This window comes from Schistocerca cancellata, chromosome 1 (assembly GCF_023864275.1).
Source record: "Schistocerca cancellata isolate TAMUIC-IGC-003103 chromosome 1, iqSchCanc2.1, whole genome shotgun sequence".
NCBI classification, from domain to species: Eukaryota; Metazoa; Arthropoda; class Insecta; order Orthoptera; family Acrididae; genus Schistocerca; species Schistocerca cancellata.
Window position 1 is genome coordinate 632,163,807 of NC_064626.1, and position 117,365 is coordinate 632,281,171.

A 117,365-nucleotide genomic window follows, 5' to 3' on the forward strand; every position below is an offset into this window, starting at 1 on the left:
TGTGTTTTAGAGCGAACATGTCGAAAAAGCTAAGGTTACAGAAGAAATATGATATATGCAATGAACAAGATCTAGGAGAGGTATTGCAAATAACAGAATCGGAACTAGGAAATAGTGATGTGGAGTCTGTGTGTTTTCAGAAACAGAAGACCACGTGGAAGAAATGGTCATGGCTGAAGATGTTATTGAGAGAAGTGACAGTGAAGAAGTTATTGATAATATTCAAATGCACATTAAGTAGTGGACAGATTTGTAAAATACACAAAACAAAAAGCAGACACAATTTATGATGGATCCCAGCAAGTAAATCAGTTATGTTTGGTTTTCTAGAGCACCTTGTAACTATGGGATCACTAAAAGCTACAAGAGAACCACTTTCAATGTTATTATCCACAATCGAAAATAAGTTTTCTGAACTTCTTTCTTACATCAGATTTGATGACATGACTACTACAGTTGCGAACTATTGATTAAGCAGGGGTACGACGGAGGAGCGGGAAAGAGCTATCATTTTCACGACGTCAAAGCTTCATTGTGAAAGAATAGCCAGTGGCTGTTTATAACATACATTGCGGTGCCCACGCTTTAAACGTTGTCTTGGCTGCTTCTATTTCTGCGCATACTATTAGGAATTGCATAGGGACAGCACAGTCCATTGAAACTTCTTTAGGGTTTCCTCTATACATAATGACGTTATGGAACAGTCTTTCAAAGATTTGTTATTGGTGACCACACACTCAACAATTTTGGAGATGTGGGCCACTTGGCGGATTTATGAACATGAGGCAATTCTGCGCTTTAAAGAAATAATTTTAATCATACTGCATTCACTGCAACAGTTAACATCGTGTGCTGATAAAGAAACTGTTCAGAAAGCAAGCCAACTGATATGTGTGGTCACTTATAGCAATCATTTCTCTTGTCCTATTGGAAAAATCTCTTTCTTCGCCATTTCTATTTTTTGAACGCTTCAGAGTGTTAACTGTGATGTTGTTGCAGCATTGGAGTATGTTAGCAGTGTATCTAATGTCTTAAAAAAATAGTATCAAAGAATTCAATTTAGTGGCGCCTGCACAGAAGAAGTCGAAATAACAATCATAGAGTTCTACATCCACAATGAAATATCGAAAAAGCAGCACCAGTTTTGCTAGCAACCCAGAGGAATGTTACAGAAGAAACGCAGCCTTACCTTTCTTGCGTCATGTAAGAATGCAGCTCAACGAAAGGTTTCAGAGCTACGAAAGTTTAATTAAGTCTGCAGCAAGATGTACTAGAGCCTGCGAAATTTTATCAGTAGATGTTGTCAGACACTTTGCCTGCAGCTGGTGTTTCGGGTAGATTTCCGTTTTGCAGTGCGTGGCTAGTCAACCCAAACAAGTCCCGCTCATCACTTGTTTTAAGGCAGGGCTTAACAACTGGCCGGTTTTTAGCGCGAGTACTCGCGTCTGCTCTAGAGATGGGGGATCCGCTCTTGAACTAATTCATAGAGTTGAATCTTTCAAAGGAGTGAACAATCAGTGATTCAGAAAAAAGAACGGTAGCTCCAAACGTTTCCCATGGCAGAGAGAGAGAGAGAGAGAGAGAGATACGGAGCATATCAGCAGCGCCTCTGCTGGTCAGAGCACAGTGCACGCCACACAACACAGCCAGCGCCGGGCTCTGCCCTGCTTCTACCTTGGCTGCCTGCATTGTGCAGTGCCCCATTGGATTTTGTGTTTCACATATGCCGTGCCGTCTCTGTGCGTCCTCTGCCGCGCGCAGTGTCTGGCGCAGCTTAACTTAGCATCGCACTCTGTCGGCGATCGTTTCAGTCGGACGTCCTGCCCTCTGGGCAGTTGATGCGAGCAACAGGACAGAGAGCCACCTAGCGGATAACATAGGAACTACTTGCAACAACCTGCTTGCAAGGGAACGGACGATTTGTCTCGGAGTGGGTGAGTTCACCGCTCCCCCCACCCTCGGAACTCGCCCGCTCAACGCTCACCCCACCGTCTCGACTCTAGCCAGAGCGGTGAGCAAAGCGACTCAGGTGTCACTCTGGTCTCTGCGGTCTCAGCTCACGCAGTAATACAGCTCGCGGCTCGACCTGCTCGACTCAGCGCCTCTGCATCGGAGTTCGTCCCTACTGGATATTGTTCTTCGTAGTAATACCGCTATGTACACTCCTGGAAATGGAAAAAAGAACACATTGACACCGATGTGTCAGACCCACCATACTTACTCCGGACACTGCGAGAGGGCTGTACAAGCAATGATCACACGCACGGCACAGCGGACACACCAGGAACCGCGGTGTTGGCCGTCGAATGGCGCTAGCTGCGCAGCATTTGTGCACCGCCGCCGTCAGTGTCAGCCAGTTTGCCATGGCATACGGAGCTCCATCGCAGTCTTTAACACTGGTAGCATGCCGCGACAGCGTGGACGTGAACCGTATGTGCAGTTGACGGACTTTGAGCGAGGGCGTATAGTGGGCATGCGGGAGGCCGGGTGGACGTACCGCCGAATTGCTCAACACGTGGGGCGTGAGGTCTCCACAGTACATCGATGTTGTCGCCAGTGGTCGGCGGAAGGTGCACGTGCCCGTCGACCTGGGACCGGACCGCAGCGACGCACGGATGCACGCCAAGACCGTAGGATCCTACGCAGTGCCGTAGGGGACCGCACCGCCACTTCCCAGCAAATTAGGGACACTGTTGCTCCTGGGGTATCGGCGAGGACCATTCGCAACCGTCTCCATGAAGCTGGGCTACGGTCCCGCACACCGTTAGGCCGTCTTCCGCTCACGCCCCAACATCGTGCAGCCTGCCTCCAGTGGTGTCGCGACAGGCGTGAATGGAGGGACGAATGGAGACGTGTCGTCTTCAGCGATGAGACTCGCTTCTGCCTTGGTGCCAATGATGGTCGTATGCGTGTTTGGCGCCGTGCAGGTGAGCGCCACAATCAGGACTGCATACGACCGAGGCACACAGGGCCAACACCCGGCATCATGGTGTGGGGAGCGATCTCCTACACTGGCCGTACACCACTGGTGATCGTCGAGAGGACACTGAATAGTGCACGGTGCATCCAAACCGTCATCGAACCCATCGTTCTACCATTCCTAGACCGGCAAGGGAACTTGCTGTTCCAACAGGACAATGCACGTCCGCATGTATCCCGTGCCACCCAACGTGCTCTAGAAGGTGTAAGTCAACTACCCTGGCCAGCAAGATCTCCGGATCTGTCCCCCATTGAGCATGTTTGGGACTGGATGAAGCGTCGTCTCACGCGGTCTGCACGTCCAGCACGAACGCTGGTCCAACTGAGGCGCCAGGTGGAAATGGCATGGCAAGCCGTTCCACAGGACTACATCCAGCATCTCTACGATCGTCTCCATGGGAGAATAGCAGCCTGCATTGCTGCGAAAGGTGGATATACACTGTACTAGTGCCGACATTGTGCATGCTCTGTTGCCTGTGTCTATGTGCCTGTGGTTCTGTCAGTGTGATCATGTGATGTATCTGACCCCAGGAATGTGTCAATAAAGTTTCCCCTTCCTGGGACAATGAATTCACGGTGTTCTTATTTCAATTTCCAGGAGTGTATATTACATTATTATGTTATGTATACATCAATTGTTTTTATTTTATTTTTATTTGTTTAAACTGATTAGATTAGGTTCCTGATGACTCCTCTTACTATAGGATTTTTATTATGGACACTCGAATTTACGCTTTAATTACGAGCGAACCGATAAACGTATCGCAAAATGTGATACACCAATATTTTCCTTGTTTTATTCTGCGTAAGGCTATATGCAGCACCTTCGTTTTACAGTCAAATTTATATTTGTTTTCTTATTCTGGTACGGATTTTGCGATTTTAGGCGTCTTCGGAAGGAAACGTTCACTTTAAAAATATATGGCTTGCGATGTATTTGTATGAGTTTAATGAAATTTTAATACATTATAGCCAAATATATTGTTAATGTAAATCTCAAGTTACAACATTTTCCGATCACCCAAAAAACCACGATAGTGCAAAATAAATCAATAATCAAAAACTTTGTCATATCGTGGAAATTTCAATAAACAATACAAAATTCTTACTCATTATCTGTGTTACTTCAAAATAGGATCAAATAAGATCAAAATACAGGTATAGTACTGGAATAAACCAAGTTTAAAGGGCAATGTGCCTTCCATTTATTTTCTATTGTAAATGAGTGGTGAGTCATGAAAAAGAGCTAATCCATTTCAGGGAGTGAACAGTTCTGATCCAATCTCTGAAAAGAACAGTTTTGCCCATCTCTAGTCTGCTCAGGCACGTGCTCGCGAGCAGGTGCTAGGTCGCGGAGTAGGGAGGGAGGGGAAATGCGCGCGCACGTTTGAATAGGGCCGCAGCGTGTCTATTGAATTCGCGCCGACTGTGTAACGTTTAAAGTACTACGATCAGCTCAGATAACAGTCACTTCGCTGGTTAAGAATCATGTCAAGTCGCCGTTGTGTAACCCCAACCATGCTTTCGCAGTTCAACCCCCACTGGGATGAATTGTATCGGTTTACAGAAAAAGATGGTGTTGCAAAATGTTTAGTATGTCACAAAACGCTGAATTCTTTTAGGAAATTTAATTTGCAGCGACATTATATGTCGTACCAAGCGAAAGACCACGGAAGTGGAAAATGTGATGGACCAGATCGTGCACAGGAAGTTATTAAACTTAAAAGGAAGCTATCCGAAGAAGATCTGGACGATGAAGAAAAATCAACCGAGGCAGCTCTCAGAGTGAGTTACAAAATTGCTTTGCTTTTAGCAAAAGCCCTGCGCCCCTTCACTGATGGCGATTTAATAAAAGAATGTTTGGTAGTTGCAGCGGAACATTTGTGTCCATTTCAAGTTGAACAGTTTCGGATTGTGCCATTATCTAACACGACCATTATGTGTCGCATACAGGACATGGCAGACGACGTCCAGAGCCAGCTTGCAAATATCTGTGAAGATTTTATGGCGTATTCTCTAGCTCTGGACGAAAGTGTTTATATCACTGGAACAGCACAGCTTGCCATATTTATTAGAGGTGTTAACAGAGAGCCGGCCGCGGTGGCCGTGCGGTTCTTGGCGCTGCAGTCCGGAACCGCGGGACTCCTACGGTCGCAGGTTCGAATCCTGCCTCGGGCATGGATGTGTGTGATGTGCTTAGGTTAGTTAGGTTTAAGTAGTTCTAAGTTCTAGGGGACTGATGACCTAAGATGTTAAGTCCCATAGTGCTCAGAGCCATTTGAACCATTTTGTTAATAGAGATCTTCAGGTGAGGAAGGAGCTCCTCGATGTAGTAGCCATGAAGAACACTACAACCGGAGGTGATATTTTAAGTAGTGTTGAAGAAAGTGTTGAAAATATAGGATTGTCGTGGAATTCTTTAGTTTCAGTGTCTACAGACGGTGCACCAGCGATGACAGGGAAAAAATCAGGTTTCGTTGCGCTGTTGAAGGAGAAAATGCAAAAACTGACCGTGCCGAATGAAATAAGGGACGTTCACTGTGTGATCCACCAGGAAAAATTATGTGCAAAGAGTATCGCTCTAAAAAAATGTGATGAGTGTTGTTGTTCGTACAACCAATTATATAAGGAAGTATGGGCTACAACACAGGCAATTTAAAAGCTTTCTTGAGGATGTAGAAAGCCAGTATGGTAGCCTGCCTTAACACAGCGAGGTCCGCTGGCTTAGTCGTGGCGAATTATTAAATCGATTTTTTTGCCTGTTAGATAAGATAAATATGTTCATGGAAATAAATAACATGTGTGTTCCTGAATTGAAAGAGCCTTCATGGAAATGTGATCTCGCGTTCTTAGCAGATTTAACTAGCCATCTGAATGCTTTGAACATTTCACTACAAGGTAAAGATCTGCTAATTACTCATTTCATAGATCGAATACGAGCTTTTAAAATGAAATTGACACTTTGGGTGAGTCAGCTGGAAACAGGAAATCTAGCTCATTTTCCTAAATTATTATCCATGCAAGATGTTCACAAAGACTGTGAACGTTATTCACATAGTTTAATTGCCCTTAAGGAAGAATTTGATCAACGCTTTCAAGATCTGACAGCACTAGACAATGATTTTGAACTGTTCTCCTCTCCATATTCGGCGAATATTGAAGAAATTTGTCCTGAGCTGCAACTAGAAATTATTGACCTGCAGTGTGACAGAGAATACAGAGACAAATTTCAGAACAAGAAAAACATTTTGGAATTCTACAGACACTTCCTTCAGGATAGATTTCCTCGTTTGCACAAACTGGCGGCTACAATTATATCAATGTTCGGTTCCACGTATGTTTGTGAACAACTGTTCTCTGCAATGAAATGTAACAAGACGCGCCTGAGAAACGCATTGTCTGATCGAAATTTAAACTGCACGCTGCGCCTACAATGCAAAAGAACAATTACTCCGAACATAGATGCAATTGTAAAGGGCAAAAAGTACAAGATAACCGAGAATCCCACACTTCAGTGACACCTTTTATTGTGTAACAGTTCACAAATTAATACGAATGTAGAGGCATACACTAAGGTAATAAAATTATGTGGCACGTGTACATTCTCCTTTATTTGTTTCATTTGTCGCAGTAATAATTCGTGAGTGATATCCCTGCAGGTGGCCGCGGATTTACGTTGACTGGCGGAAGCTGTTGTGTGCCCCACGTGACTCTCCCCCCTCTCCGCTCTGGTCCGGTAGTGGGGGTAGCGTGCTCGCGCTGCTCCGTGCCCGCGCCTTGCTGCTCACAGCTTGCTCCGCGAGCACGTATGTTGTGAAGCCCTGTTTTAAGGGATGCCCAGGTCGACGGAAAGCGCCGGTTTTTTTCTGTTACAAACAAAATTATTTTTAAAGAGTAATTTTATATGTAGTGCGATATTTGTTTTATCGATACGTATTAACAAAAACAGTAAATCAAGGAGATTAACCAGTACTCCAGCAGCGACCTCACTCATGGAGGTAAAAATAATTCTACCTCCATGACCTCACTGCACTCGCCCGCACTCACATAATCGAATGCAGCAGCAGTCGATGCTGGAGTGCTACTTATTCCTCGCGTTTTACTGGTCATGTTAATACATATAGATAAAACACATATTGCACTGGACTAATTTGACCCCCCTATCGAATGGGCACGTAAACCACTTTGAAAATCATTTTGTTTGTAATGGGAAACAAACTGACGCTTTCCGTCGACACTGGGCGACATGAAAGATATGATCATCAATCTTTGTTTAGGCTTATTTAAGCTACATATTGCGAAAACAAAAATTACAGATACCTGCCGAACCATCAGAGAAATCCGCCTGACCGCTTTTAGGAGGGACATCCGGTAGATACATAAAATAGACCTTTTCTCCAAAACCTAGTTACCCTCTTTCCAGTGGCATCGTCAGAAAGAACATTTTCGACTTTTAAACGTTTAAAAGCCTAGTTAACGAACAGCACAAATCAAAATAAACCGAGTGGCCTTCCTTTCTTCATTTCACATCACTGCATTCCAATTGATTCTGAGGAAGGAAGTAGCGAATCACCTTACCAAACTGTAACGACTGATAAATACTTGCTGAAGGTAAGCGATAGCGCCTATTCTGCATTTGGTTGTTTGCATAATATCGATAAATACGTAGGCTGAAATTAAATAGTGAAAATTGTGCCCTTATACAACGGAGACAGCGCACCCATAAACCCAAATCTCGTCACGTACAGTCACAGCGTTCCTCATGCACAAATCGTCAGTCAAAATTGCTTGTACCGATCCAATGCTTACTCCTGACTCGTTCACAAATTATCATGCTCTTGATATGATGGTCTTCCATGACAAAAGTGTCCACTTCTTCAACGATACTGTCATTTCAGCTTGTTGAAGGTCTGCCTCAATGCAGTTTGCTAGTCACTGACGTACGTCATTTTCTGAAGCAGCTGTACCACTGCTTTATCAATTAAAAATGGTATCATCCTCGAAAACCTGTTGAATCTTGCAAAGCAAATGAGACCCCATTGGGTCTCGCCAAGCTTTTGGTCTAATTTGATGTAATGTCACTTTTCAATTTGTTCCACCATTTTACAACTGAGGTCTGACAAGCGCTCACTACATATTTTCACTCACACACTGTCTGGAGGTGAGAAAAAATCTCACATGCACACGAATATCCTCTACCTGATCACTTCTGAAGAAAGTCTCCCACTCTTCACTGGTTTACATGGAAAGAAGAAAGTTTTTGAACACACCTTGTGTGACTATTTGCTTAATAACAGAGTGAACAGGCTACAGCAGTGATTCTGTGTGGCATGGATTTGAAAAGTGCTTCACAGGTTTCCAGAAGTATTTGGCACCAAATATCTACACACAGATCATCCAAGTTACATAGACTACAGGTTGGTGTTTGTGGATGAGGAGCTGGTGTGGGATTGTATCCCAAATGTGTTGCATTATGTAGAGATCAGTCGAATTTCATGGTCAATAGATCAACCTGAATTCACTCCATCACGTTCCTCAAACCACTGTATCATGATTCTCACCTTGTGACATGGACAGTTATCCTGCTGCGAGGTGTCATCATCATTGGTGAAAACATGAATCATGAAGGAATTCAGGTGGGCTGCAATAATATTCACGTAGTCAACAGCTGTCAAGGTGGCTTTGATTACTAACACAGGTCCTACAGAAGCCTACGTGAATGTCCCCTATAGCATGATACTGACCCCTCCTGCCTGCGTTCATCGCACAGTGTATGTTTGAAGCAGCTGTTCATCTGTATGACAGTATGTCTGAAGACAACCATCCACCCAGTGTGAAATATCATCTGTCCCGCTTGGCAACAGATTTCCATTTATCCATGCTCTCATGTTGATGATATAGTACCCACTGCAATTGATGGGTCAACATGGGAACACTTAGTTTTTGTCTGCTGCAGAGCCTCATGTTGAACAGTGTGCAATGAATGGTGTGCTCTGATCCACTTGTGCCTGCACCAGTATTGTACTGTCAGCAAAATCTATCACAGATTGCTGGCTGTCTTACTTTACAGAGCACGGTAGCCTTCGACTTCCACGTTCTGTGACGAGACATCAATATCCAACGCCTCATCACCTACTCTTGGTTTTGCCATCCCTCAACAACTTTCCGAAGATGCACATGACTGTACTGTCTGTACAATCAACCAGCTTCAGAGTTTCCAAGATGCTTGTTCCCTGGCACTAGGCCATAGAAATCTGCCGTTTGTTGAGTTCATTATTTTTCCCGTTTGCAATCCATATTGTTGCTCAAATGGCTCCCCAATACTCTTTGCTCCCATATACATCCCTTGCCACATCATGTGCCCGCAACATAACCAGGCAGCATTCGATCTTGCAGTTGGCAGTGTTCAGAATGTTCTTGCTCATCAGAGTATGAGTATAAGTTCTAGCTTAGGTTGAATCTATAGGCAGTCACATAGTTTGATCTTTGATTACATCACTAAATAAAGGGTTACTTTTCACTTCATTTATTAGACAATTGCCTCTACTCATCAAACACAACAACAGCTGATGAAACATAAACTTAAATCAGTTTTTAAAGCATGGGTGGAGGAAACTGGTCTCTTTCTTCTCCAATCCCTATTAGTTTTTTAACTCTCATTGTGGCTGGTGCATAATGAGGTGGGCTAATTTAAAAGTCATGTATTTCATTCTGTAAGGATAACTCTTGCTTTAGTTTTTATTATTTACCCATTTTCATAAAGTTCCGAGAAAATAAACCACACCTGTATGGAATCCTATGTTTTACACCACAGCATCAAAATTTATTAGTAGCCATTGGCAGGAATGCTAACGCTGTGTCTCACCGAGCGTAGTAGCCATTGGCAGGAATGCTAACGCTGTGTCTCACCGAGCGGGGTGGCGCAGTGGTTAGACACTGGACTCGCATTCGGGAGGACGACGGTTCAATCCCGCGTTCGGCCATCCTGATTTAGGTTTTCCGTGATTTCCCTAAATCACTCCAGGCAAATGCCGGGATGGTTCCTCTGAAAGGGCACGGCCGACTTCCTTCCCAATCCTTCCCTAATCCGATGAGACCGATGACCACGCTGTCTGGTCTCCTTCCCCAAACCAACCAACCTAACGCTGTGTCTGCTTCATTGTGAAAGTTTCTTCTGCATGGTGATTTTGTCAAGTGGAATTTCTTCCTCTCCTTTGCATGAAATCACAAGTCTGTTTTCCACAAGGGAAAACAGTCTTAACTATGTCAAAATTAGTATTTGTGAGTGAATGAATATACAAATAAATCTTTGATTTATGTTCAGTTAGTACATAACCTTGAAACTGCACTCTATAATTTAAATTGTGATGGGTCCAGGTAAAGCCCATTTTGTACATTCCAGAGATTCATGGAGACATTGTTAAATTTATCCCTTACCTGTGTGATTTGTATCAATGCTGGAGAGGTCATAATTTGTATATCCACAGTTACATGTCAATAATTGGCTTTTTGTAATGTTGTATATGATGACCATCATCCAGTGCATGCTTAGAACTCATTGGGGTTGGGTAGAAATGTTGGGATTGCTTGTACAATACTTTCTGTCCAGAACATTAGGATATTGCAAAGTGTTACTGCATTTCATATCTCCTCTCTTCTCACTTTAAGGAAATAGGAGAGGCATTTCGCAATCAAATTATAACCTGTGGTACAATACAGGTCCCAGGGAACAAGAAGAAGAATATGGAGGGGACAGAATGTGATAGGGACCCTTAATGAAGTTCAGAACTTCTTTATATGCAGTAGAAAGTTCTTACAAGTGTGTTTTAAAGATCTGAAGTTTTTGCTGCTCATGGAATTCCTTTATGACAAAGCGACAATGAATGCCAGTCTTAACATACGAGAACTTAGTAAAATTCACCAGTTTCACCTTAAAAATTATCTTTACATTCCTGACTCTCACATCTCCAGTCCTGAAAGAGATCTTTGGAGAAGAAAAATTCAACAATTATGTGCTTAGAGGGTGTTCCCATATTCTCTTTTTAAAATAAGTTAAGATTACATCTGTCCAGATCTTTGGAGAAGAAAAATTCAACAATTATGTTCTTAGAGGGTGTTCCCATATTCTCTTTTTAAAATAAGTTAAGATTATATCTGTCCAGTGCAGAATTTGCATTAGAAATGAAGGAAAATCCTGTAATAAATTTAATGTCAGATGTAAATTTGTAAAAAAGAAGGTTGAACAAATATGTGGGGATGTTGCTAGCCCAGGAACAAGAAAAAGAGAAAAACAGCTCTAAAATGGTGATTTTTTTTCTAACAGTAAGTGACATGAAATCTGCACTTACCTCTGGATATCTTACATGATAATTTTACTATCAGTTATGTGAATGAAATCAAGCAAGTTGATTCTAACTGACGAGCCCTACTTCTTCCACAGATAAGTTATAATGAATCTGGCTACAGTGAAGGGAAAACACAAAAAAATTAATTCAGTAAATATAATTTTGGTAATACAACTGTCAGTAGTGCAGAAGTGTCACTTCAATTGGATTTCTGAGTTTTTTATTTCATCTGATCACGAATTTTTATTTCATCCATTGTATATCACAACACTTCCCTGTTGTGCCCTCTACTCAAGCTAGGGAACAGGAGAAAGTAACATAAGCCAAAATCTAATCAGTAGAATGAGTCAAAAATGTTGTTATTTTATTTTTGGACAAAAACTTAGTGCAAAGTGGAGCGCTATCATTGCGGAGGAACAAATCTTTTGATCTTTATAGTTCAGTACTTCATGAAATCATTTTAGGACTTAAAAGTTAGTAATGTTAGCAAACTTTAGTACAATGAGTGAAAAAAATCACTATGGTTTTTCTCCTCTAAGTATTTTACTGTGTGTACAGTACTTTCAATAATGATTATATGTGACAAGTTAAAACTGTATGTGATGAATAAATCAATCAATCACTCACTCAGACCCCAATCCCTTCCTTTCATGGGCACACACAGGTAACATCTGTCCACCTAGTTCACATACTCATGCAATAAAAGCATCTAGTTAGGGGAAACCAACACTACCACCTGTCTACCCACAGGAAAGAATTTGTAGTTACTTTTGGGTCTAATCATTCTACAATTTCCCTCATTACCGAAGAAATGAAAACATCCCCTTTGTCTGGATTTTATCCATCACATGTGACATTTCACGCAGTTTTCATTTCATAATTTAAAGTGCAAATTTTCTGTGGATTGTGCACATATTTAGCCTTTTTATTCACTTAGTTTAATAACTCTGATTTTGTTATTTAATTTATAATAGTCTTCTGCTCTACATACAGTTACTTTTACATGATATTACAGTATTGTGATTTATGATCGTGCAAACTCCATGGAAAGCTTGAAAGCTTCTGCAATTTACTTATCTTGTTACAGTCCCTGTGTTCCACCTGCCATTGATCTACAAGGGGCTGATTGCCTATCTCATTTGTTGCATAATGTTGTAGTCTTTGATGCTACACAGTCTTATTTATGGAATGGCTTGGTGTCTGAGTGGGCGAATGTCAGATTATAAATTGCAAGGCTGAGGGCTCAAAACTTTGTCACTCTTATGACTTTTGGCAGTTAGTGCAACTTTTGCCTATCACAATGTGTTCTGTATGTGGAAAAAGGGCCAAGATACATCCTGGATTGGGTTCCACGTTAAACTGCAGGTCTCTCTAGAAATGGTTGGATAAGTCAGCTCAAATATCAAAGAAAACATTGGGCATACCAGCTCCAAAAGGACCATGCTTAGCCAAGCTAGCCGAGCACATATATGCGTAAATCAACTTTCAGATTGAGGAAAGCTTTACTTTGTTTTATGTTAGATATAATGTTGATCAGTTATAAGCAGTTTCTTATTTAGGTAATGTTACACCCATGGACCCAATAAAGCAAATCAGTGTTTGTGGTTTACAGTTCAACCACAGTATACATCACCTGTGAATTTTATTGTATATCAAAGCAAATAAACATGTGTTTTTGAGAATTTTTCAGAAACTGCCATTGTTCTTTGCGAAATGTACGAGCAATATGTAGCAAATTTGTGTTTGTTATTTGGTTACTGTAGCAGATTTTCTAACTAACATTTTGTGTTACATCAAGTTTTCCCTTAAAGAGTTTTAGTCATATATGTTATCTGCATTTATCATAAATTAACTCTGTTTTTGAGTTTGCTAACAAATATAATTAACATCAAAATGTTTTAGGAAACTATTATTTTTTGCCACAGGTTTTGGTATTGCTTTAATAGAAATCTTGTTTTTCTTTTTCTGCTTCAGTTTTTATAGGGAATTAGCAATTTTGTAGCTCAGAAGATTAAAAGATAATCAGTGGGCTTTATATAAAGTTATTTGTTCATTGCCTTGTAATACATTGCAACAACCAAAATGCAGCCCCACTGTGAATGCTGTTTTCAAACACGGAATGTGTTGGTTGACATTTGTAAGCAGCTGGAAATCACCCTGATTACAGTCAAACGATCGGCAGCTGCTGCGAATCAGTGAGTTGGAAGAGCTCCTGAGAGTCATGTACCTGTGATACCTGTACCAGAAGTACCTCAAGTACTATCCTCTCCTGTGGATCCTATCTTCTCTGCAGAAAGCACAGGACCTGTCATTGTGAGAGACATGTCAATGGTAAATCTAGGTGTCCTGTACACGGTGGTTGGGGACCAAGTAGTACATAGGGTGTTGTATCAATCTCCCTAATCAACAAATTTGGAGTGATGTTTTTCACTGAAACTGAAACTGAGCCAATGGGACTCACTTCACCTGTTTTGGGGAAACATGTTTCGTCTGGAGTCATGAGGAGCATTCACAAAAATGTAGGGCTCTATTGATTGTCAGCAGTTCATACGTATGGTGAATGATGGTACCCCTTAGGGAAATGGCAGCAAGGGACAGGAAAGGACACCAGGTGCACTCAGTGTGTATGCCTGGGGGCCTCTTTTGGCATTCTGAAGAGGCTGTTCCAGCAGCCTTTGAGGGAACAGGGTGCAACCAATAGCAGACTGTGGCGCAAGTTGAAACAAGTGATGACTGTCTTCTGGACTCTGAGGTCATTCGTGGACCATTACAACAACTGGCAGAGAAGATTGAGAAAACCAACCCCTTGCACATGGAGTTTCAAAGATGCTGACAATTTGCAGCATTGTCCTCAGAACTGATCGTGGCCCTTTGGTTCTAAGTGGCATGATTGAACCAGAGACTTCAAAGGTTCTGTGACAAGCTAGGCTGCGACTTCATGGACTTGTGCCATAGGGCTGAGAACTGTAGGGTTGCCCTAAATGGGTCAGGTGTGGACTACATATCAGAGGCTGCTACACAGATAGCTGACTATTTATGAGTGCACACAAGGGTTTTTTAACTTTCCATCCAATCCAGATAACAATAGCTGTAGGAAATTGAGAAGTATCAGGGTATCAAAATAAATGCCTCCCACAGGTAAGAGTATTAAAATCCTAATGGTAAACTGCCGAAGCATTTGCAAGAAAGTGCCAGAGTTTACAGCACTCATGAAAAGCAGGGAAGTCTACATAATACTAGGTACAGAAAGCTGGTTAAAGCCTGAAATTGATAGCAGTGAGATTTTGGGAAGATTTAAGAGTATATCGAAAGGATAGGCAAATTGGAAATGGAAGTCGTGTATTTGTCGCAGTAGACAAGAAACTCAAATCCACCAAGTTAAAAATTCAAGTTGCATGTGACATTGTTTAGGCAAGACTCATTATCAGGGGTAGGCATAAAATGATTATTGGGTCCTTCTATCGCCCACCAGACTCATCTCCTGATGTAACCAAAAACTTTAGATAAAATCCCAGTTCACTCGTATGTAAGTTCCCCTATCATACTGTAATCATCAGTGAGACTTTAATATCGAGCAATTAACTGGGAAAACAGTTTTGTTAGTGGTTGGAATAATGAGACCTCATGTGAAACTTTACTAAATGCCTTCTCTGAAAACTACCTGGAGCAGATAGTTAGGAGCCCCACTCATGATGGAAATATATTGGATCTAATGGCGACAAATAGACCTGACCTCATTGAGGAGGTCCACATCAAAATTGGTGTCAGTGACCATGAAGTCATTGTGGGAACAATGATGACCAAAGTGCAAAGGACAACTAAAACAAGGAGAAAGATATGTATGTTCAGTAAACTAGATAAAAAAGTCAGTAGTGTCATACCTCAATGAGGAGCTTGAAATGTTCAGCACAGGGCAGGAGCCGTACAGGAACTCTGGCTCAAGTTTAAAAGAATAGTTGACCATCACTGGATAGATATGCACTCAGTAGAACAGTTCATAGTGGGAGGGAACCTCCATGGTATACAGTCATTGTAAAGAAACTTCTAGAGAAACACAGATTACTGCATAATGGGTGTAAAACAAAGTGTAGAGGTATAGATAGAGAGATGTTGAATAAAATGCATTTGGCTGTCAACGAGCAACGCATGTTGCCTTCAGTTACTGACGTAGCAGAATATTGTCAAGCAATCTTTCACAGACCCCAAAGAAATTCTATGTAAAGACTGTGTGGCACCAAAGTTAGTGAACAGTCCCTAGCGAGGGAGAGAAGAACTGAAATTGAAGGTAGCGTAGCAAAAGCTGAAAAGCTTAACTGCATTTTCAAATGTTCCTTTACAAAGGAACCCAGGAGAACTGCCCCAATTCAATCCTCGTGTCACTGAAAAGATGAATGAAATAAGTGTTAGTGTCAGTGGTGTCGAGAAACAGTTGAAATCGTTAAAATTGAACAAAGCTCCAGGCCCTGATGGAAACCCCATCAGATTCTGTGCCAAATTTGTGGCTGAGTTAGCCCTTCTTTAACTATAATCTAGTGTATATTCCTTGAAAAAAAAAAAAAAAAAAAAAAAAGACACAGGTTACACACATCTACAAGAAGGGCAGTAGAGATGATCCACAAAACTACCGTCCAATATCCTTGACATCGATTTGATGTAGAATCTTATAACATATTCTGAGCTCAAACATAATAAGGTATCTTGAACAGAATGGTCTTTTCAATGCCAACCAACATGGATTTCGAAAACATCAAATGTGTGAAACCCTTCTCGCACTTTTCTCACATGACATACTCAAAGCTTTGGAGCAAAGCAGCCAGGTAGGTGCTGTATTTCTTGAGTTCTGAAAAGCATTTGACTCAGTACTGCACCTATGGTTATTGTCAAAAGTACAATTATATGGAGAATGAAGGGAAACTTGTGACTGGATTGAGGACTATTTGGTAGGGAGGACACAGCATGTTATCCTGCATAGAGAATCATAGTCAGATGTAGAAGTAACTTCAGGAGTGCTCCAGGGAAGTGTATTAGTACCCTTGCTGTTCATATTGTATATTAAAAGCAGGCTTTTTGCATATGGCGCAGTTATCTATTATGAAGTACTACCTGAAAAAAGGCTGATAAATATTCAGTAAATATAAATATAAAAAATCCATTCACCATGCAGTGGCTGGAGAACACACACACAAAAGGGTTTAACTTTTACAAGCTTTTGGAGCCAGTAGCAGAAAAGTTGAAGGGTAAGGAAGATCTTGGCCAATCTCCTTAACATCCCACAGCCTTCACCACTGCGTCCCACACCAGTAACAACTCATAATCACAAGACCCAGTCACAACAGCACAGTGTTCTCAACCTCTTGTCCAAAGCGCTCTCCCTCCCTGAATTATCTGTATTATCCAAGGGCCTCACTTTCAGCCCTAAACCTGAATTTAACATTGCTGCTTTGGTGAAGGACCTAATGTCAACTGGAAATATCATATTGCAACCCAGTCCCAAAATCATTCCAACAGCAAACCTGACTTTGGCCCCTGCCTTGAACAGTTCCAACCACAATCCCAACTTCACGCACCACCACTACCTCAGAATCATCCCTTCACAAGCTTTCCAAGAATTCTTCTCCCCCAGCATTGCTTCACAACCTTTCCTCAGGTCCCTACAACATGACCCTAACCTATCCTCTGCAGATTCCAGGCTCTATGTTCCCTAAAAGCTGATGACTCCATCATTATCCTACCAACAGACAAAGGATCTACCACTGTGATACTTGACCAACAGGAGTATGTTAGTGAAGCTCTACACCAGCTGTCTGACACCTCTACATACAGCATCTGCCATCAAGATCCAGCCCCTATGATTCAAACTGACCTGCAGTCCCTCCTAAAAACCTCGGTCACCTCACAAGGACTTAAACTTTAGTCCATAGAACTTCTTACACCAACCAAAGCATGCACCCCCCACCCCCACCCCCTTTTACCTTCTTCCTAAGATCCATAAACCCAATCATCCTGGCCATCCTTCAGTTACTGGATTCAAAGCACCCACCAAACATATATCTGCCTTAGTTGATCAACACTGCAACCCATAGTACAAAGACTTCCCTCTTATATCAAAGGTATCACCCATTTCCTACATCATCTGAAATCCGTGCCTGTCCCACTCCCACCACACACCTTGCTTGTCACTATTAATGCGACCTCTCTCTATACCAACATCCCACACATATGTGATCTGTCTGCTGGTGAAGATTTCCTCAGGCAGTGCCCATCTGATTCAAAACCTATGGCATCATTCATACTCACCTTAATCAACTTCATACTTACCAACAACTACTACACCTTTGAGGAGCAGGTCAAGGGTACGGCCACGGGAACCAAGATGGCTCTTTCCTATGCCAACCTTCTCATCGGTCACTTCAGCCCCTGGTTTGGCTTAGATACATTAAAGACATACTTGCTGCATGGACTCATAGTGAGATTGACCTGTTAAAATTCCTGGAATCTCTAAATACCTTCTCCCAATTAAATTTCACATGGTCTTATTCCAAAGCTCATGCCACTTTCCTTGATGTTGATCTCATCCTCACTGACGGCCAGCTACAAACTTCCATCCACATCAGACCTACTAACAAACAACAGTACTTACATTTTGACAATTGCCATCCTTTCCATGTCAAATGTTCCCTCCCGTACAGCCTTGGCATTCAAGGCAAATGTCTTTGTTCGGATGCATACTCTTTACAGCAATACACCACCACCCTCACTTCAGCCTTCACTGGACATAATATCCCAACAGCCTAGCTCAAAAGCAGATTTACATGGCCATCACATCCAATCCTGGTACTGTTGGTCCCTCCAAAAGACAACTTCAGAGCACACAGGTACTTCAACAAGGCCATGACTTCCTAAAATCATGCTCTGAAATGAAATCAATTCTGTTTGAGATTTTGCCCACCACACCTAGAATAGCTTTTTCTCACTATCCCAATCTCCACAATATCCTTGTCAGACCCTATGCTCCTTCTGCACCCATCTCCCTGCCCTATGGCTCCTACTCCTGTGACTGTCCCCACTGCAAGACTTGACCTATGCACCCTCCTACCATTACCTATTCCAGTCCTGTAGCTGGCAAAACATATTCTATCATAGGGAGAGCCACCTGTGAAATGACACACCATATATCAGCTGTTATGTGAACACTGCTTGGCCTTTTACATCAACATGACTACCACTGAATTATCAATTAGGATGAATGGGCATAGGCAGAGGGTGTATTGTGGCAATATGCAATATCCTGTTGCAGAGCATGCTCTACAGCAGGACAATTGTAACCTTGGTGCCTGTTGCAACAAAGGCGCCATCTGGATTCCTCCCTCAGACACCAGTTTCTCAGAACTCAGCGGTTGGGAACTAGCACTACAACGTGTCCATGGTTCTCGCCACCCACCTGGCCTTAATTTACATTAATTGCTTCCGTCTCAGCATTTCTTCTCAATAACTACTACTTTCTTCATTCCATTTTAGTTTTCTTCATCTTTTGTTTCTGACTTGTCTATTTTTTTCTGTCCCCCCTCCCACCTCTGTTACATACAATGCACTTAGCTTTTCACTCCTATTAACTTGCATTTACCTTGTCTTCCTCCTTTAAGCTCTCAGGTTTTCAAATCTCATCTGCAACAGTCCCCAACAATCAGTCTTTCATTCTCTTCCTGTCTGGTAAGTTTCTCCTGACCCTGAGTTATGGGTGACTTATCTGAACTGTTCCCCATTCCCTAAAGCTCCCCAATCCTTTCCCTTACTCCTCTTCCTTCCCCTTCAACTCTTCTGCCAGAAAAAGGATCTGCTGGCTCTGAAAGTTTGTGAAAGTTAAACCCTTTTGTGTGTGTATGTGTGTGTGCTCCCCTGCCACTGTTTGGAGAGTAAATTTTTTTATCTATCCATTTACATTATATTATCAATAATTGATCATTTACATTGTTACGCATAAATATTCAATCAGATCTTGATAAGATTTCGATGTGGTGCAGAGACTGGCAACTTGTAAATGTAAAATTTTGCACTTCACACAATGAAAAAAATGCAGTATCCTGTGGATACAATATCAGTGAGTCACTGTTGGAATAGGCCAACTCATACAAATAACTGGGTATAACCCTTTGTGGGAATATGAAATGGAATGATCGCATGGGTTCAGTCATGGGTAAAGCAGGTGATAGACTTCAGTTTATTGGTAGAAAACTGGAGAAATGCAATCAGTTTACAAAGGAGATTGCTTACAAATCACTTGTGCAACTGGTTCTAGAATATTGCTCAAGTGTGTGGAACCCATACCAGACAGGTTGTTTAATCTATGGGAGAGTGTCGCAGAGATACAGAAGGAACTGACCTGGAAGACTCTCAAAGATAGGTGTAAACTATCCTGAGAAAGTATATAAAAGAAGTTTCAAGAACTGGCTTTAAATGATTATTCTAGGAATATACTACAACCACATATTGCTCACATAATGATCATGAGGATAAGACTAGAATAATTACTGCACACATAGAGGCATTCAAACAATCATTCTCCCACACTCCATAGGAGAATGGAACAGGAAGAAACCCTAATAACTGGTACAATGGGACCTACCCTTCGTCATGCACCTCATGGTGGTTTGCAGAGTATAGATGTAGATGTAGAATAACTTTTTCCACCCCTGCAACAACAAGCTTAGGCAATTGTGAAAAACATTTAGCAGCAAAATTGTAAAGAAGTTATTTAAAATAGGTTGTATTATTTAAGGAAGAAATCTCCAAAGAAGAAAAATATTGAGTTCAGAGTAGAAAGATAGGTTGCAGGATGTCCACAATTCAGGATGGTAGACACCAAACATATACTACTATTAACTACACACATACACAAAAAGGACAATTTGGTAGAAATAAAAAACTGATCAGTGTATCAACAAATAATGCTGATAACAAGGCTAGAAGAAAGCCACTGAACTGCTGACAAAGTCATTTATCACTTTCTTGAAGTCCAGTTTTTCAGTCAGATCATTTTCTATTGCATTGAAACCTTCCAATATACTACCCCACACTGTAGCCATGAATGCAGTATCTTTAGAGGTAAGCTTGTGAGGTACGCCTGTTGCTTCTGATTTAATCACAGCTCTCTCAATTTTCTCTTTAGAACTGCACTTAAGAGCTTTATCAACAGCTTCCTAATTAGCATTCATGCTTTTTCAGACATCTTCTTAAGCTGACCGTCTGATGCGTCCGTGCCTGGCCAAACAAAAATGACTCAGAGGTAGTGTTGCCCGTTGCATGATGTGCATATCTCTTTCTGTCTACCTACGATTTCTTTCTCAATTATAAGAACTCCTGCAACCATCGTTGTTCCAACCCCAGCCCCCTCAAAAATTTGCTGCCGTTAAGAATTTGCCACCCTGAGCCCCAGCTCATTTGTAAATATTGGTGTAGCTATAAGGATAAGCTGGCTTCAGAGCTATAGAGGGACTGTTAATAAATTTTCAAAATTTCATTATGCCTTGTTTGAATAGTATCTGTTGGGATGATATTACTTACATTTCACATACCTAACATCTGTAATAACAGTCAGGCTAATAAATATAGCTTGTTACTTTAGTGTAGGTTCCAGGTCCGGTAACAAAATGTCAATAATAGTCGCAGTAGGGTCATTTAAGCTTATCAAGATTGTTCTCCATTGTTTCAACATACTACAATCTTGCTGTTATCGTTCTAGAATTTTATTAGGAGTTTCTAACTATACTTCCTCATTTGCAGTATTCTCTGTTCACAGCTTGTGGTCTATGATAATCATGAAAGGTTACATACAGTTTTCAAAGGGTTTTTCAGTGCTGTGTTCACTAAAAGCAAGTATCTGTTACCTAGTGGATACATACATTTCCTAGCTTGTTTTAGTTGTTTTAAATCATATTAATAAGACCCATGTTGGTAGAATTCTAGGTGTATGCTTTTTCTTTATGCATTTTTCAAGTGACAGATCACATCAGCATGTAGGTCATTCAATTTCACTGTTTTGTGGAGAGTAAGCAGTGGGTCTTCAGTTTAATTTAAAATACTTGTCACAGCCTGACAATAATTTTTATATTTTAATGACCATCCTTTAAATTTCTAACCTGCATTCTACACTTTGATTTGTCATCAGAGAATTTTCCATTCATTTAGTTCACAGCTACACATTTCCTTTATTGTAAGATAGGCCTACAGCAAATGTTGAAAACTCCAAAAATTGGGTAGATACTGCCATGACTGTGTGTAATGTCTTTTTAGATAAGCTGTCCAATCTACTTATTTCTCCAGCCGTTATTTAGTATTGGCCCCAACACACTTGACCAATGATTGACTCTATGTGATAATTTTATTTCATAACCTTCTGAATTGTTACACCAAGGTATTTGTATGAGTTGAGTTGGCTAATTCCAAATGTACCTGATTGATTGATATAATTGTTCATTCATAAAACAATACAAACTGTATGGATGTCGTCAGTTGTTGATACAATATTTCTTTTTAAATAAACAATACATCAATTCTTACAGTTTTTACAGTTCTAATAATTAGTCTTACAATATATGTAATTATGTCATACATTGTTTCTTAATGTATGGTGTATTTATGATATTTAGTGGATGTCTACAGTTATTTTAAATTTTCATTTACAGTTAACACCTTTTACTTAATAAATATGTTTTTAGCCTTTGATTAAAGATGTGAAGTTCATTTACACCATTAATTCCTGTGGCAGCCTGTTGTACAATTTTAGGCTATTACGTAGTATACTATTCTTTATTTTTGACTTGTTTTTTCTGTTTAGGTATAGGTATTGACTGGATCTAGTTTCATGGTTATGTACTGAACTGTTTGCAGCACACAGATGAATATTTTTTTCTTATTAGATTATACCCTGGAAGATGTATTCACATGAAAGAGTCGTAATTTCTATCTTGCTGAATACGTCAGTACTATGGACCCTATTGCAGCCTCATTGATATTGTAGTTATTTTTTCATTTATTTTGCTGTCGTCATATTGAGATCCTGCTATGGTCCTTTTACAGAGAATTTAAATGTTATCCTTCATGTAGATGCAAAGAACAGTCTTTGTCTGATGTTTCAGAATATGTTTGTCCTGTTTGCTGCACTGGGAAAATGGAGATGGTTGTAAACATAAATCAGCATATTAACAGTGACTTTCTTATGCAGATAAACTCACATGTGACTGAAAGTGTAGAAGTTACTGTGTTGAAACAAACAAATGAGGAAGAAAATGTTCCAAGTCCGCTCAATTTGCGTAACACTGTCAGCTGTAGAGGTAAAATCAAGATAATATTTTAGTGTCAATTTAGAATTTGTCAAAACTGGTATAAGCTATAAAACTAAAATGTGAGTCATTTTAATAAAATGCAATATGTGTAATTTTTATCTTTCAGAAAACAAAACACCTGAAGAAACACAAAATGGAATAGATTTGTTGTACTGTGGGACACACAACAATAATTATGCTTCAAAAAGAAGTGACAATTACAGACTGTCACGTAAATACCCAAATGATACATTTAGTAATGGTTGCACTAATTTTGGCAGTTTCGTTCGGCCTACCAAACTACAAAATAGAAGGAAGGTTTCACAACATCTTACCTGTAATATCTGTGGAAAATATTTTGCTACCAGACCGGGATTATACTTACATCGCCGAAAGCATAAAGAAGGATATCAGTTTGAATGTGATACATGTTCTAGAAAATTTATGGATAAGCAAACATTAAAAGAACATCTCTTAACTCACATGATAGTTAAACCTTACCTCTGTCAAACTTGTGGCAAGCATTTCAGTAGACATTCTAGACTCAAAAAACATTTAATGAAACACAGTCTTGAAACGGTAAGACCTAAACATTACTTTACATGCAGTTTTTGTGAAGAAGTGTTTATAAGTGAAGAAATAGCATTGAAACATGCTAAAATTGGACATGGGAATGTTACAGAATTACATTTCAGTCATGGTTTGATTGATAGAGTTTTTCTTTGCGAGTACTGTGAACGTTGTTTTGTTAGTCATCAAGCATTAAACTGCCACCGAGAAAGTCATGCACCACTGTATGTGTTTTCCTGTATAGTGTGCAGGTCAACATTTCCAACATTTTCAAGACTTCAGACTCACAAAATAGCCCATTCTTCAGAAAATGCCACAGACGGCTTTGAGGTGCCTAGTTATTACGCTTGTACTGCTTGTGATAAGTCATATCTGCATTGGACAAACCTGACAGTGCACTGGAAACTACAGCATGATAAAATAAAATATATGTATCATTGTAAGGTAAATATAAAATTGCTTCTAATACACAACAGAGCATATTATACATTTTTAATGTTGAATCCCATCAGACCTGTAAGATGTTTCTCCATTTTGCCAGTTGTTTATCTGATGCTCAAGGTGTTTAGCAAACTGCATTTGTTGTGCATCATTAGTACTTGAATAATGCTAAGTGGTTTATTACTTAATACTAATGAACTATAAACTTCTACTTACTACAGTAAATGTCGGCGCTGATAATCTCGCCACTGAGTGCCCCTAAACCACAACCATGGCAAACACCACAACTATGGCAAAAAGTTTTCATTAAGGTTCTTATTGCTACTAAAAGTACTTTGTCATAGATATCAAGTAATAATGTTGATATAAACCAAAAATCTTCACACATTTCTCTTATTTCAACGTAAAGATACCCAAAATTTCAGATGAATAGTAAACCTAAATAATTATAGAACATGATTAGTGTTTCGAATGAAGGCTTAACTTAAAGAATTGCAAACTGTGGTATGGAGCAGCAACAATTGTGAGCTTGATAGTGTGTGGCTTACTTGTTGATGGAGACATGAGTGATAAGCAAGACGTGGAATTATATGCTGGCTGTAAGATTGGTCCTTTTTTAAGAGAGTACTTGCAGGACATGCCTCATACTGTTGTACTACGATGAAGCAAATGTCTTGAGGTTTTAGAAGTGGAAATCTAGGATGGAGAGTCAAGACTGGCAACAAATTCTACAGAAGAAATTCTAAGCACTGTAAAAGATATAACAATCATGTAAACTGTGGTGCAGTCAAAAGTGAGGAAAGGGTGATAGCAACAGTGTTGGGGAAGGGGCATACAACAGAAGAGGAGGTCAGAGGATAAATGGTAATAAATTGTGTTAAAAATAAAGTTGTATTATTGAGTGGGTGATTATTGCAATGAGCACAGTTGAGAACAAGAGGACTTTTTTATAACTGTGGCATGTAAATAAATAATGAGTCACACACTGAAAAACTGATTTAAAAGTAATCGATAAAATGTGTATGGCATTCATACAAAATCAGTACAAAAGTTGTGGAATGACTACACGAACACAAAAAACTATACAGATTTCTCATCCTGTATGTGTTTTTTCCCTGCATTAGTAGGTTTAAGAACAGAACAATACAAAATTTGAAGAAAATGAAATTTCCTTTATGAAACAGCTTTAACATAAATAATGATCCAAGTGCCATCATGCCCATTTCCAAACATTTCACAAGATTCTTGTAAAATTACTTATTCTCCTCTTTTACAAACGGAACAATTTTAGCTAATCCTTTCTCTTTACCTCAGACAACTGATATTCATCATTTAGTGTATCCACTGCACCTGCTGAAGAGCAGGAGGCTTCATGTTCCTCTTTGGGATGTAATGTTCCTTGAACTCTTCAACTGCATTAAGAGTTGACTGAACTTGCACCACCCCTAGTCATTCAGCCGTCAGTCTGATCCGCTGTAGATCTGAAATAGGTACACTGGTGAAAATCATATATTTTTCAGCAGCTGACTTAAAAGTTGTAAAAATCTGTTTCTTGCATAACAGTTACTATGAATGATGTTGTGTATGATGAGGTGAACTAAATCTTTTGGAACTTCACACACAGTTAGCCTCTTTTGTTTCTCAATGTGAACAAAATCATGATCATAAGGCATAAAAGAATGCCCTTCACCAAAAACTTGTATTCTATATTTCTGTAAAGCAGTGGTTCCCAACCTTTCTTAGACTGTTAGCCATGACTACAATGAGACATCAGCTAGTACCTCTGTCCCCCCCCCCCCCCACACACACACACACACACACAGAGCACCTAACTAAACTGTGGAATGAAAGACTTTTCTTGGAAGAATTTTATTTTTAAAATGATGAAAGATGAATGAACTCTTCTCAGATAAGAAAGCAAACTGTCCACAGTTAGGGTAGACACTTGTTATAAAACATACTTCCCTAGCATTACTCCTCTCCAGTGCAGTACTGTCTTGACCTGCACACTGCAACCCCATTTAAAATCAAATAGGTTCAGCTGTGTGCACTATACTTACTGTTTGTAAATAACTTGATTGCTGCACTCCTTACTTCTGAACTGGCAGAAATTGGACAATTTCAGGCTGTTAATGCTATGTGTCTAACCAGTCTAATAATAATAACAATGTACTGCACTATAGTAGCCCTTATGTAGTTACTGCTGTGTCTGCTGTCAATCAAGTCATTTATCTGTCTTGAAGAGAATAATGAAGCAATTTCTGGACTGCTGAAATTACTATCTATAACTTGGAGAAGACATTTTCTTGTGATATTTATCATTTGTCACGTATGTGTCTCACTTTTATCATCAGCAGTGTACGGGATAAAGCACAACATAAGTGTGTACTGGGTGGACTATGTGAGGAACCTGTAACCTCTACAGCATTAATGCTACTCATTGAGAATAAGTAATTATTGATAACTAACATAATAAATATTAGAGTCTTACAAAATTGTAATAATGGTAATGACCTTTTGAAAATAATTTATTTTTGTGACTGAAACAGAGTTGAATCGTTTAGTTTTTACCTCTCAGAAAATTTCATTTTACCCCTCAGGATGTAATTATCCCCAGGTTGGGAACCACTGCCATAAAGTAACCCTTTACTATTAGGTAAACCCACAGAAATGTCATCATCCTTTTTTTTATTGTGCCCACAGCAGATGTCACTCCACACTACTACCTTCATTTTACAAGTAAGTTTCAGTGTAAAGGCTCTATGCACACAAGCAGCAATTTCATTCCCACCTTGTCACATGTGGTCTCATGCAGAAAACATGACCGGTTTGATTATCACTGACATGAATGCAACAATTGTAATTTGAGAGCTACTGTTAGCTGTACATTTCACTGTGCCTTAATGAAGGAAGAGAAATCACTTTTTGTTAATTCATTGCACCTGTACATTCTTTCAAGTTAGGCTCTTCACTCTTGATTGTGTCAGCTTTCATGGACTCTGTAGCTTTGTTTGCTTTTCAGCTATGGATTTATAGCTGCAGTTTATTGTCCTTATTATTGGGATCACACCTCAATTTTACTCTAGCAGGTCACATGTAGGACATGTATCACTTGAAAAACAGCCGGCCGCGGTGGCCGAGCGGTTCTAGGCGCTCAGTCCGGAACCGCGCGACTGTTACGGTTGCAGGTTCGAATCCTGCCTCGGGCATGGATGTGTGTGATGTCCTTAGGTTAGTTAGGTTTAAGTAGTTCTAAGTTCTAGGGGACTGATGACCACAGATGTTAAGTCCCATAGTGCTCAGAGCCATTTGAACCATTTGTACTTGAAAAATGATGAAATTTGTCTTTAAAGACTTTAGTATAGAAGCAATATGTGATTATATTGTTTCCAGGGTGCTTGTGCAATTCCTTGAATAAACAAAAACTAAAACAATCAGAACTTAATTAAGTAGTATTTGTCAGCTGATTTTTCCCTGGAATAACAGCTTTCTTGCCTTGATATTGCATTAATATGATCAACAACCATCTTTTCATCATCTTGTTACATTTCCGATGTTTTGTGTTATGTCCTCACTTATATTAATAGGCAGTCTCACCACTTGCGATCACACCACTCTGCCTCAACCATGTTAGTTCCTAAACTCCTCTTTTAGTCAAACTGAGAACCTCCCAAAAGCTTCCTTCACAAACTCTTATTATATCTCTCTCACCATAAGGCAATGTGTAGCACTTCTTTCTTCTCTGGTATTACCAGTTGTTCAGCACCTTCCTCAGTAGACAGCTGAGTGGTTTCATTATTATCATTATTCACTTCTGATATTTGCCTCTTCACTTAGAAAACATGCATTTGAGCACTGCATTTAAGTACTTTGCTTCACTGTATCTCCTAGTCAACAGAAACCATCAAACAACTTCAGTTTCTGCTCATATGCAAGCTGCCTGTATTTAAATGGACATTTACATGAAACCTGAAAGAGGTTCCATGTAAGTAGTTAACTATAACCTCATAATCACAACAATTATTTTTGTCAGTACAAAATTCATTTCAATAATAAATTAAACAGATTAAAACACTTGAACATTACCTATGTTGATCCCAAGTCTTATAATAAATTTTAAAACAATAGTTGAGGCCTACCAGGTTCTTGGGAGCATCTTTAGCTGGAGCCACAGTATTGTCTTTTTGAGTATATTCCTTTCCTTCACTGCATAGTTTCTTCATTTCACATTTGGCACTACCTTCACTTCTCTGCCTCTATTTTGGTGCAATTTTCCTTTCTGTTTCGCAGTACTGTGTATTATGTATACATAATAATTACTTTGGCGATGTGTGGTTGTTGCAAACAAACCACACAGCTACTTCAATGGTCAGCAGTTCACACAAGTGTGTGCCAAGACACTAACAGAGAACAAAGTGTTTGCACATGACTTCTTATTTGAACATCGAAGTAGGTGGAAGTCATGAGTATCATCACGTGACAACTGTTTACACTGTGTCTCACTGTTCTGGTGCTTGTATCTAAATGCAAGTTATTGGCCTTGGCTTTACAATGGAATTTTACCAACAATTCAAAGTTTCATTTTTTTAGCACTTACTTACCTACTTGCCTCCATTATAGTAATAACAATAATTCTTTCAATAAAAAGCCATTGGCATCAAGGTTATGGTTTCATCATTAAAGTGCTGAGAAAGAAAGAGTCAGAGGGTTAAAAATCTTGTGTAAATTAAGTTCAATGGGCTCCATATGGTGGCAGCTAGTCAAAGAACGTTTATAGGATTCTAAGTAGAGGTTTCCAGTGGTCCCAAAGGAACAAGAGAAGATTTTTGTGATGACAGAAAATCATATGAAGTATTCTTGCTCTCTGCCTTCCTGCAATGGTGATGAGCTCCATCTTATTTAAAAATTTATCTCGTATACTTCAATGAGATTCCCAGAACATTTGAGGACTTATTAACACCAGAATTGATAGAGACATTAAATATACACCTCACAACATTAATGAGATGGCAGTGTCATTAAGAGGAAGAAAAATTGTGTTTGAATTATGCCAGATAAATAACAAAATACTGCAAAACACTAAGGCAAATTCTTTACAGACGAATGGAAAAACTGGTAGAAGCCGACCCCGGGGAAGATTAGTTTAGATTCCGTGGAAATGCTGGAACACGTGAGGCAATACTGACCCTATGGCTTATCTTAGAGGCTAGATTAAGAAAAGGCCTATGTTTCTTGCATTTGTAGACTTAGAGAAAGCTTTTGACAATGTTGACTGGAATACTCTCTTTCAAATTCTGAAGGTGGCAGGGGTAATACACAGGGAGCGAAAGGCTATTTACAATTTGTACAGAAACCAGATGGCAGTTATAAGAGTTGAGGGACATGAAAGGGAAGCAGTGGTTGGGAAGGGAGTGAGACAGGGTTGTAACCTCTCCCCAGTGTTATTCAATCTGTATATTGACCTAGCAGTAGAGGAAACAAAAGAAAAATTCGGAGTAGGTACTAAAATCCATGGAGAAGAAATAAAAACTTTGACGTTCACCGATGACATTGTAATTCTGTCAGAGACAGCAAAGGACTTGAAAGAGCAGTTGAACGGAATGGATAGTGTCTTGAAAGGAGGATATATGATGAACATCAACAAAAGCAAAACGAGGATAATGGAATGTAGTCGCATTAAGTCAGGTAATGCTGAGGGAATTAGATTAGGAAATGAGACACTTAGTAGTAAAGGAGTTTTGCTATTTGGGGAGCAAAATAACTGATGATGTTCGAAGTAGAGAGGATATAAAATGTAGACTGGCAGTGGCAAGGAAAGCGTTTCTGAAGAAGAGAAATTTGTTAACATCGAGTATAGATTTAAGTGTCAGGAAGTCGTTTCTGAAAGTATTTGTATGGAGTGTAGCTACATATTGAATAGAATTTGGGAGAAGAGGAGTTTGTGGCACAACTTGACTAGAAGAAGGGATCAGTTGGTAGGACATGTTCTGAGGCATCAAGGGATCACCAGTTTAGTATTGGAGGGCAGTGTGGAGGGTAAAAATCATAGAGGGAGACCAAGAGATGAATACACTAAGCAGATTCAGAAGGATGTAGGCTGCAGTACGTACTGGGAGATGAAGCAGCTTGCACAGGATATAGTAGCATGGAGAGCTGCATCAAACCAGTCTCAGGACTGAAGGCCACAACAACAACAATAAATAACACATCCTAGATCCTTAGTCAGGAACCAGAATGTCTGGGTCTCCAAGTACTCACTAGGGAACAGAAAAGAAAGTATGGTGATTTAAAAGCATAATAGATCAAAAAAGAAACAGTAAATGAGCCAAAATTGTAATTTAGATCCAGTCTTGAGTCTTGAGAAGAGTTTGAAAAAAAGTTAAAGAAAGTAACAAGAAAATGACACTCTTAAGTCACATCTCTGTGAACCCCCATTATGGAAATAAGTCCATAAAGGTATAAAACAAAGAATATAGAAGAAACAGATGTGAAAATAGCAGAGCAAAGAGAAAGAAAAATATCATAAAAAGCAGATGGGGGAGGGTGCAGTTATGTTATTTGGGCCAAGGCTACGCAATAGTTTGGTGATTTGCATGGAAACTGTAAAAATTTACAAATGGAAGAGATGGTTTGTTGAAACAAGCTTGATGAATAAGCTGTTTTCCTTGCATAAAAGCTGAGAAAATTAACAAAACTTATCTATGCATATGGCACTTTAAGTGTTGTCACAGAAAATAGAAGCCACCTCCCAATCCAAATTATGGACAGCAAAATCATTAGCAAATTGAGTGGACTCTTCCCAAATGTGGGGCATAGATAGTCAACAGCCACAGGCATCACACAATGATGAGTCCTCCCACTGCTTAAGGAATCCATGAATCACGGAGATTGCCTAATGTAGAGGCAAGTTAGAAGAGATTTATTTCACCCTAGTAGCTGCCAAGAACCACAGGAGGATTAAATAAACTCCAATTTATTGTCCTTCATTTTCAGCTACTTGACATATGACATAAGGTCACGTGCCTCTGGAGCGAAGTAACTGTATGCAGGGGAGTTTATATTTCACAACAGTATCTCAGGTGCTGCATCTGCCACTTAGTGCCCCAAATTCCCACATGCCCTAATACCTCTCAAAATGTCATCAATTTGGTCAGACAGAGTCAGGAATGGTGAGCATCGACTTCGGGAGCCGTGTCATATAGTGAGGCCTTTCGCTGCTGGTCTATCCCAAGGCACCACTCAATCTGTTCTTCCTTCCTGATTCAAGCTTAAACAATGGCATACCTTCCGAAGATTATGCTTGAACATGACAGATACAAAATACCTGTAGAAGGTTGCAAATTTTCATTGTTACACAATGGTTTTAGTTTCACCTTAGTGTTACCAAATTTTTATTAGTTTAGATTGTCATTCATATATCAAGGGTAACGCATATAATAGCATTATTACTACTGAGTAGAAAAAAAGTTTTGTATATATTTCTTCAGTCACCATGGAGGATTGAGGGCTAAATAACTATGTAGTTATTATGTATTTACAACTACAGTCATCAGGGCATTTCAACCATTCAGGAAATGTTCCACTGATAAATGTCTGGTTACACACATAACATAATGTGTTACTAAATTCAGAAGACACTTTTTAATTAACTTTGTTGATGCTTTATTGTAACCAATATAATTTTTTATTATTATTTTAAAGATTCTTGCATGACATGTCTCTGTAGCTTAGGTAATTTTATAGGACAATTTGAGATAGTTTTCTAACTTTATGGACCACAAGTGTCTTATATCAAATTTTTTCTTCTTGACTTCCTCTACATTATTGTGGTATGCTGTAAACAATTATCATTTACACCCTGTATTTCTTCTTGATCTGAATATAAAATTTCAAATTTCACATGCCCAATAAACTTCTTATCTTTTGACATAGCATCACACTAGGAATATGTTGCCTGCAATTATGTGAACTGCACAAGCTGCAGTCTTCAGCTACACTCACATGCAGTGGATCACAAAGCAACTCAGCAGTCACTCCCTTCCCAATGGCTCACCAGCTGATCCAGCTCATTGGCTGATCCGGCTTACTGGCTAATCTGGCTCACTGCCATTCACACAGAAAAGAATGCAAAGCAACTTAGCGCACAGTCTGCTCTCCACTGCTCATACAAAGCAGATTACAAAGTGACTCACAGATTACAAAGTGAGTCCCTCTGCTCTCTTGGCTCACTCATTGATTCAGCTTTTGGTTCCTTTCTTGACTCAGCACCTCTCCACCCTAGTTTGGCTCTACTGGGTACTTTTCTTGATCATAATAACAATATGTATTTAGGCTACATAATTATTTTTACATACATGATAGTACATGTATGCATTGTTTTTATTTTTGTTATTTAACCTCATCCGATTAATGCCTTCATGAGCCCCCCTTACATTGGACAAGAATTTTTATATGTAATTTCACAAGTTATTACAACACAGTTACTTAAAAAATTATAATATTTTTAGTATGAGATGTCTTCTTCTTTCTGCATGTATTAAGCATTTGCCTGTTACACTCTCTTGGTTGAAATATTTGATCTTTATACCTCTTTCTCAGATGATCTGCCTACTGGATAATAATTCATCATTAATTTGGATATTCTGTTGTCTTCCATTCTTGTGACATAGTCCCTCCCATTGTTCTTGTATTCCTTTATCTGCTCATTTAAGTTTTTTGCCTTATTTGTCTGATATCGGCATTCATTCTACTCTCAGACAGTGTGTACCCAGCTACTCTTACTAGGAATCGCATCTTCAATGCTTGTGTTCTTCATTCATTTCTTTTTGTTACAGTACATGACTCACTTCCAAATGTCATAGTTGTTCCTAAGATGTTGAATAACTTCACTCTTTCTGTTTTCTCATCATTTATTTTTATTTTGCTGGGAATGATCTCCTGGCTCCTGAAAACCACGACTTCTGGTTTCTTTTAAGATACAAACAGATTATATAACTTAGCTGCTGTGAATAAAATATTAACAGCTGTTTGGAGTGGGTTCTCAGCTCCAATGAAGTCATGACCCAGGACATACAGCAATTGTCAAGCTAGACAAACATTTAAAAATATTTATTGGAAGTGTACTTGCCCATTAACAGCGATCCTTTAAACTAGTAGAAAACCAGAAAACTGATGTTCTTTTTGCAATATTAATTTGTTCTGAAAATATTATGATCCCAGACATGACAGTATCCTCCAAGTCTATCTTTTCAAAAGCTAGACAGATATGCACTGAAAAAAACTGACTCACTTTGAGTAAAATAGATCAGATTTTACTTATAAATTATAACATTGCTTAATTTTTCCTTTTTGGGTGTATATGTTGTCGTATTGATTGTAAATGATGCATGTAGATAAATTAATTAGAATTCTGGTATAATTCTTATGTTGTATTTTGTCTCCAATAAAACTATAAAATGTGGAAAGAATTAGTCTTATTTTTAAAATTTTCCCACATGATTAAAAAAGTGAAGATAACTGCTCACCATATGGTGGAGTCAATGATTGGTAGAAAGACTCATAAACAGGAACTGAAACTTTGTAACTTAGTCTCAAACTCTTCCATCATCACTGTGCATAAACACACCCATAAACACACAGCTGCATTGCCCTGATATTGCAGTAGGATAGGAGTGAGGGGATGTTTTGGGTGAAGCAAGAGAGTTAAGCACAACAGGTGCATGTGAGAAGGAAGGGGAAAAGGGAGCTTGTGGTTACCTTTACTCCTTCCATTGTTTGTATTCCATCTGGGACTTCCAGTATCATACCAGGTGATTTTTTCTACCCTTTACAAACTCTAGGGATTGATTGATGAGAGGATATGGACCAAAAAAGATCTAATCAACTTATGTACAGAAATGCTTGGTTTCCATGTTAGAGACCATTTATTCAATCATATATTGTTACAGAGACTGCAGTCTAATATGTGCTGTATGATGCAGCCACAGTTACAGTACGTGTTGAAAATGGTTTCCAGGTGCCTCAGAGCATGTGTGTACATGCCGTAGCACATTCTGTCTCACATGTTCACATCAGCCAGGCTGCATCCAAACTGTGTCGAAGGCAGCTTGAATAAGATGCTCCAGTGTCTCCACATCTATAATGGGCTCTGCATACACGATACTTTTGTGGTGGCACCTTAACTAGAAATTGTATGGGTTGAGATCCAGAGAATGATCAGGCCATGCAACTGAACCCCCTCCTCCGATCCATTGACCAGGGAAAACATAATTGAGATGTTGTCTGAACATTAACCGCAAAGTGCACTGGAGCACCATCATGTAGTAGCCATATAACCTTTGGAATCAACAACAGCACTTCTTCCAGCAGGGAAGGCAAACTAACCTGCAAAAAACGCCAATAGTTTCAGCCTGTTAGGCAATGCAGAAGGAAGAATGGTCCTAAAATAGTTGCCAATTATCCTGGCCCACACATTCTGACTGCACAAATGCTGATGATTTGCTGTCAGCATACCATGGGGTTCTGCATACTACCCCACAGATGACTGTAAGATGCCTCTCCGCATAAAGGTGGCCTCATTTGTTAATAAGATGGGTGACACAAAACCCAGAATCATGGTTACCTGGTGAAGAAACCAGTGACAAAAAACTGCTCCCAATGTGCAAAGTCTGTTGCTAGTAAGCACTGCACACGCTGTAAGTGATAAGGTTAGTAATAACTGTCACGGAGAATGTTCTACACAGTCATCTGGCTTACCTTGTACTGGTGGACCAACTGCCTGGTACTGACACAGCGGTCACCTTCCACAGTGTTAATCACATTTTCCACCAAGTCCGGTGTCTGAACATTTCAGGTTCATGCGCATGATGATTTCCTGCTTCCTGAAATGATCCTGTCTCAAACAAATGGTGAAACACTGTTGCAAACATTGAATGCTGTGGTTGTCATTGGCAGGAATAGGTCTCCTGATACAACCTTGCTATCTGCCACCCATTGCCATTTGCCTTTCTGTAAGTAAACACCATGTCAGCAAGCTCTCAATTCGAATCCAGAGCTACTGTATCACATCCTCTACAAGGTAAGCCGGCAAGAGAAGTGAATTGGACACCAATTACTATGGCAGGGGAGGGCACTAGGACATGATGTAAGAGGAAAAGTACTATCTTCTGGAGGGAAACCAAGCATATTGTAACTGTGGCTGCATGGTACAGCACGTATTAGACAGCAGTCTCTGTAACAAACTATGATTGAATGAATGGTCCCTACCATGGAAACCATACATTTCTAGACATAAGTTCATTAGACCTTTTTTGTTCTGTATCCTCTCATTGATCAATCCCTAGAGTTTGTACACCATGGAAAAAATCACCCTGTATTAGTCAGATAATTTATAGTAGGGGTAGTGTATAATGATTAGTTATTAATTTTCTTTGCATTAATAGTGATGTTTGATTTTTTGCTTTATGCCAATTGGTAGCATGTCAAAGATCTTCACAACAGAATATGGAACCCCATTCTGAGCCACATCTGTCTGTGAATTTTGTCTACCATGTTCTGTGAATGTTCTTATTGAATTCATGTCGGTATAACTGTTGCAGACATGGAGACATCACCTAACATTCTAAAATGTTAAAGTTAAACTTTGTCAAAACTTTTCTCAGACTGACTGGCTGTTCAGATACTGGAATGTCAGTTCACATGCTCTTCCCATAAAAACCATTGCTTGACAAATTATGTTATTCACATAAGCATTAAAGTGTTCTATCCCAACTGATGAATAACTGCATAAGCTGCTACTTGTGAATCTAAAAGAATGTAGCTTACAGAAGCTATAGATAATTTAGAATTTTTTGTTTCTTTTGAATGCTTGTAGTGTTTCCCTGCCACATCTTATAGCTAGTTCAACCATCACCTGTTTTACACTTTTCTGCTGATTAATTTCAGTTTTTTGTAGTAGAAAACGTATTTACCTTCATAGTGCTGAGTGATACAGCATTTTCTGCTCTTTACTCTTTCACCATGTATATCACATCTATTCAGGAGGATGTTGTCATTAGGAGAAATAAAGTTGGCATTCTACACATTGAAGTGTGGACTGTTAGAACCATTAATCAGGCAGGTTGGTTAGAAAATTTAAAGAGGGAAATGGATTGGGTGAAGTTAGATATAGTGGGAATTAGTGAAGTTCGGTGGCAGACGAAACATGACTCTGGTCAGGTGAAAACAAGTTTATAAACACAAAATCAAATAGGGGTAATGAATAAGAAAATATGAATGTGGGTAAGCTACTATGTACAGCATAGTGAATGCATTATTGTAGCCAAGACAGACACGAAGCTCACACTCACTACAGTAGTACAAGTTTATATGCTAATTAGCTCTGCAGATGATGAACAGATTGAAGACATGTATGATGAGATAAAAGAATTATTCAGGTAGTTAAGGGGGATGAAGATTTAATAGGGATGGGGGGACTGGAATTCGATAGTAGAAAAAGGAGGATATAAAATGTAGACTGGCAATGGCAAGAAAAACATTTTTTAAGAAGAGAAATTTGTTAACATCGAATATAAATTTAAGTGGTATAAAGTCTGTTCGGAAAGTATTTGTCTGGAGTGTAGCCATGTATGGAAGTGAAACATGGATGATAAACAGTGTAGACAATAATAGAACAGAAGCTTTTGAAATGTGGTGCTACAGAAGAATGTTGAAGATTAGATGGGTAGATCATGTAATCAATGAGAATTGGGGAGACAAGAAATTTGTGGCACAACTTGACCAAAAGAAGGGACAGATACTGAGGTATCAAGGCATCACCAATTTAGTCTTGGAGGGAAGTGTGGAGGGTACAAATCATAGAGGGAGGCCAAGAGATGAATACAGTAAGCAGATTCAGAAGGATGTACATTGCAATAGTAATTCGGGGATGAAGAGGCTTTCACAGGATAGAGTAGCATGGAGAGCTGCATCAAACCAGCCTTCAGACTGAAGACCACAACAACAACGTATCACAGAAAATTGTTGTTGGGACTGAACAATTTTATATTAAGAGCATTTGTTCAGCCTTAACTAAAGTCTTGTCTGAATAACACAAGGTACTTAATCAGTTTAGAAGATTTAAATACAAAATAAACTTGACATGAGAAATTATTGTGGATTTTGAATGGCTTGGCACTTCATCAGCTTCTCTTCTTAACGTGCAACTGCAATGGGCATGGATGTTCTCTAGATTAGATTAGATTAGATTAATACTAGTTCCATGGATCATGAATACGATATTTCGTAATGATGTGGAACGAGTCAAATTTTCCAATACATGACATAATTAAGTTAATTTAACAACATACTTAAGTTAATATAACAACTCTTTCATTTTTTTGTGTTTTTTATTTTATTTTATTTTATTTTTTTTTTTTTAATATTTTTTTTTTTTTTTTTTTTTTTTTTTTTTTAATTTATATCTAAAAATTCCTCTATGGAGTAGAAGGAGTTGTCATTCAGAAACTCTTTTAATTTCTTCTTAAATACTTGTTGGTTATCTGTCAGACTTTTGATATTATTTGGTAAGTGACCAAAGACTTTAGTGCCAGTATAATTCACCCCTTTCTGTGCCAAAGTTAGATTTAATCTTGAATAGTGGAGATCATCCTTTCTCCTAGTATTGTAGTTATGCACACTGCTATTACTTTTGAATTGGGTTTGGTTGTTAATAACAAATTTCATAAGAGAGTATATATACTGAGAAGCTACTGTGAATATCCCTAGATCCTTAAATAAATGTCTGCAGGATGATCTTGGGTGGACTCCAGCTATTATTCTGATTACACGCTTTTGTGCAATAAATACTTTATTCCTCAGTGATGAATTACCCCAAAATATGATGCCATATGAAAGCAACGAGTGAAAATAGGCGTAGTAAGCTAATTTACTAAGATGTTTATCACCAAAATTTGCAATGACCCTTATTGCATAAGTAGCTGAACTCAAACGTTTCAGCAGATCATCAATGTGTTTCTTCCAATTTAATCTCTCATCAATGGACACACCTAAAAATTTGGAATATTCTACCTTAGCTATATGCTTCTGATTAAGGTCTATATTTATTAATGGCGTCATACCATTCACTGTACGGAACTGTATGTACTGTGTCTTATCAAAATTCAGTGAGAGTCCGTTTACAAGGAACCACTTAGTAATTTTCTGAAAGACAGTATTGACAATTTCATCAGTTAATTCTTGTTTTTCAGGTGTGATTACTATACTTGTATCATCAGCAAAGAGAACTAACTTTGCCTCTTCATGAATAGTGGAGGATGATGGGCCAGGATGAGTCAAATGGCACTCAGTGACAGCAGAGTCCCCTTTTTTACCTTTCAGCAGTTTGTATTAGAAGCTTAAGCCCACATCTGTGAGTGTTGTTATGAAGGCCCAGTAGCTGCTATGCACGGCATGACAATGGACAAAACTTGCAATATGAGCATTCCTGGTTGGGCAGCTAAGTTGTATGAGGAGCTGACACAGCCAATGGTGCAACTTGCCAAGTACAGGACATACTGGCCACCTGCCCCAGCTGTGGCGAGTGACAGGAGCATAGACGTACGAGTTATGAGTCTCAGTACGGTGTCTGGCTGGTGGTGTCTGGTGCTGGAGGGTGCTCCATGGTGAGGAGGACCTCAGATAGATTGTCAGCCAATCTATCCTGTGGCTGGACCGCCTGCTAGGCAGTCCTGACAGGAAATCAATGGAGCAGTAGTGGCCTCACAAGAGAGGCTGACTTGACAGTCTGCCGATTTGAACCAGTGACCAGATAGCTAGTATTCATGTGTGCCAAAGTGGGTTTGTTGCAGTGTAGCTGCTGAAAATGTCATGCATGCTGTGTGCCTAAGTTTCCTCAGTTTCAGTACAATTTTGATCACCAACCGACAGCTGGCGGCAGTGTCTAGATGAATGCTGTGGTGCAATGCTGTTCCAGCATATTGCAGCAAGCAGCTGCCTGCCATAATGAGCTCTGTTGCAGTAGGCTCATGCTGTAACACAACAGCAACCAAAACAATCAGAAATCAACAATCATAAATGCAATTATGTCACCAGCTGATAGGTGCACAGAAAATTACCTGATTCTATCAAGGCAAATTTATAACTCATGGGCAGGCACTGCACGTGGGAAGTACACTACCGCTAATTAATTTCAATACACCCTGGTATTTCAGATTTACAACACAAATAACACATTATTTCTCCCAAAATATAATTACATTAACTTCCATGTATATAATACAATCACAATCATTAAATTTTACTTTCATCAGAGTATCCTTCTTTGGATTTAATGACTGCCTCACAAACTCGTGGCATGCGGTCAATCAGTTTTTTTAGGTATTGTGAATCTATATGGTTCCGCACATCCTTAACAATATTCCCGAGATGTTTCTTGCTGGATATATTAACTTTCCTGATATATCTGTCCACTTCATCCCAGACCATTTCAATGGGATTACAATTGGGTGCTTTGGGACGGTCATACCATATCATTCAGTATTTTATGTTTTTCCTTTGATGCAATGTAGTTCGTACAGTATGCTGACCAAAGTTTTGGGTCATTATCCTTTTGCAAGGTGAACCCTTTCCCTGTTAAGTGCAATCCACTTCATATTGCATGATACTGAAGTATGTGGTGGTACTGCTTCTGATCCGTACATCCTTCTATTTTCACAATATCGCCAATTCTATCTCTGGCAAAACATCCCCAAACCATAATAGAACAACCACCATGTTTAACTGTAGGTAGAACACACTGCTGGGCTACCCTCTCCCCTACAAATTGGCGAACAAATATTCTCCTTCTGGTTCCAAAAATATTGAACTTTGATTCATCAGAGAATAACACCTTTATGCACTTTTCTGATGTCCAGTTATGATGTTTTCTAGCCCATTCAAGTCTCTTCTGTTTATTTATGAGCCTTAGGAGGGGTTTTGTTGCTGTGACACATTCTTTCGAGCCAGCATCATTCAGTCTCTTTTTTGCTGTTGCAACAGATATTGTTGTCGCGTTCATTTCTACCAATTCTGCACAAATTTGGAGTGCTGTTTTGAAACTGTTCCTCTTACTGGTAATTCTGATATATTTTCATCACTTTTAGTTGTTTTACGAAGTCATCCTGGTCTTGGTATGTCCTTATTTCTACCTGTTGCCTTCTGGCGGTGAAGGGTGTATTGCACTCCCTCTATAGACACACTACACTGTTTCACAATTTGGCAAATAGATAAACCTGCTTATCTAAGTTCTACCATTGCGGCATGTTTTTCTGTGGATATCTCCACTCATGGAGCCATATTAGCGATGTGCACACATCAGCGTCACGAAGGAACTGGCGTGCAGGAACCACATGGCTTGCCATTTGCTGCGGACATCACATCGCTGCAGGGAACAACACAGGTGCACCAAATGCAGCGTCCATCGGCAAGTAGGTGAACAAACATATCAGATAGGTACATAACGTTTATGTACACAACATTATTTGTTGGATACTATTGTATCTCAATGACCACAAACAAAAATTATGACATGTGTACAACTGTTGTACTATTCCTTTTCTTCCTCAACCATACCCATGGTGTTAGAACTTATGCAGTCCTGCAGAGAACTAGATGTGTGTACTGGGTGTACTGAAATTAATGAGTGGTAGTGTACACTTTCAACATTGTTTAAAAATTCAGTCTGTAAGACAGACCATATATGAAAACTGTTCATAGGTTTTCACAGGTTCTCTGCCTTACAAACTGAATTTTTACACAACACTGAAAGTGCTGATAAATCCCAACATAGGAGACTTCATACAAAAAGCACAGAAATTTAACTAAGTGACTGAGTAGTGTGTCCTATTACACCAGCAGAAAATCAACAAGAAATGTTGACACTAAGAAGGAACAAATCATTGAGTCCTCATGGTAATCTCATGTTAGTTATTCAAGTTCTTCAAGAGCAGATTAGTTCATACATCTGACAACTAATCAATGCATGTCTCTGACAGGCAAAATATCAACATTATGTAAAAAGGCATACATAATTATTTTAAGGAAGGGAGAGGACAACAGTCCTCTAGCTGCAATAGGCCAATTTGTCTACTAGACACTTTTGGACATATGCTAGAAAAATTGTTACCTGGTAGATTGTTGTATCAACTCCTCATCAGTTCACTTTAGAAAAGTGAAGTAAATATAGGATGCTCTAAATGAGGCAATCTTTGTCAAGATACCTTTATCAGGAAGTGCTCCACACAAATACATAGCAATCATAATGATAGTCAATGCTGGGGCATTTGACAACATTTGCTGGCTGGCACTTTATGACCCTGAAAGTGTATGTTTGCCTGCTCGCCCTACAGCTGTGAACAACTATCACACGTGCTATTGCCAGGGCAGGAGGCAAACTGGCATATCCAGGTCAGCAGTCAACCATAAAAGTTCTGGCATTTGATGCTGAATACACTCCTAGAAGATCAGTCAGTCGTAGGTCAGGTGGCATATGACAATGATGTAATGATACTTGTGAATGGTAGTTCAAGAAGAAATCTGGGAACAGGTGGTAAGAGGTGCACAACTGGTAACCTGGAGTAAAGTAGTGTCTCAAAAAACTATATACATTGAGCTAAAAGTCCACCTATTAAGACACCTAGTACATGACTTAATAACATGTTCACAAAAGAAAAACTGTATCCAGACCCAAATACACTCCTGGAAATGGAAAAAAGAACACATTGACACCGGTGTGTCAGACCCACCATACTTGCTCCGGACACTGCGAGAGGGCTGTACAAGCAATGATCACACGCACGGCACAGCGGACACACCAGGAACCACGGTGTTGGGTGTCGAGTGGCGCTAGCTGCGCAGCATTTGTGCACCACCGCTGTCAGTGTCAGCCAGTTTGCCATGGCATACGGAGCTCCATCGCAGTCTTTAACACTGGTAGCATGCCGCGACAGCGTGGACGTGAACCGTATGTGCAGTTGACGGACTTTGAGCGAGGGCGTATAGTGGGCATGCGGAAGGCCGGGTGGACGTACCGCCGAATTGCTCAACACGTGGGGCGTGAGGTCTCCACAGTACATCAATGTTGTCGCCAGTGGTCGGCGGAAGGTGCACGTGCCCGTCGACCTGGGACCGGACCGCAGCGACGCACGGATGCACGCCAAGACCGTAGGATCCTACACAGTGCCGTAGGGGACCGCACCGCCACTTCCCAGCAAATTAGGGACACTGTTGCTCCTGGGGTATCGGCGAGGACTATTCGCAATCGTCTCCATGAAGCTGGGCTACGGTCCCGCACACCGTTAGGCCGTCTTCCGCTCACGCCCCAACATCGTGCAGCCCGCCTCCAGTGGTGTCGCGACAGGCGTGAATGGAGGGACGAATGGAGACGTGTCGTCTTCAGCGATGAGAGTCGCTTCTGCCTTGGTGCCAATGATGGTCGTATGCGTGTTTGGCGCCATGCAGGTGAGCGCCACAATCAGGACTGCATACGACCGAGGCACACAGGGCCAACACCCGGCATCATGGTGTGGGGAGCGATCTCCTACACTGGCCGTACACCACTGGTGATCGTTGAGGGGACACTGAATAGTGCACGGTACATCCAAACCGTCATCGAACCCATCGTTCTACCATTCCTAGACTGGCAAGGGAACTTGCTGTTCCAACAGGACAATGCACGTCCGCATGTATCCCGTGCAACCAACGTGCTCTAGAAGGTGTAAGTCAACTACCCTGGCCAGCAAGATCTCCGGATCTGTCCCCCATTGAGCATGTTTGGGACTGGATGAAGCGTCGTCTCACGCGGTCTGCACGTCCAGCACGAACGCTGGTCCAACTGAGGCGCCAGGTGGAAATGGCATGGCAAGCCGTTCCACAGGACTACATCCAGCATCTCTACGATCGTCTCCATGGGAGAATAGCAGCCTGCATTGCTGCAAAAGGTGGATATACACTGTACTAGTGCCGACATTGTGCATGCTCTGTTGCCTGTGTCTATGTGCCTGTGGTTCTGTCAGTGTGATCATGTGATATATCTGACCCCAGGAATGTGTCAATAAAGTTTCCCCTTCCTGGGACAATGAATTCACGGTGTTCTTATTTCAATTTCCAGGAGTGTATTTAGTGTCTTTGTAAATGAGCAATTCAGTTTCATATAGGAGAAATGGGTATGTGAGGCAGAAAAGTAATGTAAAATATAATAAGCCTAGCCAGGTGCAATTATAAGGCAGCCAGTACAAACATGATTTATCACAAGGCCATTTTTACTGTTATTGTGTAAGTGCCTGGGCTAAGAGGCTGCTATGGGCCTCACCAGCACAAACAATGAACAGAGTGCTAATGGGGAGGGAGAGGGATATTTCTAATTGACACACAGACGAAAGCAGCCATGTCGTGGTACAAAGGGAAAGACTACCTACAAGTTCAGAATCTCATATCAGCTAAAAAAACTGAACTTAATCAATATAAAAGTTTAAACAGAAGAACTGCAGTAGTTTAAAAGAAAAACACCTTCCACATGCTGCACATTAAGTTTTACAGTATTTAACTTGTGCAGGCAGATGTGTTTCATTTTAATTACAAGGCATCGTCAGTGGGTGTCAGAACAGCATTTATTTCATTACTTGCTTTGTAACTAAGATTAAATGTGTCTGGATGCACAAGCTAAATAAAAATGTGCAGCATGCAAAAGGTGTTTTTCTTTTAAACTACTGCAGTTTATATACAGCTGCTGAGAAAATAGCGACAAAAAGAAACTTGTTAACAGAATAATTTCTAATTGGTGATTATAAAAACCACAATGGACAATGAGGGAGGAAAAGGTGGTAGATGAATTAGCTCATAAGATCTGACAGGGTAATACAAACCACAAAGCAAAACCTAGTAAGAAACTGGGTCCTCAGCCTCCGGCAGGAATGACAGACTGATTTTGTAGATGGCAGATGAATCTGCAGCTTCTCTGCAAATGACCAAGACTGGATTACAATTTGTGAACCCCTCAAGAGGACTGATCCAGTAAGCCATAGTCCATTTGCCATGTTTTAGGCTTACAAGGAAAGAAACAAATGAATGTGTCTGCTAATAAGAGGGCACTTCATGCACAAATGTGGCTAGGGCTGTGAGGCAAGAGTTTTCCCATGCTTAAAACATCACATTTTAGATTCTGCACCATGAGTCCAGACCAGCAACAAATTTGCTTGTGCAGTGATCAAAAAGGCATGGAAGGTACATCAACATTTGAGTTCTCCTAATACTGTAATAGTAGCACCACAGAAGCACTTCTTTGAGCCCAAGTAGTTTGAGATTCGGATGATTCAGTTCATTATTCAGCAATAATTGACACTGGATGACATAGTGTGCCCATGGAGCTAGGAAATTGTCACCTACAACCAGAGAACACAAGAGAAAAGTGTGCAGACAAAGACTATTATTTAACATTAAGCAGATGAAAAATTCAGATTCCTTCCCTTTGTCCTCTGCCTTACCCACAGAGCAGGCAGAGCGCTGGCAGACTGGGAGTGACACCAAGTGATGTGAGGAATTTCAAATGCAAAAACTATTAAATAGATGGACAGTTCTCTGCAAAAATGTACAGCATAATATAGTAAAATAATAATGTGGAGGTAAATATACGTGATTTAGTAGTAGCAATAATGATGGCGATGGTGGTAATATTAGCACTAATAGTAATATTTTGCTGTATTTGTGACTGTAAAGTTATTATTTAACTTACATAAATGTAGAAATATAGTAGTAGGCAGAAAAATAGCCTATTGTAGATTACTAGGTAACAGGTTATTACGTAATGCAAATAATTATATTTTGTACAAGGCTGTTTGCAAACAGCTGAAACTGGTAACGATTCTAATACATTTCTGTTACTGTCTAAGAAAAATGAGAAGAAATTTAACACAACAAAGTGTTATGGTACTTATACTTAGGAGACAAAGGTCATGAGATAGCACTAGTATTGTGTACACAATGTATAAAAGGGCAGGGCATTGGTAGAGCTGTCATTTATACTCATGTGATTCACGTGAAAAAGTTTCCGATGGGATTATGGCTGCACAGTTGGCATTAACAGACTTTGAATACAGAATGGTAGTTGGAGCTAGACCAGTGGGACGCTCCCATTTCAGAAATCGTTAGGGAATTCATATTCCAGGATGCACAGTGTCAAGAGTGTGCTGAGAATGGCAAATTTCGGCCATTATCTGTCACCTTTAGTATTGTATTTTATGATTTAATATTTACTACTACACATTGATCTTGCCAAAAGCCGAGAAGTGATTCTTCTTGGTGTTTTAGCTCTCTGGGGCACTCTGGGATGCTCTCTGGGGCACTCTGGGATGCTCTCTCTGGCAGTGGCTGATGGCTTTCACTTAACGATCAAGACCGGTAGTGTTTGCATAATTGTCAGTACTAACAGACAAGCAACACTGAGTGAAATAACTGCAGAAATCAATGTGGCGTGCACAGTGAGCATATCCATTTGGACAGTGTGGTGTAATTTGGCATTAATGGGTTGTGGTTGCAGATGACCGATGCAAGAGCCTTTGTTAACAACATGACATCGCATGTGGTGCCTCTCCTGGGTTTGTGACTGGAAAACTGCGGCCTGGTAAGATGAGTCCTGATTTCAGTTGGTAAGAGTGTGGCACAGACCCCACAAAGCCAGGCACCCAAGTTGTCAATAAGGCACTGGTTATGGCTCGATAATGGTGTGGGCTGTGTTTAAGTGGGATGGACTGGGTCCCCTGGTCCACCTAAACCGGCCATTGACTGGAAATGGTTATGTTCGGCTACTTGGAGACCATTTGCAACCATTCTTGGACTTCACGTCCCCAAACAACATTCGAATTTTTATGGATGATAATGCATCATGTCACTGGACAACAATTGTTTGTGATTGGTTTGAAGAGCATTGTAGACAATTCGAATGAATGATTCGGCCACCCAGATCACCCGACATGAATCCCATTGAACATTTACGAGACGTAACAAGAGGTCAGTTCATGCAAAAAATCCTGCACCAGCAACACTTTTGCAATTACGGATGGCTATACAGTCAGCATGACTCAATGTTTCTGTAGTGGACTTCCAGTGACTTGTTGAGTTTATGCCACATTAAGTTGCTGCACTATGCCAGACAAAAGAAGGTCCAACACGATATTAGGAGGTATCCCACGACTTTTATCACCTTACTGTATAGTGTTGTTACACTTTTCAACATACAATGACTTATAACTGGTTTAAAAAATCCACACAGTAGAAATGTCAAAAATGCTTTCAGCCACAGCCTTAATCAAGCAAAAGAGAAGCACACACCATTTATACGCACAAGCAAGCACACCTCAGCACACATGACCACCAGCTCCAGCATCTTGGCCCAAGGGCAGTTGTGTGCATGAGGTGTGCTTCCTTGTGTGTATGAATGGTGTGTGTTTCTGTTTTGCTGATAAAGGTTGTGGCCAAAAGATTTATGTAAGTGTCTTTTAATTGTGCCTCTCTGCAACTTAATGTGTCTTCTTTACAGTAAGTAGCAATATGTCTCTTCCTACATTGTTGATATTCCTACATGGAGTTTGCACTGTTTGATTTTATCAAACACAGAAGAAAATAGATAATAATCAACATATGTGGATATCATAAATCTATTTTACATCTGATGGTGTCATTGCTTCCAAACGCTAACTTGGAGGATTGTTCATTATGACTGCTGTGGCTTCTCATATAGAATGTAATGACAGTTTCTTCAGTGACTCTATCAGACAGGTTACCTCCAAGTTCATGCTACATAGTTGTGGCCAACTCATGCTGCAACACCAGGGCAACATAATGTAGTATCTGTGTTTTTGTGAAGCAGTTCGCGCTGAGGAAGACATTGCTCACATGCTTAGCAGTGATTTCAGTCTAGTGGCTGTTGACTGCTCAGTGCCTAAAGTCAGTGGTGTGCATTCATGCCAAACAACTGAAGCACTTCTTTGGTAATAATAAATGCAATGATACATTATGTATTTATAACCACACATATATTCAAGACTATCTACATAAAACCCTTAATTTCTTTGAAACACATAGAACCAATGCGATGATCACATTACATTATTAATAGAGCACCTGTGAGCTGAGTCAAAGCAATATCTGTGCAGCTTAGCTGAGCAGTGAGAGAGTTGTGTACACAGCTCTGTTGGCTGTGTGCCATGGGCACATTTTTTTTGTCACAACCAAACATAACTTATGGTAGCGAGAGACTTGCATGCACACCTCTGTTGACCCACAGGCCTTGTGCGTGTTTTTAGCCATAAGCAATGGTAGCTTCAGACAGGCATATAACGTGTAATGGAGTGTATTAGTAATAGTAAAGTACAATGCAGAACTATGTCTACATGTATTACAAAAGAGCTTTCATCTAAGCTATTTTGTGTGCATTCTTTCTCAGAAAAGGAGGAGATAATTGAGAATGGATGGTCAACACCAAAACTAACAAACTTGGTTCAAAAGACCAATAGATTCACTAATGGAAAATCAATAAATTCACTAGGCTTTTAGGGTAAATTTATATCAAATGTGATATGTCAGCCAGTATCAGTGACCTAAAGTGGTGTTTCAATGGTATTGTCTGTTGTTTGGAAATGATAGAAATGATAATAGCACTGTTATACCACATTTTGTCTCAAATCACCATCCAAATACTGGAGTCAAAAATATTTTTTAATTTGCTTGATGGACTTGCTGCTTATTTTTTTCAAGATCTTGTAAACCAGTTAAAGTTTTGGATGCAGTTTTGCAATGTTGTCTTCCAAACACCTGTCCAGTGAGATTAAATTAGACTGGATTAGATGTACTTTTCATTTCAACTTGATTCACAGTGAGGAGACAGATTCTCTGGGATATGAACCATGTCAGACAATAAGAATACAGAAAAATACAAATGAGACAGAATTACTCATCAAGATTAGTGAACGCTATGTGCAAGAACAGAAATAAACTTTGTAATGTGTTAAGTGCCATGCTACAGCACCCTCAAGAACATGTGACAAAATATTTACCTTTCCATGATGTGCTGTTCAACATCCTGGAGAACCAACCAAGTGATATCCTGTACTGTGAACAAAAAATCCAAGAAACTTACCACTCCTCAGTTGCACTATGTGATGACTGTGAACAAGTTTTCCAAGAAACTGTCTCTCAAGTAGGAATACGTTCAAAGAAGAAAAATATTGACTATAAATGCACCTATTGCAAAGTGTTAGATAACATTGATACCCGTTTGAATTTAAGATTTCAAGAGTATTCTAAATTGAAATTTTCAGATTTATTGTTTCATGCAAACTATGGGCAATACTCTAACCAGTTGTCCTACTGCAGCTCCCAAAATCCTTTAGTTTCATATGGAATGTTCGCCAAAGCCATTCGAGTGATAAATGATCTGACAGTAGTTCACATTAGTGAAGAGTTTAGGAACAAAACCATGAGTGAACCTGCAAAACTACTCAGCAGTAATTGAATTTCAAACAAAAGTTTTCAACAGTTTAATATGTTAATATTGTTACTATATACAATTCATGGAGTACACTTTCAGTAAAAAGGCTGTTTTCTTCTGTGATGAGAGAAATAAAAGCTACTTTCTTAATTCTATTGGAGAACAGAGACTGTCTCATCTTTCAATTGAAGTTTGCCTACTAGTAGAACTCAAAAAGAAAGATCATCTATTTGAGGAGGTGGCTACCAAATTTCCTTTCCAGGAGAAAAGAATGGAATTTCAATTCCATTGATCTCGCAGAGGTACTTGGTCTACCAAAGTGTCAAGATAGAGATTAAAGCCAGGTACTAGTTATTTTCTACAAAAGTTCGGTTTAGTAATATTGTGGATATTATTGAGATGAGCCTATTCCTTGATTTACTATTGTTTACTTAAAATTGTAATATTAACATGATTAATTCATAAATTAATGAATATTTAATAAGAGTATATTAATGCTATAATAATATAATTATAATATTCCATGTTTAAGCTTTCAGAATGGAAACTCTGCAGTGAGTGTTTACTTTTACACCATCCATGGCTCTCCAGTATTATTTATTTTATAAGTTTGTTTTTATTTTATTCAGTGTTGATTTCATTCTGGTGTTTCACAGTTCCATGTGTTATCATTCCGTTTTGCTTTGTTTCAGTAAGTTATGTGTACTTTACAATGTGTTCAGTGAGAGTTTGTCACTGGGACAAATATTCAACCAATTAAAGTTAAATTAAAATAACATCTAAGCCAGATGTCATTTAGTTAATGCAGGCTTGTCTTTTTCACACTTTTAACAAACTCATTCTCTCTAAATCAAATCTTTGAGTTGAGCTCCAAAGTGGAATGTCATAAGAGATCATAACCATAGTAGACTTCTGAACTATAGTTGCACCAGAGAGACTAGATCATTCATTCACCTTTAAGGATGTTTATAATAACTGGTGTCATAATGTGATGTTTATATACATCAATAGCTACAACACTACAGTATTTGTACATGGTTCTTTGTACAATTAAGTAATAGTTATGGTACAAGAAGGGATTAACATAAGTTATAACTTTAATAATGCAAATAACCCAAATCCTTTCGTCTTTCCCTCTCCTTCCCTCTTTCCTGACAAAGCAACCGTTGGTTGCGAAAGCAGAATTTTGTGTGTATGTTTGTGTTTGTTTGTGTGTCTATCGACGTGCCAGTGCTTTCGTTTGGTAAGTCACATCATCTTTGTTTTTAGATATAATAATGCACTTTGTTATACAAGGTAACTTTTATTTACAAATCTAATATAGTATGATGCAATGAATCACTCACAATGAATTAGATTAACAACATTCCTGTGCCAGAATCAAAATTTCAAGTTATCTATTATACATTCTTCAAATTCTTTCAATGTATAAAATGCATTACCTTTTATCCATTTTGTTATTAGCCTTTTGAATTAATTCAGAAGCACTTGAGACATTTGAATTTATTCAGAGACACTGAGTGTGCTTTTTTGGGTAATTTGTTAAAATATAAGAAATTAAAATATGAGGGATTACTGTGATATAATTTATTATATTATTTAAAACTAATATGGTTTTTTGGTAGTTGGGAACAGAACTTGCCAATTGTATGTCTGTTTGTTGTGTTATGGTGATGAAAGCTATCCAGATTTCCTTTAGCATATACTAGGCAACTACAGGGGACAGACAAAAATATGGAAACACCAAAACCACAACACGTTACCACACCTAATATGGTGTAAGAAAAGTGTTGGCATTCTAAACAGCTTCCAGTCATCTCGGACTGGATAAATACTGGTCCAGTTTGTTTTTTAAGGGAATCTTATATCACTCTTCCTGCAAAATAGTGACAAATTCAGGCAACAATGATGAAGGTGGATAGCAATCATGCACCCTTCTCTCCAAAGCAGACCACAAAGGCCCAATGATACTGAGATCTGGTGACAGTGGTAGCCATGGGAGATGCAACAATTCATCCTCAGGGTCAAAAAAGGAATCCTGGACGATGCGAGCTGGGTGAACAGGAGCCCTATCAATTTTGAACCACAGCATCACCATTGGGCTACAAACATTGTACGATGGGGTGGATCTGGTTAGCCAAAATGGCCACACAACTCTTGGCAGTAATGTGATCTCAGACTATCCATGGGGCCCATGGAATACCATGATATGGCTGCCCAAATTATCATGGAACCCTGCAAGTTTCACTCTTGGGGTATAAACTTGGTCATAAGTTGGAAACAGCATGAAACATGACTCAACTGACCAAATTACTTCCATTGCTCCATAGTCCAGGTTTTATGGCTACGGCACTCCATTTTTCTGTTATGGGCATTTGCATCACTGAATTGTGCTTCTGTAATTCCAGCTCACCCTGCAATTCATAACTTATGGAGATCCCTTTTTGTTGTTTGGTGCTGATTGGGTTATGAGTGTGACATTCAGTTTTGCAGTGGCCTTTTCAGCTGTCGCCCTCTTATTTTTCGTCACAATCTTCTTCAATGACCATCTGTCACAATCACTCAACCCACACTTTTCTATGCGTTGTTACTTAGTTGATGAAGTTTTTCCCACTTTCCCCATATGTGGTATAAATCTTCAATACTATGCCTCTTGAAACACCGAACACTTCAGCTACATACAATACGAGCACATACAATACAAGCACCAACAATTTGCCTACATTTGAAATCACTTAACTCCCACATGATGCACTCAAAACTACACAGAACACTGTTCTGACTATGACTGACACTTGCAATGTGTAGAGGACATTGCAAATGTGCCATTTGTGGTCAAATAGGTCACACTAACTTTCACGCTTCATTTGTATCTACATTTATATCCAAGCATGCATTTATCATGGTGTTCCTATATTTTTGTCCAACCCCTCTAAAAACATATATGCTAGGGACTTTCATGATATTCATTTCCTTGAAGCAGTGTGCATAAATGATTCCTATGGTGTCAGTCTTGAAATGAACATGATAGCCTTTTTTGTCATTTAAATACAGTCTTTGATCCAGGTGAGTTTCCTCACAGCAGACTTCTAAATGTCAGATAGAAACTCAAGAAAGCAAAGTATGCAAATTGAAAGAGCGTTCCACTAACAGGGTCTCTCAGCTTATGCAGCAGATAAATCACAGTCAGACTGTAGTCAGTATGGTAGCCAAGAAGTTACACTGGTTTAGTTTCCTGTTTAGGGGCATTTAAATTAAATGTAATGTTTTCTATTTTGCTGTCACTCTAATGCCTGAAATGAGGAATAAGTAAGTTTTCATAATGATTAATAGAGAATACTCGTACTGCTTAATAGTTTCTTTCTGTGGAGTTCCTATTGAGGCATGAAATAGTTCTCCATTTGTTCTGTTTCTGCACCTTCAATTGCCATTAGATCTGTGTGAGTCTTATGATTCCTGAATGGACAGAAAAGTTTACAGGCACTCCTGCTGATACTTAACACTACCATATTTCCATATTTTCACACAGCCATGACATGAGCCCCAAGCAATGTCACACACCTGATACATCAATTGCTGAACAGATAAAGGAGCATTCCCAACTGTCAGTTCAATTTCTGAACTGACAAGGGAACATTTCCAAGTTTCAATAAACAATATTGCTTGGCTGGTGCATAGAGGGGGTGAATATCACAATAAGTATCTTTTTTTTCTTTTTTCCCAATTTTATTTTTAAGGGGTAAAACACACCCCAAAAGGTAATTTGGCATATTAGGTTTGGAGGCAATATCTTCAAAATGATGATATATAAAAAATGTTTCTCATATAAAAGTTGATATGTAATTAACACTCTTGAAAACTATATAACTGAATTATGTAATAATATGAAATTTTGCAAAGCATGCCACCACTAAACATTCATTATTAATAGAGTTATTTATTTTATTTATATTGATACCACGCACAATGACTCAATTTGGTTACCTGCAGCTTGCGAGTCCTTGAACGACTGTGTAATAGCTAAAACCTGAGAGGGATGGATTTTCACACTGGAGGGCATGCTCTCGCACCTCACAATCTGGAGCTAAATGAATGATAGCATCTCTCACCATCTGATTAGCATATTGCTCTATATACACATCAGACACAAAATGTCAACAATGACGATTTAACCCATAGAGTTCAGCCACACATGCTCAAAACGACTGATATGGCTCCTTCCTACAGCGGTAAAATTCCACCTGGGATGCAGTAGCATGGGTGTGCTTACAGCAGTATTTAGAAAGAAGTTCAAAAATTTGGTCGAACATTAAAGAAGATGAATCCTGCAAAGGGGCGAGTTGACATGGGACGTGGTGATATTCATGAAATGAACAAAGCCCAACATAAAATGGCTTCAGTAATCCCAAAAGTTTCAAAGTGTTGTCGCAGATGTTTCTCGTATGTATCCCATTCCGCAACAGACTCATCATATGTAGAAAAGAGAGGTGGATGAACAACGAGAGTCGCAGAGGGCAAAACAGCAGGTGACAGACTGAGGAGCATGCTGCCCATACAAAACAGAAGCCAATGACTGAAGTACCTGAGTTTGATTGTCCAGCACCTGTGATTGGTGGTGCAACATTGTGGATAAAGGTTCTTGTTGTCCAGCTAACCAACGTAAAATGTCTTCCGTAACACCATCAGCCATCATGAGAATAAAAGGAGGACCAACCAAAGTTTTTTCACAGAGAACAGGACCACACTCACTGTCTATTGTTTTGTTACTAGGTAAGCATTAACAACTTGAACACAGTATTTCACTAAAATTAACCAATAACATACACAAAGAGCTCTCTCTCTCTCTCTCTCTCTCTCTCTCTCTCTCTCTCTCTCTCTCTCTCTCTCTGACACACACACACACACACTCTCTCTCTCTCTCTCTCTCTCTCTCTCTCTCTCTCTCTCTCTCTGCACTGCACTGCAACAGGTGCAGCCATTTGAAAGTACACGCATGCGTCACTGCAACCTCTACATGAGAGAATTACATTTATTAAACTTATTGTATTGTCACAATTACACAACTACAGTATTATAAGAATGAATGTTTGTCTCACTATGTTAACTGATACTTCTTTTTACAGGAAGTTGTGAATTTCGAATTATTTTCCATTCCACTATGTTTCACCTTTTTGAAAAAGTTTTGCTGACAGAGAACTTTGTATTTTACTTCTAATTTTTCCTGGTTTTCAGTTTTGTTCTCTGACATTTCCTACCTCTTGGACATTGTCAAATCACTGCAAACACGACCATGCTGACATGGGACTGAAAGCTTATAAACGAACATTCAAATGCAAAATATGTTTTCAACTATTTAAAAATGCATCAGATATTAGGACACACATGGATCACAGTCATAACAGTTATGAGGAGACAAAATATCTCTGTGAGACTTGTGGCAAAGTATTTAAACAGAAGGTAAGGGTCATACAAAAGCTTTACATCAAATTTTTAAAATGGATTACATTTATAAGCTACCAAGTTTCCCAAAGTCAACACAAAATAAATTTATCTCAAACAGATAAATGTTAAAACATAATAGCACTGTATTATTAGAATTGTATCACAATGTTTCTTTTTTAACTAAAGTTTTTGTCTTTGAGAGCTAGGGCTGAAGCTAAAAAAGTGTAAGAAATAAAAAGAGAAATGTGTCTTAGTCAGACAGCCAGAAGGTCCTGCAAATACAAATCTTTTAACTAGTTTTGATGTAATCTGTCCCCTCCCTCTCCCCACCCCCACATTTTTAGCAAAGAAGTTTTCATATAATCTTCTTTAAGAGATAAATGTTATGAAAAGAAAAGAACAGAAAAGAAAAGAAAAAAAAGAAAAAGATTATTTCAGATGATAACTACTTAACAGAAGATTTTCTTACGAGATCTTTTTACTTATCGTTCTTAGGAAGGTGTTCTTAATTTGTTCAAAGAGAAAGATTAAACTGTTTTCTTAAATTTATGCACAGTTTGGCATATGTTTAGAAGCTGTCTGAGAAAATTTTCGTATATTACAAGTTTACTAGACTAGTTCCGGACATTCACCCATCATCGATGGTATTTTATACATAGTACGCTAATGACAGTATTTCATAATTGTCATGTAATAATACGATTATAGGGCTTATATTAGTGATATATGTAAAATTTGCTGATTGTGCATATATTACATACATAAATCATATTATTATATGATTATGACAAACTATGTCATTGGCTTACGCTGTAAAGCATTACAATAAACTGAGCGAGGTGGCGCAGTGATTAGCAAACTGGATTTGCATTCAGGAGGATGATAGTTCAAACTCATGACCAGTCATCCATATTTAAGTTTTCTGCGATTTCCTTGAATCACTCCAAGCAAATGCCAGGATCGTTTCTTTGAAAGGGCATGGCCGATTTCCTTCCCCATGCCTGCCACAATCCAAGCTTGTGCTCCGTCTCTACTGACCTCGATGTTGAAGGGATGATAAACTCAATCTTCCTTCCTTTCCCTTCTGTTATGTATAAGAAACTGCTGATGATGGTGAATGCCCAAAACTAGGCCGATAAAATAAACTACCACCAACAACCAGCTTATGCAAAAAAATTAATTATTAATCTCTATATATAAAAGGAAATGCCCTGGCTGATTCACTGACTGCCACTAAGGATAGAAACTCGAAATTTGGAGAGGGGTTGATCTTATATTGCAGGCATCATTTAAGATTGGATTTTCAAAATTCTGCCTCTGAGGAGTTGGAATACAGGATGAAAGATTTTTTGAAAATATGTCACTATTAAGGCAGTTTTGAAGAAAGAACTACGAAAATTGGTATTTGGTTTCTCACTCAGAAATTAAAAAATATATATGTTTCAGTATTTTTGGAAATTCATCCTCTAAGATCTGCACCAATGGTCTAGGGTAGCATCTTTGATCCGTAATCAAAATGTCCTCGGTCCTGGCTTTGAAACCTGCCACCACCTAAATTTTTACTAATAAACAGCATTGGGGTCCGAAGACTTCCAGCATAAGAAGTCACCCTCATTTTGCCAACAGCCTCATCAAGAAGGATGAAGCGGTGGACAGAGGATCAGGACACACTCTTGTCCTTGGGGTGAGAAACTGCCCCTTAAGACAGAAAATTCAGCAATGATTAATGGCATGGGGATGCAGAAGGCAATGGAAACCACTGCATTAAAGACACTCAATATATATCCACTGGATCCATGTGGCCTGTAATTGAAAAAGTGTCATGATCTCTCAACTGGCAAAAATTTCCAGAATAGTCCTCCATTTGGATCTCCAGGAGGGGACTGCCAAGGGGAAGGTGACCATGAGAGAAAGATTGAATAACCAACAAAAGGATAACATTCTAGACATTGGGGGTTGGAATGTCAGAAGCTTGAACATAATAGAGAAGCTAGAATATCTGAAAAGAAAATGCAAAGGCTCAGTCTAGATATAGTAGGGAACAGTGAAGTGAAATGGAAAGAAGACAAGGATTTCTGATCAGATGAGTATACAGTAATATCAACAGCAGCAGAAAATGGTATAACCATTGTACGATTCATTATGAATAGGAAGGTAGGGCAGAGAGTTTGGCACTGTGTACAGTTCAGTGATGGGTTGTTGTTATCTGAATTGACAACAAACCAACAGCGACAATGTTAGTTCAGGTATACACGCCAACATCACAAGCTGAAGATGAAGAGAGAGGGAAAGTATATAAGGATATTGAAAGGGTAATACAGTATGTAGAGGTAGATGAAAATCTGATAGTCATGGGGGACTGAAATGCAGTTGTAAGGGAAGGAGTATAAGAAACAGGTACTGGAGATTATGGGCTTGGGACAAGGAATGAGAGAGGAGAAAGACTAATTGAGTTCTGCAATAAATTTCTGCTACTAATAGCAAATACTCTGTTACAAAAGGAGAGGTGTACTTGGAAAAGGCCAGATGATACAGGAAAATTTCAGTTAGATTACATCATGGTCAAACAGAGATTCCAAAATCAGATACTGGATTCTAAAGTGTACCCAGAAGCAGATGTAGAATCACATCACAATTTATTAGTGATGAAGAGTAGGCTGAAGTTCAAGAGATTAGTCAGGAAGAATCAATACCCAAAGAAGTAGGAAGCAGAAGTGCTAAGGAATGATGAGATACACGTGAAGTTTTCTAAGGCAATAGAGACAGCTAGCTGAAGAGGAACAGACATCTCTCAAAATGGGAATCACAGAAGTTGAAACAAAACACTTAGATACAAAGAACGTAACTGTGAAGAAACATGGGTAAAAAAGAACATAACTGCGACGAAACATGGGTAACAGAAGAAATACTTTAGTTGATCAAAGAAAGAAGGAAATAACAAAAATGTTCAGGGAAATTCAGAAACCTAGAAATACAAGTCTCTGATAAATGAAATAAATAGGAAGTGCAGGGAAGTGAAGATAAAATGGCTGCATGAAAAATGTGAAGAAATCGAAAAAGATATGATTGTCAGAAGGACTGACTTAAGGAAAGTCAAAACGACCTTCAGTGAAATTAAAAACAAGTACGGTAACATTAGGAGCGCAATGGGAACTCCACTGTTAAATGCAGAGGAGAGAGCAGATAGATGGAAAGAGCACATTGAAGGCCTCTACGAGGGAGAAGATTTGTCTTAAGTGATAGAAGAAGAAACAGGAGCCAATTTAGAAAAGAGAGGGGATTCAGTATTAGAATCATAATTTAAGAGTTTTGGAGGACTTAAAATCAAATAAGGCAGAAAGGGATAGATAACATTCGATCAGAATTTCTAAAATCATTGGGGGAAGAGGCAACAAAAACACTGTTCATGTTGGTGAGTAGAATGTATGAGTCTGGTGACATACCATCTGACTTTTGGAAGTATACCATCCACACAATTCTGAAGACTGCAAGAGTTGACAAATACATGAATTATCACACAATCAGTTTAACAGTTCATGCATCCAAGTTGCTGACAAGAATAATATACAGAAGAATGGAAAAGAAAATTGAGGATGTGTTAAATCACAACCAGTTTGGCTTTAGGAAAGGTAAAGGCACCAGAGAGGCAATTCTGACATTGCGATTGATAATGGAAGAAAGACCAAAGAAAAATCAAGACACATTCACAGGATTTGTCAACCTGGAAAAAGTGTTTGGCAGTGTAAAATGGTGCAAGATGTTCAAAATACTGAGAAAAATAGGGGTAAACCATAGGGACAGCCACATAATATACAATGTGTACAAGAGTCAAGAGGGAATTCTAAGAATAGACGACCAAGATCGAAGAACTCGGATTAAAAAGGGTGTAAGACAGGGATGTAGTCTTTCACCCCTACTGTTCAATCTGTACATCAAAGATGTACTGATGGAAATAAAAGAAAGGTGGTCAGGAGTGGAATTAAAGTTCAAGGTGATAGGACATCAAAGATACAATTCACTGATGATGACACTGCTATCCTGAGTGAAAGTCAAGAAGAACTGCATGATCTGCTGAATGGAATGAACACTCTAATGAGCACAGAGTATGGATTGAGAGTAAATTGAAGAAAGACAAAAGTAATGAGAAGAAGCAGAAATGAGAACTGCGAGAAACTTAACATCAGGATTGATGGTCATGAAGTAAATGGAGTTAAGGAATTCTAATACATAGGCAGCAAAATAACCAATGATGGATGGAGCAAGGAAGACATCAAAAGCAGACTAGTACTTGCAAAAAGGGCATTCCTGGCCAAGAGAGGTCTACTAGTATCAAACATACATCTTAATTTGGGGACAAAATTTCTGAGAATGTATGTTTGGAGCACAACTTTATATATTAGTGAAACATGGACTGTGGGAAAACTGGCACAGAAGAGAACCGATCCATTTGAGATGTGGTGCTATGGACAAATGTTGAAAATTAGATGGACTGATAAGGTAAGAAATGAGGAGGTTCCGCGCAGAATCGGAAACAAAAGGAATATGTGGAAAACACTGACAAGGAGAAGGGACAGGATGATAGGACATCTGTTAAGACATCAGAGAATGACTTCCATGGTATTAGAGGGAGCATTAGAGGGCAAAAACTGTAGAGGAAGACAGAGATTGGAATATATCCTGCAAATAATTGATGACATACGTTGCAAGTGCTACTCTGAGGTGAGGAGATTGACACAGGACAGGAATTCCTGGCAGGCCACATCAAACCGATCAAAATAGTGATGACACAAAAAAAAAGAAAGAAAAAAGGGGTGTGAAATAGGGGATGAAAAGTTTTATGAAAATATTTCATTATGAAAGCAGACTCACTTTTTGCTCAAAAGTACAGTTGGAAAAGACCATGCTTCTATGGCATTAACTAGCATTAAAAGTTTAGAAAGTGTTGCAGTTTGTGAACTAAATCAAAGAAAGCTATTTAATAGCCACCATAACAAATTGTTTTGTCAGAATTGAATAGGGGAAAAACAAGCTCTTTAATACTTCTCAAATGGCCTAATCTATGTTTACAGAATTAGTTTTGTTGTAATAACTGTGAAAACTAATCATTACTGATGACAAAATAGATTTCATGCTTAAATGCTGTTGCATGTACAAGAATATCTGTTTGGGAAGAGAGAGTTCAGTACCGGGTCAAAGACTGGTGGTGATAACTACAGAACCATATATCCAATTTGTCCTTTTTTCTAACTCACTATATTAAATTAAATTAAAATCAATGGAACACTTCTTCAATATCCAAAGAAATTGTGCAAAGACTGGCAGCCATGTAAAGGGCCACTAACATTTTTATAGTGTGTAGATTTACACATGAGCAATGGGTGTAACAACATACAAATTCCATTAAAGAAAAACAAAAAAGTCTGTGCAGACCATACGGTCCATGCATGCAAAGCAGTGTGCGCTAAGCTGGTATGATATATTTACACTTTTAAGACACCTGTCATAGTAGCTACCAATTGTGGTTTGAAGTCAGAAGGCACAAGCTCCAGCCCATAAGCCATGTGATTAAATGTGTAAATAAATATCATATCTGAAACTTATTTCACAGTATTCCCAAGCCAATAATCTCTTTTGCCAGTTGGCCGGTTCCATCCATCTCCTCCAGGAAACGTCTGCACTTCTGATATTGTAAAAAGAAGGAAGTTATTTCTGTATGAGCACAGATCTTGTTGGCATGTTGGAATTTTTAATATGCTGAATCTGGTCCTCACAACTCCTGTAGAAATAATATTTATGTAATAATGTAAAAGGTGGTGGATTGGAATTACTACTTCCTATCTTTATAAGAAAAATCAAATTTAATTTTAAAAAGCTGCAAACGGTCAGCATGGAGCCATATTTACATATGAGTGTGTAATATGAATGGAAAATGATCACTCCACATCATTACGATTAACTGTGCATATGCCCCATGGAAAATAAAAGTGACTGCAAAGGAAATTTCTAGTTTCAAGCTCATACTCTTCCATTTATTGAAAAAGCCACAAAAAAGTAGTCTGCACTGTGTTTGGTTACCATAATGCAGTTCCTACCAAGTTTCATAAACTACTTTACTTACGTATGATTACAACAATATAAATTAGTTCAATTTGTAAATCTTTTGTTACTTACCTGTAGTGCAATATATCTAGGTGGAATAATGCCAAGATCATAAATCATGATCATATGATTGTTCTCAATAATATAAAATTTATCTTATATTTGCAAGATTTACAAATGAAATAATTTTATATAAACACATTTGACCAAGAGTGACAAGACATGAAGTTAAAATACAGCAAGAAGAAAAGGAAAACGGTATTCATAAAAAGTTTTTGTAAAATCAGTACACGCTTCAGTCTGCTGTTAGTATGTCGAATTTTAATTTACAAACCAAGCATTCATTTAATTGACTATTAAACACAGACCCATTAGAAAAAATTACAGCAGTATGGATACGATGCAAAATGGATGATGTGTCTGAGCAGACTGACATTACATCAAAATACATATAGTGATTAACTATCCAGTGTTGCAGAAATTAATCAAAGTCTATGGTGACACTACATTATGCACTGTTTGTCCTATTAAAACCAGATTTTCAAAGACAACTAAACTATAGGCACTAAGCCTTATGACCCACGTTGGCCTCCTGTCATAAAATTCTACAGTTTGTTCAAGTGGAGAGTTACAGCTGTGACCTATGCTAGTCGTCTGCATTTGGTCACCATAACCCACTGCACAAAACAGCATATGTGGGTACCACAATGCCTGAGTGCACACAATAAGGAATCAATGAATTGCTGCAGCCATAGCAACCTCAGCAGCTGCCAAAGTTTCCCCAAAATATGACAATCTATCTTATACCAGCACTTCACTAAGTGCATTCCAAGAGTTAGCCATTTCAATATTTTGTGTCTTTTATGGGTACAGTGCATTAGAATCCATCCCTAAGGCATCTAGATAATACCACCCCTAAAGCATCTAGGTAATATTTCATGTAAATGAATCAATGACCAAATTGTTAAACATGTGGACCAAGCTATCTGTTTCACTCGCCTAATGAGGTGGGAGATGTTATGACACATAAATTTGAGCTGAAATTTTTATGTATGACCTTCAGTTAGTGGTTATTAGTAGGAAGCAGGCACAACAAAATTCAATGAGAGAGACACAGAGAGAGAGAGAGAGAGGGTAAAACAAGGAAAATTAGGCAACCCAATGTGAAACACCATATCAGTCACCCCTCACCAGTCTACACTCACATAGGCTGTCATCAACTGAACAACAGATAATTCATAAGGAACTAGAGAAGAGACGTGTTCTAGTTAACAGTCTGGACACACAGTTAACATTTCAAAGTCAAAAAGTTACACAGACTCATTACAGAAATGTATGTGCCACTGACAATTATAACCATCAAAAATAGATATGGGGAGCTCAGAGTCACCATTTGCTATGAACATCCACATCTCTTTGTTCAGAGCATGTTTCTCAGTTAAGAGCAGGACATATTGTAGCCATATCTCCTGTAGTTCGTATAATTCACCAGACTGGAACTGATTTCTTAGGCTGTTTCCCAAGTTCACAAATAGCAATAAATTGATTATATAGTATGCACTGCCTACTTTACTTCTTATATAGTAATCAGGGCTGTACAGACTGCCAAAGTTATAGAAACTGTTTGTTTCTTGCTGAAGGCAATTTTGAAACATCGGGCACCATGTGTAAAGATCTCTGATTGCGGAAAAAATTTCATTCTAGACTGCTGTCAGAAGTAATTTCATACAATTTCATACTGCAACATCATCCACAGGACAAATGCCGCCTACCACCTGCAAGTGAGTGGTCATATGGAATTTATTAAAAGCCATTGGCAGATACACTCTCAATCTGTGCTGACATCAAATAAAGAGACTGAGATATGATACAGCTGTTGTAACATTTGCATGTAACACAGCAAAGAAAGATATTACACATTTCATGCTGTTTTTTTTTAATCCATAATTGAGAGGCTGTAATGTAAGTGGATATTTTTTCTCTCTTTCAACCTTATGAACTCAGGTTAATTACATCAAACAGCACATAAGCAGAACTGAAGAAGTAAGACAGCTGACACATATAGAGCTTGGATGCACAGGATAAGGAGCTTGAACATCATAAAGTGAAACACTACCCAAATGACTTAGTTTAGATTCTTATATCTGTGCAGGTCTTGCTACCAGGAAAAAGATTGAAGTGCTACTTTGACTCATACTAAATCCTATGTCACATGTCAGACATCACCTACGAAACTGTGGATGGTAATCCTATGCTGAGCAGATAAAGGTGCAGAGATGTCATCAATATGAAGCCCTGTAATAATTCTGATTGTTGGTTGCTTGGTTTGGGAGAGGGGCACAAACAGCTAGATCATTGTTCCATAATTCTGAGGTGCAGATTGACGATAGGGGCTTTTGATAAAAGGAACACAAAAACCTGTCCAATGATTGCAATGGCTAGAAGGAATTAATTCCATTCGAATGTCGCAGTGACCATTATGATGTGACAAACACAGCCATAATGTAAGGATCCACCATAGACTGGTTTGATGCAGCCCTCCATCCCAATCTATCTTGTGCAAGCTCCTTCATCTCCCAGTACCTACTGCAACCTACATCCTTCTGAATCTGCTTAGTGTATTCATCTCTTGGTCTCCCTCTATGATTTTTACACTCCACGCTGCCCTCCAATACAAAACTGGTGATCCCTTGATGCCTCAGGACATGTCCTACCAACCGATCCCTTCTTCTAGTCAAGTTTTGCCACAAACTTCTCTTCTCCCCAACCCTATTCAGTACCTCCTCATTAGTTACGTGATCTACCCACCTAATCTTCAACATTCTTCTGTAGCACCACATTTCGAAATCTTCTACTCTCTTCTTGTCCAAACTATTTATTGTCCACATTTCACTTCCATACATGGCTACACTCCATACAAATACTTTCAGAAACGACTTCCTGACGCTTAAATCTATACTCAATGTTAACAAATTTCTCTTTTTCAGAAATGCTTTCCTTGCCATTGCCAGTCTACATTTTATATCTTCTCTACTTCGACCATCATCAGTTATTTTGCTCCCCAAACAGCAAAACTCCTTTACTACTTTAAGTGTCTCATTTCCTAACCTAATTCCCTCAGCATCACCCGACTTAATTCGACTACATTCCATTATCCTTGTTTTGATTTTGTTGATGTTCATCTTATATCCTCCTTTCAAAACACTGTCCATTCCGTTCAACTACTCTTCCAAGTCTTTTGCTGTCTCTGATAGAATTACAATGTCATCGGCGAACCTCAAAGTTTTTATCTCTTCTCCCTGGATTTTAATACCTACTCCGAATTTTTCTTTAGTTTCCTTTATTGCTCAATATACAGATTGAATAACATCAGGGAGAGGCTACAACCCTGTCTTACTCCCTTCCCAACCACTGCTTCCCTTTCATGCCCCTCGACTCTTATAACTGCCATCTGGTTTCTGTACAAATTGTAAATAGCCTTTCGCTCCCTGTATTTTACCCCTGCCACCTTTAGAATTTGAAATAGAGTATTCCAGTCAACATTGTCAAAAGCTTTCTCTAAGTCTACAAATGCTAGAAATGTAGGTTTGCCTTTCCTTAATCTTTCTTCTAAGGTAAGTCGTAAGGTCAGTATTGCCTCACGTGTTCCTACATTTCTACGGAATCCAAACTGATCTTCCCCGAGGTCGGCTTCTACTAGTTTTTCCATTCGTCTGTAAATAATTTGTGTTAGTATTTTGCAGCTGTGGCTTATTAAACTGATAGTTCGGTAATTTTCACATCTGTCAACACATGCTTTCTTTGGGATTGGAATTATTATATTCTTCTTGAAGTCTGAGGGTATTTCGCCTGTCTCGTACACATTGCTCACCAGATGGTAGAGTTTTGTCAGGACTGGCTCTCCCAAGACTGTCAGTAGTTCTAATGGAATGTTGTCTATTCCCGGGGCCTTGTTTCGACTCAGGTCTTTCAGTGATCTGTCAAACTCTTCACGCAGTATTATGTCTCCCATTTCATCTTCATCTGCATCCTCTTCCATTTCCATAATATTGTCCTCGAGTACATCGCCCTTGTATAGACCCTCTATATACTCCTTCCACCTTTCTGCTTTCCCCTCTTTGCTTAGAACTGGGTTTCCATCTGAGCTCTTGATATTCATACAAGTGGTTCTCTTTTCTCCAAAGGTCTCTTTAATTTTCCTGTAGGCAGTATCTATCTTACGCCTAGTGAGATAAGCCTCTACATCCTTACATTTGTCCTCTAGCCATCCCTGCTTAGCCATTTTGCACTTCCTGTCTATCTCATTTTTGAGACATTTGTATTCCTTTTTGCCTGCTTCATTTACTGCATTTTTATATTTTCTCCTTTCATCAGTTAAATTCAATATTTCTTCTGTCACCCAAGGATTTCTACTAGCCCTCGTCTTTTTACCTACTTGATCCTTTGCTGCCTTCACTACTTCATCCCTCAGAGCTACCCATTCATTTTCTACTGCATTTCTTTCCCCCATTCCTGTCAATTGTTCCCTTATGCTCTCCCTGAAACTCTGTACAACCTCTGGTTCATTCAGTTTATCCAGATCCCATCTCCTTAAATTCCCACCTTTTTGCAATTTCTTCAGTTTTAACCTACAGTTCATAACCAATAGATTGTGGTCAGAGTCCACATCTGCCCCTCGAAATGTCCTACAATTTAAAACCTGGTTCCTAAATCTCTGTCTTACCATTATATAATCTATCTGATACCTTTTAGTAACTCCAGGATTCTTCCATGTATACAACCTTCTTTTATGATTCTTGAATCAAGTGTTAACTATGATTAAGTTATGCTCTGTGCAAAATTCTAACAGACAGTTTCCTCTTTCATTTCTTAGCCCCAATCCATATTCACCTACAATGTTTCCTTCTCTCCCTTTACCTACTGTCAAATTCCAGTCACCCATGACTATTAAATTTTCATCTCCCTTCACTACCTGAATAATTTCTTTTATTTCATCATACATTTCTTCAATTTCTTCGTCATCTGCAGAGCTAGTTGGCATATAAACTTGTACTACTGTAGTAGGCGTGGGCTTCGTGTCTATCTTGGCCACAATAATGCGTTCACTATGCTGTTTGTAGTAGCTTACCCGCATTCCTATTTTTTTACTCATTATTAAACCTACTCCTGCATTACCCCTATTTGATTTTGTATTTATAACCCTGTATTCACCTGACCAAAAGTCTTGTTCCTCCTGCCACCGAACTTCACTAATTCCCACTATATTTAACTTTAACCTATCCATTTCCCTTTTTAAATTTTCTAACCTACCTGCCCGATTAAGGGATCTGACATTCCACGCTCCGATCCGTAGAATGCCAGTTTTATTTCTCCTGATAATGACGTCCTCTTGAGTAGACCCCGCCCAGAGATCCGAATGGGGGACTATTTTACCTCCAGAATATTTTACCCAAGAAGACACCATCATCATTTAACCATACAGTAAATCTGCATGCCCTCGGGAAAAATTACGGCTGTAGTTTCCCCTTGCTTTCAGCCGTTCGCAGTACCAGCACAGCAAGGCCGTTTTGGTTAATGTTACAAGGCCAGATCAGTCAATCATCCAGACTGTTGCCCCTGCAACTACTGAAAAGGCTGCTGCCCCTCTTCAGGAACCACACGTTTGTCTGGCCTCTCAACAGATACCCCTCCGTTGTGGTTGCACCTACGGTATGGCTATCTGTATCGTTGAGGCACGCAAGCCTCCCCACCAGCGGCAAGGTCTATGGTTCATGGGGGGAGGGTCTATGGTTAATTGCTATGGTACAAAAAACCACCAACTGAGATACAGGAAGCTGTAGTACACTTGCAAACAACAGGTTACTGTTTTGGGAGGAAGCGGAGGAATAAAATGTGCTGTGTGTCATCTGCCCCAGCGTAATGGTTGTAGGCACTGGCTAGCTTGTGTGGGTCAATGGTTTGATTCTCATTTCCTGCAATTATTCATAAATTTACATTTTTGATTTTGCAGTGACAATGACAATTGCGCACCACAGAGATGTTGTATGATGAAGGATCATCGCCAGGTGCCAACAATGAAGGAGTAAGACATGACTCCTTTGGTTTTGAAGCATCACTGTGATGTCAGGCTCTTCAGATACTGCCAGACAGGGCAGGAGGGAAAACTTCTGTCAGAGTCTAGTCAGGGACTCTGAGAGTATCAACAGTTTCGCCGCAAGTACAGCCACACGACAGTTCCACATCAGCCTACAAAGGCCAGTGACAGCATACGTTGATCAGTCAAACTTTGTTCCTACTTACATGGACTGAGTATTGAGTGCCACCAACGGACATGTATTTGTCACAACTACAGTAAACAGTTTGTGTTCTTTAATTGCAGATTTGTACTATATGCAGCTCAGTGATTTCAGCTAGTCTCCTGTATTTGAACCTCCATTAATTCCACATGTGCTCTCACACCCACAGCAGAGCACACCCACAGCCATGAGGAGCAAAAGTTAAGTGTATGGTTTTTATATTTATAAAGTGTTCTGTTCATTGACTGGTCACTTGTTTACTTGTACGTTTGTCAGTAGCAAGACACTACAGATTTGTTGAAAGTTCTGACATTCCTTATTTATTGAATATTATAATTTGCTAGAACATTCTATATATGTATAAATAGGAGCACTCTCTACTGAGCCATGCATTTCAGCCTTAAGAAGTGAAGTGTTAGTTCTTATTGATTAAAAAAAGAATATTTAAGTTTAATGTACTTTCAGTGATGTGGTCATTAGAGATGGCGTACAAATTCAGGATGGGGAAGGAAATTGACCTCACCCTTTTGTAGGAACCATACCGCAGTTCAATTTAAGCTGTTAAAAGAAATCACAGAGAACTAACTCTAGGTGGCTATGTGTTAGCATTTCTCATCCTGCATCTCTCTACTACTCAAAGAGCAACCATTAGTTTTTAAATTAAAAATCTGTGTTTCACTGCCACTGGTCAAAACTGGATATATACATTGAGTGCAAAACTTCAATGTGGTAATCATCAGACTATTTATTTTGAAAAGTCTGTTTAGTTTACCAAAGTTACTCTGGTGCATTTTAATACTGCCTGACCTAAATACGAAAAGTGATCAAACAGTTCCATGCCATTATTGTTGGAATTGGTCTGCCATATAGACAAACAATACTCTGCCATGAGCAAAATAAAGTTGGTTCAGCTTTACTCCATTAACATGTATTGCTTTTTCAGTTTTCATATCTGAAAATTTCCCTTTGAGCTGCTGAGGATAGTTTTCATGATATGGAATCACCTTGTCCAAATCTTCTTCCAATTCTGAATTTCCTATCGTCTCAGTTATGCCTAACAGAAGTTGTTTAATAATGTAGACTGACCAAATTTCTTGTTCTGCAAAGGCTGTTAGTAGAGATTATTTGAAATTGACCCAGAACTTCCAGAAAATCTGTGACTAACAGAAAAAGTGGCAATACATACACACAGCCTTGTTTCATAATTTTTGTTTGTAGCTTGCAACTGGTCCAATGTGCTATATTCTCTACTAAAGCCAGCTTCTTCCTTTAAAATCCAGTGTTTTTCTGTGGATCATGTAACAAATCATATACTGCACTTGTATTTGGTGAAAATAATTCATATGTTTATTGAAAACCATTCAACTAATAAAGGGAAGGTCTTTGAATGGTAATTTATTATGGTATTAAGAATTATTTTTACTTCTTTGCTAATATAATGTAGTGAAGTAGCTCTTCCTTAAGAAGCATACATGAATCTTTAATCTTCAACAACTAGTTAAACATAACTGGAAATGGAATTAAACAACAGAAAAAAATTATGTGTGAATATAAAATTTATTTCAACATTTTCAAGGTTCAGAAACTCAGCCAGTTTGCACAGTCTCTAGACGACACTGCATTGAGAAGGAGGCATCAGTTCATTGCTTTACACAAAATTTGAAATTAACTTTAAATGTGAATGAAACTGGTGGTGTTAATGTCATAAATGTGTTCTGTGGGGCACTTTAAATAAAAAGCAGACAATTTCAGTTTGAAACATTACATCTCCACTGTAAGAATCTTTATCAGTATTTCATCATGAAAAATACTGCTATAATAGAACAACAATTTTTGCATGATAACTGTTACAGGCCCTTCAGTGTACACTTAAGGAGGAATGTTGACAAATGTGGTTACTTGAAAATTATTCAATGAATGTTTTTAGAATGTTTATAAAAGGCTCTCTGAAAGGAAACTGGTTGATCAACAGTTTATAAGTGGGGCACTGTAGCTGGTGAAGGATACTGTTGAAGTGTAGATTCCAAGAGGAGTGAAGCAGATATTTGGTTAAGCCTGCACCACTTTTGTGGCATGGTGGCTCTGTGGTAAACTGCCAGACAGCTCCAAAAGTCATAGGTTCAATCACAGTCACTTCTAGGAGTTTTATCTGTCACTTATCACTTCTTTCATCTCAGGCAATGTTTGTTAATATGAAAAATGCTGAGTAGCCTCATAATTCAGAGTCCACATTAATCTGTGTGTCACTCTACAAGTGGCTGGGTCAGCCAGGTCAAAGGTCAGAGGAAGGCAACAGCCTACCACCTCCAATAGAACAATGCCTAGTCACTGTGGTGTTCAAACCATCCTTTGGTTGATGACAGCATTACTTATCTGGTTAACTAGTTGATATACAGGAGAGAAACGTAGCAGTTGTACATGTAACATGTCAAAGTGCCTTAGTTATAAAAACTTAACATAACTTCCTGCACTGGACCAGCAAAGGTTAATAGCAAGGAGATCATTGAAAGAGTCTCACTAGTAGGAAGAATTTATTTATACATAAATAATACTGGCCCAAGAATCTAAATGTTGGCAAAATAACTGTTGTCTGCAGGCAGAAAAGCTTAAAACTGTGAGAGAACATTGTATTAGTTTGGTTAGGTTCTCTGATTACTACATGTAGATTTACAGATGTATGTCAAAACCTGAAACTATTTGTTGGCTGTATACTTCTCTTAAAATAACTAATGTTTTGAAAGTCTCTTCGGGTTTGCTGCCGGATCCTAAAATCAACTTGACTCGATATTTCGGCGATCCAACTGTTCGCCATCTTCAGGAAATGCTGCTTCTGCTGATGAGTCCCGCTGAGAACTGATGCAAGATTGCAATTCGACGTCCTATATACGCCACCATTCAGTACAGGGCGCATGCGCTGCCCATCACGGTTTCTGGCTTCCAAAACAGGGAGGTGGCGCCGCCCTTAGTGAAACACTGCTGGCAACGATATATCGCAATCAAGGCCGCATCGAAGAACGTTCAGTTTTGATGCGAGATAATACAGGATTCCACGTTTTGCTAAGAGGAAACCCATTGTCCCTGTTGATTAAATTATCAGCCAACCTAATTTCAATCGCCTCTTTACACACACTACTCCAAAAACCGGAAATGTTGGCAATTACAACAGTTTCCTCAAATTTCATTTTGTGTCCCTCATTTAGGCAGTGTTCTGCTACTCTGAGTTGTCATCCACCACACCAACGTAGTGGCGTCCTTAGGACTTTGGTATGGAAAGCATATGCCATTTCCGACGCAGACAGCTTAACCCAAGAACTTGAGCGTTTGATGACTGTTTTTAAGGAAAATGGATACATCGAGAAACAGATTCGTCGGGCTATGGAATTTGGACCGTCTCCGGAGGTGTTCGAAGAGGAACATAGATCTGTGGCCTTTCTTCAAGCTTATGCTGGAGGCTTATCGTTTAAGACTGGACGGATTTTAAGGAGTTTTAACATCAAGAGTGTGTTCCGTCCACCCTCTAAGATTAGGGCTCTGCTCGGTTCTGTGAAGGATGATTTGGGACTTAGGAAACCCGGGGTGTACAAAATCCCGTGTCAATGTGGGAAAGCTTACGTTGGCCATTCTATTCGCACAGTGAATGACAGGTGTGTGGAACATCGCCATCACACGAGGCTACAACAGCCGGAAAAATCGGCCGTAGCAGAACACTGCCTAAATGAGGGACACAAAATGAAATTTGAGGAAACTGTTGTAATTGCCAACATTTCCGGTTTTTGGAATAGTGTGTATAAAGAGGCGATTGAAATTAGGTTGGCTGATAATTTAATCAACAGGGACAATGGGTTTCCTCGTAGCAAAACGTGGAATCCTGTATTATCTCGCATCAAAACTGAACGTTCTTCGATGCGGCCTTGATTGCGATATATCGTTGCCAGCAGTGTTTCACTAAGGGTGGCGTCACCTCCCTGTTTTGGAAGCCAGAAACCGTGATGGGCGGCGCATGCGCCGTGTACTGAACGGTGGCGTATATAGGACGTCGAATTGCAATCTTGTGTCAGTTCTCAGCGGGACTCATCAGCAGAAGCAGCATTTCCTGAAGATGGCGAACAGTTGGATCGCCGAAATATTGAGTCAAGTTGATTTTAGGATCCGGCAGCAAACCCGAAGAGACTTTCAAGACTTGTTACGCCGGGAAAGCCTACGTAGTCACAACTAATGTTATTGGAAAGTAACAGTGAGATACAATAGGTGACATAGAATGATATGGAGCTTATTTAATCTTGGAGAAAGCCTATACACATATCAATTTGTAGTGCTTCACTTAATCACAGTTTCAGTGAGATTTTACAAATGACGGGAAATTGACAGTTTAATTGCACTCTCTCCTCCTCCCCCTTGGGTCAATCCAAATACACTGAAAACAATAACCAGTACTCGTATTACACATAAAAAATTGTGTTGGGAACTTGTGGGGTTATCAGAATGAATTATTGCAATATGGCATTGAATGTTTGGAAAACAAGAATCTGAAGTGTTTAACATTGGATGTTCAACATAATTGCTTGTATCATTTGCTGTAGTTGTAATTATTGTTCTTACAGATGGTATTCTTACACAGGCATCATTAGAACCTCACATTCGCTCACATCAAGGACTCAGTCAACACAAATGCAAGCTTTGTGGAAAAACTTTTGTTCACCAGTCTAGTCTGTCATCACATCTTCGGCTGCACAGAGGAGACAAGCGTCACACATGTAAATTCTGTGACAAGGCATTTTTCCAGCTAGGGGATCGAATTAATCATGAACGAAAACACACTGGAGAACGCCCATTTAAATGTGATGTATGTGGAAGAGCATTCCGTACAAGAGGAATGTGGTTTGAACACAGCAGGTGAGATAAACAGAAGATCAAGGTCTTGTTGTTGTTTGTGTGCGTGTATTTTGAATGCACAATGCGGGCTGCTTCCATATGATTAGCAGCATGCCTTTCATTTAGATTTCAACATCGAAATTAAATACACTCAATATTTTATATTCACCTAACTTTAAAAACATCAGGGAAGGTGTATGAGCTTCCTAAATATCTCTGTTCAGCTAAATTTTCACTTCATATTATTGCAGCTCTTCGAGAGAACAAAACATTAGCGTACTTTGCTTATTTTTATTTAGTGATGTCATATGGAATTATACTCCGGGGTAACTCATTGTTAAGAAATAAAGTTTCCATTGTACAAAAGTGAGTCATTAGCCATTCAAACAATATACAACTATTCAACGAGCTTTGTATTTTAACAAGTCACCCATTAACATTCAGATCGAATAATGATATCCTTAATTTTAATATTAGAAAAAAAATTACCTTCAGTACCATTCATAAAAATCTTTGATTATTTACTCAGTGATATTAAATGCTTGGCAGATACCAAATTATGTATAAAATCTTTTGAGTGACTGCTCCTTGACAGATTTTTTTATTTAGAAACTTGTAGCTAATTTAGCACAAAAATATTACATACTTCTGTTACTTAAACTAAATATTCTTTTCTATGACGAGAGTTCACCTGTAAATGTCACATGCAGCCACACTGAAATACTGATTAAGTAAATGATCAGTTAATTGACTTATTCCATGTCATTACTTGAGAACAACATCATAAATGACAGTAAACTCAAAATAATATCACAAAATGTCCAATATATAACCAAAAAAAAATTTTAAAAAAATAGAACAAATTGACAAATTTCTAAGTGTTAGTAGTCCCCATATTTATCTTATGAATTAACTAGGGTGCAAAACTGAAGAAATGTTTAACATTAATTTAAGTAATTATAAAACAGTCAGTGTCTATTGTAGGAATCAACAAAACGGTGGGGGTGTTGGTATTTATGTCAAAAATAATGTCCAGTGTGAAAAAATTGATTGGGTAGATAAACTTGCATGTGAGATGCTTTTTGAAATAGCTGCAATAAGAATAAAGCTTAGGAATAGCAGTTTAATAATTGCTATCCTGTACAGATTTCCTAACAGTGGCATGGAAGAATTTTTCTGTCATTTAGAGAAACTTGTTGACAAACTATCACCTCATAAAATACAGATTATAATAATAGGGGAAGTGAACATAGACGCCTTGACTAATAGCATAAATTACCTTAGATATATTGATATTTTACAGTCCTATAATTACACCCATGTGAATTCAATTCCAACAATAATTACATGTGACCCTCAGACATGTATTGACCATGTTATTACAAACTTAAGAAAGGAAGACCTTGTAGTTAGAACTGTTGAGAATCACATTTTAGATCACAGTGCGTTAGTCCTAGAGCTTCATACAGACAAAGAAATAGTATCTGATGGGGACCTATTAACCTATAAAAGAAAGCTTGACTATCGTACATTAAAGGATTGAAGGAAACCCTGGCACACATAAATTGGCATCAGGTAGGTCAATATGAAATAGAAGATATTAATGAAAAGTGGGACAAATTTTATACAACATTAACCCACTGTCTTAATCAAGTGTGCCCAATGGTCAAAATACCAAAGAAAACTGACAGTTCCAGGAATCTTAAACTTTCCCCTAACATGATAAAATTAAAGGAACATATGAGGAATTTATATGTTCTTTTTGGAGTCATCAAACTGCAGTACTTCCAATTTAAATACAAAGCCTGTAGAAAAACCTACAAGGAAGCACCTAAGACATTAAAAGCACTTATGTATGCTGAACAGATGAGGCAATCTAATAATGTTACCAAAACAATGTGGAGTATAGTAAATAAGGAAAGAGGAGGGAGTGACAATGCAGTGTGAAATAACATGACAATGAAAAATTGCTCAGTGACCCAAAGGAAGTACGTGAGAGATTCATAGTCCAGTTTAGTAGGATGAGTAGGGAGGATGTGATTGACCTACAACAGGTGCTAAATCCCAGTAATGTTCGTAATTCATTCTTCCTGATGCATGTTACAGAATTGGAAATCCTGAAAACTGTAACCAACTTAAAAGAAAATACATCGACTGGCTGGAATGACATCTCAGAGAAACTTATGAAAGAATGCAGTAACGAATTAATAAAGCCACTACAACATTTAATAAACAGCTCTTTCAATCAGGGGTCATTTCCTGACCTGTTAAAGGTCACTGAAATAAGACCGGAGCATAAAAAGGGAATAACTACAGACATAATAAATTGTAGGCCTATTTCATTGACATCAGTAACTAGTAAGCTGTTGGAAAGGCTACTTCTTGATCAACTAGAATCATTTTTTTGTAAGTAAAATCTATTCATAAGCTGTCAGCATGGTTTCAAGAAGGGCCGGTCTATAACAATTGTAGCTACATTTTTGCAAGTGGTACTGAATAAAATTGATTATGGAAACAGTTATTGGCACATTTTTAGACCTATCCACGGCTTTTGACTCTGTAAACCATTCTGTTCTTCTACAAGGTGTACAACTTTCCTTCCACCATTTTTTTTCCCCAACATTTGAGGCTTCAATGAAACAAATTGGTTACACATGTATCACACAAAGTATTTTCCATCGCTGGCCACTATTTTCTCCCATCTTTCAGGCAGAGTATGAATCCTATATCAAAAAAATTGTTCATCTTTTGAAGCGATCCACGGATCGATCCAATTTGTGACTTCTTCATGAGATCGGAAGTGTTGGTCAGCCAGACCATGCACCATTGATCTAAACAGGTGATAGTCAGAGGGAGCAATGTCTGGAGAATACGGTGGGTGGGGTAGGACTTTCCATTTTAACATTTCCAAGTACATTTTGACCTCTTTTGCAATGTGGGGTCGAGCATTGTTGTGCTGCAAAATCACTTTATCGTTCGTCTCGCTGTATTGTGGCCATTTGTCTTTTAATGCTTTACTCAAACGCATTAATTGCATTTGATAATGAGCACATGATTACTTCACTTGGTGTTAACACCTCATAGTACATGACGCTGAGCTGTTCCCACCAAATGCAGAACATGATCTTGGAGCCATGAATATTTGGATAGCCGTCGACTTGGAAGCATGGCCAGGATGTCCCCATGATTTTTTGCATTTAGGGTTACCGTAATGAACCCGTTTTTCGTCCCCAGTCCCAATGAAATGCAGAAATCCCTTCTGTTTTTGCCTCTGAAGCAACTGTTCACAAACACACAAATGCTGTTCAATGTCTCTTGGTTTCAGCTCAAATGGGACCCAAGTTCCTTCTTTCTGAATCATGCCCGTAGCCTTGAGACATTTTGAAATGGCTTGCTGTGTCACTCCCACTAATCATGCCAATTCTTCTTGAGTTTGACGCAGGTCTTCACTCAGCAATGTCTCCAATTCTGCATCTTTGAAAACATTCTCTCTTCCACCACTGTTCCGGTTTACGACATTAAAATCACCATTCTTGAAGCGTTGAAACCACTCACAACACGTTCTTTCACTAAGAGCGTCCTTACCATACGTACTTGAAAGCATTAAATGAGACTCAGCCTCTGTTTTCTTCATAGTGAAACAAAACAGTAACACCTCCCGTAAATGATGAGAATTAGGCTTGTAAACTGACATTTTCAATCAAGAACAACTTTATAATGCAGACACAAATCGACTAATGTTTGAATGAGGTTATGTTGACCAAGGTCCAAGCTAACCGCCTGACATCTGCGATCTGTTTCTTTTGACCACTATTTACCGTTGCCGTCACCTATCGGCAAACAGTGGAAGCAAAGTTGTGCATCTTGTACATAAATTAGAAACTTATGGAGTCAGAGGAGTAGCATTAGATTCATTAAGATCCTACCTATCTGACAGGAGACAATGTGTAAAGCTGTATTATATAAGGGGCATTCAAAAAGAAATGAGCTGGAGGCATAATAACAGAAACCAGTAACCGTATGTTAGAAGTATTGGCCCTGGCTGTTGAGACACTTGTCCCACTGTGACACAAGGCGGTGAATGGCTGTCTCACAAAATTCCTGGAGCTGCGATGTTAACCAGTTTCACACATACAGCTGGACGTCATCATTCAAGGTGAATCATTTGCCCCTTAGAGTCTTTTCAAAGGGAACAAAAGTGGCATAACAGGGAGAGGTGGCTGAGAACCTCCCATTAGAATATCTGCAGGAGTTCCATGACTGCATTGGTCATATGAGGCTTTGCATTGCCATGGAGCAGAATGACCCTACAGGTGAGACTGCCTGGTCGTTTTGATTTGATCACTTGGCAAAGGGTGGTCAAGGTGTACTGCAGGAACTGAATCAGAAGGGGGCCATCTTGGTCAAAGAAGAACGTCAGCATAACCTTTCCTGCACTTATGTGGATGACAATGTCCAACTGCACTTGCGGAACTGGTTAACATTGCAGCCCTGGGAATTTTATGAGACAGCCATTCACCGCCTTGTGTCACAGTGGGACAAGTGTCTCAACAGCCAGGGTCAATATTTCTAACGTACAGGGACTGGTTTCTGTAATTATGCCCCTTATACAACTGTGAGACATACACAAATACTAAAACCATCTCATAAAATTCTAAACTGTGGAGTCACTCAGGGAAACATTATTGGGCCTTTTTTGTTTATTGTGTACATCAATGATATAATAATTCCACAAAATTCAAACCCAGTAAATTATGCTGATGATACTTCCTTCATAAGTTGGGGCTATACAAAACAGTTAGCAGTGTAAAATAATGCAGAGAACATTAGCCTCACCACAGAATATCTCGCCAAAAACAAATTGGCACTAAATAAGGACAAGACAATTCTGATGGAGTTTCTGCTAAATTATAAATCAAGACAAGTGGATTTAGAACCAGAGCTGTCAATAGAAACAATTGATAAACATAAATTCCTGGGTATTATAGTAGACAAACATCTTACATGGAAGGAGCACATCAGCTACATGTGCAAAATAATCTCCTGTAACACTTACCTGCTAAAACGTCTTTCTAGCATAATAGCACAACCTGTTTTAAGACACATCTATTTTGGAATTATACACTCCCACCTGCAATATGGCATTGAGATTTGGGGTGGGGCACCAATGGTATATAGGGATAGGGCTTTTAGAGTCCAGAAAAGAGCAATTAGGATAATAGCTAATATTGGTAGGTGTCAGTCCTGTAGAGTATTAAGTATAACATACTAACAGTGTATTCATTGTATATTCTCAGAACTATTCTGTTTGTAAAAGAAAATATGGAGCATAGTGTAATCAATAGTGAAATCCATAATTATAATACAAGAAAAAGAGATGATTACCACAGAAAAATTTAGTAATAAAAGAGCAACAGATCATAGTCCATTTTCTGCTGGAAGATATTTTTATAACAGATTGGCACATAATATAAAATGGTTAAAAAGCAACATATTTAAGACAAAATTAAAGCAACTGTTAATTGATAAATGTCTATACTCCATCAAGGGGTTTTACTGTTATTGTGTATAATTTATCTTTATTTCTAAACTTTTCTTAATGTTCTTGTGTTTGTAAACTGACTATGCCCATGACTGTTAAGTTATTATGGACAAATAAACCATTTATTTAGTTATTTATGTATTATGATACACATGGTGTCCATGCTGAATGGTCATTATTCCAGGATATAACAGGGAAGATCATTCGAACCAAAAATGTCAAGTAATTATGGGCTCTAAAATGTATAGTTTACGAGCTATGAGCACTTGTTCAGTAGCAGAAATGTGTTTCATGGAAGCCAAGATGAACAAGTGTTCATAGCTCTTAAGGAATGCACTTTAAGCCATCTTTACTTGACATTTTTTCTTGTTTTGGTCCAAACGACCACCTCTCAAAATATGGAAAACAAAGAGCTTGCAGTACAAGACGGACATGTACATGTATGCGTACATGTTCGTATGGGTGCACGACAGCAAGATCTTTAGCACTCACGTGGAAACAGATTGAGACGAGTGTCAGTAAAATACACAGAACAGGAAGATAAAAGCACAGAACCACAGAACGAAGTATTGCATCAGTAGTAAAACATTAACAACACAGGAAGAAAGTGGAATAAGGAGCTAAAACAATATAGCAGATGGACGTGGTTGGCTGACCACAAGAATACAAAAGGCAGAAGCCTGCCGCTCTGCAACACACTAAAACCTCCAGTCTAAAAGTTTAGGTGAGAATCCAGACACATCACAAATCTTTAAAACCTTAGTCACACTCATCTCATCATCAGCTAAAATAGATGGCAGATCCCCACCAGTATTTGTTTCTGCCCTTGCATCACAATATAAAATGCACTCTGTTAAAATATAACAGATAGAGATGTGCACACCACAAGCATCACAATATGGGGGATCCTCTCATCGTGGTAAAAAGCTATGTGTGAGAGGGCAGTGCCCAATTCTAAGATGCGTGAGGATCACTTCATTTCATCATGTCACGACCAGGTTGTTGACTACACCAACCACAGTTTATTGGCCATCACCGCAAGCCATTCCTCATCCCAGAACTGCATGCACTTCCTGTGTTGTGCAGAAATGACAGCCTACAGGCAAATAGGACACTGTGTCACATCCTGTCCTCTGCAGGCCTCCTTGGCAGCCCCATCAGCCTGTTCATTTCCCCACATCCCATGACGTGGCACCCAGCAGAATGACACCTGCTTACCCTGCTGTTGGAGCAAGTACAGTTGGTCATATGTCAGCCAGACCAACTCCTCAGCTGGGTACAGGTTCTGTAACAATTGTAGAGCACCAAGGGAATCAGACCAAATGAGAAACCGTTTGCCCCAAATACGACGCATCTGCTCCAGTGCCTTCAGGATTGCTTGGAGCTCCACTGAGAAAATGGTATACTCGTCAGGAAGGCGAATCCTGGTGACGTGATTGGGGAACATGACAGAGCAGCCAAAGGAATTCCCTTACCTGGAGCCATCAGTGTACACTATTGTGAAACCGAGATGCATATCTAAAATGTTAAAAAACAGAGACTGAAGTGTAAAATCTGATGTATGATCTTTCTTAAAATTCGTCAAGTCTAAAATAAGTCTGGGCCTGGGCCTCTGGAGAAGCCACGGTGGAAATCTGTTCACACCTGATGTAAAACATGAAGACTGGCTACAACCATCTCTAGAAGGCAATCCTGTGCACGAATCCCATAGGGCCTCCTTGCCCGTTGCTGGTTACGAAAAAGCCTTTCCAGTGCTAGGTGGGTGTGTACGGTGTGGACAGTGTTTTACATACTTGGCACACCATAAGTAGCCGTCGCCAGATGTGAAGTGCCGGCTCCCCAGCCTCTGCACAGAGGCTTGGTATGCAGCTTATTCTGAATGCCCCAGTGGCTAACCAAATCCCTTCATGGTGCACCACATCCAACATCTTTAAACAAGAGGGCCTCACAGATCCATACACCGCGCACCCATAATCAAGCCGAGATTGCACGAATGCCCTGTAAAACTGGAGCAGATAAGTCCTGTCTGCTTCCCACGTACTGTGGCAAAAACATTTTAAATACTTAAAGCCTTAAGTGACCCTTTTCTCAGGTTCTTAAGATGTGGTAACCATGTAAGCTTACAGTCAAATAAGAGCCCCAGAACACTCACTGTGTGTTTAAAAGTAAGGACAGTGTCCCTCATTCTCAACTCAGGAAAGTTTAAAACAGAATGAGAATTGTTAAAAAGAACACACACAGACTCCTCGCCGGAAAACTTAAAACCACTCTTTTGCACCCATTCATCCAAACATCAAAGAGTTAGCTGCAACTGATGTGTTGTCTTTGCGAGGACTGAAGAAGAACAAAACACAGAGAAGTCATCCACAAACAAAGAACAATGAACAGGACTTTTCACTATGGACATAATGCTATTAATAGCTATGGCAAAGACAGTCACACTTAAAACACTACCTTGAGGGACACCGTTTTCTAGCTCAAAGCAAACAGACAGGACGTCACTAACTTGGTACCTAAAATATCATGGCGAGAGGAAAGACTGAATAAAAATGGGAAGACAACCACAAAAACCCCATCCATGAAGCTGCTCCAGGATAAGATGCCTCCAAGTAATATCATAGGCCTTCTCAATGTCAAAAGATATATCTAGATGAGGATGCTGGCGTAGGAAAGCCTGCTGTGTAACCGCCTCCAGGAGGGCAAGGTTATCAAAAGTGGAGCGATACCTGCCGAACCCACACTGAATGCGACTAAGGAGTTGCCTGGATTCTAAGATCAAGACAAAGTGGTGGTTAACCATCTGCTCCAAGGTCTACTCCATGCAGCTAGTGTGGGCAACATTACAGTAACTACTTGGGCATGTGCAATCTCTCCCAGGGTTTAAAAGAGCAATTAAAATTGTCTCACACAACGAGTCAGGAAAGTGACCTGACCCCCAAATAGCATTAAAAAGTGTGAGGATATCTTTGTTTCACCTTATGAGGAGCCGCAGCATACTATAATGGATCCTGTTGTGACAAAGGGATGTGTCACGAGCCGCAGACAATGCAAAATCCAGCTCCCACATGGAAAATGGGCAGTTGTAATCTTCATCAGAGGTGGACCGGAAGTCCAAACTTCACCTCTCAGCAACCGCTCTATGGCGCTGGAAACCTGGTTCCTGAGTGGCTGTTGCAGTAACTGTGGCAAAATAGGCCACCATAGTCTGGGCAATGTCTCATGGATTGGTTCGAACAGTGCCGTTCCCCATTACAGCAGCCTTGGGGCACACACCTCGTCTCCCAGAAATCATTCTGATAGTTTCCCACACAGTGGAACTTTTGGTGGAATGATTAATTGTGTTCAGAAACTGTTGCCACGACCTTTTCTTGCTCTCTCAAGTAATTCAGCGACACTTTGCCCTTGCCACCTGAAAGGCTGCAAGATTCTCTGCAGTTGGTCAACACTACAAACTACACACAGCCGCACACCTGGTCCTGATTGCAGAGTGGCATTTGGCACTCCACCAAGGAACAGGTTGCCTCTTCTGCTGTCCCATGGACTGTGGAATAGATGCTGCAGCAGGATCATGGATCATTTTGGTAAAATAGTCCACACATGCCTTGACATTCTCACAATGTTGGAACTGGGCCAACTGGCTATAAGTGTCCAGTCGGCTCTACCCAGCACCCATCACAGTGGTTTCCTTTCAGGTTCCAATCCATTGGGCAGGTGAATCCAGATCAAGAAGGGATCACTTCCATGCAATCCATCAACCACTTCCCATTGAGCAGTGTGAGCAATAGCTGGAGAGCAAAGTGAGAGTTCAGCGGCAGAGAACAAGCCTGTTGCTGTGCAGAAGTGAGTGTGCTGTGTCCCGCATTTAGCAAGTATGTGCATGATGACAGGAGAAGCCTCTCAATTGCTCTACCCCTGGGGTAGGTAGATGCAGAGTCCCAAAGCACATTAAAATCACCACAGAGGATGAAGGGGCAGGGAAGCTGTGTAATAAGGTCGGTTAGGGCCTCTTCATCAAGTACATCATGTGGGGGCAAGTAAAGTGAATATATTGTCAACAGATGACGCACATGCAATGATAACAGCAACTGCTTGTAAAGTCATCGAGTGAGAGAGGCGAGGAGTGGTAGTCGGTACTGACAAAAATACTTACGCCTCCTCTAGCTCTCTCTCCATTCAGATCATTCTTTTTTTTGGAAAGCATAGCCTTGTAGCTCAGGGACATACAATTAATGGAAATGAGTCTCCTGGAGCCACAGACACAGTGGTCTACCATGAGATAAGAGATGGAGTTCCTCCACAAGCGTCCTGAACCACTGCAAGCTCCACTGTAGGATGAGACCCATTTCATTGATGTGGTTTTAATTTACCCCTATCTTTTCACCACAAAGGTGAACCACTTGTGAAGCAAGGGGGAGTGGAGGGGCTCCCTGGATCCAAGGCATCTAACTCCATGACGTCCTCCTCATCAGTCAGACATGAAAGAATGATGCCTGACGGCACTTGGGACAGCTTTTGACCCAAACGTCATGAACCTTTCCCTGCACCCTGTCCCTCTGAGGATGAGAGGGAAAGGGGGCACTGAGAGGCACTCTTTATTGTGCGCCTTCTTGACACTTGCTAAGGAACTGTTGCTGATCTCTAATGCAGTGGCTGCTTGGATTGCTTTATCCTTACTTGTTTTGCCTTGGCATGTACACATGCAAGTACAGGTGCTGGTGGTGGATGGCTGTACACTGGATGATGTCTGCATCAAGGCATTGACCTTAGGAAAAGGTGTCTGTGCCTTGGAAGCATAAGAAGTGGCAAAAACAGGATGTTCTGTTGCCTTATATTCCTTTTTGGCTTCAGCATAAGGGATATGCTTGGTGACTTTTAGTTCCTGAATTTTTCGTTCCACTGCAAAAACAGGGTAGTCTTGGCTCTAGACTGGGTGGCTCCCAGAGCAGTTAACACAGACTGCTGGAGATAGCCAGTCAATCCCAGCTTTGTGGCCTGCCTTTCCACATTTCCCACGGGTTGTTTCACCCCCAGAACTCAGCTTTGTGTACCGTATTCACTCGAATCTAAGCCGCAATTTTTTTCCGGTTTTCGTAATCCAAAAAAAAACGTCTGCGGCTTAGAATCGAGTGCAAAGCAAGCGGGAGTTATGAAAAATGTTGGTACGTGCCACCACAACTAACTTCTGCCGTTGAATATATGTAGCGCTACGCAGGCATGCTTTGTAAGCACCAAGATAAATACTGGCGCCAAAACCTCTGCGTCAGTAAATAAATTAAAAAAAAAAGTGGAAGACGAGCTTTTTTTCTCCGCCGCGAGTTTCGACCACTGCATTTTCATACGTTATCCAACGAAGTAAATACAAATTCCATATTGTTCATCTTCGAATGTAGCACAATTACAGTGTACTACGAAAATCTGACTGGCAAGCCTGTTTGGGATGTTTGTCAATATGGCCAACTCTACGTTCTGAATTTTTTCCTATCTGTGAGAAGAGATGGTTGCTAATAGGAACTTGATGAAATTTGAATCACATACAGTATTCTCTTCACCATAAGAATAATACGAATATAAACATTTTGCCATGTATTCTTTCGTGTTTGCTGCTATCTCATTTAAATCCTGTCTGCCTAATAAACTACGAAACTAGAGTGAGACAACAGCAAACGCGGAAGAATATACGTATTGTGTCATGTTTATATTTGTATTATTCTTATGCCTAATAGTGATACAGTCAGAAATGAAGCATGGCAAGTGACTAGATTTTTAAATCTAAGATGACTCTAATTTCTGTGCAGAATTTGATGTAATAAAGAAGCGGCCGCAAAGATTTTCAAACGATGAAAAATTTTCGCCTAACTCTCGTTCAGAACATGTTCTATCATACGCAGTTTATTATTTGATTCTTGTTGGTCATTATCAAAGAAAGCAGCAGTGTAAGTAACAACAAATAGCAGTCTCTTGCCGTTGTTTTGTTAATGAGACGATTCCTCTCTTTGTTTTCTTTTCTTTTTTTTTTTTTTTAATTGTACGCAGCGGTAGCGCGCACAAACGCTAGCCATGCCGCGAGCCACGACAGGCCGTAAACACGCACTATCAGAAAGCGACAAACAATGCATGACACAGTGCAGTAATGCATTTTCAGCTTAAGAGTGACACAAACACTTATAACAAAGAAAATGGCATTTATCAGATCAAAGCAAAATAAGCAATCAATTCAAACCAGGCGAAGCACGTGATAAAGGAAGGGTAACCGTATAAATACGGACGGAGCGCCTGACGCATAGCAATGGCTACATGGTAAAGCTTAACTGCTAAGCTTACGACTCGAACCAAACTACTGTAGCTGTATCGTCATTCATTCGACCTAAATTGCGTCTCATATTACAATGGACCAACTTTGTTTCGATTTGGAGGTGCGGCCCAAAACTTTTCTCTCCTCTTGAATTTCGAGTCTCAAATTTCAGGTGCGGCTTAGATTCGGGAAATTTTTTTTTTTCTTTATTTCAAGTCTCATTTTTCAGGTGCGGCTTGGACTCGAGTGCGGCTTAGATTCGAGTAAATACGGTAACCAAAATGCCGGCATTTGTAGCACCGCATAGGGTTAGGTACATAAGGCCTCACCCTAAGTCAGCGGGAACCTGTCATGATGTGGTCTGGCAAGACTGGAGAATTAAAGAGCACAATGAAGGTGGCTGTCTTCTCAATTTCTTCATTATTCCTACACATCCTTTGCTCTGTGTCCACTATCCCCTGTAATGCTCATTCCTGTTTAAGTTTTGTTATGTAGATATCCATAATGTCACAGCATGTGACCACACCCTTGTTAGAGTTATGGGAGTTATGCAGTTCAACAGTTACATCATATTCAACCAATTTTTCGGTCTTCGTAAGTAGTTCCATCTGCTTTGGCCTGTTAAGTCTCGACCAGTGGGGAACCATTGTGCAGTCACTTTCTTCAGGCTTCCAGCAAGTGCTTCCAAGCCTTTACAGATATAGAAGGGGGGACACTTTTTTTAATGTCCCCTCCTTCCTCTTATTGACCATCTTTGGTGTGACGTCATACGCGTGTGACTGCGTGTGAGATCGCTCTCTAAGTTTTCATCTATTTTTAGGTTGCAGATATATATTTTAACGGTTTTTGTGTTAATATTTACTATATAAGTGACTTATTAGTGGTTTCTTCATTCACCTTTGTCTTTCTTGTGTTGTGACCTGATATTTGTGAGTGTTTCGTATCGAGCAACTTAATCTCTTACCTGTGTTTACATTCCGCGCTGACCAGTTGCAGCTGTAGCGGCGCATCGAAAGCTAAGTACTAATTAATTGTTTGTGTATAGTAGATATATTTAAAAAGAAAGATGATGAGACTTACCCAACAAAAGCGCTGGCAGGTCGATAGACACACAAATGAACACAAACATACACACAAAACTCTAGCTTTCGCAACCAACGGTTGCCTCGTCAGGAAAGAGGGAAGGAGAAGGAAAGACAAAAGGATTGGGTTTTAAGGGAGAGGGTAAGGAGTCATTCCAATCCCGGGAGCGGAAAGCCTTACCTTAGGGGGAAAAAAGGACAGGTTTACACTCGCACACACACACACACACATATCCATCCACACATACACAGACACAAGCAGACATTTGTAAAGGCAAAGAGTTTGGGCAGAGATGTTGGGTAAGTCTCATCATCTTTCTTTTTAAATATATTTTTCCCACGTGGAATGTTTCCCTCTATTATATTCATATCATTAATTTGTGTATAGTAGTTTATTTAGGAACTTTCGTAGTCTTCAACTGGTGTTCTTGGTGTTTTCCGGTGAAATAACTTCAGAAGAAATTTTTCCGAACTGCTTTCAGTTTCGTTACTGTCATTAGACATTTGATTTTCTTTCTGTGTTAGTATTTTGTTATATTCTCATTTGTTGTTGATTAATACTGTCAATAATAGTAGTTACTTTCCTTGTGGAGTAAGTCAGTTTTTAACATCTTCTTATTGTAGTAGCGGAACTTAGATAAAGTTGTTTTCTTGTTTCAATAACTGTAAAATTTTACCATGAGTGAGAAGTGTGGGCTTTGCCGTAGGTTCGTGAGTAGTGGATTGTGGTGTGAGACTTGTTCGAAGTATTTTCACTGGGGGGGGGGGGGGGGGGGGATGCAGTGGGGAAGCCAGTGGGCATTCTGGTGAGATCCTCTCCTGGAACTGCAGGTTATGTAGCAAGAGTAAGTTGATAGAAGAGCAGGAGCATAAGATCTGTGCCCTTCAGGTGCAGTTGAAAAACGCACAGGAGGAGCTAGATAGGATGAGGAGGGAGAAGGGGGTTGGGGAATGGGAGCTGGCTGTTGGCAAGAGATCTGCTAGGAGAAGGAGATTTTCAGATAGTTTTACTATTGGTGTTTGTAATAGATTTGAGCAACTGTCAGAGTCTAGTGGAGAGGAATCTCTAGTAGCTGTAGATGTAGGAAGTATGCAGCAGACCTCAGCAGTTACGGTGGCTAGGACAGTTGCAAAGTCTAAGAGAAAGAAGAAGGTTCTGCTGTTAGGTAGTTCTCGTGGTAGAGGTGTAGGCCAGCAGTTGCAGGAAGTTTTGGGGAGTGAGTACCAGGTCACCAGCATTGTGAAGCCTAATGCAGGATTGGCTCAGGTGACTTTTAACATAGGGGGTTATGTAGGGATTTTACAAAAAAGGATCAGGTAGTGATTGTGGGTGGGGCTGGTAATAGTATTGATAGGGATGGGGAGTATGACATAGATGGTGACCTGGAAAAGATAGCCACTCAGACTGGCAACACGAATGTGCATTTCGTGGAACTGTTTCAGCGTCACGATCGGCCTCATCTTAATACAGCCGTCAGGCGTAATAACATGAGACTTGGGGGTGCGCTAATGACCGAAGGCATGAGTCACATTTCAGTGGTGTCAGTGGAGTCTATCAGCAGGACGGGTTTCACTAGACATGGCCTGCACCTCAACAGGTATGGAAAGGGGAGGTTGGCAAAGCTTATAGGTGACAGCATAGGTGGGGGTGGTGGGATCACTCATGGGAAAATTCCGGTAGTTGTGGGTGTTATAGCTGTACCTTTTTTAGATTGAAGTCAGCTGACAGGTATTCCTGCTTAAGGGAAGTCTCTCTAACAAAGAAACCACTTTCGACAAAGCTTAGGTATCCGATTAATGAGGGAATTGGTATATTTCATCAAAACATACAAGGCATTAGAGATAAAGTTAGTGAACTACTTATAGATGTTGACTCTGAAATTATTGGTATATCTGAACACTTCTTAAATAAGGAGATAATTCAGAGGCTTCCTTTACCAGGATACAGGTTGGCTGGCAGCTTTTCTAGGAGCTCTTTGCGGTGTGGGGGAGTAGCCATGTATGTGAAAAACGGTATCCCATTTGAGTCAATTGATGTTTCAAAGTACTGCACTGAAAAGGTGTTTGAATGTTGTGCAGGTGTGGTTAAATTTAGTGGAGCTAAACTTCTTACTGTTGTTATTTATAGATCCCCAGACTCCGATTTCACAACGTTTTTGCTAAAGCTAGAGGAGGTTCTTGGTTCACTTTATAGGAAATACAAAAAGTTAGTTATATGTGGTGACTTCAATATTAATTGTATAAGTGATTGTGCAAGGAAAAGGATGCTGGTAGACCTCCTTAATTCATATAATTTTATGCAAACTGTATTCTTTCCAACGAGAGAGCAAGGGAGCAGTAGAACAACCATAGACAATATTTTTGTTCATTCGTCATTACTAGAAGGGCATTCTGTTAGCAGAATGGTGAATGGCCTTTCAGATCATGATGCACAAATTTTAAGTCTAAAAGATTTTTGTGCTGCAACGCAGGTTAAATATAGTTACCAACGTTTTAGGAAAGATGATCCAGTTGCTGTAGAGACTTTTGTAAACCTCATCAAGGAACAAGAGTGGCAAGATGTTTATAGTGCTGATACAGTAGACAATAAATATAATGCTTTCCTCAAGACTTTTCTCATGCTCTTTGAAAGTTGCTTTCCGTTAGAACGTTCAAAACAGGGTACTAGCACAAACAGGCAGGCTGGGTGGCTGACTAAAGGTATAAGAATATCTTGTAGAACAAAGTGGCAATTATATCAAAACGTTAGAAACAGTCGCAATCTAAATGCAGTAGCCCATTACAAACAGTATTGTAAGGTGCTTAAAAAAGTTATTAGGAAGGCAAAAAGTATGTGGTATGCAGATAGAATAGCTAAGTCTCAGGATAAAATTAAAACCATATGGTCAGTCGTAAAGGAAGTGGCTGGTCTGCAGAGACAGGTCGAGGATATAGAATCAGTGCATAGTGGGAATGTCCATGTTACTGATAAGTCGCGTATATGTACAGTATTTAATAATCACTTTCTGAATATAGCAGGTGAACTAAATAGAAACCTAGTCCCAACAGGGAATCATATAGCGCTCGTAGAAAAAAGTGTTCTGAGACTGTTACCTGAAATGCTCCTCCATGATACTGACAAGAGGGAGATTGAGTTAATAATTAAATCACTAAAGACCAAGAACTCTCATGGATATGACGGGGTATCTAACAGAATACTGAAGTATTGTTTCATGTATGTTAGCCCAGTACTTAGCCATATCTGTAACTTTTCCTTTAGGAGTGGTCGGTTTCCTGACTGATTAAAGTACTCGGTAGTGAAGCCACTTTATAAAAAGGGAGACAGGGATAATGTTGATAATTATAGACCTATTTCTATGCCATCGGTGTTTGCTAAAGTTATCGAGAGGGTTGTATATACAAGGTCACTGCAGCATTTAAATTCACATAATTTGCTGTCAAATGTACAGTTTGGTTTTAGAAATGGCTTAACAACTGAAAATGCTATAGTCTCTTTTCTCTGTGAGGTTTTGGACGGATTAAATAAAAGGTTGCGAACGTTAGGTGTTTTCTTTGATTTAACGAAGGCTTTTGACTGTGTCGACCACAAAATATTACTGCAGAAGTTGGAACATTATGGAGTAAGGGGAGTAGCTTACAATTGGTTCGCCTCTTACTTTAAGAACAGAAAGTAGAAGGTAATTCTCCGCAATACTGAGAGTGGTAATGATGTTCAGTCCCAATGGGGCACTGTTAAATGGGGCTTTCCCCAAGGATCTGTGCTGGGGCCACTGCTGTTTCTTATTTATATAAATGATATGCCTTCTAGTATTACAGGTGATTCAAAAATATTTCTGTTTGCTGATGACACCAGCTTGGTAGTGAAGGATCTTGTGTGTAATATTGAAACATTATCAAATAATGTAGTTCATGAAATAAGTTCGTGGCTTGTGGAAAATAATTTGATGCTAAATCACAGTAAGACTCAGTTTTTACAGTTTCTAACTCACAATTCAATGAGAACTGATATTTTAATCAGACAGAATGGGCATGTTATAAGCGAGACGGAACAGTTCAAGTTCCTAGGCATACGGATAGATGGTAAGCTGTTGTGGAAAGCCCATGTTCAGGATCTCGTTCAGAAACTAAATGTCGCTTTATTTACCATTAGAACAGTATCTGAAATAAGTGACATTTCAACATGAAAAGTAGTCTACTTCGCTTATTTTCATACGCTTATGTCATATGGTATTATTTTTTGGGGTAATTCTTCTGATTCAAAAAGGGTATTTTTGTCTCAAAAACGGGCTGTTTGAGCTATGTGTGGTGTAAGTTCTAGAACCTCTTGTCAACCCCTATTCAATAGTCTGGGAATTCTGACATTACCCTCGCAGTATACATTTTCTTTAATGTTGTTTGCTGTTAGCAATATTAGTTTATTTCCAAGAGTTAGCAGTTTTCACTCAGTTAATACTAGGCAGAAATCAAATCTGCATGTGGAATGCACTTCCTTGACTCTTGTGCAGAAAGGAGTGCAGTATTCTGCTGCATCCATTTTCAATAAGCTATCACAAGAACTCAAAAATCTTAGCAGTAGCCCAAACGCTTTTAAGTCTAAACTGAAGAGTTTCCTCATGGCTCACTCCTTCTATTCTGTCGAGGAGCTCCTGGAAGAGCTAAAAAATTAAGCAAATTCCAGTGTTACATTCTTGATTTACTTTATTTAAACTAATGACGTGTCGCCTAAATATGTTTCTTATATTTCATTTTATCTGTTTCTACAATCGTGTTATAATTTCATGTTTTGACTCGTTCCATGACCATGGAGACTTCTCCTTAATGTGGTCCCATGGAACAATAAATAAATAAATAAAAAACACATTTTGATTTATGGCTCCTTGAGTCCTGTTACTATAATTCAACTGATGCATGTTACCAGGAAGGCTAGCCTCCCTCATTCGTTTGGAGGATTTGGTGTGAATACTCCCAGATGGTACACCCTTCCCACGGGGAGGAGATGATGATTTTGAGGGTTCCATCTCGGTCCCATGAGCAGCTAGGGAAACAAGGGTCCACTTAGACAGAGCCCCGAGGTGCTGGAGTAAGCCTTATACAACTGAAATGCAGCAGGTTCCCAGAGATGGCCTGCTGATGACTGTTCCACGTCGACAGTTAAGCATCTCATCAGTGTGCAGCACACCTTGAGAGTGAGGGTTTTTTTTTAAAGAGATTTTTACCATCCTCGCGATCCGGGTGGTCAAGCCAAGGTCCCCATTCTCTGTGACACACAACATTCCACTGCTGTGCTGTACTGGGGTCATTGAAGCATGCCCAGAGCTTATGGTAACAGCAAACTGGCAGCACTTACCAGTTCCCAGCTCAGGAACCACGGGGTCACCAGGGCCATACTTGGCAAACGAATGCTGAGCCCCTGAGGGCTGCAGTACAAGAGACTCATTTCATAGCATTGAAGACAATGAAGTGTTCCTAGCTCTTAAGGTATGTATTTTAGAGCCCATGTTTACTCGACTTTTTCACTTCGAATGATCATTCCTGTCATGTAGGTGAATATTGGCCATTACTCCTGGGACACACAGTATTGTGCAAGTGACACAGGAAATCAACTAACTGTACTATCAAGTAACTAACTACATTGGAAACTATGATAACCAAACAGTACCAAATTAAGGAAGTAAATAATGTTAGAAATTAAGATATCTTCATCTACAAACAAAGTTTCATGCACAAAAGCTTCAGTTGGACTTAAATGGGTTAGTTCAAAAGAGGAAGGAATTACCTGTCATCTTACTGAAAAAGTTATCACGGCACTCACTTGAAATTATTTCAGTAAACTTCAGAAAACGTACATTGGAAATACTGAATGGGAATTTTAGTTCAGTTTCTCATTGCTGTATGTCCATTGCTTTAACCCAAGTGTGCTTTAAACCAAGTGGTGAAGGTGTAAAATATGGTCTGCAAGCCGGAACGCGATTGCAGATGTCCATAAACAGGACTGTGATACATTTGGACTATTGTATCACAAACTGTGGAGTGTATCCATCTCTCTAATTTGTTCATTTAATTTGGGTTAAATGTTCCCCTAGTAGACAGCAATGGTATCAAGCTAGTGTGTAATTTATTTTCATAAAATCTTGTATTCATTACATAAAGACACACTTTTTCTGTAACATTGCTTGTTTGTAGTGCACATAATTTAAAAAACTAAATGAGAAACAAATAATTTGTATGACACATCCAAGACAGTGACAGCGGACTTCAAAATATGGTGACAACACTGCTTCAAAAGTTCAATGTAACAGATGACTCTTGTATGGAAAGTTGTCGTTTTCTCACAGAGAAGTGTGATAGTAGTATTTCAGTATGATGAGAATGGCAGCAAAAAAAGGGAATCTCTTAGGGAGTGTCAAAATTCAATAGTGAGTGGACAGCACTTTCTTTCAAGAGTTGGTAATAAAGCTGTATTCTTAATTTTCAATAAAGCATTCAGTTTTCAGATAGTACAATCTTAAGCAGTATTCTAACACAAAACATTACAGGTGCTGCAATGAACATACTGAAGAGACAAGGACACACGTCATGTTAAACAAGGGTTCACTTGGAGAAATATTTTTTATGAAACAAAACAAAAATGATCAAGGTGACAAGTTAGGTATGCTGCAGTATATAATTTCACAATAGAGAATGAAACATTTGAGCACCAGGAGTTCCAGAAAGATGTGCTTGATGTGTCCGAAGTCATGTATATCAATATTCTACAAGTCTCCTTATGGTGTGTGGCAGAGGATACTTTGTGTACCACAATCATATTCCTCCTTCCCTGTCCTACTTGTGAACAGAATGTGGGAAGAATTATTGTCAGTAAACTTCTGTAGAAGTCTTAATTTCTCCGATTTTCTCATTGTGGTCATCTCATGAGACATATTTCAGAAGATTTAATATGTTGCCCAACTTATCCCAGGATGTACATTCTCAGAATTTCAAGAGTAAACCTCTCTTGTAATGTCTGCCACTGGAGTTTGTTGAACATCTCAATAATACTCTTACATTAATAACACGGTCCTGTAGCTAAACATGCTGCTCTTTGTTGGATCTTCGCACTCTCTTCTACTAATCCAACCTGGTAAGGAGCCAGGCTATTGAGGAGTATTCAAGAATTAGTCAAAAAAGTGTTTTTTTAAGCCACTCCTTTGTGGATGAATTACATTTCCTTAAGATTCTTCCTGGCACCTGTCTTACCTACAGTTTGTTTTATGTGGTCATTCCATTTCAAGTCTCTCTGGATGGTTACTCCTAGGAATTTTAAGGTAGTAGTTGTTGGCTGTGATTGTCATCAAGTGTAATTATAAAGTGGTAGATTTCTTCACCTATCTGTGCACAGTATTTAACACTTATTTATGTTGAGGGCCAATGACCAGTCCTTGCACCATTCATCAATCCTCTGCAGGTATCTCTGCAGTTCACTACAGTCTTCTGGCATTGCTAAATCTTATAGACACCTTCATCTGCAAACAGCCTCATGGAGCTTCTGACATTAACCACTGGACATTTATACACACATCAAAAAAAGTTTTGCATCACCCTGATTCCCAGAACTCCTGAAGATAGACGTTCACTGTGGGTATTGTATCACAGACACAGTCCCTTTGATTGTCACTAAACCTGACCAAAGATGTAAATAACCATGCATGAGCAGCGCCTATTAGATGGAGGGGGTCTGACAGCCAATCAGTTCCAGTCATTCCACCAGGGAGGAAGTACATGGCTCATGTTGTCTGTAGTTCAGACATGCCTAGACGGTCAATTCTGCGGTTCAATCGCGTCTGCATTGTTACTTTGTGCCAGGAAGGGCTCTCTACAAGGGAAGTGTTCAGGCGTCTTGGAGTGAACCAAAGTGATGTTGTTCGGACATGGAGGAGATACAGAGAGACAGGAACTATTGATGACATTCCTCGTTCAGGCCACCCAAGGGCTACTACTGCAGTGGATGACTGTTACCTACGGATTATGTCACAGAGGAACCCTGACAGCATTGCCACCACGTTGAATAATGCTTTTCGTGTAGCCACAGGGCGTCGTGTTACGACTCAAAATGTACGCAATAGGCTGAATGATGCCCAACTTCACTCCCGACATCCACAGTGAGGTCTATCTCTGCAACCATGACACCTCATAGAGCGCTACAGATGGTCTCAACAACATGTCCAATGGACTGCCCAGAATTGGCATCACGTTCTCTTCACCGATGGGTCTCGCATATGCCTTCAGCCAGACAAGCTGGCAATCTGATCACGCTGAACACCTTAGACACACTGTCCAATGAGCACAGCAAGATGGAGGTTCCCTGCTGTTTTGGGGTGGCATTATGTGGGCCGACATACGCTGCTGGTGGTCATGAAAGGCGCCGTAACAGCTGTACGATATGTGAATGCCATCCTCTGCCTTATGGTAAAACCATATCAGCAACATATTGGCAAGGCATTCGTCTTCATGGATGACAATTCGCATTCCTCATCGTACACGTCTTGTAAATGACTTCCTTCAGGATAATGACATCGCTCAACTAGAGTGGCCAGCATATTCTCCAGACATGAACCCTATCGAACATGCCTGGGACAAATTGAAAAGGGCTATTTATGGACGATATGACCCACCAACCAGTCTGAGGGATCTACGCCAAATCGCTGTTGATGAGTGGGACAATCTGGACCAACAATGCCTTGATGAACTTGTGGATAGTTTGCCACAACGAATACAGGCATGCATCATTGTAAGAGGACATGCTACTGGGTATTAGAGGCACCAGTGTGTACAGCAATCCAGATCACCATCTCTGAAGGTCTCACTGTATGTAATGTGTGGTTTTCACGAGCAATAAAAAGGGTGGAAATGATGTTTATGTTGATCTCTATTTCAATTTTCTGTACTGGTTCCAGAACTCTTGGAATTGAGGCGATAGAAATTTTTTTTTGATGTGTGTCTATAATGATTTTGTTTCATTAAGAGCGACATGTTCAGTTACGTCTGCAAGGAAGTCCTGAATCCAGTCACAAAACTGATACAATAATTGGTAAGAATGTACTTCTTATTTTCACTAAACAACAGTGTGGAGCTATATCAAACACTTTCATGAAGTCAAGAAATGTGTTATCAACCTGAGTACCAATGTATATTGTGGATCTCATGAACAGAGCAAGCTGATTTTCACAAGATCTCTGTTTGCGGAATCCATGTTGGTTTTTATATAGGTAGTATTTGTTCCATAACTATTAAGTTATAGTACTTAAGCATAAAACATGTTCCATAATTTTACAACTGAGTGACATCAGTGATATAGGCCTATAACTATGTGCATCTGTCCTACAACCCTTCTTGAAAACAGCAATGTCCTGCACTTTTTTCCTGTGACTAGGTAATCTGTGTTGCTCTAGCAACCTACAATAAAGTACAGTTAGAAGTTGAGCAAGTTATGACATGTAATCTCTGTAGAATCTTACAGGTATCCCATCAGGTCCAGATGCTTTTCTGCTATTAAGCAATTGTAGCTGCTTTTCTATTTTACAATCAGTTATGTCAACATCTGCCATTTAGTATTCATGCAGTGATTGGAAGAATGGACTGTATTACAATATTCCATGATGAAACAGTTTCAGAAGACCAAGTTCAGTATTTGAACCTTCTGAGATCTTCAGTTTCAATGTCAATGTGGTTACTGAGCTAATAAATAGCTGATTTTGATCTGTTTACTGATTTTACGTAAGATCAAAACCTCTTAGGTTTTCAGTCAGGTTTGCTGGCAAAATTTTACTTTCAGAGTCACTGAATGCTTCTCTCAATGCTCTGCTTATGCTAATTCATCTTTTGTTTCTTAGTGAGGTTTTGACTTCTCTTAAATCTGCAATGGTTCTCTCTTTGCTTCTGTAGCAACCTTCTTACACAGCTATTAAGCCACAGTGAGTCTTTCCCATCTACTAAAACCTTGCTCAGAACATGCTTTTCTAAGGCATACTGAATGATGCTTTTGAATTTTATCCGTTTACACTTCACATCTTCATTCTCAGAACTGAATATTTTATGTTAACACTCACGTACACTGCAAATTTGTATTCTGTTACTTTTGCTGAGCATAGCTATTTTCCCACCTTCCTTAATGTTTCTTTTAAAATCCATTGTCATTGATGCTATCTCATTCATATGATTACTATTGCCTTCCTTTGTGTTACCTAATTCAAAAAGTTCAGGTCTGTTTATCAGTAGGAGGCCTAAGGCATTATCCTCTATCTGTTCAAATTAATTTTGGGACAAGATATTCAGAACAATCTGCCACGAATCTCTGTCTCTGGTACCAGTTTTGATACAATAAAAAATACACCATCAGCTTATCTAGGAGAATAATGACGTGACAAGTAGAGGAGATAGCAAATAACTTTTCTGAACATTTGCTCTGTAAATGTGAGCAATTTCATCGGTTTTCTCATGCACCAGATGAAAGTACGAACATAAGAGGCTCTATGCACCTGCTTCTGTTTATCATTGTGTTAATGGCTACTTCATTATAATCCAGAAACAGCTCTCAGAAGTCAATTAAAGACACTCTCAGGAGAAGATTTGCTTATGAAAGGTTTGGGATGCGCCAAGAAGTGTAGCAGATGCTGAGTAGTGGTACTACTACCAGATCTCCAAATTTAACATGCAGGAATGTTGGGTTCCTGCATAGAATTCAGGAAACTGTTAATTAAACATACCTGCACCATGAGGCAAATTCATTCATTGTTTACACACTGTGCAAGTGTGGACGGTATTGTGGATATTGAGACAAAAATTGTAAAATTTATTAGCGCAAGAGGTCTCAGCCACTGACAGTTATTTTTGGTTTTGGGTAACACTGAAGTTCACCGTAAAAGTGTACAATATCACACAATTGTTTGGTGCTGAGGTTGAGAAACATTTTTGAGCAAGTGTGGGAACTGCGAGAAGAAATATAGGGTTGTTTAAGTACAGTTTTTCAAAATACATAAACAAGTTCATCACACCTTCCCATTTCAGGTATGGAAAATTACATCTGGCATATGACCTCCTCCATTGTGCTGGCATGAAATAACTCTGTCCATGAAATTTGCTATGATTACCTGACAAGACTCCACTTCCATTAAGCCAACAATACATTGAATTTCCTTCTTTAGCTTGTGCACGATTTGTGGGTTATTGACACATACCAACAATTTAAGATAACCCTGAAAAAAAAATGTCTATCACTAGGGCTTAAGTTATACGACCTTGGTGGTCATTGTTGGCCGCCATTATGCGAGATGAGTCAATCCGGAAAACACTCATGAAGAAACTAAATTGTTTTGCAGGAAGTGTGAAAGGTGGCATCATCAAGCTGAAACCATAGCTATTGGACATCACTTGCTGTGGATGCAGTTCCGTCTCTTGAACCATGTAGGCCCCAGATACAGCTTTTCTTTTCTTTTCATTTCATTCACAAATCCATTTAAGCGAAGATGCACCTTGTCACAAAAGATTATGTTCCTTGTAACACCACTGTCTTCTCAGAAACGAAACCAGTCAAGAAAATGTCGCCTTTTCTTGTGACTGGTTTCTTTCAGCTACTGCATGGACTGAATTCTGTAATAGACATCATACTAGAGAACTTGCCTTACTGAACAACATCCTATGCCCAGTTGTCATAAGTAGGACACTACCTGCTTTCAGTATGGGATGTACTTACGTGTAATGGAAAATCCTGTGTGTGTATGCAGTGTACATGAAACACATTATAAGGATGTAACCAGCACATAAACTGTGCTTTTGTGCTGCATTATGTCTACTGAAAGGAATTGGGGTTGTATGGATGAATTACCAGTGGGTAGTCTTCCTGCAGGTAATTCGTATCTGTTGAGGGTTGAACACAGCACAGAAGTATATAGTGATTAGATTTATACTACTGTGTGATTAGCTAATCGAAATCATGTCACTGGCTGTGGCCCATAAACACCAACTCAAAGTTCCATAAATGGGTCACACTTTGCGTGGTGCATCAACTTCGTCAGCCATGAACCATCACAAAATTCCAAGGAGTAACAGGCATAGATATTCCACACTAGCTATGCCAGCCATTAGATGATGCAGCATTCCTGCCTGCTCTCCAGCAGAGCTAGCCGGCAAGGTTACTGTAGTGTCAGCTGGAAGAGGGCATACGTCGACTCAAGGCTGTGTGTCAGCAAGGCCACTACATGCATAGCTTCCTGCTTTCAGCACAACTCAGCTGGCACAGGCATGGCATTACCCTATCTGCTGTGACACAGCACAAAGTGCCATGGCTCTGCAACCATCAATTAGTGTAGATGCTGGTTTGCTGTTCATCCATGCAACAAGAAAACACCCCCTCTGTGGTTTGATCTGTCTCAGTGTACTGAGGACTTTGACATTGTCAAAGATGTCTATGATGACACTATGCAATTTGTTCATGAAGGAACCAGGGAAACAAAAGGTGGTTTCAGTGGGATTCCTTCCAGATCTGAGACATAAGATTTCAAAATGGGCTGTTTTTCAAATAAACCTGACAGGGTAGACCAAGGAACTAAAAAGCATGGCTAAGAGATCCGATTCAGAAATCAAACTCCAGCTGTACAAGAGTACACCTCAGCATAAGTACGCAGAAATGCCAAGCTAATTCATAAAAAGATGACTCGGTATATAAATAATGTTTTTGTTAAATCAACAGATAACAAAGACATTAAAGTAATCAATGCACAGCAGAACAACAGGTTTGTTCCCATTATGGAAACAAATCAACAAAAGGTTGCCTGACAAATGCAGTAGAATACCGAATTGCATTCCATGTCTTAAAAGAGGAAAACAATGCTCACATGAAAAAAAAAACTGCCACTTACCAATTCCTTCTAAAAACAGAAATAGCTTGGACTGAATATGAAAATGTTTAGTGACCCGTACGTAGATGTGGTGCAACTAATTTTCAGAGGGCATGCAGCTTTACTGCCTGGTTAAATGATGATGGCGTCGTCTTGGGTAAAATATTCCGGAGGTAAAATTGTCCTCCTTTCGGATCACCGGGTGGGGACTACTCAAGATGACGTCGTTATCAGGAGAAAGAAAACTGGCATTGTACGGATCGGAGCATGGAATGTCAGATCCCTTAATCGGGCAGGTAGGTTAGAAAATTTAAAAAGGAAAATGGATAGGTTAAAGTTAGATATAGTGGGAATTATTGAAGTTCGGTGGCAGGAGGAACTAGACTTCTCGTCAGGTGAATGCAGGGTTATAAATACAAAATCAAATAGGGGTAATGCAGGAGTCGGTTTAATAATGAATAAAAAAATAGGAATGCGGGTAAGCTACTACAAACAGCATAGTGAACGCATTATTGTGGCCAAGATAGACACGAAGCCCACGCCTACTACAGTAGTACAAGTTTATATGCCAACTAGCTCTGCAGATGACGAAGAAATTGAAGAAATGTATGATGAAATAAAAGAAATTATTCAGATAGTGAAGGGAGACGAAAATTTAATAGTCATGGGTGACTGGAATTCGGTAGTAGGAAAAGGGAGAGAAGGAAACGTAGTAGGTGAATATGGATTGGGGCTAAGAAATGAAAAAGGAAGCCGCCTGATAGAATTTTGCACAGAGCACAACTTAATCATAGCTAACACTTGGTTCAAGAATCATAAAAGAAGGTTGTATACATGGAAGAAGCCTGGAGATACTAAAAGGTATCAGATAGATTATATAATGGTAAGACAGAGATTTAGAAACCAAGTTTTAAATTGTAAGACATTTCCAGGGGCCGATGTGGACTCTGATCACAATCTATTGGTTATGAACTGTAGATTAAAACTGAAGAAACTGCAAAAAGGTGGGAATTTAAGGAGATGGGTCCTGGATAAACTGAATGAACCAGAGGTTGTACAGAGTTTCAGGGAGAACATAAGAGAACAATTGACAGGATGGGAGAAAGAAATACAGTAGAAGAAGAATGGGTAACTTTGAGAGATGAAGTAGTGAAGGCAACAGAGGACCTAGTAGGTAAAAAGACGAGAGATAGTAGAAATCCTTGGGTATCAGAAGAAATACTGAATTTAATTTATGAAAGAAGAAAATATAAAAATGCAGTAAATGAAGCAGGCAAAAAGGAATATAAGCATCTCAAAAATGAGGTCGACAGAAAGTGCAAAATGGCTAAGCAGGCATGGCTAGAGGACAAATGTAAGGATGTAGAGGCTTATCTCACTAGGGGTAAGATAGATACTGCCTATAGGGAAATTAAAGAGACCTTTGGAGAAAAGAGAACCACTTGTATGAATATCAAGAGGTCAGATGGAAACCCAGTTCTAAGCAAAGAAGGGAAAGCAGAAAGGTGGAAAGAGTATACAGAGTGTCTATACAAGGGCAATGTACTTCAGGGCAATATTATAGAAATGAAGGAGAATGTAGATGAAGATGAAATAAGAAGAGTTTGACAGAGCACTGAAAGACCTAAGTCGAAACAAGGTCCCGGGAGTAAACAACATTCCATTAGAACTATTGACAGCCGTGGGAGAGCCAGTCCTGACAAAACTCTACCATCTGGTGAGCAAAATGTATGAGACAGGCGAAATACCCTCAGACTTCAAGAAGATATAATAATTCCAATCTCAAAGAAAGCAGGTGTTGACAAATGTGAAAATAACTGAACTATCAGTTTAATAAGTGACGGCTGCAAAATAGTAACCCGAATTCTTTACAGGCGAATGGAAAAACTGGTAGAAGCCAACCTCGGGGAAGATCAGTTTGGATTCCGTAGAAACATTGGAACACTTGAAGCAATACTGACCCTACTACTTATCTTAGAAGAAAGATTAAGAAAAGGCAAACCTACGTTTCTAGCATTTGTAGACTTAGAGAAAGCTTTTGACAATGTTGACTGGAATACTCTCTTTCAAATTCTGAAGGTGGCAGGGGTAAAATACAGGAAGCGAAAGGTATTTACAATTTGTACAGAAACCAAATGGCAGTTATAAGAGTCAAGGGACATGAAAGGGAAGCAGTGGTTGGGAAGGGAGTGAGACAGGGTTGTAGCCTATCCCCAATGTTATTCAATCTGTATATTGAGCAAGCAGTAAAGGAAACAAAAGAAAAATTTGGAGTATGTATTAAAAGCCATGGAGAAGAAATAAAAACTTTGAGGTTCGCCTATGACATTGTAATTCTGTCAGAGACAGCAAAGAACTTGGAAGAGCAGCTGAATGGAATGGACAGTGTCTTGAAAGGAGAGTATAAGATGAACATCAACAAAAGCAAAACGAGGATAATGGAATGTAGTCGAATTAAGTCGGGTAATGCTGAGGGAATTAGATTAGGAAATGAGATACTTAAAGTAGTAAAGGAGTTTTGCTATTTGGGGAGCAAAATAACTGATGATGGTTGAAGTAGAGAGGATATAAAATGTAGACTGGGAATGGCAAGGAAAGCGTTTCTGAAGAAGAGAAATTTGTTAACATTGAGTATAGATTTAAGTGTCAGGAAGTCGTTTCTGAAAGTATTTGTATGGTGTGCTGCCATGTATGGAAGTGAAACGTGGACGATAAATAGTTTGGACAAGAAGAGAATAGAAGCTTTCGAAATATGGTGCCATAGAAGAATGCTGAAGATCAGTCGGGTAGACCACATAACTAATGAGAAGGTATTGAATAGAATTGAGGAGAAGAGGAGTTTGTTGCACAAATTGACTAGAAGAAGGGATCGATTGATAGGACATGTTCTGAGGCATCAAGGGATCACCAATTTAGTATTGGAGGGCACCGTGGAGGGTAAAAATCGTAGAGGGAGACCTAGAGATGAATACACTAAGCAGATTCAGAAGGATGTAGGCTGCAGCACGTACTGGGAGATGAAGCAGCTTGCACAGGATAGAGTAGCGTGGAGAGCTGCATCAAACCAGTCTCAGGACTGAAGACCACAACAACAACAACAACAACGTATACACACAGTAGATTTCAGCCATGCATAGTCGCAAGAGACACAAGTCATTTTCCATCAGAGCAGTAGTGCTTAGCAGTCGGATGGTGAAAGCAGCTTGGTGTCCTGCATCCTTAGGAAACTCTAAATAATGTCCAGCACATGATGCACCTGCTCTAAACACTGACAGTTGAATACCATTACAAGGAAATGACTGACTACATTGACGGGTTTCTGAAATGACCAGGTCTGCAAAACGATAGCTCCAGAACTGAACATGGCAGCTTTCAAATGAGCAATTTTTCAGGCTCAGATTCTGTTTAAGATAAATGAAACAGAGAGTAAGTTATCATAATTAGAGATATACAATGGCTGCCACAATTCTGAGTGAGATTTTGATACATACAACAGGCAAAACCTCACAACCCAGGATCCACAAACCTCATCATCAGTGCCACGACACGACAAAGTTAACTTCGTACATGGTGGTGGTACCTTTAATGATTTCCAGCCTGCCTGAACAAATTGTACCACTGACATACAGATCAGTGACATTGTAACATCTAATTTATCTAAAACACCTGAAAGAACATTGGTTACGTAGAGCACTACCTCTGACAATGTGCATCAACATGTCGACAGATGTCACACTCCCATCTCCTAATTTGTGGGCTCTGTACCTTGTAATCTGGATATCAGAATGAAAGTACCAGGTGCCTCCATCACATGTAGCAAAGGAATCACCAAACACAAGAAGAATATATCAGGGCCCATAACAGATGAACCCTCTGCGTGCAATGAGAGAAATACTGCACTGACATTGTCGCAAAGAACAACTCAAACCATGTGCATGGAGATACAGAACACAGCATCAGGCTAAGTAGGTTGCAGGATTCTTTAATTCTCAAGCAGCCATGAGATTTGTAGTAAGTCTTGGAAACATAATTATTTTTTCAACACTGCTGGCAGCTCATCATATTTTGCTTACTTATTTATATTACTTACTTATTTTGATTACTCTCCCTACAGGTGTAAAAGCCCTCTACAATTTTCTCAGACAAGTCTATACATGTGGGAATGAAGTTTTTACTCTTGAACAGGTGTACAAAGATTTTGTGCACGCCCATGGACAAGTCTGTTTTGACCCTACCCTGCCTTCACTTAAGTGTTATGTTCATACAACATACATATAACAGCATCAGATTCCTGTAGATCAACATTATGCATTCTGCATAAATGACCTGTGAAAGATCATAGAGCAATTGGGTGTCCAAGAACTGTACGTGAGAAATGGGAAACTTCTGCACTTATAGACACACATGAGCACAATAGTTGGCCAGCAGAACGCCAAGGCAGCAACCATCATTCCATTCATAGATACCTTGCCAACAAAGTGCACAGTTACACAGTGACTATGCTGTAACAGTAGATATGTGTACTCCTCAATGCATTTAGATCATTGTCTGCATATACATGCAGTACTTCCATATGACTGATCCATTCCTTGACAAATTAAGATATGCATTAGTGTACAGTTTTCATGGATATCAAATAACAAGAACAGGTGAGAACGCTAATTCGGTGCTTTGTCACAGCAGAATGACAGATGGACGGGATGTAATAATGCAAGACTTGAACCAAGAAGTGGACCTGACTGTGTTAAATGAATATGGAAGCACACTGCAAATAGTATTGATGCATACATTGATACAGACATCACACACGCAAATCAGGCAGTGGGTACTAATTTTATATCTTGGAACATTAAGCAACACATTACCACTAGCAACCATAGTGTCATAATCTTTGATACACAAATAGTAACTGAAAACAGTGGAGGCAATCACGAACTGGAAGGCTGGGATTTGAAGAGAGCAAACTGGATTGCACTTACTGCTGAAATAGCTTGTTTCAACTTGGACCATTCATCCAAAGACATAGACCCATGGGTGCATGCACTTACTCAGCTCCTTCAGCATGTGCAGGCAAATCATATCTTGAAGAGGAGATTTAGATCTGTCCCTGAGTCACGTCTATCCTTGACCACCTTTGAACTGAGAACTACAGAGATAGCACAGGACCACCCTAAAACGTATGAGCTTATGGGTTCTCATAAGGATAATGGAATCATACAGTACTACAATGGCAGATAATCTTCATGTCACTCTGAGAACATGTCCTCCTGACATCACAGTAAAATAGATAAGTACAAGGAATTACATGATCCAGAATAACAAACATGTTAGATCTTCAAGACTGGACACTTAAGTAATTGTAATTTAGTTTAATATAAATACATAACTTATGAGTAATAATATGCTATTGCCATTTAAAAATAATTGTGATGACTGGACCTTTTTGCCAAGTCGCTCAGCAACTGGATAACAAATTTAATTGCAATTTTAAATGTTTCACATTAGATATATAGCTATAATACATGTAGGAAATGAATAGGTGACTGAAGTGTAGGCTATTTTCCCACTCAGTGCAGGCAAACACAGAAGATGTTCTAAGGTAGCCACAAACCAAAGTTCAGCTAAAGAAATTTACTTGAGAAGTAACACAATTATTTCTTTTTTTGTTTCATTACTTAACTTTACTTTTTAAGGTATACTGTATAAACCAGTATCTTAATATTGCATTATTAGAGTTAAGAAAAAAATTGTATACTGTTATGAAGAGAACTTTGAATATACTGAATGTTTTTTTACGATCTGCTTTAGACACACAGCAGGATAGATTTTACAACACCAATAAATAAATAAAAGCTCAATTCTTGGGAATGGAGAAGAACCAACTTCACCTGACTAACCCCCACACTGTTAAAAAATACAACAGCATTTTCCATAGATCAGTAAGAAAGAGAGTATAATGAACACATTTTAATGTTCATTGTTTAAGCTGTTTTATTGAACTTTAAAATATGTCTGTGAACTGTTGATTCTCTCAGTGCTTCACTGTGCCCTACAATCGTGCGAAGATGTCACAGTTGCTGCATAAAACTTTTTACATTCTGATAAATCGTTTTCACTATTATCACACATTGGGCAATAGTAAATTGCACCATGATTAAGACACACATGAAGAAACATAATAAATTCAGACTAAAGTAACAGTTGAAATGTTTATTGAAACTGAAATGATACACAGCAATGTTGTCAAGTGACAAATAAAAACATACTATGTCATTTAAAATTGGTGCGCTTTTTGAAATACCCTTTAGTTCTGTTTTTTGGCAATATGGGAAAAGATAAAAACTTCTCTTGAATTCTCTTGGCTCTAATGGAATCGTGTTTTGGCTTTCTGTTAACATGGACCATTTGAATAAATAGAATTTAACTATGGAATTGAAAAATATACTTATTTTACAAATTATATTGGCCAAATTATATGTTGGCCTTTACAAATGTCTGCTTGTGTCTGTGTATGTGCGGATGGATATGTGTCTGTGTGCGCGAGTGTATACCTGTCCTTTTTCCCCCTAAGGTAAGTCTTTCCGCTTCCGGGATTGGAATGACTCCTTACCCTCTCCCTTAAAACCCACATCCTTCATCTTTCCCTCTCCTTCCCTCTTTCCTGATGAAGCAACCGTTGGTTGCGAAAGCTTGAATTTTGTGTGTATGTTTGTGTGTCTATCAACCTGCCAGCGCTTTCGTTTCGTAAGTCACATCATCCTTGTTTTTAGATATATTTTTCCCACGTGGAATGTTTCCCTCTATTATATTCAAATTATATTGTAACATGGACATGTTAGAAAGGAATCTTCATTTATCTTCCAAACAAGTGAAAGGGGAACAATATCAACATTTTTCACTCTAAAATCAATTACAATTAGTCTACAAGACAGTATAGTACAGCAGAAAGTTGAGTTCTGAGACAGGAATTTTTTGCAACATTTCAGAAAATTGTAAAGCAAGTACAAAATATTGACAAAACCAGTAACTGTAAATTTGGAATGTGTCGGACAGTCTACAGATTGAGATGATCAGTTCATTGTGTTGAAGGATTCATTTAATTCCAAAAATGCCACTAACTTCTTCAATTAAAAACACATATTGGACCTTTACGGAATTTGACAGAGGAGTGGAGAAGATGTTTGCATCTACATCTACATCTACATTCATACTCCGCAAGCCACCTGACGGTGTGTGGCGGAGGGTACCTTCCGTACCTCTATCGGTTCTCCCTTCTATTCCAGTCTCGTATTGTTCGTGGAAAGAAGGATTGTCGGTATGCCTCTGTGTGGGCTCTAATCTCTCTGATTTTATCCTCATGGTCTCTTCGCGAGATATACGTAGGAGGGAGCAATATACTGCTTGACTCTTCGGTGAAGGTATGTTCTCGAAACTTCAATAAAAGCCCGTACCGAGCTACTGAGCGTCTCTCCTGCAGAGTCTTCCACTGGAGTTTATCTATCATCTCCGTAACGCTTTCGCGATTACTAAATGATCCTGTAACGAAGCGCGCTGCTCTCCGTTGGATCTTCTCTATCTCTTCTATCAACCCTATCTGGTACGGATCCCACACTGCTGAGCAATATTCAAGCAGTGGACGAACAAGCGTACTGTAACCTACTTCCTACTGACATGTGCAGCCTTTTTCCATAATGAAGCAAAACAAACAAGACCTGCATTCATGTATGATTGACAACCACGAGAAATGCAATGAGATTTTGACCTAATGTCTTCAGGTAAGGAACCTTCTTCCTCCCCTCCCCCCCCCCAACCCTCCCCCCCCCAACCCTCCCCCCTCCCCCATACTCCACTGAGTGATCTTGTTGTCTCCTGGAAAGCAAAAATCTTGAGCCCTAACTCTCAGTTTAACCTGTTCCATATCTAAGAACTCTGAAACTGACCCAAACATTTGTATATCCCTGCTTTAATCAGCTCATATTTTTTGAATCAATTGATAATTACAAAGTCATCAGTTCTGTGCAATTTTAGGAAGACCAGTGCTTGAGTAATTCTAGCTGCAACTCTTAATTTTAATGTTGCTGAGTACCTGTAGCACTAACTGTATTCACAGTCCATAAATGTGAATGGAAATGATTTTGTTCTGTTGCTGCTATCTTTATGAACAGTGCTAATTATCAAATTTCATTGTTCATATTTAGACCACTAATCCTGTCTCTGGTTGCCCCTTGAAAGAACTTATTAACAGCATAAATTGTAAAAATTTAACTGTACTTAAGTAATTTCACACTTTCTTTGTAGAATTCACAAGGATGAACGGCCATTTCCATGCGACATCTGTGGGGCAGCATTCCGGCGGTCATATGCATTGAAGAACCACAAAACTGTTCATACTGGTGAGAAAAAATATGTATGCAGCCAGTGCAATCACGCTTTTCGTGTAAAGCAAGATATGCAAAAGCATATTAATAGTTATCACAGGAATGAAATAACATTTACAGAAGCTATAATGTAAAAATAGACAAAGAGCGTGACTTATTTATCGCCCGAAAAGGTAGCAGTGTGCAACACTTACTAAGGCAGTGAACTGGGATGTCGATAGGGATAGAAGAATATTGTAACTTATGTTTCTTTTAAATGTATTGTATGGCATTTTTGTTAAGAATACATCAGCTACAAATTTTAAAGCACTTTTTTTGTTTATGCTGACAGATATCCAGTCACCTGGCTCAGATCTGTTCAGACATTCTTTTCAAACTCCACTATCTCTCTCCTACATACTTCATGTGAAATGGGATATGATGGAGAACAGCTTAAGTACAGCCTGAGTGCTCCTCCAGAATGAATCTGTCATTATGCATGAAAGATTCATTGTAAACAAACTTCCATCACATTGATCACAAAAGCCTAGGGTCCAGATCCAAGTCAGGAAGTTTTATCAAGAATAATATCTCCTACAAAAAATGATGGCAATGATGATGATGATATAGTTGAGATAACATCCTATCAATGACCAGGTCTCTGGAGACAGACTACAGCTTTTGAATGGACACAGATGGGAAAGAGATCATCAGTGTCCTTTTCAAAAAAGGACCATCCTGCCAGTTGCACTTGCACTTTCCTGAAGCAACTTAGGTAAACCACAAAAAATCTAAATCTGACTGAAAACATATTTGTATTCTACTCCTCCAAAACGCAAATACAGTCTTAACCATTGCACCAGCTCACTCAGTAAGTTGACTTGTTAGTGAAAAAGATTCATTCTGGTAAACTAAATGCTCACCGCAGAATTAACTTGCATTTTGATAAGGGCTGTACTTAGTTACAACATCTCAAGTTTATTAGAAATTTCAACATAAGCCATGTGTATTAATCACTAGAAAATTCCAGCCTGTGATTTCACCCCATGTGGCTATCTGTTACTTTCAATTTTAGCTTTTAGAACATATGAATTTATTATTTATTAATTGTATATTCACACTACTGTGTTCTTTGATGTACAGCTCCTTTTTAAGATTGCACCTAGTTACTTAGTCAACCACAATGGAGGGGTATTTGTTGAGAGGCCAGATAAACACGTGGTTCCTGATGAAGGGACAGCAGCCTTTTCTCTAGTCGCAGGGGGGACAATCTGGATGTCTGATCTGACCTTGCAACATCAACCAAAACAACCTTCCTGTGCTGGTATTGTGAACAGCTGAAGACAAGGGGAAACTACAACTGTAATTTTTCTCGAGGGCATGCAGCTCTCCTGTATGGTTAAAAATGATGGCATCCTTTTGGGTAAAATATTCCTGAAGTAAAATAGTCCCCGATTCGGATTTCCAGGAGGGGACTAATCAAGGGGACTTTGTTATCAGGAGAAACAAAACGGGGATTCTACAGATCAGAGTGTGGAATGTAAAATCCCTTAATTGAGCAGGTAAGTTAGAACACTAGAAAAAAAATGGATAGGTTAATGTTAGATATAGTGGGAATTAGTGAAGTTAGGTGGCAAGAGGAACAAGACCTCTGATCACGTGAATACAGGGTTATAAATACAAAGTCAAATAACAGCAAAGAAGGAGAAGGTTTAATAATGAATAAAAATGCAGATAAGCATAGTGAACACATTATTGTAGCCAAGATAACCATGAAGCACACATCCGTCACAGTAGTACAAGTTTATATGCCAACTAGCTCTGCAGATGAACAGATTGAGGAAATGTATGAGGAGATAAAAGAAATTATTCAGATAGTTAAGGGAGACAAAAATTTAATAACCATGGGGGGCTGGAATTTGTTAGAAGGAAAAGTAGTACATGAATATGGATTGGGAGGAAAGTAACGAAAGAGGAAGCCACATGGTAAAAATTTGCACAGAGCATAATTAAATACAGCTAACACTTGGTTTAATAATCATGAGAGACGGTTGTACATGTGGAAGAGAGCTGGAGAGACCGGAAGGTTTCAGGTTGATTATATAAACAATAAGACAGAGATTTCGGAACCAGGTTTTCAATTGTAAGACATTTCTAAGGGCAGATGTGGACTCTGACCACAATTTGTTGGTTATGAAATGCACATGAAAACTGAAGAAACTGCAAAAAGGCACGATTTTGAGGAGGAGATGGGACCTAGATAAACTGAAAGAACCAGAGGTTGTAGGGAGTTTCAGAGGGAGCGTTATGAAACATTTGGCAAGTACAGGGGAAAGGAATGCAGTAGAAGAAGAATGGGTAGCACTGAGAGATGAAATAGTGAAGGCAGCAGAGGATGAAGTAGGTAAAAAGACGAGGGCTATTAGAAATCCTTGAGTAACACCAAGGTGAAAAGACGAGGGCTGGTAGAAATCCTTGAGTAACACAATTGATATTGAAATTAATCAATGAAAGGAGGAATACAAAAATGCAATAAATGAAGCAGGCAAAAGCAATACAAACATCTAAAAAAATGAGATTGAAAGGCAGTGCAAAATCGCTAGGCAGGAATGGCTAGAGGGCAAATGTAAGAATGTAGTAGCATATATCAACGGAGGTAACATAGATGCTGCCTACAGAAAAATGAGAGACCTTTGTAAAGAAGAAGATAGAACTGCCTGAATGAATATCAAGAGCTCAGCTGGAAAGCCATTCCTAAGCAAAGAAGGGAAAGTAGAAAGGTGGAAGGAGTATATAGAGGACCTATACATGGAAGACATACTTGAGGGCAACATTATGGAAATGGAAGAGGACACACATGAAGATGAGAAGGGAGATGGGATACTGCGTGAAGAATCTGAAAAAACAATGACATTCTTAAGTCAAAACAAGGACCCCCGGAGTAGACAACATTCCGTTAGAGCTAATGATGGCCTTGGGAAAGCCAGCTGTGACAAAACTCTTCCACCTGGTGGGCAAGATGTATGAGACAGACGAAATACCTTCATACTTCAAGAAGAATATGCTAATTCCAATTACAAAGAAAGAAAGTGCTGACAGATGTGAAAATTATCAAATTATATTAATAAGTCACAGCTGCAAAATATTAACACGATCCTGTACAGAAGAAGGGAAAAACTGGCAGAAGCCGACCTCGAGGAAGATCAGTTTGGATTCCGGAGAAATGTAGGAACATGCAAAGCAGCACTGACCCTACGACTCTCATGGAAGATAGGTTAAGGAAAGGCAAACCAGCATTTATATCATTACAAGACTTAGAGAAAGCTTTTTACAATGTTGATTGGAACACTCTCTTTCAAATTCTAAAGGTGGCAGGTGTAAGATACAGGGAGCAAAAGGCTATTTAGAATTTGTACAGAAACCAGATGGCAGTTATAAGAGTCAAGGGACATGAAAGGGAAGCAGTGGTTGGGAAGGGAGTGAGACAGGGTTGTAGCCTCTCCCTGATGTTATTCAATCTGTATATTGAGCAAGCAGTAAAGGAAACGAAAGAAAAATTCGGAGTAGGTATTTAGGTCCAGGGAGAAGAAATGAAAACTTTGAGGTTTGCCGATGACTTTGTAATTCTGTGAGAAACAGCAAAGGACTTGTAAGAGCAGTTGCACGGAATGGACAGTGTCTTGAAAAGAGGATATAAAGTGAACATCAACAAAAGCAAAATGAGGATAATGGAATGTAGTCGAATTAAATCAGTTGATGCTGAGGGAATTTGATTATGAAATGAGACACTTAAATTAGTAGATGAGTTTTGCTATTTGGGAAGCAAAATAACTGATGATTGAAGTAGGGAGGATATGAAATGTGGCCTGGCAATGGCAAGAAAACTGTTTCTGAAGAAGAGAAATTTGTTAACATCGAGTATAGATTTAGATGCCCTTTCTGAAAGTATTTGTAAGGAGTGTAGCCATGTATGAGAGTGAAACATGGATGCTAAATAGTTTAGACAAGAAGAGAATAGAAGCTTTTGAAATGTGTTGCTACTTAAGAATGCCGAAAATTAGATGGCTACATCATGTAAGTAATGAGGAGGTACTGAACAGAACTGGGGAGAAGAGAAATTTGTGGTACAACCTGACTAGAAGAAGGGACCTGTTGGTAAGACACTCTGAAGCATCACGGGATCACCAGTTTAGTACTGGAGGGATGCATGGAGGGGGGGGGGTGGGGGTTATAAATCGATGAAGGAGGCCTAGAGGTGAATACAGCAAGCAAATTCAGAAGGACATAGGTTGCAGCAGTTACTCAGAGATGAAGAGGCTTGCAAAGGATAGAATAGCATGGAGAGCTGCATCAAACCAGTCTTTGGACAGAAGACCACAACAACAACATCATAATCATAACAAGATGCTTTTACATTAAATTTCATAACAGTATTTCAGCATCATCCAACAATGGCAATATGGAACTAATCAACACACCAAAGTTAATCTGCTTAACTCAGAATGCATGTTCCTGCCAGTGTCTGTTTAGTTTTATGCCTTAAATAATTTTATCCTTCCATTTTTTATCATCTCTAAATCTCTCAACTTTCACAAGGTAGATTAATGTCCCAAAATGCAATAATTGGGTGGTAATTTATATGTATCTACCACACCTAAAGAGGCTGCAGCATCAATATTTTGGTCATGGCCTGTTCTTCAGTTGCAATATAGTGTGCGGGATGATTCTTATTTTCTGATTATTGTGCAAAATTAGCATACATCACAAATATTAGCAACATGATTTGTGGAATATGAAAATACAGTACATCTAAGAAAAGTCATAAATTGTGTAACGTATACTGTCGATCAGATGGCTCGCTGAACCCATCTGCTGCTACGTGGCGAACAATTTTGTCTTCACTGAAACACACACTACCCTGTATCAATTTTTTTGTATTATGGATTTTATGTTGTTAATATTTGTGATACGCTAATTTTGCTTGCACCCCTTCAGAAATGCCTACGTTATTCCAGAGAAAATGATAAATTAAGACATAACGCAGTTATAGTGTAGCCACATGCCTTATCAATACATAAGACTGCAGTATATGAGATGTGGTCAACAAATAATGGGAATTTTTCTTTTTCTTAAAGAATCTTTATTTCTTCATCAACATCAGCTGTGTCCCCTTCAAAGTAATCTCCCTCAGATATAATACACTTCAGACAGCATTTCCTCCAATCTTGGAAGCACTTCAGGAACTCACTCACAATTATGCTGTTGAGCTCTTTCAGTGACTCTGTTTTTATCTCACCAATGGTGGTAAAACAACATCCTTTCATTGTTCTCTTCGACCTCGGGAACAGAAAGAAGTCACAGGGGGCCATGTCTGATGAATATGGTGGCTGAGGCAACATAATGGTGTAGTTTTTCACCAAAAATCACGAACAAACTTTGAGGTGTAAGTGGGAGCAGTACCGTGATGCAGTTTCCGCAAGGGGTCTTACCACAGTTCTGGTCATTTTCTTCAGATTGCTTCACAAAAGGCATATAACTTACAGGTAGTATTCCTAACTGACCATACGACCATGAGGCAGGAACTTACAATGCACTATCCCATTGTAATCGAAGAAAGCCTTCACATGTTATCGAACTTGTCAATTTTTTTCCCCATAGGGATGATTGGGCCTCGGTTTCAATATCATTCCCATATACCCACGTTCAATCACCTGTTATACCCTTCTTTAGAAGTTCTGGATCATTGTTGACTTTGTGAGGTAACGGGCAAAATATTCTAAGTTCAGAGTTGGCGTGAGCGCACGGGCCGCTTGGCCAGTCGGGGCCCGGCAGCAAACACGTGGTGCCAAATGTTAGCCGGACAACAGGGATAGCCCCAGCGCATGGTCCAGCAGCCTGGCTGGGAATTCCATAGTGACGCTGTGTCAATGAAGGAGACACGCTGGGAATGCCAAAGATGGCGGACTTTGTGAAACCTTAATGGCAGACGTTTCACAGTTTGTATAGAAATTAATAGTAGCCAGATGAATCATGATACCCAAAAAGAAACATGTACATTACCATTATTTGTACGACGATTCTGATGGTGTAACCAGATTTTCAATATATTTATTAGTTTAAAGTTTGGTATCTGACGATAAATTATACAAGTAACACCCAGCAACGAATTTCCAAAATCTAAACAGTTCATCCGATTTCGTTGATCTACATGTCTTTAGAAAGCTATTAGTGTAAACCTATACTGATATGAATCACAGTCTAACTTAAATAGTACACATGTTATTGGAGGTCAAAGTGGCCGATTACTACTAATCGCGTCAGGCCGTTAAGTACTCCACGGTGACACGAAAAAACAGTAACAGAATGCTCATAAATACATTTATTCGTCTATGTCTTTGTTTATTTCCGATATATACTATTCATGAAGAAATTGGTTAAATATTTACTGTGTTTTAGAAAGCTCAGAGACATTAGGCTACTGGCCTACCTTTTGTTGCTATTCCTCTGATATACGTTTATTTGATTTGTTTATGTATTTAATAATGTGTGTTAGAGAGTGTTTATGGTCCAGCCATAGGAATATTTATTTAATTTCAAGGTATTTAATGTAAATCCAGTATTTCTAATGTGTTTCAAAACGTTTGTGTGTGTGCGTTGGCTTGGAGACATGACGGAAGCACTCTAGCCAATCACATCGCTCATTACTAAGAGAGACGTATGGAGGTTGGGAAGGAGCATCGGTTCTGGACAGGGCATGGAAGGTGTTGGATGTAATGGCGCGACGGACGGACGGTTGGCGGAAAGACCTTGACAGTGAAGCAGTTTGCGCATAGTCACGGCAGATAGAAATATTTTGTAGTGCGATCTGTGCTTTTGTGTGATTTCTGTGCGCTTTTGCAATGAAGACGTAGTATGCGTTCAGAAGTGAATATCTCGTGAGCTATGTTGTTGTTCATATCTAACTATATGAAGTAGGAATCTATTGTTTCCCTGTTATTCAATTTATATTTTATTTAATTGCTGGACAATCAACACCAATAAGTGTTTTGCAGAAATATACCACATTCTCAAAAGTACTTCTACGATCATACACATCATTTAAAGTCATTAAGATAGTACCTGCAGATTTTATTTAATTGCAATCTTTCATTTATAAATGTGTATGTCACGTTGAAAATTCGCAATTGCCAAGTGGTAGGAACCTTCAACCATTCGATTCATGTGCATATTCATATTGTATACTGTAGATTCAGAGTATTTGGCTTGTAATGCGGCAACTACATATCCCAGCCCCTAGACAATGAAACCAGCCAAAACTTTTAATATTTCAACTCTGAGTCAGAGGGTACGTAGTTGAGGGCCACCACACCATTTCATGTATTCTTTTTGAAAGCCTGCAACTTCATTCAGCAATTCCTGAGTGATGTCTACACAGTGTCGTATTTGGTCAAAATTCAAAATGAATCATGAATTTGTAAAACGACTTAAGCCCCTAGAGTTACATTAAAAAAAAAAAAAACTGTCTATTATCATACTGACACATATATTGCACTAAATTATGGCATTATATGTTACATACATCAAAACTACATAAGACTTTCATTACAAAAGTGTGATCTTGTACCTGCTTCATGTTCAAATCTTGATTTAAAAAAGAAGGACTTAAGTCGTTTTTCAAATTAACTTCTGTTTTACTTCCTATGTAATAAAACTCTGGCATATAAATACATAATAATGTATTTTCTTTATTGAAAAACACATTCAGAATACATAGAACAGTAAATTATCCAGGGGAATAAACATACAGGACAAAATTCCAAAACGAAATTGCAATTTTACTCATTTGTCTTTGTTTCCCAAGCTGCAATTTTCTCATAAAATGCTTTGGATTCATTAGTCGGGAATGTACTTGAGCATTCTGCACACATCTTTAATTTTATTTTCATTGATTGGACACACACCATTTAGATAAGCATGTCTGTGTGATAGTTCAGGGACATGTGGATATGTTGGCCCAAGGATGAAAGAATGTTGAATTATTCCTCCTATGAATGGTTTTGCCACTGCTATTCCGATCTGTTTTGCAGAAAAGCAGAATTCCACAAAAGTTGAAACAGTGAAAGATACCTTATTATCTCTAGGAACGCCCTTAACAGACGTCTCCATGGAATTGGCTTTCTTTTGTAATAATGTGGCCACCAGTTGTTATAGTCATAAACATCCTGACTTTCAACAAGTGTAACTGTAAAATTTCCTTTAGCGCTAGAGCTGACTATGAGTTCACACACGTCCTTCAGTGTGTAGAGTATGTCCACACGCCTCAGTCATCTTTTACTACTGCGAAGTACCTATCTTTTGGCAGAAAGGAGTGTCCTCTGATAGGTAAAAGAAGTCTGATGTTCAAAAAATGTCTCTGAGCACTTACAGCAATTAAAAACCTGATGAGAGTGTTGTTCCTATTCTGGCCTGGACAGCTGTCACAAAACAACCAGAGTTCTTTAACACTAGATGAGACACAGGTATTGAAATAATGGAGGAGAAAACTGCATACCTCATTTGGCGTTTTCTTAGCTTGCCCCTCATGGTAGATGTAGAAGTATACTGAATTAGTTTTCATGTTACGCACAGAGAAAACTGGAATTGTCAGCTGACAATAATAATACATGTCCTGAACTGGTATCTTATACAAGCATACATTTTGCATGTAGTCAAATGTTAAAGCAAGAAAATCCTCTCTCTCAGTGCATAACTTGGTTGCATCTTCTGGTGTTTTGTAGAACTTTTTGCTATGACATTTGTTCTGCTGCAGCTACACGTTTAGCACAAACATTAAGGGCACCGCTTTTCACTTTAACTTTCAGTTATTCACACATAATGCATGTGTCTACACTGGGCCTACCAATGGTTATTGAAATATCTGTGATAATAGTGGTAAGACACTTTACTATCAGGATATTCGACAAGAAACATTTAATGTATAGTTTTCACAGTTAGTTCACTGTTTAAGTAGAAAACATCTGTGTTTCCATAGTGGGTTTGTTTAGTTGGAAATGACACAATACGGGCATGAACAGTAGCAAGTATATCAGCCACTTTTGCGTTCCCTGGTTTGTGTTTTCCACATTGGTCTTTAGGAGACTTGCCATGAATCAGCAACTTACACAATCTCTTCATCCTGGATTCGGTAACACAATAAACACTGAGGAAGGCTATCTTACATAACTATCTGCTTGCCTGAATCTTTAACATAATACTTGAACATAGCTACCCTAGTACCAGGCTCGTCTTTTTATGGTAATACTTTCAGTTTGTCCCTGTAAGAACACATCTTGTTTGTTCTCAGTGTCAAAATCTTTCATGTAATTAACTGCTTCTAACAATGCATTTACGGAAATCAATTTGAGACATTGAAACTTCCTGGCAGATTAAAACTGTGTGCCCGACCGAGACTCGAACTCGGGACCTTTGCCTTTCGCAGGCAAGCGCTCAACCATCTGAGCTACCGAAGCACGACTCACGCCCGGTCTCACAGCTTTACTTCTGCCAGTATCTCGTCTCCTACCTTCCAAACTTTACAGAAGCTCTCCTGCGAACCTTGCAGAACTAGCACTCCTGAAAGAAAGGATATAGCGGAGACATGGCTTAGCCACAGCCTGGGGGATGTTTCCAGAATGAGATTTTCACTCTGCAGCGGAGTGTGCGCTGATATGAAACTTCCTGGCAGATTAAAACTGTGTGCCCGCCCGAGAATCGAACTCGGAACCTTTGCCTTTCGCGGGCAAGCGCTCTACCATCTGAGCTACCGAAGCACGACTCACACCCGGTCCCACAGCTTTACTTCTGCCAGTATCTCGTCTCCTACCTTCCAAACTTTACAGAAGCTCTCCTGCGAACCTTGCAGAACTAGCACTCCTGAAAGAAAGGATATAGCGGAGACATGGCTTAGCCACAGCCTGGGGGATGTTTCCAGAATGAGATTTTCACTCTGCAGCGGAGTGTGCGCTGATATGAAACTTCCTGGCAGATTAAAACTGTGTGCCCGACCGAGACTCGAACTCGGGACCTTTGCCTTTTGCGGGCAAGCGCTCTACCATCTGAGCTACCGAAGCACGACTCACGCCCGGTCCCACAGCTTTACTTCTGCCAGTATCTCGTCTCCTACCTTCCAAACTTTACAGAAGCTCTCCTGCGAACCTTGCAGAACTAGCACTCCTGAAAGAAAGGATATAGCGGAGACATGGCTTAGCCACAACCTGGGGGATGTTTCCAGAATGAGATTTTCACTCTGCAGCGGAGTGTGCGCTGATATGAAACTTCCTGGCAGATTAAAACTGTGTGCCCGACTGAGACTCGAACTCGGGACCTTTGCCTTTCGCGGGCAAGCGCTCTACCATCTGAGCTACCGAAGCACGACTCACGCCCGGTCTCACAGCTTTACTTCTGCCAGTATCTCGTCTCCTACCTTCCAAACTTTACAGAAGCTCTCCTGCGAACCTTGCAGAACTAGCACTCCTGAAAGAAAGGATATAGCGGAGACATGGCTTAGCCACAGCCTGGGGGATGTTTCCAGAATGAGATTTTCACTCTGCAGCGGAGTGTGCGCTGATATGAAACTTCCTGGCAGATTAAAACTGTGTGCCCGACCGAGACTCGAACTCGGGACCTTTGCCTTTCGCGGGCAAGCGCTCTACCATCGGAGCTACCGAAGCACGACTCACGCCCGGTCTCACAGCTTTACTTCTGCCAGTATCAAAGGTCCCGAGTTCGAGTCTCGGTCGGGCACACAGTTTTAATCTGCCAGGAAGTTTCATATCAGCGCACACTCCGCTGCAGAGTGAAAATCTCATTCTGGAAGTTGAGACATTGTTTCCTGCATCTGAAATATATCATAATTTTTTATAAACAAGAGACTGCATTACTAGTAATTACCAGTCTCAGTAAGCTACAATGATGTGTACAAGAAGATTGTGTCCAACAATATTGTGAAACAAAATTAAATCCAAATTGCTTACCCACAAGGAGGTCCTGTTTGTCTAGCTGAAAGTAACTTCCCCATGATTTACGTGCTCCAAGCCTTTAACCTTAGCATGCTTTATAGTAGCTCACTTGTATTCTGCAGCCATTTTCATTCCTTTCCTCCTTTTTTGGTCATTATTTTCTTCGTTTTCAAAAACACCAATTCATGAAGAACTGCTGTTAGACGCCATTTTCATTTTCAACTAACATATCGCACGTCTACCACATGAATCTGTTAACAATTATCATTACCTGACAAGTAAAGAAACTTAAGTCCTGGACTGAGGCTGTTTTGCCAGTAAACACGAACATTCTGTCATCATCATCATCATCATCATCATCATCATCATCATCATCATCATCATCATTTAAGACTGATTATGCCTCTCAGCGTTCAGTCTGGAGCATAGCCCCCCTTATACAGTTCCTCCATGATCCCCTATTCAGTGCTAACATTGGTGCCTCTTCTGATGTTAAACCTATTACTTCAAAATCATTCTTAACCGAATCCAGGTACCTTCTCCTCGGTCTGCCCCGACTCCTCCTACCCTCTACTGCTGAATCCATGAGTCTCTTGGGTAACCTTGCTTCTCCCATGCGTGTAACATGACCCCACCATCTAAGCCTGTTCGCCCTGACTGCTACATCTATAGAGTTCATTCCCAGTTTTTCTTTGATTTCCTCATTGTGGACACCCTCCTGCCATTGTTCCCATCTACTAGTACCTGCAATCATCCTAGCTACTTTCATATCCGTAACCTCAACCTTGTTGATAAGGTAACCTGAATCCACCCAGCTTTCGCTCCCATACAACAAAGTTGGTCGAAAGATTGAACGGTGCACAGATAACTTAGTCTTGGTACTGACTTCCTTCTTGCAGAAGAGAGTAGATCGTAGCTGAGCGCTCACTGCATTAGCTTTGCTACACCTCGCTTCCAGTTCTTTCGCCATGTTGCCATCCTGTGAGAATATGCATCCTAAGTACTTGAAACCGTCCACCTGCTCTAACTTTGTTCCTCCTGTTTGGCACTCAATCCTTTTATATTTCTTTCCCATTGACATTACTTTCGTTTTGGAGATGCTAATCTTCATACCATAGTCCTTACATTTCTGATCTAGCTCTGAAATATTACTTTGCAAACTTTCAATCGAATCTGCCATCACAACTAAGTCATCCGCATATGCAAGACTGCTTATTTTGTGTTCACATATCTTAATCTCACCCAGCCAGTCTATTGTTTTCAACATATGATCCATAAATAATATGAACAACAGTGGAGACAGGTTGCAGCCTTGTCTTACCCCTGAAACTACTCTGAACC

General features: G+C 39.5%; 1 protein-coding gene across 1 annotated transcript; it reads left to right on the top strand.

Annotated features, from left to right (window-relative positions):
- Positions 1–7,471: 7,471 nt before the first annotated feature.
- Positions 7,472–101,908, top strand: LOC126090712 (zinc finger protein 26-like). The gene is made up of 4 exons (XM_049907010.1): positions 7,472–7,590; positions 22,460–22,654; positions 22,773–23,659; positions 101,525–101,908. The coding sequence occupies exons 2-4, from the start codon at positions 22,492–22,494 to the stop codon at positions 101,906–101,908; spliced, it is 1,434 nt and encodes a 477-aa protein (XP_049762967.1). The 5' UTR covers positions 7,472–7,590; positions 22,460–22,491.
- The last annotated feature ends 15,457 nt before the right edge of the window (positions 101,909–117,365 follow it).

Coding starts and splice junctions, on each gene's coding strand:
- LOC126090712 (XM_049907010.1), top strand. CDS start 22,492: ATGGAGATGGTTGTAAACATAAATCAGCATATTAACAGTGACTTTCTT. Junction 22,655..22,772: donor TAACACTGTCAGCTGTAGAG/GTAAAATCAAGA, acceptor TTTATCTTTCAG/AAAACAAAACACCTGAAGAA. Junction 23,660..101,524: donor AATATATGTATCATTGTAAG/GTAAATATAAAA, acceptor TGGAACATTAAG/CAACACATTACCACTAGCAA.